The sequence below is a fragment of the Eleginops maclovinus genome, chromosome 3 (genome assembly GCF_036324505.1).
Source record: "Eleginops maclovinus isolate JMC-PN-2008 ecotype Puerto Natales chromosome 3, JC_Emac_rtc_rv5, whole genome shotgun sequence".
Taxonomy (NCBI): Eukaryota; Metazoa; Chordata; class Actinopteri; order Perciformes; family Eleginopidae; genus Eleginops; species Eleginops maclovinus.
The window spans coordinates 26423774-26545669 of record NC_086351.1 but is presented as its reverse complement, the minus strand read 5'-3'; the positions used below and the strand labels follow the sequence as shown (position 1 = coordinate 26545669).

Sequence of the window (121896 nt, the reverse complement as noted above, 5' to 3'; positions counted from 1 at the left end):
CGTGGAAGAAAACAATACCATCACAGGACCACTAGACATTAACCTGCAACTATACACTAAATCAGGAAAACAGATTCCAAATCTTCCAGAATGTTCTGTCTAAAATGAAATGATCAAAACTGGCATCAATATATACATGCAATTACAATGACAGTTACAACATTTGAAAATTAATTGGGACAATAACTGAGGAATTAAACAAAAGCATGAATTTTGAATGAGAATTTATTACAGCCAGCAGTTCACGATACAAATCATCCTTCATGATGCTCAGCTATCACCTGAACATGGCTGATATTCTGAGCACTGACACAGTAACATGACATAAAACAGAGGAATGCATTCAGAACATATAATCTCAATTTCTTTTCTATTTTGCTATTTTTTTTTCAACAAATTTTTATTTATGATCAAGGTCTAGTAGAACCATCTATAGACCTGGCAGATTAATTGTTTTCTTCTTTTTTTAAGGAAATAATTTATCATTTTGCGATGTTTTCAGAGTTTTAGGTTTTTCAATGTTTAATATTTTTTTCTCATTTTCCATCGGTGAAGCAGGTTTCAAAAGCTCAATCTGCAAGACAAAAAGATTAAAAATGTTTATGCTTATTATGTAGTTCATTTATTGTATAATTCCTTTCATCAGAGTCATCTTTTCTTTCAAATGTTACACACCTTAGACACTGGGGACACCAGCGGGGGTGGTTGACTTCTGAGCAGCCTCCTTGGCCTGGTGGGCCTGCAGCACAGCAACAGCCTCATCCACCTAAAACAACAAAGCACTCTGAACCACTGCACATCGAGCTTGACCATCACACTTAAGTTATGAAGTTATAGCACGATCAGTTCATCGACCAAGTCCTGCCTTCTGAAAATGCTACAAGCAAAAAGGCTCAGGTCAAGAGAAACAAAGCAGCACCTTTCCCACCAAACCAGTTCAAGTTCTAGATTGGTGCTCGTGCGTTTTGAGTTCGGAACTAGTTTACCAGTTGTTTTTCCCACCACCCATTTCCCAAGCCATGACATCACCATATTTTAACCTGCTGATTTTCCAAGCAGCGCCGCTCACAACAACAATGGCGGACTGCCTATCAGTGTGTTTCAGTCTGAACTGACACGGTTTGGCATCACCATGGCATTATTAAAGTTTCTTTGCTATTTTACAGGTGGTGTTAGCATAGCAACCAAAGCTTATCTGACTATCTTGACAACTTGTTGTCATAAGCTGTTTTCTACAAGCATATTTTACCGCTGTATTTTCCCTTATGATTTTACTTGTGATAGTCTGACATGGCAGCCTGTGTAGCCCATGTATTGATTCCACCTGATAGCTGCTATAATAAAAACAACTTGAAACTGGTGTGGCTGAAGCAGTGTGCGGCTCTTGAAAACAGGCAATAATAGTGAACGTGTGGTCGTTGAAAGTAAGGTAAACATAAACAATATCACATTAGTGTTGCCTGACTGAATATATATGTATAATATAGGTGTGTGATCGCGTCCTAGTCACTTTGCAATCCGAGCGCTACTGCTTGTAACAACGTTCTACTCTTCACCGTGCTCGCCATGACCTGTTATAGCAACAGGAAGAACTGGTTTGTATTGGCTCCGAACTGGCCCTGGAACCGCTTTGGTGTAAAGGGTTTAGAGTGAAAAATCATTACGACCTGTTAGCATTTTATAACTTAGTCACTATCTGACCTTTGAGCGCAGGGACTCAGGCGACTCCAGCATGTGGAGCAGTTCAGAGTTGTCGATCTCCAGCAGCATACCGGTGATCTTGCCAGCCAAACTGGGGTGCATGTTCTGAATCAGGGGGAACAGACGCTCACCTGAAAGACAACAGTCATCAACTATTTTAAAATGTTCAAACCAGCCTTAATGCATCAAATTACTTGGGAAGAATTGCCTTGTGAACAATTCTGTTCATGTAAGTTTCTTTGAGCAGATCATTTACTAACCCAGCATCTGCTTCTGTTCCTGAGGAGGGGCGGCGGCCAGCATGGAGGCTGTCAGTGGTTCCTGTCCTTGGACATGGACAGCAGGCTAAAGAAGGAAAACTAAATTAATTATTTGGTTCAGGAAAAATCCTGCTTACCGTTTGGCATAAAAAATCATTTGTCATGAAATGGTTTTTACACCATGTTCTTGTTTAAAAAAAAGTAAAATAAATGTAGTAAATAGCTAATTGTCCCAGCACTGTGAACATAAATGCAGATAGTCTTTTTTGGGGGGGTGGGTATCAGCTAGTTAAGTTATAAAGCAGCAGGGGAATGTTATATCTACCTGCTGCATGGGGACCTGTGGCTGGGAGGCCATGTGCTGCTGGGGGTTGCGCACACCAGCAGCATATTTGTACTGGGGCATGGCGCGCACTGGAGCAGCAGTGGCTGAAGATCCGGCAGGGCGTTGGCTGAGGGCCTGTGTGGCTGAGGAAAATGAAAAGGGGCCTTTATCAGCCTGCATCACGTGATTCATTTGCAAGGACAACGTCACAAGATATAGCTGTAGATCAGGGGTGTCCGAACAACAGCCCGGGGGTGAAATGCAGCACATTTTGAATCGACCCTCAGCAAATACAAAAAGTAGAATGGAATATGGCCCACAAATAAAACTTGTGCTTTTCTTATATAGCACTTCTTAAATATACATGTTCAATTATATTACACAGTAGTGTTCATGTGCTAATAAGCGCACTTATTAGTAATATAATTCAGTCAATTCATACTGAAAACATCTTCGAGGCTGTTTTTTTTCTTAAAGCCTGCATTTGATTGATTTTACTAACTTATGACTTCACTTCTGAGGCAATACACCTCACGTCTATAAGTGGCCCAGCCCTTTCTGTATGTGGGGGAAAACGTGTGGACACCCCTGCTAGATTGTGTTTTCTGAAAGATGAAATACTTACGCATACGCTGTGAGGCCATCATGCGTGGAACCTGTGTGTTGGGTGTGGTGGTGGGACGGATGGTGTTAAAGGTCTGGGGCCTGGGAGCTGAGGGCCGCATAGCATTGGGCATGTTTTGGAAGTCTGAAAGAAGAGGAAACGACATTAAAAAAGGTTCACACTGAAGGAGTGAGAATTCAGTTCTTTCAATGTGATCCACCAAACCAGTTCCGGGCTAAAGCCTGATAAAGACTGGGTTTTTCGTGTTTCCACCGCAGCCGAGCCGGCTCTAAGCACCGAAAACCGGATCTTAGCTGGCCCCACTGGGCTGCCCGGCAAGATCCAAGAACCAAATACGTCTTGATTACTTCGAGGGGGGCGAGATTAACCAGAGCAATAACAGTTCATGGAGAGTACGGCAAATAAAAGTAACAAGCAGTAGCGCTGAGCAAAGTGACTAGAACCACACACTTAAAGTCAGGCAACACTAACCAGGCTCAGTGCGACGCTGTTCATTTTACCTTACTTTAATGACCCTCCGTTCTCTGTTATTGATCACTGTGAAGAGCAGGTAGACGTTTTCCTGTTTTGTGTTATAGCAGCTATAACATGGAATCAATACATGGGCTACTCAGGTTACCATGTCCAACTATCACAAGTACAATCATAATGAAAAATATGCCGGTAAAATGTGCCTGTAGAAAACGGCTTATGCCACAATATGATAGCAAGTAGTCAAGATAGTCAGATTAGCTTCGGTTGCTATGCTAACATCACCTGTCTTATACCAGAGAAACTTTAATAACAGTGTTGTGATTAGGGCTGTAACTTTACGTTCGTGAATCGATTGGACCGACCAACACACGTTTCGAAAACGAAAAGAGGGAATCGATTTTTACCAAATAACTTGTTTTTTAATGAATAAATAAAAACATTTAATTTCATTATGATTATTATTAACATAACTCAGACAAGCAGAAAAGAAAATAATTCCGAAAGTGCAGTAGGCATTGAGAGGGCTAAAAAGTAAATTCCCACCAATTGTAAACAGCCTGATAGTGTCGATCGGCTGCCGCGGCTTAGTGTTTTGCCAAAAAATGGAGGGCAACGGCAATCAACCTGTGCGACATGAGAGACGAGTGATAACCCCTAATCACATGAGGAGTTCGAAGCACTTCGGATTTTGGGCAGAAGGCAAAACTATGGAAAGTGGTATGCAAACTGTGCGATGGGAGTTCCCATATCACAGCAGCACTACAACTATGAGGGGGCATATGCAGACTCAGTATGTTCTAGTCCACTGTCTGTTGTGGGGAATTTAGCGATCCTGCGTGTTGGCGTGAAATATTTTCAACCTATTTTTATGTTAGCTAGTCCTCAAGTGAATTTTAAGTTTTATTTTCAAACTATTTAACAATCGCCTGCTTATGCGAAATGTGTTTCATATTGATAATGGTAAACAGCCAGAAGCCTGCAGTATGTTTTTCGTCATTGATGTTGTGGCAGTCCATACTGCTTATTGTTTTTCGAGAATGCTCCTGTTTGTTATACACGAACTTCACGCAATAAATAATCAGAAATGCTGACCTGTACGTCTCTTGCGCCCTCTTTACGTTCGTCCTAATGGCAGTGTGTTGGCCTTTATTTTGAAAATTGAAACGTAGACATGGATAATCGATTTTACAATCGATTCAATGAAAATTTAAGCCTAAAAAAAACGATCGTGATTTTTTCAAAAAGTGACAGCCCTAGTTGTGATGCCAAACAGCATCAGTTCAGACTGAAACACAATCACTTATGGGGAGGGGGGGTATGCATCAGCTGCTTGTGTGACAGTCAGTGAAAACTTTCCAGCGGGCGATAAATGCCGCTGAACCACAATAAACAATAATCCAAGATTGGAAAAGAACGCCATGTGGGTGATAAGAAGGCACGTTAACGGTTACGTCATGACATAAATGATGACGCAATGACTCAGTTCCACTCGAGCTCTACTCGGGCTGTGAGCGGTGGAAACAGAAAAGTGAAAGGACGGATCTTGAACAGGAACGGTGGATATGGGGCATTAGAGAGAGAGCCAAGTAGCATTTATTAAAGCATCGTGTCACACTGCAGTAACAATGATAGTGAAATGTTTTTACTCACGTTGAGGACGCACTCCTTGAGTTGCCCAGCGGGGGCTGGGGCGGAGCTGGGCCAGCTGGTTGGCAGAGTAGTAAGCAGCACGGTTCTGAGCCTGATGGACAGAGAAACCATCATTTATCAGTTCACGGTCTCCTATAGCCAATTAATTAAAACAAATGTTTCTATCACCCATACCCTACAACCCAATGAGGTGGTTTAGACCAATGATTATAATTACAATAAAAAAACACGTCAATTTAAGTGAACATAAGCCACCTTTGATGTGAATGGTTGATCAGTGGGAGTCTGCTGACACATTGATTGAGAAAGCTGGATGCTCCTACTAAAAGATCTACAGTATCTCACAAAAGTGAGTACACCCCTCACATTTAAATATATTATATCTTTTCATGGGACAACACTGAAGATATGACACAATGGAAAGTAGTCAGTGTACAGCTTGTATAACAGTGTAAATTTGCTGTGCCCTCAAAATAACTCAACACACAGCATTATTGTCTAAACCGGTGGCAACAAAAGTGATGGCCAAATTGTGCCCAGTGTCAATATTTTGTGTGGCCACCATTATTTTCCAGAACTGCCTTAACTCTCTTGGGCATAGAGTTCACTAGAGCTTCACAGGCTGCCACTGGAATCCTCTTCCACTCCTCCATGACGACATCACGGAGGAGCTGGTGGATGTTAGAGACCTTGCGCTACTCCACCTTCAGTTTGAGGATGCCCCACAGATGTTCAATAGGGTTTAAGTCTGGAGACATGCTTGGCCAGTCCATCACCTTTACCCTCAGTCTCTTTAGTAAGGCAGTGGTCACCTTAAGGTGTGTTTGGGGTGGTTATGTTGGAATACTGCCCTGCGGCCCAGTTTCCGAAGGGAGGGGATCATGCTCTGCTTCAGTATGTCACAGTACATGTTGGCATTCATGGTTCCCTCAATGAACTGTAGCTCCCCACAGCCAGCAGCACCCATGCAGCCCCAAACCATGACACTCCCACCACCATGCTTGACTGTAGGCAAGACACACTTGTTTTCGTACTCCTCACCTGGTTGCTGCCACACACGCTTGACACCATCTGAACCAAATAAGTGTATCATGGTCTCATCAGACTACAGGACATGGTTCCAGTAATCCATGTCCTTAGTCTGCTTGTGTTCAGCAAACTGTTTGCAGGCTTTCTTGCGCATCATCTTTAGAAGAGGCTTCCTTCTGGGACGACAGCAATGCAGACCAATTTGATACAGTGTGCGGCGTATGGTCTGAGCACTGGCAGACTGATCCCCCACCCCTTTAACCTCTGCAGCAATGCTGGCAGCAGTCATACGTCTATTTTCAAGAGATAACCTCTGGATATGAGGCTGAGCACGTGCACTCATCTTCTTTGGTGGACCATGGCGAGGCCTGTTCTGAGTGGAACCTGTCCTGTTAAACCGCTGTATGGTCTTGGCCACCGTGCTGCAGCTCAGGTTCAGGGTGTTGGCAATCTTCATATAGCCTAGGCCATCTTTATGTAGAGCAACAGTTCTGTTTTTCAGATCCTCAGAGAGTTTAAATTTACACTGTTGTACAAGCTGTACACTGACTACTTTACATTGTATCAAAGTGTCATATCTTCATTGCTGTCCCATGAAAAGATATAATCAAATATTTACAGAAATGTGAGGGGTGTACTCACTTTTGTGAGATACTGTATTCACGTATCACAGCTGCATTGTAAACTATTGAAATTTCTAGTGATGACATCCCAAAATATGAGTGCTTAGGATGTTATGGACTAGATATTAGTGATCCGGTATATCGGAACCAAAATTCAGCATTTTACAGATAATCAGTTTTGTGATAGTTGGATGAAATGCAGACTGCTCTTTCCCATGCACAAATTCATATCTACAGACCTTCGCGGTACCTTTCGCTAAAATGTTTTAAAACGGAGGTACCGGGCCAACTGCTAGCAAAAAAGGAGTTTCAAATAAGAGAAAGTCACTGGAAGAGTTAAAGGAAAATTACAGGCAGAATGAGAGAGAGAGAAGGAGAATCTCTGCAGACTTCCAGGGCCAAGGCTTCGGGTTTGATAACACTCTTAAATGAGACAGGCAAGCGTTTCCTTGGGAGGCAGTTGTGCTTATTTGGGACTTTGTAAACTTTGTAAAATATTCCCGTTTACTCCCATGAACATACTACGCTCGCTCACTCTATCTCGCTCCACACATAACATGTATGTATTATCAAACCAGTCTTAGAGCCAGCTGAGAGAGGCTGTGGCTGCAGAGGGGCGCTGTCACTTATTAGACGCTTTCATCCAAATAGACTATGGAATATGCCAAAATGTTTGTCGTGTATACAAAGCAGACTCACCTGAGGTATAGCTGCCATGAAATAGCCTGAGGGTGGGGCCGGCTGATATGGGTTGAGCACTGGGTTGGGCACAGCACGGACTGTGGCCATCCTCTGCATGTACTGGTTGGTCAGGTGGGCCTGGCGCTCCTCTTTGCGCTGGGCCAGGGCCACATACAGCGGCTTTGTAGCAACAATACGCCCGTTCATCTCCGTTACAGCTTTAGTGGCCTCTTCCGGGGAAGAAAAACACACAAAGCCAAAGCCTTTGCTGCGGCCCCCCTCCATCATCACCTATGGGAGAAGACATAGATGAGCGTTTATATGTTTTGTTAATCACTATGAAATGACATACATTTCTTATTTTAGCAACTTAACTATCTATTTTCAGGCCAACAATTGCATAATTACAAATCAAGCCCCAAGTCCTTACCTTAGCACTGGTTATGGTTCCAAACGGAGTGAACTCTTTACGCAGACGCTCATCATCGAGGCCATCATCCAGGTTTTTCACATAAAGATTGACACCCTGTAACATGGGCAAAAACATTAGTAACAAACCAAAGCAACATCTCAAGAATGAGCCAAATCAACTCTGTGTGTTGTAGCGCCAGCCAGTTGTATCTGGAGACTCACTAGTTCAAAGTACATTTCACACCAATATCACTGTGGTGTGATTTACAAGGCCCAATAGGTGTTGGGAAGATAAAACAACTTAGCTCAGAGAAAGCAAGTGGAAGTGTATCAAGGCTCAGAATGCTTTCCACTTTATTTAAGAAGAGAGAGTGTTCAAGCTACAACCCAGTGACAGTAGAAAGCAACAAACCTGGTATCTTGTCATGCGATCCTGTTTCATCTGCTCAAATTTACGCTTGAGCTCATTCTGGCGTTCCCCTTTCTTCTGTGCACGGCCCACATACACTTGCCGGCCATTGTATTCTTTACCATTCATCTCGTCCACAGCCTGCAATGATACACCAATAGACTTCTTAAACAAGTGAAGGAGAAGCAGAATTACACTGACAAGTGCTGGTCATTTTTCAATAATTAGATGCATATAATGGGGCATAATAAAAAAAAAAACTGGAGCAGTACCTTCTGTGCATCTTCATGTCTCTCAAAGCTGACGAAGCCAAATCCCTTGGACTTGCCACTATCATCAGTCATAACCCGGATACTTAGTGCAGGTCCTTCAAATTATAACAATTATCAAATCATTTGACCAGCCATATCAAACTATTAACATGCATTATTGCAAACATTATGAATCTCTGAAAATGTATCATTGTCTTACCATATTGGTTAAACAACTCCCTCAGCTTCTCGTCATCCATGTCATCCCCGAAGTTCTTGATGTAAACATTGGTAAATTCTCTGGCACGGGCTCCAAGCTCAGCTTCCCTCTCTTTACGAGACTTAAAGCGTCCAACAAATCTGTTGGTAAAATAATGTGAATATTGTAACAAATAACACATACCGAGACATATACACCCCGCCACCCTCCAACAAGATGCAGTTCAATACAAACTCAGATTAGTTGTATAAAAAATTAAAATCACAGGTTGATGTGAATAACCCAAAATATGTGAGGCAAGGGTAAATTGTGGGCACACTTACACTTTTCTGTCATTGAGCAACATGCCATTCATTTTTTCAATGGCCCGCTCAGCAGCCTCGTGGGTCTCAAAGTGGACAAAACCATAACCCTTTGAGCCATTCTCATCACAAACAACCTTGGGGAGGGGAAATTAGGCATGTTAACACAATCACAACACCATGCAGTTGAAAAACCATCAGACTCACACAATCAGTACTCCATCTGGGACAATTTTTAGTCATGCAAACTAGTGGACTCTATGTAAAGCACACCATCAAAATGCATGTCGCCCCGCCTACCTTGCAAGAAAGGATGTTTCCAAATGCAGAGAAGGTGTCATAGAGGGCTTTGTTATCAATAGACTTGTCCAGGTTCTTGATGAAGATGTTGCCCACACCACTTTTTCTTAGGGAGGGATCCCGCTGAGACCACATGATGCGGAGTGGTCTGCCTTTGATCACATCAAAGTTCATTGTGTCCAGGGCTCGCTCAGCTAAAAATCAGAAACAATGATGATAAGCCTTCTGATGGCACTAGGTTTGGTTTGCATTAGAATAACTTCAACACCTCTTTAGGTATACAAAACACACATCTCTTTCAACCTCAACGTTAATGCTTAATCCCAATAGTACTACTGTAGAACTGCTGTAACATGGAATGTACAGTATGTGGTCAAAATGGAGTCAGATTGGGCCACATCTTTCTCGATAGCAGTCCCTACTGTATTATTTATTGTTAACTCACCGTCATTCGGCTGCTGGAAGTTGACATAGGCATAGCCAAGAGACCGGCGGGTGATCATGTCTCTGCACACTCTGATGGATAAGATGGGCCCAGCCGGGCTGAATTTCTCGTAGAGCATAGCCTCGGTAACGTCTGCATGCAGGTCTCCCACATAGAGGGAAGCCATCGGATAGCTGGGAGCGCTGGGATTCATGTCTAACGACGCGGGTTATCAGGCTTATATTATATTATAAATGTTATATTTGGATGACAATATTCCGATATAGAAATGTTATTGTTCTCAGTCTATTCAATAACCTATGGTAAATAAGATTGCGGAGACATATACTAGCTCTCTTTACAGTTAGCAACGTGGGCTAGTTAGCTTGATTAGCAAAATGTCCGAGCTTGGCCTAACCGCTGCGGCTCGCAGACCACACAACTGTGACTCAGTACACTGTCACAGTGACAGAGGACGTGAACTAATAGACAGTTAACGAAGCAACAGTTCTGGTTAATGATTTTCACTGGAATGACAACCCCTTTATTAAGGTCAAAATAAGTAGTTAATGTGTGTGGCTTACGTTAATCACCCACGCTTTCAACAATGACGCTAGCTGCTCGGCTCGCTAACGTGCTTCTCGTTCCGTATTTCGTTCTTTATTGAAGGCTGCGTCTTCTTTGCGTTGCTTGAGTTGACAAGTGAAATCCTGCTTCACCGATTTTTTTTTTCTTATAAAAATATGTCTGCGTGTGCTCTCTAGCTTTTGGTTTGTTTCATAATAATAAAATGTGTGCCGAGACTAGCTCTGGAGCACACCCTACGCAGACGGATTACGGGAATGAACGGAAGGTCGGTGGAGGTTGTTTCCCGATTCTGGTCGAAATCACTGCGCGTTCATCAATGTTTACGTCACACATCTCGCGGTAATTCATATTTTATTGAATGCAGAGCGTTACAATATATTTTTTAATAACCTGAAATAGTGCCCAGCTTTGTTTTCCTTATCAAATATAAGGAATGTGCCAAATGTTAGCGGCTCCAACAGCTTAAGCTTTATCCACTATATTTTTAAATCTATTATTTCGGGAAATGTGTCACAGGATACCGCTTAGATTCTAGTATTTTTAAATGTAATAATGTCACCTAACTTGAGGCTAAATAAATTTGTGGGCATGTATTTTTCCCTTGAGAATGAAAGCGAGACAGTTATTCTTTAAACACATCCTCGGCAGCTGCATCAACTCGGACAAATATCATCCACTTAGTTCAAATCAACTGATGCCTCCATAAAGTCTGGTACGTTGGACTGTATTGCCGTGTGAGAGAATGATTCATGTCACGTGACATCCTGTTTATTGACACATTATTGATAAGGGCTATAAAATAATTTGCCTGGAGAAATATTGCCATCATAGCAATCTAATCTGTAAAGTAATTTTGATTTAAAAAGATGACTGATCATAATGGTTGTAATAAAGGCCAAACCGTCTGATAAGCCAGGCGTTAATTATTACGGTGTTACACATAAGAAAAATTCACTGTAATAGCCCTTGAAATAAAGGTCCAGACAATGTAACTTGCCTGAGCCATCATCGCTCGCTCGCTCCCGCAGTTGTCACGCGCGCCTCTGAAGGTCGTCACAGCTCGGCTCACCTGCAGGGGTGCAGGGAGCGCGCGCTTCATCTACATATGGATGTTTCTTTCTATTGCTATACATTCTGGCCTTCTGTCTTTGAAGGTTTGAAGTTATTAACGAGGGCTACTCACTATGGAGTTAATTTTTCACTCTTTAAGTTCTGTTTCTTTTTGGGGTATGGAGTTAAACTTTAGATCAGCTGATGAACAGCCTGTTTGAGTCCAAAGTCAGTTTAAAAATAAATTGCCTACTCTCTATTGCTGGTAGCTTGCTCCTGTTTCTTCCTTATCCATTTTGAAGATCTACTTACGATCCACCATTGCTAAATGGGAATTTGCGTTATTTCCAATTAAAACTAATAGTTGAAAGTTTTAAATTATTTTTTTTATTCCACTTACATGAAATTACACATTTCCCCCAAAATAACAGTTATGCTTGGGTGTTCTGTATGAAAATTCCAAAGACATGAACAAAGCTAGTCTGCCCAACAACAACCATCCTTACAACTCCACAAACTATTTCTTACCAACATGCAGCTAAGGCAAGTATCGAAATGAAACCAAGAGAATGAAATCAAATAAAAATCTAAATTTGAAAAAGCAGTAACTAGATAAGGACGTTGGATTTTTTTTACTGCTGTGCTCATAAAAACATAACCAAAAACAAGTTTGTGTGCTCTTGTTTTGACATTTTTTCTATACCTCGTAATTGATACATAGAAAATACAAAAGCAGGTCACCCGAAAACAAATAAAAATAATAAAGAGTAGAGAGTCGAGAAACTGACAGTATATGGAATGTTACCTTTATGTTCCAACAAAACCTTGCCCTCTGTCTCCTTTACACCTCCACTGGTCAAAGCTGCTGTCTCCTAAGGTGTCAGGAGCTAACTCCTGATTTTGTGAAACCCCAGATGTATCATCAAAAGATGGTGTTAATCAAGAACAGGAGCATCAAAATTAATAGGATACACACAGTATAACTGTTTTCTTAAAACTCAACCTGAAGCATGTTTCATGAGTTAAGAACTTACCCTCTCACCAAGCACCTCAATAATGCAACACCCCTATTTCTCCCCCACAAAAAAAGGTAAGCCGACAAGCAACAAACCCAAAACACCCTTTATGCTTTCACATGGACCCTCACATCACGCATTTAAAACCTGCCCTCCCTCCCCATCCCCTTCCCATGCAGTTACTAAAGAAGGAATAGTAACCTGATAGGAATGAGACAAGTGTTGAGAGGACTCAATATAAAAAAGATGAAGAATTGGAAACAATGTGAATAATGTGGCCGTCTCAGTGTTGATAATCATGATGAAGATGAACCGGAATGATGGCAGGCAGACAAGGGATGAGTATGGGGGTCAGGCTCATTCTGCTGCTTCTTGTTCCTCTTCGGCCTGGTTATCAGAAGTCCATAGCTGAGAAAAGAAGGGTAAAAGTGGGAAAAGCAAAATAGGTTAAAACAAACTAACACCCCATCTTAACAGGCTTTAGATTTTCATTTCAATGGACAGTTAAAAGTATCATATTCTACTCTCCAGTGAACAGAAAAAGAAACCCCCTGTTCAGTAATAATTCTGGAGAACCAAATATTCTTTTGATATTCAATTACCTTAAATTATTCTATAATAGAATAGTGAATCTGTTGTTGTTTTGGACTTAACATTGGACTTTAGAAAACATTAAAAGTCTCCTATTATGCTATATTTGAACAATATATTGTAGGGCCATATCTATACAAAACATGTCTGAAGTGTTTTGCTCAAAATACCAAACAGATCCCCCATTGTAGCATGCCTCATCCCCCTCTACCTCAGCCCTGTTCCTGAAGTGCTGATTCTGTGACTGTAGATTTAAATGAACTAGCTGCTGCTGGCCACGCCCCTTTGGAGCTGCTGCCACGCCCTTGGGCTGCACGCCCCTTTTCTACCGGGAGATTTTATGTTCCAAACCACATCCAGCACTATCTCTGAAACACTTCTCAGAGTTTACCACTAGAACAGAGACATTATATGTATCATATAAACAACAACTCTAATCCCTCCTGCAGACACCCTGCTGAATACACACACAGCTGCAGAGGGGATTCAGCTTAGGACTGTATATGGGGGACGATAGGTTGGGATGTGGGCTGAACGTTGCCAGGGGTTCAATGTAAAGCCAGCCCATAATTTCCCTTATGATGTCATAACCAAAGCAGATCTGAATCAGCTCGTTTGTACCCCCGTTTTTAGAGATGTGGGTAAGGAGGAAAAGAGAGAGGGTTGTATTTTCTGACACTTCTCTCCTTACACACCAGGGACACATTTCTGTAGAAAACACAGCAAAAAGTGCATTTTGCATAATAGCGGACCTTTAACATTGGCTCTAGGAAGCTTTGATTTGCATTAGAAAAAACAAACAATAGAGAAATAAATCAAGACTAATCAATTAAGAACATAACAAGTTGCACTCCTTAAATCTACATATTGTGTTCAAGCAATGGAAACTTACTGTCAAGTTGTCCCTCAGTAGCTGCATGATTAGTGTACTGTCCTTGTAGGAATCTTCAGCCAGTGTATCCAGCTCTGCAATGGCCTGGTCGAAAGCCTAAGAGATCCAAAAATATTCAAAGTTTTAGACTTCTGCAAGGATGGTGGTCTTAAAGCAGCTCTTAAGTGTCAGTACAATGTGAATGTTTTAGCTTGGTTAATGAACACAGTCCACTAATGTCACTGTGTGTAATAAACATTAGTCTAAAAAGGTTAAAATTAAATCATAAGCATTACATCAAGCAGGATGCCATCTTCAGAAGTCTGAACTGTTAGTGTTATGAACGCACCTCTTTAGCCAGCTTGCAGGCTTCTTCAGGTGAGCCGAGGATCTCATAGTAGAAAACAGAGAAATTAAGAGCAAGCCCAAGACGGATTGGGTGGGTTGGGGGCATTTCAGCTTTGCTGGTGACGTAGGCGTCTTCGTAAGACGATCTTGAGTTGGCAATGATTTCATCTGACAGAGGAAAAAAGGCACATAAGAGCTGTGGCATCTTCTAACAAACAAAAGAAGGCGAAGGATCAAATGATTTTTATTTAAATGAAAAATATATATATTACGGTTGTTATACATTGTAGAACACTCTACTACACGTACGTTCATGTATTTACATACATAGACAACCCCCTAATACCCCTCATAAATCTCTCTTTCAAATGAAAAGGCACAAATAAACTGAAATAAATCTAATATATTTGCACACACTCAGGCAGTGTGGAATATATTGTCCCTACCATCATCCATTTTAGTTATGCTAAGGAGGTGGGGCGCATTTTCAGTAATCACAGTTTCCTGGTTTGTTGAAAATTGGTCTTGAGCAATGCACCCTTATTTCAACAGGAAACTGCTTCATTTAATGTTTTCACCGTTGTATTCACCGGGTCCATTTGTTTTGGAGCGAAAGAGACCTCTAGAAACAATTCAGCTCCAGGTAAAAACCACCTTTGGATCTGGTTACTTTTATTTGAAGGTTTTATAATCCATCTCTTGAAACAGCAAATCTTAAACGTATGAATAATGAAAATGATACAGATGCTTTTAGGAAGACTTCACATAGTACTTACCATGTTTGCCTTCTACTTTAGCGACCTCAGCCAAGTAGCGATAGTAATCTCCTTTCATTTTCAAATAGAATACTTTGCTATCTGCTCCAGTGGTCTTTGGAATGAGATGTTTGTCCAGGAGATCCTGTGGAAGACAAGAAACAGACATCAAAAACTGTTACAAAATAACTTTCTAGGATATTAAACCAAATCTGTCAACAATAATTGAGATAGCATGCTTCACAATTGGCACTGGCAGACTTTGTAAATCAGCAGAAACAGCATTGATTTGTTAACTTCCAAGAACTTGGTACTACAGGTTGAAATTGTGTAAACACATGAATGATCAAGGCACTTTATACACAGATTACTACTAAACTTGCTTGAATGACACCACTTAACCCACTAGATTATTGGCCGTTAGTTTCACCTTCACGACAAAATTAACATTATTGCCAACACTTCAGAAGCATAATTTCTCACAGACTACCTCTAAAAGCCTCAAGGCATGAACCTTCCCTGAGCTACCTCATAGGCGTCACAGAACATTGTAGCTGAAGGCTCTTTTTGGATGTCGAATGCATGAAGAGCATCAGGAAAGCATGTGGAAGAAGAAAGGGACAGTAGAGTGGGGGTTGAAGATGGTGGTGAGAGGAGAAGTGAGGAAGAAGCAGAGGAAGAAGAAGGTGGGTTTATATGTGAAAGACACAAGGATTGAAGAAAGACGCGAGAGCAGGGCTGCTGAACTGCTGCTGAGCTTTTACTGAGGAAGTAGGTCAATCACAGAACCCATGTTAGCTCTTTCAAGACCAGCACACCACTTAACAGTCTCTCCCTGTTGCTAAGTAGAAAGCTAGCTGGCAAGAAAGCGCTTATTGTCACAAGTGGTGATGGTAAACCTTCGGTGTACCTTGCTCAACATGGTTCACACACATGTACTGTCCACACAGACAGCTTGCTGCTGCACTGCCTTTCTGTCTGCCATTCTGTCTGATTGGAGGATGTCAATTTTGTTTTTCCTGATCAATAGACCCTTGTTAACCCATCAGTTTCCGGGATGACCAGTGCCTTAATTGAAGGGGCGGTTTTAGTGGGAAACAAGCAATTCACGTACAACCACTACAAAGGCACAAACAGCTTAATCCATTATTTACCTTCAGCTGCTGTGCACGCAAAACACAGGAAACCAAGCCTATGAGAGGCTGGGCCTTTTCTGGTATACATTTGGCCACTTTCCCAGCAAGTCTCCATGGCAGCTCCACAGTTAAGCTCCATAGTTGTCAGATGTGTGTATGCCCTGCATTAGTGTTGTCACCATACCAACATTTTCGTTTCGATACCAAGTCAAGAATTTGCGATTTCTATACTTTTTTTTTTTTTTTAAAGGGGAAACCGTCTTAATGTCATTAGTGCTTTATTTCGAACCTGGGGAAAAAAATCTGTCAAACTACCTATAATAGATGAACTACACTATTCAAAAGTTTACATTAACTTTGGATAATGACACAGGAGAAATAAATAAAGTGCTCTCTTTTCCCCTCTCCCTCTCCTGACAGCCAGTCGTATCCGTCTCATGCAGCTCAATGATCCAGTAATGAGTGACTCGACAGTGAAGAATAAACATATTCATAAATAGTTTAGCTAGTTCCAGATGTCGATAAGATAGTTAAGTGTGTTAGGTCTTTAACTTGAAGTACGTGTTTTACTCGCACCGGTCCCGTCACAACCGGCGGAGCTGCAACGGTTATCATAGAGCTGCGTGTTTTCAGTCAGCAGAGATGTAACCAAAATATTTCCAACTTTTGTTTCTTGCGTCTTTTTTGTCAACAAGCCGAGGCGCATCGGCAATAGCACTTGCAGCAATGCTCTCATTTTGTCACATGATATGACAGCTAGAGCGTGCATGAGAGAGGGGAGGCACTGCAGGAACAGCTGCAGGGAGTGGAAGCAGACACACACAGGAAATACGGCTCTTATTAAAACAATGTCATTCTTAAAGTACCGATACTAATGAAATGGGGGAATCGTTGCGTTTTTAATGGCAGGGTATCGCGATACCTTTCTAGTATCAGTGCACCGTGCAACACTACCCTGCATACCCTTACTCTGTGCACTTTCAAAAAAATGTTGACATGCCCAACGTCAACATACCATACGTGTTCAAGATCATTCAATTTCGTTGGTTCTTAGGGTGAAATACTAAATCTAATCCAACATTTATTAACCCTGCAGTTTATATAAGGCCATAGACCACTAGTGTACACCCTAATGTGAGAAATCAGCCACTTTCATGACATGCATGGTTTACGTAAAAGTTATATTGACAACTTTATTTGTCTAAACAACACAAAGCTTTAACAGAATGCTAAAGCAAACAATGTTTTTGAAGGAAATGTTTAAAAACTCACCAGCACTTCCTCGCAGATTTTATTCAGCTCTTTTTCAATCGTATCCTTGTATTCTTTGGACATCTTCTTTTTGTCGGTACCGTCGGCCTTCTGCTCAATGCTGGACACCACACGCCATGAGGAACGGCGGGCACCCACAACATTCTTGTATGCTACTGATAGCAGGTTTCGCTCCTCGTTCGAAAGTTCCTTGTCTTTCTCCGTCACAGCCTTCATCGCCTCAGCCATGTCATCATACCGCTCTGCCTGCTCAGCCAGTTTGGCCTTTTGCACAAGTTCTTCTCGGTTTGATTCTCCCATGACTGCTTACTGGAGAAAGAAAAAGCAAGAAAATTAAGAGATGATTCAACATCTAATTTACAGGGAAAAACTGATACTCTCCATGGACTTGGACTGGGAATGCATTGCAAGAGCACAGTTACTCTATGTTTGAACACAGTATAGGAGAAAAATGATCAGTTTGAAATGCGTATCTGTTAGTCTAATAACAAGGTGCAGTAAGTAGAGATGCAGCTGGATTAAAGAAAATGTACCTACAAAACACTCTGAACCTGGTCTGAACAATTTCCTTAGGAATAGGGATGGGTATCGTTATTGTAACAGTAACTACTCTAATCGATACAGTACTTCTTATCTTAATATTTCTTATTTTGAGATGTTCATACTTTAGAATTGAATTCTTTCTTATTTTTATTTTATGTTCTACTATGTGCAATGACTTTTTGCACATGACGTATTGTATTATGCTGCTGCAAGACAAACATTTCCCATTATGGGATAAATAAAGTAATTCTTACCGATACAATTAAAAATATATTTAAAAAGGGAAAGAAAAAAAAAGATATTAATTTGTTTTATTTAAATGTCAAATAAATACAATTTATTATTATTATTAATATAATATTGTGCAGTACTTAAGTTCATCTGGAGGTACTGGAGTATTTCAATTATTTGCTTCTTTGTACTTCTACCCCACTACAATTCAGAGGTAAATAGTGTACTTTAACTCCACTACGTGTATTTAATCCCTTTGGTTATTTTACAGATCTGGATTAATGATGGTAAATATAATCAACCCTTAAATCAGACTGTAGTTCACCTGGAGTAAATCCAGCAGCTACCCTGCAGTATACAAAGCCATTCAAACTAGCTGCACCTTTACCAGCTCTGAGAACACTTTAATGATCAATAATTATAAAACATATCAGAGATATTATTCTGAAATGGACCAATCAAACAATGACTACTTTTACTGTCGCTACTTTAAGTACATTTAGATGAGAGTACTTTCTACTTTCACTGGAGGAACATTTAGAATACTTTTACTGTGACAGAGTATTCCTACACTCTGGTACTTCTACTTTACTCAAGTACAAGATCTGAGTACTTCTCTCACGTCTGGGCACCTGACGTGGTATGTTATGGTAGTCGATAACAGTGCATTTCTCTGTCTGATATGATGCCTTTTGGCCAGCTGTTGGGACAGATCACTTGTTTTTCCGCGATTACCTGAGAACAATGATGGCAACTGAGCATTGTCTATACCGGGTTTTGGTAGCAATCCCTATTTAACAATGTGGAGTGCTATGAATTTGTAACAGGAAAAACATTTTCAAGTACCAGCAGATGTATTGTAAATGCAGTTTGTGTTTACTCGACACCCAGATAATTCTCATTACAAGATCTATAGCCCACATCAGTTTGACTCATCCACAATAGCCAGCGGGAGTCCAAAGAATCAATCACATGGTTTCCATTCGAGACTGCAAGTAGTGATGCATAGTAGGGCTGCACGATTATGGCCAAAATGATAATCACAATCATTTTAATCAATATTGAGATCACAATTAATTATCACGATTATTTGTTAAATTTTAACCAAACATTTTTTTATTGACACACAGGCTCATTATTACTGCTTTCACATCCAGGTGCTACATTCCTGCTAATGTACACATTTGTGCATCAAAATAAAATAGGTCTATATCTCGTCCACACTACTGCGTTTTCGTTTTAATCCGGAGTTTTAAAACGAAAACGATCTCCGTCCACACGAGCGTTTAAGCTCCGTATCAGAAGTAATCTCCATCCACATTACACACCTGAAAACGAATATCACGTGACCATTCACGTATACTAGACATGCGCGTGCCGGTTGCAGCATTATAAAATGCAGAATTTACCTGCACAACAACTGCTACCAAAGACAACACGATAAACAGCGCTTTTACTTCGTAACCATGTTTACCACTGGTAGTCAAGGCTGATCTGACCCGATACCAGCTGATTTGAATCCTTCCGGGTAAGAAAGGGTCATGTGGTAGGAGCGTGACGAATCAGAGAAGGATACTCGTGATCGATAAGACCCAATCAGAAAGCGCTCATGGGTGCCTACGTCAGCGTTTCCGCCTGTCCAGACTAATCAGCAGCCCCAGGGTTATAAAACTGAAACGGGGCCAGCAGCGTTTCCAAAAGCCTCCGTTTTAGGGGCTCAAAAACGCCAGAGTAGTGTGGACGCGAGGTGTAAACGTAGCAAAAGTTATACGTTTTAAAACGAAAATGCAGTAGTGTGGACGAGGCTTGTTTTCTCCATCACTCGCTAGAAGCGCTAGATTGGCTTTGGAAAAAAACGTTGATACTGAGCGTTCTATGAACAGAATGACTTTTAAAATATCGCTCGATCACACCATTTTAATCGTGGGAAGCCAAAATCGTGATCGTGATTAAAAATTTGATTAATTGTGCAGCCCTAATGCATAGAAAAAAAATCTATCCTGATATAACGGAGAAAATAAATTTCAAGGTGCACCCTAAATAAAGTTCAACTAAATAAACAAAGTAACAAATGACAAAAAGCATCAAATATGTATTTGTAATGTTCTTTAAGCACTTTTACAGAACACACAAAACATTTGAAATCACAAAAGAGTTTTACATTTTTAAGTTTTCCAACTACTAAACACACAATGCTATGGGGGTTTGAGCAATTGATAGAAACTGTTTCAGCAATGATCCATGGACATCATGCAACCTGACCTATCAGTAAACCAGTTTGTTTGCATTCCAACTGAAAAAGGATTATGCTGCAAAGTCATTTTGTAGCAACAGTTTAAGGCAAGTATGGCTGTGAGACACTTTTTCGCCAAAACATGCATGTAGCAGTCATTGTACATATGCCATGTCTACTATTACTATCTATTCCTAGCTAGAATCTAGGGCAGACGCCGATGAGCCCCCTCTCTCTCTGTACTGTACAGCCACACACACCCACAAGCATGCATACACACCACACCCAATCCTGTACCTGCAGCAACAAGCAAGAACACGGAAACTGAAGAGCGGGAAAAAAGCACATTACCGTGATAAATGTCACAGTTACTGGCCGAAAATGAACCAGAAGGGCTTCAATTACATGTCACACGCAACTATTTTTAAAGAAAAACAGTATCCGAAGAACGAAAAGCAATCACTACTGTGAGGCCCTTGTGACCCCTTTCCAGTATGACACCAACTAGGCTATTTCCTGAAATGTAGCCTTCCAAACAAGACCACTTGCACTAATGTGCTAGGCTTTACCCATTTTTGTAGCCGTCCTGATTACAAGTGTGTTTTACCATTTTCAAACGTTTATGTTCACACGTCAAAAACCAATTATTTGGTTGGTTTTGATGAACGACACCATCTTTATTTTACATTATAAAACAGTGTGCATCGGTTTAAAAGTGGCTTGTCTGACTATCACAGACTTCATTGCAGCAGCAATGAGTTGAACACTCAGTAAAAGAAAACTCATCTATGTTGGTTAAGCTGAAGCTATGGCGTATGGGGCAAATTATGTTTCTGAGGCTTTCTGCCTTCCAGGTGGTATTTCTACAGGTTAAAACTCATGCCTTCCAGGGGGTTTTCAAGAAAAATGTAGTATGAGGGCGCTGATCTTGTATACAAGATACTTAAATTCCCGCAAGAACATGATTCCCGTATACAAGCTGGCGCAGCGGACGTAAACAATAACGTGACGTAGGAGCTCCGTAAAAACAGAGCTGTCTATGCCATTTGACGGTCTATTTGACACAATTTTCAGATTTCTGCATTAATAATACCATTTACGAAGAACATAAATATTGTTTTCTGACACCAATTTAAGATTATATGGGGGAAATCTGCAGTTTGATATGAAGGCATACGCTGAGTGTAAGAGGGCGCAGCATCCCTGTTACCCGGTTTAGACAAAACCCTGCACTCCATGGCATTCTGAGGATATAGAAGTGATAAAAGTAATTGGACTGGGAAATAATTGCAAGAGCACGGTTACTCTATGTTTGAACTCAATAAAAGATCTGTTTGAAATGCATATTTGTTAGTCGTGAACAAGGTGCGGTAGGTAAAGATGCAGCTGGATTCAAAAATGAACCTACCAAAGGCTCTGAACCTGGTCATTTGAGAAGATTTGGAATGCTAGGAAACCATTATCCAGCCCTGTTTTAACCCTGCAAGTTACTTAGCAATGTTTTTAGTGCTATGAATTGGTAAAAGGACAAACATGTTTAACTACCAGCAGATGTATTGTAAATGCAGTTTGTGTTTACTTGACTGCCACGAAAAAATAATTGTCATTACTAGATCAATAGCCTACATCAGTTTGACTCATCCAAAACGGCCAGTGGGAGTTCAAAGAATCAATCACATGGTTTCTAGGGCTGGCCTCGACTAAAGTTAAAGTTGTCAATTCAGGCGATTAGTCGACTAATCATTACACGTATATGACATTATGATTATTATTATTCTACTTAAGTACGATTTTGAGGAACTTGCCTTTACTTGAGTGTTTCAATTGTTTGCTACTTTGTACTACTCATCTACAATTCAAAGGTAAATTGTGTACTTTTACTCAAGTTCATTTATTTAATCCCTTTGGTTACTTTACAGATTTGGATTAATGATGTGAAATATAATCAACCCTTAAATCAGACTTTAGTTCACCTGGAGTAAATTCAGAAGCTACCCTGCAGTATACAAAGCCATTCAAACTAGCTGCACCTTTACCAGCTCTGAGAACACTTTAATGATCAACAATTATAAAACATATCAGAGATATTATTCTGAAATGGGCTAATCTGAATAACTAAGTTTCCTGATGCCAGTGCCGTTTTACTTAAACTTGAGTAAGATTTGGATTGCAGGTCCATAACAGAGTATTCATACATTGGTAATTATACTTGTAAACGATCTGAGTACTTTTTTCTCCTCTGCATATACACTATCTACTATTACTACCTTTCCTCTAGGGCAGACGCAGATAACCCCCCCCCTCTCTCTATACTGTACAGACACACACACCCACAAGCACGCATACACACCACACCCAATCCTGTACCTGCAGCAACAAGCGAGAACACGGAAACTGAAGAGCGGAAAAAAGCACATTACCGTGATAAATGTCAGAGATACTGTCCGAAAATGAACCAAAGGGGCTTCAATTACATGTATGGCTAGCCACACGCAACTATTTCTAAAGAAAAACAGTATCTGACGAAGGAGAAGCACTACACTACAGAGAGGCCCTCGTGACCCGTTTCCAGTATGACACCAACTATTTCCTGAAACGTAGCCTTCCAAACAAGACCTTTTAATAATGTGCTAGGCTTTTACATTATAATAAAAAGGTGTGAATCTGGGTTTATCTGGCCGTCCTTTGAGATGTGTAGCTCAGTTCCTCACGCAATGTTAGTTTTAAGAACGTTTATTTGAACCTACTTGACACATTACGTCAGCAAAATGATATACTAATGCTACATTGCCGTGCCACGGTGCTATTGTATCGAATGTGTAGTATTGCAGACACTAAAACCATACAATTGAACTAATCATTGGAGAATAGCATACATATGCACATGCAACAGTTATGTACTATAAACAATGCATTCATATTACAGATGCCTGGTAAAACTTGACGTTATTAGTCAACAGGCGACATGCAAACGAACCCAATAAGCACAACCTGAAAAGTGATTTCAGTTAGCAGGTTTGACGTTTGTACCCCATACAACAAAATATCAGCGCTTCAACCTTCGACCCGCCTTTCACGTCTGCTCTTCCATTTTAAATCCAGCTATTAGACATATCCCAAACTGTAGCTAAGCTAGCCATTGTTCTATGGTCTGGTGATTGTCGCCGCTATATGCAGCCCCACGGGTAATCGGAGGCGATGCGTTTCTATAATTACCATATTTGACGATGCGTTATAAGACCCAGCGTTAGGTAATGCAATCCTAAAAGAGCCGTTTAAAAGGGTGAAACTAATTTCTTACCTGAGTTCTGGTAGATGGCAGTGATTTCGTCGTGCGAAGCTACAGCTGCTTCTCTCAGCCCGTCTGTCTGAATGAAATCCACGGGGTTTCCCTCCAATGAAACCAGTCCAGGGCACGGCCAGGGCGTTGGGGGGGGGGGGGGGGGGGGTGACGTCAGACGTTATCATGGCAACCTTACTCGAGCCATCTTGGGAGAATCAGAATACCTTTATTTAGCCCACAGAGGGGACATTTACAGTTGTTACAACAAAGAGCCAACGTTAGCTTGATACACCACAACATATTTAAGGGAGGGGAAGTTTATCCTCCTTTTAGCATTACTTCCCTAGCCCTCAATCATATTAGCATGTTTTTTTCCCAACTTTTATTGAACAATTTTTCAAACGCATAAAAAAATGCCCTTCAGAAATTGAGGCCATTATGAACAGAAAACAGCGGGAAAAAATTAAGAGAAACAAAAAACAATACTCAAGTGGTAAATCTGGAATCAAAGTGTGGAGAAACTGGTCAAATTGTTTGATTGTTTTTTTCATAAAGAAAGCCAATAAATCCTGGTGACATTCTGAGAAGGCAAACTGTGGATGAAATATTTTAGCTAAAATAATCAAATTACTAATTACAATTTTCAATTTAAAGGCGAAATAGTATATTATCATATGTTAAAACCAGATGTTTTGCGCATTGTAAGTTAACTAATACTAGAAATCATCCCAAAATATAAGCATGTTATCTGAGCAAGTGGAGAAACACATAATGAAAACATCATCTTGTAACAACACAGTTACTGATATCAGAAATACTTTATTCCCAATTGGGAAAACATTTTTTATGGAAGTCCACCAAGCAGATGTACTCTGTCTTACTGCAGATCCCTTTTTTTTTTTTTTTACCAGAACAGAGGCATACTGTATGGTGACTATCACTGAAAGGAATCCTAAAACCTCAAATGAATGCAGCTCATATGGGTGCTGTGATACAGATTGTGGCTCTGTGGAGCTGATGGTAATAGTGCACATTATCTACATACCACCAAGCTCCTAAACTACACCAGAGTGACATTTGTAACCACTATTTCTGCATTCTGGTAGGTTTCCTACAAAAAGTTATTTTTTGCCTTGTCACATGTTTTGCCCTATGGCCATATGTCGAGCATATAACCTATTTAAGTGCAGATCAGGTTTTGACATCTTTAGAAATATACAGTTATACTTCTCATTTGTCAAGGTGCGGTCCAGAAAGGTGTTACTAGCTAACAAGAGGGATTTCAAATAAAGGAAAAAAGCCTATCGGTTAAGTGAGAACTGCTTCTGGAGAACTTGAACACATACAGGCACCCTTCACTTCCAACATTACAGGGTTTTCCAGCAGCATTCTGAGATTCATTTGTTAAGAGAAATGGCTGAACATACTTTAATTTAGCTTTAGTTTTTTATAACAATAGCAATAAATATAACCTAAGCGCTCATACTTTCAAGTACAAAAAATATATGCATTTTAACATTTCTATAAGATAAAAACACTAGCAATGTTACATTTAAAAGGATCATCTTTATTCAAAGGTTATACATAACATGTTGGCAACAAAGAAATTAAAAATAAAAACATGGCTGATTGTCAGTCCATACTCAAACACAGTAATACCACATTATTGGTAATGATCTAAAACTCAAAATATATTGAAAATACTTTATTTGTACAAAAATAATTTCTCTCTTATAGAAGGCTAGGAAAATACAAATGATTGAAATGACATACTTAAATATAGCTGAATCAGAATGTAATGCAGCCCTTTAATGTATATAGTCTATTGAATTTGGAAGCAGATGACTTTCAATTATCTCAGTATAACAACATTGTTCAGCTGAGTCAGTGTCACTCAGACATTCTTTTCAATTCAAAGCCTGTCCTGAATCAGTGGGAGGGCCCAATGATGTAGAGCCCACAAAGGCAATGGATTGTGAGTGTAACATTTTGAAATGATACACAGAAAATATGCATGAAAACGTAATTTACAATATACATTTTAGCACAAATATGAGTGTAGCTGTCAGCAGAACTAAAATTCTCACGAGAGGATAGGTTGAAAAAACATATAATTTGGAAAAACACCATGGGACTGAAGCTTCAGGATCAACAAGGCCATATTTGACGCAAGGCCTGATGAAAGTGTAAGATAATTTGTAGGGGTAGGTGATGAGAAAAAACCCCTGAAAAACAAAGACGTTTTTAGAAGCAGATGGAAAGAAAAAATGGAATACACAGGGGCCCAGAAGAGCACAAACTGGAAACACAAAGCAGTCACACCAGTTGTAGCCTCAGATGAACATACCTTGACAATTTTAAATCTACGGACAGCATTCTTAAACTTCAAACTCTGCAATACAGTGCTGTCTGTGGAACTAGGGTAATTGCCACTCATTTGGGTCACAAGTATAAGGCCATTAACTTGGAAATTTCCCCAAAGAAAATCTGACTGCAGATATTCAAGTTTTTATAGACATAATACTGGAACTAGGTCAGTGAATGGTGGTATAAACTTTTTTCGACTGATAATGACAGTGTGATTTATTCTATCAATACAACTGAGGTCATAAATCAAAAACCTCTGTAATTGTTGTGTGTGTATGAAAGAAGTATTAGTTACTCTTTGATTGTGACTTACTGCAACATCTTCCATACAGCATGTCATCCACACATGTTCACTGTGGGCGTAATGAGGTCAGTCTCCGCCAAGCCTCCCTCTCATACTGCTACCATCCTTAACTCACGTCATGTGAACAGAGGTTAAACGAGTACTCAGTTCTTGTACTTAAGTAAAAGTATAAATACCAAAATGTAGGAATGCCAGTTACAAGTAAAACTCCAGTATTCAAAAACATTTTCAAGTTAAAGCAGAGGCATCAAAATACAGTATACTTAAAGTATCAAAAGTAAAAGTACTCATTATGCAGATTGGCCTATTTCAGAACAATATACATTATATATTTTGACTGAAATGATTGATATTTTAATGTGTTTATTAAGCTGGTAAAGGTGGAACTAACTGCATTATTTCATTTACTGCTTGGTACACATGAACCAGAAGTCAAGTAAAGTATAATATTTAATTCTGAATTGTAGAAGAAAAAAGTAGCGAACAATGTAAATACTATAAGTACATGTAGCTCAATTTTACTTAAGTACAGTACTTGAGTAAATTTAGTAACTCTAAACCACTACATGAATGCTAGTTTCATTAGCCAACTTTGGCTAGCCACCGAGCATTAAGCGGAAGACAGTCATTTCAGAATCACAGAGATTTGAAGACATTTTAAGAATAAATAGAATAGAAATGCAATGTTCTTATTGAAGGAGAGGAAACCATTCTGTTAGCTAGTTGCTATCCCTGACTCTGGGTTGAGTAGGCGGAACAAACGCTCATAGATATTATGTACATATAAGGATATTGTAAATGCATTACCAGTGATGGATAGCAACAAAGTACATTTAAATCAAGTACTGTACTTAAGTACAATGTTGAAGTACTTTTGATTGACCACTACATTTATTTGACAGTTTTTGTTGCAAGTTCATTTTGAGGTTTAGATTAGCTACAACATCTAAATCAATTATTAAATAAACGTTGACACTTATAGGTTGATACATCCAGTCGCAAGTTATTCAAATGACCTCTTCATTTACCAGTAATGATAAAAACACATGAATAATCATTAGAGTAGCCCAGTGACTATACGATTCTGTAATGGGCCATTATGCATAAGGAGTACTTTAACTTTTGGTACTTAGGTATATTTTGATGCTGTTACTTTTGTTCTTTTACCTCAGTAAGATGTTGAATGCAGGACGTTACTTGTCACAAAGTACTTTCAAGCTGTATTATTGCTACTTTTACTAAAGTAATACATCTGAGTACTTCTTCCACCACTGTGCATTACCAGTGAAAAAACATGTTACTCAATATAACAAGCATTTAAGAGATGCCATGTTACTGTGGTAAGGTTAAATTTAAATTATGATGAAGTGGGATGGAGGACCGACAACGCCACCTGGGGACTTGAACCCCAGGATATAAACATAAAAAGATTAGGACACAGGTTCAGGACTGAGGGGCAGAGACGTGTTTCAGAATACAGTAACTTTTATTAATTGTAAAATCAAAAGAAAAAGGAAACTCAGGAAAACGGTGTTGGAAGACCAAATAGTGGGTTATAAAACAACAAGAATTACTCAGTTTTAAAATGATTTTTATTATATAATGGGATTAAAATCGTATCTAAAATGTAACATTTAAAAGTCTGTATAAGAAAAGAAACTAAATCTAAAAAGGTGGGCTGAAGCTAGTTAATGGGGTGGCAGGTTACTTCTCGTGACACTAGGGTGCAACCAAATACTCACCAGGTGCAGCCACAGCAAACCACACACAGCAAACAGGTCCTCACTCGTGGTCCCCGGTGATCTTCACCACAACAAATAGTGAGGGTGACTAGCCCCCCCAATGACCGGCATTCAGCTTTACTAACGGAAAAGTAATAACTGAAAACAAGGTTAAACAAACAATGGGGAATCCCAGTTGGCTAAACAAAAACTAACTGAAACTAAACTGGACTAACCAAAAACAGTAACTGGCATACACAAAAACAGCAGCAGGTGAACCTAAAAGCAATTGCAATCTGGTTAAAAATTGACTACCATGAGGTACAAATAATTGAGGTTCTTTGCGCTACTCACCACAGGAAGAAAGAGTCACTGGACAAACTGCAAGGAAACAGCAAGTGAGCTTAACAAACACTAGAAGTAACTGAGACATATTTTGAGAGAGACAGCCTACCTGCACCACCGACCATGAAGGCAGAGCCAAAGGAAAGAACAATTGCAGCAGGTGCACTTTATACTCTGCCCTAATTAAAGGAGTGGTTGGGGGGAGGAGTGCGGCCCTGAGCTGCATTCCCAAGCACCCCACTACATTACGTTCACTGGACGCAGTGGATTCTCCTCACTGCGCTAATGCGCATGCTCACTACACTGTGCTGCCTTCACGTATGTCTGTGGTCACGACTGAAGCGCTGTTGTAGGGATTGTAACGTTACAGGGATTATGTTACATATTTTATGTATATATTTAAACATCCATGACTATTTGTGTGGGATGGAAACATTTCTGACTTCACGTTGTGGGAGCATTGATTCAAGAATGCGTAAATGTAAAATAAATAACCTCAAATACGAACGTACCAAAGATCATGTGAATTAAGCAGCCCATTACCCTTCCAAAACATACTTCTATAAAGAATATTTCCCGATAGTCAACCCTATTTCTAAGTGCCTATTCGATTGAAATGGTTTGTGTTTGCATGATGCACACTTTAACGCCCACCACAAGGTGTCACGGTTCAGACCAAAACAGTGCAACATGAAAACCGGCTGCCTATCCTTTCCTGTTACTGCATTTTAATAGTTTTACAATACAATCCTGATAAAGACAGTATGGTCAGTTGTACACAAACCCAAGCTTTTTTTAAAATACAAACCTTAAAACTAAAGGCAATCCTTTCACACTATTCACTCTGAGTCTCATCAGGAGGGGAGGGGTTTCAATCGAATCCCCTCTAAATTCATCTGCTCTAACGTAACGTCTCAGAACACAAAATGTCCTTTAAATCGTGGCCAAGCTGATGCATATTCTCAATTCAGCAATCAGCACATTAACCGGAGTGAAGCTTTGAAACAATCCTCCAGTGTTGGTAGAAACTGAATTTTAATATCATCGTGTCCACCTTTTTCTCATTTCCCGTTCCGCCCTTCCCCTCCCTGTTCACCACTGGGGATATCACTGTGCCACCTGTGGAGAGAAACATGTCTTTAATCGAAGAGGTAGCTTTCCTTTCTTTTCGCATACTGCATACTGCCTGGTGAAATCCCTCCATTCACCAGGAAAGCCTACCACTATGACAAGAGCAAGAAATGGAGCTGTATTTATATAACTTATGCTCAAATTTGAACTGCCATCATATATAGTGAAATGCCTGTAAGCACGTAGGTAACAGAGGACTTCATTGGTTGTATTGGCTGAGAGGTTAAATAGAACCAGCCTCTTACACGCCTATTTTTTTCTCAGTCTCCCACACAAACTTACCTGCACTAACTAGAAAGTCCAGTTTCTCAAGCAAGTCCTAGAGAACACCAGAGAATCCTGGAGGCAACATGGACCTGGACAGGTAGGACAAAGGCATTCACATTGCGAGAAATAACCTCTGTCAGCTTTATTGCAGCATTTGCAAATGCTAGGAATCTTTCAGAAGTATTTCTCCTCTTTTTCCTCTCATAGCCTGATATGTATTGAATAGGAAGGAGACTTATCAAGTTGTGGTAGCATACTACACACAACATGCCCTAAATTAATTAATCACCGAATTAATATAACTATAAAAGTAAAGTGTGTTTTTTAAAACCTTACTGTAATTGAAGGAGGAATAGTTAAGTGATATATTTTTAAATGTTGAATAATTAGTAGATACAGTAAATAAAGAGACCGTTGAATGTGTGCTCTTCTTGCCACCCTCCTTGAATGATTTTTCAAAAAATTAAATATTTAGAAATAACCCTCATGTCAGCCTGATGTCAACAGAACACTTTTCTGTTGTGTATTGAGTTGAGTAATATACTTAATTGAACATAACATTAACTCCACTCACATAGAGCGGACAATTGCATTGAAGTTTGGTGAGAAACAGCCTGGGGCAAACTTGGTGGCTTGGCAGACGTAGCAGCTGTTAATGACAGACTGGCTTTGCAGTGACAACATGGCTTTATGTCTCTTCCCGTTTTCCTGTGGCCCTCTCAGTAAACGACTGGTAGTGGTGGTACCAAATGAAGTGCTTGCACCGTCTCGCAGAGTGTTCAGTAGCGAGGATGAGGCGTGGAGGAGCTACCTGGAAAACCCCCTGACTGCTGCCACTAAGGCCATGATGAGCATCAATGGAGACGACGACAGTGCAGCAGCTCTGGGACTGCTGTACGACTACTACAAGGTGTGGAAAGTGTGACATCACAGCCAATTTACCAATGACATACCTGGGCTTGACCTAACACATTCCAGGTTGCCTTTGGGAAATTTTAAAATAAATTGGCAAACAATTATTGGCCTATGGTTGATATCAGTGGCAAATATGGACTTACAAATACATATATGGTGTTACAGTCCGAACTGAAACCAGAGACAATGCATGAGCATTTACTCTTCTGCAATTACTGTGCTCACTAATTGACACGTTTGATGACTATGGTATCTTAGTTATTCCAAATATAAAGTGACTAAATACATTCTGATTTGTTTTTAACACATTTTACCCTATCAGGTTCCCAGAGAGAGGAGAAGGGCCCCCAGCGGAGTTAAAACCACAGACCCCTCTTCTGATGGGCCAGATGACGGTGACAGCTTGGTGATGTTTGATCACCATCTTCAGACTCTCAGATCCATGCCTGTAAACCTCTCCCTAAACAACATCAACACTACAGAACACCAGGGCTCAAGGTTTGGAGAGATCAGAGGAGGAGATGGTAAAGCTGGAGGTGGTTCAGCTCTGGCTCTGGTCAAAACTGAGGGTCACACACCCAAGGGAGTTCCCTGCTTTGGAGGTTCCTACAGAGAAGAACCCAGAGAGCAGACAAGAATGGTTTACGAGCAGAGCCACTACTATTTGCCCCGTGCCGGGTTCTTGAAAAATGAACAGAGAGGTACTCCAGACCATATATATGAGGACGCTGTGGAAGGAGAGGTGAGACTTGTCTTACAAGGGGGTGAGGTGGAGGTGATAATGTGTCTCGCTTTGGATCCCATTTGTAGGATTGTTTTGCTTCTTCTGTGGCAGTATGCAGTATTTTTTCCTTCTAAAGCACAGTACATATTCTTCTTTAACAGATGTACAACAGAAGTCCCTCCTCAGGAGAAGAGTTCCACTACAGCCCTCCAACGTAAGTCAAAATTCACAGATACTCACAAGCGTTAAACATACAGGTTATATAAGACGTGGGACTATTTCATTTCTCCTTTTCAGAGACTTTAGCACAAAATGAACATTAACATCACAATCGAGAATATATAGAAATATAAAAATCATCATATTGCCAAGCATGCATAGATCAGTGTGTTGTTCTATTCTGGGGACTATTTGTTAGTTCTATGGCACAGAGGAATGAGATATATCAAGCTTTTAATACTCACAAAATACTTTTGCTATTTTCATGGGATTTACAGACATAAAAATAAATACCAAACTTACCAAAGCCTTATGATCCATTTAATGCTTCTTTTTTAAGATTTTATTAAATTTACCAAATGTTGTTTGCTCTTGTATCAAGAGCTGCTGTAGTTTTATGAAACATGTTCAGTGTCAGCTTCCAGTACTGTCTGGAGGCCAGCATGTCCCTGCGGCCGCGGCAGGGGGAGGGACCCATGGCTTACATGAACCGGGGCCAGTTCTACGCTTTGACACTGTCCAAGGCCGACTTTGAATCGTCAATAAGTCAGCCCAAAGGCAAAGTGCGGGTGAGTGGACGAACGCCTGATGGGGGCCCATCCAGTAATGAGCAATGCACCAGGGGAGGCTCTGAGCTGCAGCGGGACAGTATTGTTCAGGTGAGGGTGGAAGGGGGGTTCATGGTGAGGAAGCGTAGGTTTTAGTTTCATTTTGACATTTTGTTAAACTAGTTTAAATACATTTGAACTCCTTTTGAAATGTTTTTTGATGCATTATATGTTGTATTCGTGTGTTTCTACTTCAGAGTGTTATCATGGTTGTCTTTGGAGAAGACAAGTGCAGAGACGAGCAGCTGAAGAATTGGAAATACTGGCACTCCCGCCAGCACACTGCCAAACAGAGAGTCCTGGACATCGGTGAGCTCTTCCTGCTACCATCATGGCTTGATGGGGTTTTCAGTAAAACAGGAATTACTAAATTATGTAAGGAATTGAATGTCACACAGAGCTCCTCAAAACCAGGGAGTTAAAAAGAGAGTAAGCAGGTGTTTAACCTGGAGGAGCCTTCAGCAGGATCCTGTCACATATCCTGAGGGGAAACCCCGGCACAATTTGAATAACTGTCAATCCACGATTCCCACAAGAGCACTATGAATAGACAGCCAATGGGTCTGCATTTGCATAGACGTTAACAGGAGAAATAGGTGGGGGCCTGGACTCAAGCCAGAGGCAGGCCTCAACCTGTGGTTGAAACCTTGATGGTATGTGGCAGAGGTATCAGACTCTGGTGGTTTTAGCTGTTGTTCATGCCAGAATAGAATATCTTTAAAATATATTGCCTTCTTGTGTTGGTGGAGATAGGCCCATTAGATGAGGAGTTGAGTGTTTTTGGAGGTAACAATGGCCTTGTGGGAATGTTTGCTAATTTGCAACTTGACTTGAACTTACAAATGAATTTAAAAAGATCAACTGGAATTGACACCAGATTTTGTTAGTAGTTCCAGTTGGTTTATTTTCATTTAAAGAAGGGTCTCAAGATCCAAAGGGGTAAAGGTCTCCAATATCTCCAAAAAGCAAAGATTAGAGTAAAAATAAAGAAATGATTTACCAGAAGAATTTATTTTTTATAAGCACTCTTTGAGTTTTATACATTTAACACAGGACAATGCAAAACACCCCCCCAGAGACAACCAAACGGCACATCCACAACCACAATTAGACAACATTGAATAATATTAATAATAAATATCCTCATTAACATAATCACAATAATACCTATAGATAGACAAGATAGGGTAAATAAAATGTATGTAGACACATGCTGGAATATCAATCAATATGAGGAACAGTATTTCAGTCCACAATGTGTGAATTCAGGGTAACCAGTCAACAGAAGCTGAACCACAGCTGGAATCACAGTGGAAATGTCCCCCTCTTAGAATGGCACTTACAGTAACACACAAAGGGGAAATAGAACGGTCCATTTTATGTAAGGTGACAGGAGTAATATGCAGTCTATGAAGAATTTTATACTGGGTTTCCCTCAGCCTATTACATATAAACGTGGTTCGGATTAAGTTTATAGATGCCTGCCAATCATCTTCAATATATTCAGTGCCCAAATCAATCTCCCATTTACGGGAAATATTTGGCATTTCTTATGTGCCAGCAGAACCGAGGATTGAATAGAATGATGATATAAAATGCTTTCCATTTTGGTGCTCTAAGATAAACTTTTCTGCGTCATTGCCAAGGAGGTTAAGAGAAAAAGACGCAGCCAGTGAAGATACAAAATGCCTTATTTGCAAATATGGAATCGTTCTTTTTTATTCTTTCCATTCCCTCCGACTGGTTTTGTGACCTTTTAGAGAGGCAGATCTCCAGGGTAGGAACCACTTGTCTAAGCTGCCAAAAAGTATAACAAGTTCCCCCATATCAGCTACAAAAAATAAAACAATAATATAATATTTTCCCTACAGAACTGCAGGTATACCATAATATGCTTTAGCTCCATTCGGACCAAAGACTAGTGGCGTTCTGTCGTCTCGTGGTAGATTGAACCTGCGTTTGGGCCGCAGAAATCTCACTATCGATGCATCCACCTGTGGAAATCAAGAGAGCAAGAAGATGCTAAGTGTTAGCTGTTCTATAGAGCTTCACTATGGTGCCTTCAGCCTCTATTATTTTTAGATATTAAAGTTTAGATTCACAACTATTCAAAAAAAGATTGGCGAGGGAACTATGATCTTTTTAAACTCTAACTGAAACCAGTATGCAAAAGAAAAAGGAAATGTTTATGTTTGAAGTGTTTGCCGAGAGAACTGCCTGGTTTTGGTGTCGATGAGTCCAACATCACTGAAACAGTTCTCCCTGTTCTTCACTCTTCAGCTGACTACAAGGAGAGCTTCAGCACGATTGGGAACGTGGAAGAAATTGCCTACAACGCTGTCTCTTTCACATGGGATGTCAGTGAAGAAGCTAAGGTAAAAGGAACAGAAGTATAGGGTAAGGTGCAGTAAAATCAAAGCAAGAAATGATTGATCTACAAGCGACATATTTCAAATACAATTGCTTTCACTATTTATTATTTTATTTACTCTCACATGCACTAAGGCACTTGACAAGTTGGTTTTGTTCTCTGTGTGTAAGTACACACTCAGAGCCTACTGGAGATTGCTCCATGAAACTGCAGACTATCAGAGGAGCCTAATGCTGGGGGGTTTCAGAGGGAGCTTCTCTTGCTTTCTCTTGGGAAGATCAAAATCCCAGACACTGCAATAGACCCTGAAATGATCTATTTGGATTCCCCCATCATCATCATTTTAATAAAGACTGGGACAGGCTTACAACATGTAAGCACACACTCACACAGCATCCGCCCACCCTTCGGGTGTTTTGGGCTGAACTTCACAAATAGCCTTATTTACTTGTGGGTTTGTGGATACATTTTTACTGTTTGGCATAAACCCTCACTCTCATTGTTTTTAGTGTGTTTAGGCTCTGGTATGATCAAGATCCAGCATCGAGCTGTAGAAAGAACAGACTTTCTGCATTCTACACCTGACAGCAGCAAAGCTCTGTTCCTTTAAATGTATTGTAGACCTTGTGTAGATGAAAAGCAACTTCAGGCAGCAAGAGAACATTTTATGCTCAAAGTTGATGTGTTGGAAGCAGGAAAAATGGGCAAAGGTCAGGATGTGAGCGACTTTGACAAGGGCCAAATTGTGATGGCTAAACGACAGGGTCAAAGCATCTCCAAAACTGCTGCTCTTGTGGGGGGTTCCCGGTCTGCTGTGGTCAGTACCTAACAGAAGTTTTTCCAGGGAAGGAAAACCGGTGAAACAGTGACAGGGTCATTGGCGGCCAAGGCTCATTGATGCACGTAGGGAGTGAAGGCTGACCCAGCACCAAACCAGTCAGGGTGCTCATGCTAACCCCTTCATGGAGTCTGTGTTCCCTAAGGGCAGTGGCCTCTCTCAGCAGGATCATTTTCCCTGCCACACTGCAGAGATGCTTCAGGAATGGTTTGAGGAACACAGCAAGGTCTCAATCCATCGAGCATCTGTGGGATGTGCTGGATGAACGAGACGGATCCATGGAGTCCCCACCTCCCAACTAACAGGTCTTAAAGGATCTGCTGCTAAAATCTAGTCGAGTCAGAGACAACAGCACACCTTCAGAGGTCTAGTGGAGTCCAGGCCTCGACCTACACAATATTAGGCAGGGGGTCCTAATGTTGTGGTTGATCGTGTAAGTGGCTCTGTCCAAAACAAAGAGCAGGGCCTGCTTGGAACAGGAGGGTGGGAGGTTCAGAGAGTCGGTCTGTGGCTCATGTCTCTGCCACAGTTCTCTCTGAATTCGGGTTTCCTAACAGAATGATGTCTAATCAGTCTCTGATGACGAACAGAACTGGTATTTTTGTTGCAAATGATCAGTTTTGTTTTGTCATGTCTCTGCTGTTGCTGAGCAACATTCACCATCATCATTTTATTGGAGTGTGAAATGTGTTGGTAGGGGAGCAGAGCTGCTTCCTGCTGTATGAGTCTGTTTTTTGTTTTTGTTTGTTTGTGCCAGGTTGAGCGGATGGCACTGAACAGCCACTTATCAGAACCATTCTTTTTTTAGGAAGGTATTCGATAGCTCACACATGCAGTACTACAGGCCTCTCACACACACACACACACACACACACACACACACACACACACACACACACACACACACACACACACACACATACACACACATTCACATGCAGCAACACGTCCAGTCTCTCTGGAGAAACTGAGATGGATTGGGTCTGTGGAGGTGTGTGTTTGATAAGATTTGTATTCGTGGAGGTGTGTGTTTGTGGAGGTGTGTGTTTGATGAAATGTGTGTTTGTGGAGGTGTGTGGAGGCTCTTTGTGCTGCAGGCCTTCCCAGCCCTCACCTCTGCAGGTCATGGCACGATGTGGTTGATGCGCAGTGGGAAACTGCTGGTGAGCCGACATGAGGAATCTAATGTTGTTCCTGTTTGGAACTGGAAAGTCATCCGGCCTCCTCATGAATCACAGGAATCTGTTCCCTCATGTGCGATGCCATGTTTTGGCCAACAGAGGGAGCAGGGCTGGCTTTAACTGACTCGGGGTTGTTTTGAAGAAAAAGGTAGTGGATTAGTCTTTAGACTCACTGTGTTTCTGTATTATATATTTGATATATTCTCTACCTATAAGTATTATCCCTCTATTGTGTGTCCTGTAGTGTAGCTTGTATCAAGGTGTCGCTTCACTTACCATTGTTCTGTTTGCAAAGTTACTTAGCTCACTATTTGATGCCGGACTGCGTCATAGATTATGAGGTCATGTTACACAGATATTTCATAGATAATACTTAAAAGCTGCACACGACCAGCTCAGTTCAATCTGCATTACTTTCAGCAAACTATAACTGCATATTATCAGAATCAGAAATAATTTATTATCAATGTACAATTACTCTAGCTAACTAACTCAACTGCTCATCCATTATATTATACCAACAGGTTGTATCATTTAATATACAGTAGTTTTAATATTTGTGGTTTTCTATTAGATTTATTTAAAACTATGATGTATACATTCATAAATACTGTATATTGAGACTTACCTGACTTTTACTTCAACGTATTACAAACAAAGATTAATGAATGTTATTTTAATATGTTGTATCCGTAACCAATCCCAGTCTCCCTCTGTGATTGATTAAGTATTTGATTGATATTTAATCTTACATGTATGGATAGATGTTATGAATGAATAAATGAATGTGTACAATTTTATGATATGAAATTTCTCAAATATATGAAACATAATGTTATTAAGTTTGGTGTATATATACTTAAAAATAGTTGAGCTGCACGACAATCTTTTCCTCTGCAGATTGATCTGCTGGGAGGAGTCAGCGATGTCCCTCCCTATCTGTACAGATCCCTCCAGGAGCTGACCTATGTTCTGCATCTCTGCCCCCCCCCCAGGTGTTTATCTCAGTGAACTGTCTGAGCACAGACTTCTCGTCGCAGAAGGGAGTGAAGGGCATGCCTCTGATCATCCAGATGGACAGCTACAGCTACACCAGCTGCAGCAGCAGGCCAATCCACAGGGCCTTCGCTCAGATCAAGGTCTTCTGTGACAAGGTGAGCTGTGGTCCCTGTGACCCCCCCCCCCCCTCTGGACTCTGAGAGCCTCTTCTCACATTCTGTCCCTCGTGCTTTTTGCAGGGCGCTGAGAGGAAGCTTCGTGATGAAGAGAAGAAGCAGCTCAGGAAGAAGATGAAGGGTAACCACATTTGGTACTGTCATTTGAATGGTTGCCTGGCAACATATGCGAGTTCACACTCTCTCTGAATAGGGAAAAATCGCAGCTCAGGGCATACCCCCCCATTCCAGACGGCGGACAGCACCCTGTTTAAAGCCATGCTAGACCTGGACTCCCAGCCTGTGCTCTTCATTCCTGACGTGCACTTTGGAAACCTGCAGAGAGCTGGACAGGTGAGACACACACACACACACACACACACACACACACACACACACACACACACACACACACACACACACACACACACACACACACACACACACACACTATTTGAACCTGAACATCAGCAGAATATATCCTCTTTAACTCCCTGTGCAGGTGTTTGCTTTTAAAAGTGAAGAAGAGAACAGAGATGGGTGAGAATCATATCTACTGTTCTTTTCACACTTCTGGTTTGATGATCTTTGGGGTTTGCATGCAAAGACATCTTAAATAACTGTGTGTGTGTGTGTGTGTGTGTGTGTGTGTGTGTGTGTGTGTGTGTGTGTGTGTGTGTGTGTGTGTGTGTGTGTGTGTGTGTGTGTGTGTGTGTGTGTGTGTGTGTGTGTGTGTGTGTGTGTGTGTAGTACTCCCATGAAGAGGATGGCATGTGTTGCTGAGGAAGATGTCCGTGTGCCTCAGCCTAAGAAGTCCAAAGTGGATCTGGAGAGGAGAGGTGTGTAAATGTTGCCCTCCCTCCTCCTCTTTTTGTGTCTGAATGAAAAGTTATTATGCTCTGTTTATTCATGACTTTTCAGTCCTGCTGTATGTGAGGAAGGAGTGTGATGAGGTGTTTGATGCCTTGATGCTGCGCTCCCCGACCCTGAACGCCCTGACGGAGGCTGTGAGTATTAGTGAGACGATTAACTGCTGCTTTAGTCTGGATAACGGAACATAGTCTGGATAACGGAATCCATTGTGCTCCAGATCATCAATGCATTTAGATGGTGATACACAGGGAGGGCCTCATGGTGCTTTAACATTTTGTTTTTATTGTTTCTCAGATCTCTGAGAAATACGCACTACCTGTTGACAAGATGGCCAGAGTTTACCAAAAAAGCAAAAAAGGGTGAGTGAGCTAATATTAACAAGCAGTCATAATGTTGAACGTGTTCTCGATCTTAGCTTTCTTTGTTAGCTAACATTTCCTAAGTAGCACTAAATACAAAGTGAAGCTGAGGATGATGGCATGTCGTTAGTTTAGTTTATAATGCAGCTGGATATTATAATTAAAAGACAAGATAAGTAGAAGTATTACAATGCTGTAGATCAGGGGTCACATCCTCTATGGGGGTCCAAGGGTATGCCCCCCCAGGAACAAATGTTTAAACGTAAAATGCTTCAATCTGGTGCACTTTGAGCGTATAGATACTAGATCTAGGGGGTCCAATGCACCCGTGTGCAAAAGATCTGTACATTTTATTACTTAAAAAGTGATGGGAACATAACCAATAACAATAGCTGGCCCTGGTGCAAATATGCTCTGTTACAAGTAAAAGTACTGCATTAAACATTCAATTGAACTCAAATTAAAGTACAAATGTTTACCTTAAAAATATATTAAAATAAAAAACCTACTCATTATACACAATGGCCCATAAATGAGTTTCGATGCAATAATTACTTTTTGGTTTACATTTTATACTCCCTGGTAACATGTTTCATTTATAAAAGTAAAAAAAAAAATCGATTTCCTTCTGAACTGCAGAGGAGCATTGACGTAGTCCCAGGTCATGTACCTCAACCTGCATTTACGTACAGTATTTGATTGCTGTAGTGATATTTGTTCCAAACCAAAGTAGTTTTACCATGACTATTTGAATCATCCTGAGGGATGAACAAAGTTTCTGTTTTCAAGACGCTTCCTCGTGCTGTCGTTTCACATTAAACCACAACGAAGAGCTTCAGCGTGGGATCAAAGAGTTGTTGAGGAAGTTCACAAAACATCTATGAAACAGTGGCTGGGGGTCATCAGAGTTGAAAGATCCACCCCCTGGGTTCCATGATTTTGTTAGCGTATTTGAATGGCAATCCAATAAAAAATGATTGACATATTTCAAGCACCAACCTACAGACCAACATTACCATCTACAGGACCAAATGAAATAGATATGCAGATGAAGCGCTGTTCACTGCAGAGTTTGCCTCAAAGTAACGGGGCCCTCTGTGATGTGTTTCCTGTCGCTCAGGATCCTGGTGAACATGGACGACAACATGATCCAGCACTACTCCAACGAGGACACCTTCATCCTGGCTGTTGAGAGCTCTGCGGAGTCCTTACGCGTCACTCTGTCTGAAATCTGAGGGTTGTTAGCCACAGCACCAAATTCACCGTGAATGAAGGGGTAGGGGGGGTGCATTATCCATGCAAAGGGTATTGTGCTAGCAGTATTAGCTTAGCAGCAACATGTAGCTAAACTCCTCCCCTCTGCAGCAGGCGCTCATACACCACCCGCTGTACAAGGTCTTACATCAGCATCACAAACAGAAGCGACCAGGTTGAGGGAGGAAATATTTCCGATTTGTTCTCACCACTTGTTTAACTAAAATACTTATGCACAGAGACAGGAGGACCCACAGAGCAGCCCTCCGCCCTGCAGTGTTTGACACGAGGAAGACGGTCTCACAGCGATCTACAGCAGCGTCTGCTTCCTCTCCAGTCATTCTCCTCGTCACCTCTAGTGCTGAAAGCTTTTCAATGACTCGATCAGAAGTATGAAAGGCATCGTTTTCTGGAACTTAACCGTTTCAGTTAATGGCACAATGTTTTGTATGTATATTGTTTTTTAATTTTTTATTAACTATAAAGTCCTTTTGACAAGTTAAAAGTGAATTTCTCTTTTTTTCTTGGTGGTCTATTTTTTATTGATTGGTCATAACTGTTGCTCAGAAGTGCATGTGAAATCCCAGTGTTCCTAGAGAGAGGTTGTGGCGACGTTGGAACAGGACAGCGAGTCTCCAGGATGCTGTTAAACTGTTTTGCTTCCCTTGTTTATTGTTTTTCCTCCTGCCGAAGAGAGACTGTGCTCATTAGTGTTTATGACATAATCGGGGACTTAACTGCTCCCTCCATTTACACAATCTTTCTCTGAGGCCCCGGCAAATATCAGAGCCTGACACCGAGAGTTTACACCTGATTCATTGTGTCCTATTAGCATCCTTCATTTGCTTCATGCAACATAAAGTCTTTTAAACGAGTCAATAAACATTATTTTATATGCAGCCTCTTGTCCTGCTTTTTTTTTTAAATCGTTGTAAATATTTAATATGGCACACTTTATGAAAGCTGTAAATGGACATGCATTGTGACAAATTCCAGTCTCGCTTTTTTATGATTTGCATTCAACAGTGGTGTCCTCCTTGGCGGATGGTGCGATCTGACACTGACGTACCTTGACCTTGGAGTTCACCTCTAATCTCTCTGGAAATTGTTCTGGGTTTTTTGGTTACCATTCGTATTATCAGTCTCTTCAATATGTCATACATTTTCCTCTTTGCGGCCTCGTCCAGGGAGGTTGGCTACAGTCCCACGGACCTTAAACTTCTGAATAATATGTGAAACCGTAGTCACAGGAGCATCAAGCTGCTTGGAAATGGTCTTATAGCCTTTGCCTTGAACATGCTTGTCTATACTTTTCTTTCTAATATCCTGAGACAACTCTCTCCTTAGCTTTCTGTGCTCCATGTTCAGTGTGGTACACACCATGATACTAAACAGCACAGTGACTACTGTTCACCCTTTAAATAGACAGACTGACTGATTACAAGTCTGAAGACACTGTGATGAAATACAGGAAATACAGGACACACCTTAGTTTAACTTGACCCTGTGGTCATTTTTGTCTAGGCCAGTTTCAGTATTTTGTTTTTTTAAATGATTCTGTTGAACCACAATTCAAAAGCAATGTCTGATTTTCATTCGTTATTTTTCAATACATTTTTATTTATTATTACTTTTGTCAGTTTCAAGTTATTTCAGTGACCATTGTGGGTTTTTCTTTCTTTAATGGAAGGGTACCAACAATTTCGTCCAAGTCTGTATCTGCTGGTATGAATAAAGCTGCTTAGATTCAAATTTGACAGTAAACGTATTACAACACCTCTCCAATGTTTATATTACAATTCATGTCATTTGTTACATACACAACGACCTGCTGACTGCAGTGGGAATCGAACCTGTGCTCCCCTGGTACGAAGATTAGCGCACATCACTCCGTATGATGGATAGAACACAAGTAATGCAGCCCCCAGCATACTTCACTGCAGGGACAGTGTTTCTTAAGGCGTATGCAGTTGTTGGATTTGCTCCACACACAGGCTCTCCATATTCCTCTCATCGCACCACTACAAATCTTTTCCAACATCCAAGCTGGGTCGCTTTCTTACTTTGTGACAAACGGTTCTTCAGTTATGTCTTCTTTTGTCATGCACCTTCCCTGCTGTCAGCTGCTGGGCTCTGCAGCCCCTAAGTGATGGGGGCTTCCCTCAGCAGTCGGTTTGGATTCTGGGTTCAGATCAGACACAAATGGACATAACCATTTCAGCGGGAGACTATGCTCCAATTCAAACACTGAGTAAGTGCATTGAACAAGTCAATGACTGGATGAGTCAGAACTTTCTCCAATTAAACACGGCTACGGCTCATTCAGAGACACACATGGATTGATGGTTTTTAAAACTGTTTTTTTTTTACATTTAGGAGGTATACTTAAACTTAGCTGAATGTTCAACCTGGACTCCAAAATGAATATAAATTCATTTAATTAATTTTTTGTTCCAAGTGTTTGTTTTAACAGTTACCTGTATATCATTTTAATGATATGACCCTTGTGTGAATCTGTAATGTTTTACTTTCTGTTGCTGCTTAAACTCATTAATAAAGGTTCATTTTATCTATCTGTTAATGCAGATCTATAGGTCCGGCTCTATCCTAGGAAGATGTGACCACACGCACTGGCCTGGCTTGATAAAGAACTCTTAAAGACAAACAAAAAACGTTAGTTACACTTTAATACGAGGCCAAGGAGTGGTGACATTGTACTGAGTCAGAGGGTCAGGGTAAAGCTCTCAGTTTCTCTTCCAGAAGAAAGAGAGATTAACGAAACATTCAATGTCCTGCTGCAGGAGTCATCACACAGTGTTCCTCTCAGAGCAGGATCGGTGTGGCGGCTCACAGTCATCTCCCTCATTACGCTTCACTGAACACTGATGTACTGCATTACTTTAGATCACGGCCGAACTCCTGAAAAGTTCTGATACTCCGTCAGCTCAGCCGTTCTTTGGGTTTCCGTGATAATAATCCAAATAAAAAATGCAGTGACCTGGTAGCATGTTTTGGAACAACTAAAACATGAACCGTAGCAAAATATAAAAATTCTAGATGAGCTATAATACCACAGTATGTCTTCTATAGCGTGAACTATATCCATGTTGCCGCGGAAACCGCTGTATTGCAAATAAGCACACACCACATTACTGCTTGCACACAATAAAATGTAAATTTAATTCTTGCTTTTTAAAGTTGACCAAAAACAATCCTGTGTTCCAAAACTGCAGTCACTAAATACAGGATACCATACAAAACCTACAAAATGCAACAATTACAAACAATTTGTTCAACAGATAACATTTGTACAGTATAAATGTATACAATACTGTTTTGTTTTTAATTGGCACTTGACCACAAGATCCTATTTTGTTTTTACAGAAATGTTACACCCGACTTGGCTGTAAAAAACAAAAAAAACAAAAAAAAAACACATCATAAAATCATAGAAATACAATAAAAGCAACAGAGACAGTGTCATCGCAGTAGTTGTGATTTTCGGTTTGTTTGTCTACATCTTTTTTCTTCACAAAAAACCCCAGCAGTTATTAAAACATTCAAAGCTTTTCTAATTGGAAAATAATGCAATAACTGAAACGGCTTGGCTGTGTGTGTGTGTGTGTGTGGGGGGGGGTGTACATTCAGGGCAGGGTTACACTGATGCCAGTTCAACTTTCTTACAAACATCAAGGAGATTTTTTCTCTTTATTTGGAAGGCTGACTATATTATACTTATTATTCATTTTTATTTATGCTTGACCATGCGTGGTCATCTGTGTGTATGAGTGATGATTTCATTTTTGAGCTCAAATTAAAAAGAAAAAAGGCTCAGATTTCCCAGCATCCCCATCTAGCAGTGCATCTTTATGTTCCCTCCATGAAGGTATTCATGAGATCCCTGACACGTGTCAGCTGTGGCGGTCCGTATGCTGTCAATAACACTGGCTGCTGGCATCACTGTGACGATACTAACATACAGAAGCGAGCTCACAGCTGGCCCTTTAGCCACTGATATCCGTAAACATATGTCAAACACACATGCGCATAAGTCACATGCATACTTGGTGTTGGGTCTATGCATCCCTGCAGCCAACTGTTAAACATGCAGCATTAAAAACATCGAAAAGTGAACGCAAGGAAGGGGTTTCAGTTCTTCACATGTCGCAGAAAGAAAGAAACTGGTATGCATGCTCAACATCCTGCAAAGCTTCATAAAATAACCTTTTTGTATTATTTCACAACATTTCTTTCAAATGTAGGTGCACTTTAATATATCTACACTGTATCCAAATACTTTAAAAGACTAGTTTTCTTTTTTCCTTAGGCTGGAGTCAGATTCTTGCTGATATGAAAACCTGGAACAGATGTTGGATAAAGAGATGTGTTTCATCACCTCAGTGAGACTTTGCAGAATCAAACTACTGATTAGGCGCACACATGCATAGTAGTATAATATTACATGTTCATGTTAATCTGTCCCAGCGCAAAAATATCAAACAAAGTCTATCAAGTTTGCAAAATACACAAACACATGTACACATTCTCACAGTAGAAAAGAGGAAACTAAAAGCGGTACTCGTTCTGAGTGAAGGACAAACTTCACAAGTCCTCTGCAGATTCAATAATCTCACCTACAGTATGTCCTGCTGTTCAACACCGTTATATCTCTCCCTCTCTCGTCTCATGCACACACACTCTATGACACACACAGAGTGACAGAGGCTGTGTGTGGGCTTTGTGGGGCACAGAGAGTAAAGACACTGATACAGACACTCCAGTTTATACTGTATATGTACAACCTACTGTAGACCTGCTTTAAACTCGGACGCGCCTATAGAAGGACCGAGGGAACTACAATCAGTGGGGTGTGGTAACCTGATGGGGTGGAGGGGGGTCATCAGGTTTAGTCGGTGTGGGGGTCTGGAGGGTTTGGATAAACAGCTCAGGGGTCAGCTGGAGAATTGGGCTCCTGTGCCCGTCTTTGATGTCCTCAGTGCATGTTGAAGGCTTGTCTTCTTCATCGTCATCCGCTTGTCATTCTTCATCATCAGTCTGCTCCGGAGTGGAGAGTTAAGGGCATTTGGATTCACCAAAAGAAGCACTGCGGGGAGAGGGAGCTCAGTCAGACAGCCAATATCACCATGACGGTCTTTACAGTCACCAAAAGTACTACCAGAGGTGGGAAGTAACATTTACTCAAGTACTGTATACTTTAGTACAATTTTGAGGTACTTTACTTGAGTATTTCCATTTCATGTCTGTTTGTACTTGATATGAATCCTATACTTTTACTCTAATACATTTATTTAAAACCTTTAGTTACTTTGCAGATTTGGATTAAGGATGTGAAAGGTCAAAGGCTAACAGTCATCAATGATGCTCTGATGCTACAGGACACACTCTACAACTATCTTATGAACGTATCTATCCAGGAAACAAAAGGAGAGTGAACACTTTTTCCCAATGATGCTAGAACCGTGAAGGACATTTCCAATAACCTGTGTATTTACATGAAGCCGGGTTTTGCTCTCTGTATTTAGATCAGCCAGTGAGCGCAGGAACAGCTGTTCACAGAGAACACACACTGCTAACTTCTCTCCAGTTGTCTGAATCATATTTCTGTCTCAACCACTAATTCATTATGAACTATCAAACTTACCAAACTCATCAATTGCTGCTGGAACCACCATTTAAGAGTCTCTAAATGTAAGGAATGCATGTTGACAGTTAACCTCTGCAAGTGTCAGAAAGAGTTGAATCCATATCTCATATTTTCAGAGTACACGTTTTTCACAAATCCTACACACGTTGGCTTTAAAAATAAGATCTTCTTCAGGCCACCTCCAGCTCCTACAAAGTCTCTCATATCCACCCGTAGAACAGAAACAGTCACACAGCCGTGACACGAAGGATGACCCCTCCCACATCCTGCACGCTGCCTCAGAATAGCTTCCCTCCGGCGGCAGGCTCCAAGCAGGAGAAACACTACGGCCCTGAGTTGAACCTCTCCACTTCTCTCAGCCTTCCTACTGAGGCACTTTCTGAAACCGGCCTGAGCTCCAACTGGCTCCACGCTGCCTTTCATTGCCTTTACATACCCTTATGATTTTTATGTCAAATACTCAGCCCTTGTTAGCATGTATCTTTAAAGAAAACATTGCTCTTGCATGCCTTTACACTGAACAAAAAAGGAAAATAAACAATATAAAAATCTGAACTCTCAAACAGCTTTGATGCTCAAACATTGCTTATGCACAAGTGTGTAAAAAAGTATGGTTTTAAAAAAACAGAGCATATGGTTTGGATAACACAAGTTGTGTGAGAGTTGTTAACCTCAACGGCATGTGCCAAACGTCTTTAATAAGACTTCAGGGCCGAGTCATTGATAAACGGATGCGCTGCAGAGGAAGAGGGAGCCTCACAGGTCGTGTGGATGCCTCAGCGTTAAAACTGTCCGGCGCTGCTGGGGTCACACTGCAGCAGGCGCACGATGGAGGGGTCGCTCTTCGCTCCTTTGATAAACTCCTCCAGAGACAGCTTACCTGGAATACACACAAGACCAGCACTCAGTGAAGGACCTTACGTTAACACGGTAAACAAACACTACTGAGACACACACTTTGTTCGAATAGCAGCAAATGACAGAAAGTATGGCACTGACAGAATTATGGGGTGTTTTAGCTCTTCCATTCACGTGTCCCTGTTGGATCTGTCCTCTGATAAGCTGCTCTGACGCACCTTGTGTTGTCTGCTCTATAGCTACCTCCTGCTGTGAGGCCCGTCAGTGCCATCGAAGTGCTGAACCAATTAAATAAGCTCACACGTGGTCAGTCAGTCTGGAGGGAGAGTTAGGTGTAATATCATCTAAATTCAACCCAGTTCGGGGTTTGAGCGAGAAGATAACAAACCCACATTTTAAAATGAATCATTTATGATTCCTTGTGATTTTTCAGAAACACTTGAATGGGTGCATTCTAAAAATGTTATGACGTTTCCTCTACAACAGGTGGCAGTGCTGAGGTGGCTCCTCTCCACCTCTCTGTGACAGACAGACTAAGAGGTGCTCACTAGTCCTGATTCTCAGAAGAAGAAACTAAGACAGCACCCCCCCCCCCCCCACAGGTCTGTGGCATCGACTATCTGTCCGATGCATTTGCAAGCTTAAAGTCTGTCTTACTTTCTAAAACTAATCGATCAACCCACTCCGTCAGGTTATTTAAAGGATTTTTTTGCGTGTCCGATGAAATGCTAAAGGGAATTTTAAAGTCTTTGGATTTAAAGTTAAGAGGATGTTAGCCTACCATCTCTGTTGGTGTCCATCTGCCTGAAGATCTTCTCCGTCCTCTTCTCAGGTGTCGACTCGTCCTCAGGCATCTTCATCACAGAGGACACCATCTTGTAGATTGCCTACAAAGAAGCATAAAGGAGGCCATATGATTCAGCTCTTTATTTTTTGAGCTTAAGGCACTGAAGCACCATCTCCCTCCTCTGGACTGTCAGCTGACTGCAGAGGGGGGGGGCTGCTGCATGCTCGGGTGTTATTTTTGAACGATGGATATTGAATTCTTTAATGTATGGTAACGGATGACCTCACTGAGGACTGTACCCATTCATCTTTGAAGCTATTCTTTTCAAACGTTTCTTTTGCCTCTGTAAATACTTTTGCTCTTTTCAACAGTTCATTAAAACGGGACATTCTTCAAACCTTTAATCTCAATATCAATCTTATTTAGAAATGGGATTCCTAAATGAAAACTGTAGAGCACTTTGTTCGTTGCACGTTGTTGTTTCTCTGCTCTTTTGAGTTGTTAAGGTGAATAAAACGTGATGTCAGGTGTGCACCATCTCTGCTTGAACTGTGTGGATCAGGTCTGCTGCTCAGATCCACGGCACAACACGGCACGGCACGGCACGGCACGGCACGGCACGGCACGGCACGGCACGGCACGGCACGGCACGGCCCTCCTCACATGGCTTGCTCTGTTTTGGTTTTTCAGTAGCAAAAGTTGTGAATAGTACCAAGTAGGAGTTAAACACTATCAAGCACTGATGCTGGAAGAGAATATTTACTTGAGCGACGTGGAACATCCTGCATTAACCGGACATCTTTTTCTATTTTATTGAATTGTCAGCCCGGAAAACTCTGCTGTAAACTACACCGTACAATCGACAAAGTAAACAGTTTCTGTTTGGTTGCCAATAAAACGATAGGAGCTGGTAGCAAGCCAGTGAGACATATGGATACACTGATGTTTTTTATACTGGGAACGCTGGGGACCTGACCCTACCACTCTGCATTAAGATCATTTGATCACTAGAAGTGCACACTTTGAGAGAGAGTTATTTGCCCAAGAGGACATGTTCAATCTGGAGGACTGTTCTCACTTTCTGGGTGTATTTCTGGCAACCTTAAGAGTTGATGGTTAAGACTTGATGTTGGACTCGTCTGACCACATCACCTTCTCAGAAGCCTTCTCTGAATCATTCAGAGGATCACTGGCAGACTCCAGATGGCCTGTACATGTGCCTTCTTGAGCAGGGGACCTTGCGGGCGCTGCAGGATTTTAATCCATTACAGCGCAGGATGTTACCAATCGTTTTCTTGGTGACTGGGGTCCCAGCTGCCTTCAGATCATTAACAAGTCCCTCCTGTGTAGTTCTTGGCTGACCCCTCACCTTTCTCATGATCATTGATTCCCCACGAGGCCAGATCTTAGATCATGGAGCCCCAGATTGAGGGCGATTGATGGTCATTTTGTGCTTCTTCCATCTTCTAATAATCAAACCAGTTGTCTCTTTCTCACCAAGCTGCTTGCTGGTGGTCTTGTCTTCTATTCCAGTCTTGTGCAGGTCTACAATCTTGTCCCTGATGTCCTTAGACATTAGTTCCACCATGATCACAAGACCTGTCTCTGGTCTGGCCCTCGGTGGAGGGGTTGTAATCTGATTTATTGACTGTGGACAGGTGTTGACAACAGGAGTACTTTCTTAATGCGAGAGGACTTATTTAACCGCTCCGTGGGAGCCAGAATTCTTGTTGGTTGCAAGGGGATCAAATACTTATTTCCCACAATTACACGCAAATCAATCTATATCTTTTCTTTAATGTGCATTTCTGGATTTTCTTTTTACATTCTGTCTCTCACTGTTAGAATAAACGTACCATAAAAATGAAAGACCATTCATTTCTTTGTAAGTGGTTAAATTAACTAAATCGGCAGAGAATCAAATACTTTTTTCCTCAACTGTATGTATATGTATTGTTGGGGGGGGCGTTCAATGCAGTGGTGTTTTTATTGAATCAGAAAAGGAGTCTAAGAAAGAGACGGCCATGGTTCCGGTCTTTGTGTCCCTGTTCCTGACTGAAAAAACTGCTTCCCTCTTTGTTTGAGTCCACGTTCAGGTAGGGGGGGTGGAGACAAACATGGGAAAATACCCCCACCTCACAGACAATCACTGTTGTGTCTCCTCTGCTCTCTGTTGCTTTGCGGGGGGGTTGGCAGCCCACTCTGAGTCTCCAATAAGGAGGAGGATGGAGGGGAAGGGGAGCTGACGTGTGGACAGAGGGGGCTGATTGTGATTGCAGTGCAACGGGGGCTGTAAATAGGTGCTGTTTATGCACAGTGGTGGGGCGGCTCTGTTCCTGGGTCCCCGTGGAGCTGAGGAACCTCGCTTAATATCAGACATCATCTCAGTTCGGGCCAGGGTCTCTCATTAATCAACATCTTTCAAACTGCTGTGATGTTTAATACATTTAGCCACTATCACATGAGGGGTTTATCTGTTGGTCTAATCCAGGGAAACGCTGAGAAAAAGATTACATTTCTAAATCCCAAAATGAAAAGCAACTAATGAAAAGTGAAATGATCTGGAGTTCACAGCCCTTAATATCCCCACATCACACACTGCTTATCGGAGCCATGGACCTCCATTGATTAGAAATGTTCCTTAATTACCATGAACACACACACTAAATCCGACTAACACCTGAGGCTATATTCATCCTTGCTCCACAATGAAGACAAATGAACAACACTATTGGGAGAAACCAGGTGGAAGAGATCCTAAATCCAATTAAAAACCATGACAACCAAGACCGGATGATCAGAGGAGGAAAGCTTTAGGATTATATCAAGAAATTGTAGTACACAATGACATCCTCTTAACAGATAATAAAGAGCACAATTTAGAAAGGGTGTATATATGGAAATATGAATTTTTCTTGATGATTGCACTTAACTCTGTAAGGTTCATTCTGCACTAAGGATCTTTGTTCAATGAGAAAATAATCAGTATACAAACAGATAACACTGTCACTGGGAAACTAATTGTAAACAGCTTATGTGAAATTATTTATTTCTTGCCGAATGAAGAGTAAAAACAAACAGAAAAAGACCATCTTTACTAAGGAGCTCATTATTGATAAGACTGGTAATAGTCTCGAGCAAATCAATTTCTTCCTTCTTACCTTTGCCCAATTAACAACACACAAATGATACATCAGAGACTCTTTTAAAGATTTATGTCATCTAGGGACTAATTGGTTTGGATGTAAGTGCCACAGAGGTTAAAGAAGTCAGTAAGTATTGAGATAAAACCGTTAGAACATAGAATAACAGCAGCCTGATCCTCTAACAGCCTCAGTGTTTGCAGAGCTCTGCGGCGGCTCAGAAACCAGCCGTCGCTGTGAGGCCCGGACAGAGGAGCTGCTGCACTAAAGTTTGATCCTATCTTCCCCTGTATCCACAGCCTGAAGCCTTCCTCTTTATAGGTTAGATGTTTCTATCTTTTCTTTCGTCACACATGACACCCTGCCAGCTGGTGTATCCTCCCCTCTCCCCTCCTATGAGTCCTCAGCATTTCTCTCACAAATATAACAATAGATCCATTATCTGTTTTACACATACGTTGATTTTACAATTTAAAGACAGATTTAATCAAGCTTCAGGGGTCCAAGCAGCATCCTGATTACCGCAAGGAAAACAAAGATACACACTCCTTCAGCAGGGAGCTTTTAGTGTCTCTAATGCAACTGGAAATATTCTGAGCCGCATGAAAGATAGAAACAACCAGCTAGAAAGCTAGGACTGTTATGTGTGGCCATTTTTGAATGAGAGGGATAAGAAAAGCATCGTCACATGATTAAGATCTTTCCTCTACACGCCTTGGAGTTTTGATGCCCAAAATGTAAGATAGTAGGACATAAAAGAAAGAAAGTCAAGTTGTCAAAGTTGTGGACTTATTTGCTCCATGCGAGTGGTCCTGCATTCATAAGCACACACACAGAAAGAACAGTCTCTCCTCACCCTCACACAAAAGATGAATGGGTTTCCCATGGCGACTTATCTAACCTGCTATTGTGTTCAGTCTCATTAATCTATGGTATGAATGCTCTCTCCAAAGGAGACAGGGAGCTTCCCTCTGTGCCGTCTGCTCAGAGGAGAGGTAGACGGAGGTCAGCTGTTGGTGAGTGGTTGAGACGCTCTGATTTTCTCCCGGACATGAGATTTTGTCATTATTTGAAAAAGATGAGCCGTACTGGCTGCCATCCATCTCATTCAATTACTCCCACGGAAAGGCTAATTATGAGCATCGGCAGCGTTTACACACTCTGCAGGAGAGACCATTAGCTAGCAGCTCTCACTCACTACGGCAAATGGAGGTTTGTGAAAATATGGAGGTCACTGACAGGGGATTGAAAGGGTGAAGCATTTGCCAGTGCTGGTCACAATAACACTGGTGTTCCCTCCCAGGGAAAGAAGGTGTCATTTGCTGTTGCAGGCATGTTGTATCCAACATACTATCTGGGTTCTCTAAAGCTCATGCAAGGCAGCAGGAGCGCTCTTGTTTTTTGTTATTAGATATGGTGGCAAATGAAGATGCTAGATTCCTTTTTACCTGAGCATCATTAACATCTTACAGATTTACAGTCAGCAACATGGGAAAAGATGCTTTGTTATTGGATTAAGGGCAGCAAACTAATTAAGATTCCCTCTGACCGCTCTCCTTCAATCTCTGGACTGTCACCATGGACATACTGAGTGTCTGGTTGAGCATATTGTTGAATGGATTTCCATTATAATGCCGGCAATGCTTCTATGTTAACTTTTGTCTGTGAGATCTATTTATGATCACTTAACAATCACCAAAAGTCAGTATGATTCATCTGGAGACCATGAATTCTAAACCCAGTATCCGTCCCTAGAGCCACGCCTGCAGCAAAGCTCATACTGAGATAATGTTAGCATAACGCTCATCACTTTCTTATTTCCCTAAACCTAAACTGAACTAGTGCTACATCACTAACAATACTGAAGCTTGGGGAAAATATATTGCATTCATTATGTTGGTCAATTTGTTTTATTTTCCTTTTCTCACTCCCTGTGTTTGCAACAGGAAATAGAAGGATTCAGCTCTATGAGATCCACCGGCTGAAAGCAGGTACTGTCCTTACTTCCTCTACTTGGAAAGGATTCTCTTCTGATGGCCTTATATGAAGAGGGTGCTGGCTCTGAACCAGGTGAGAGAGCCAGCCGAATGAAGATGGATGGATACTGAATGTGTGTCGGTATAAATGCTCCTGAGTGGGCCCGAGGCACAGAGAGAAACTAAGTGACCCTGGATTCTAAAAGAACACCACAACAAATAAGAAGGTTGCAGCCTTATTTAATGAGTAAATCACAGAGCTCCAGTTTCCTTCATTTCAAAAGCCACCATCAAAATAGAGTTGGAAATTCTCCACTGCTTTTTGCATGCATGGTGGAAGAAAACAACATTTTGAAGCCCTTAACAAACGGCAGCTAATTTACAACAACAACACCAACAACAACAACACCACACTAACAAATATGTGAAGGATGACTTGTACACTCACAACCATTCACTAATTAAGGCAACGACCAACTTTTCCACACGCTTTCCTCTTATTCACATAAACTGATGAACCCTGCACACAGCCAGACAGCGTCTGACTCACTGCTGTCTATTCTTTCAACCCTGGGAACAGCAGCAGCCTTAATGGGAAGCTCCAGTCTGAATCACTGCTGTGGTGAGGTAGGGAGGCAGTATTGATTTTCTGGGATGGGCCGTGCCTAGCTTGAAATCAGAGTATACTTAGAGCAATTCATTTTCAAAACATTAATTAATATACAGAGCTGTGAAGGTATTAAAGGAGAGACACAAATAATATACACAGAAAAAGCTGAAAATCTGACGAGACTGGATATAATTCATCTTTTTTAGAATAACAATGGATGGTTGACTCCATGTGATGTGAATGGGGTCACTCATAGAGACTACACTCCACATCTAAAGGCTGTCAGCTCAGTGTCTTCACCCCAAGGAACCTGCTCCGAATGCTAATGTGGATCTGAATGAACAAGAAATCTTCCAAAACCCATAAAGTTAGCGACTGGCCAAACTATCATCAGACAAAATGTTGTCAGTGGTCATCTTCACTTCCTCAGAGTTGGCAGAGGCACAGACCTGAGACCCCAACACCGCCGTGTTACAGCCTGCAAAAGCCTTTGTTTGTGGTGATTATTTTGTAACGTGGGCATGCACACATTTAAAAGTGTTTTCATGAGAAGCTGCAGTGAAGGAAATGTCTCGCTTCGCCTTTTCGTTTGTTCAATTCTTTATAAAAAGGTAAGAAGTGTCCTGTTGCACCCCCCAGAAAACTTCCAGATATTTCAATCATGTTCAAATCCAAAAGTAACCTGCCTGCAATGCTTCTATGAACAGAACTCAAATGCGATAGGTTAATGCAATATTAACTTTTGTGTGTGTGATCTATTTATGATCACTTAACAATCATTAAAACAATCATATTGCTCATGTGACTTTAAAGAATCTCTGAATGCCCTGACAGCCTAAAGGGCATTTAGATCCCATGTACGTTCAATCACATAATGAATAACAGGTTAACATCCGGAGCTAACACGGTCGATGAACGTCCTTCCCTCATCTCTCCTGCAAAAGGCAGCTTTTAGCCAATATGAAAAAACAAATAGGCTTTACAAAACTTGCTAATGATTGCATTGGGAAAGTTATGCACATATTATTTTGTATCTAACTGTATCATTTAAATAGCAAGACTGGTTAGATCTGCACCTTCAGGACTATAAGATGTTTGTCCTCCTATTCTTAAAATGCCAGCCCGGTTTCTCCTACTCTCATAATGAGTTTGTTATGGTTACAGTGGCATTACCTACAATACAAATATAACAACACTGCCTCGGCTAATGTAGCAGTTGCTGTGTGTCTGTGGGTGTGAGTGTTCTGCCAACATGTGATAGAAACTGTCTTTCCGTTAACGTCATATCTGTCCTGTTTTTGTGTGTTAGACTCTGGGCTCTTTAGTTCCTAACGGAGAAACTCAGCTAAACGCTGCCGTGATTAAACCCCATATTATGTTCCAAACCACATCCAGCATTATCTCTGAAACACTTCTCAGAGTTTACCACTAGAACAGAGACATTATATGTATTATAGGGGGAGGAAAAGAGAGAGGGTTGTATTTTCTGACACTTTGTGAGTCTCCTAACACACCGGGGACACATATTTATGAATAAGAGACATCAAAAAGTGAATTTTGCAAAATAGAGGACCTTTAAATCGATGTATGGACTAGTGCAGTATTCTAAATATCCAGGGCTATCAATTGTAATCTACAGAGTTAAGAAAACACATTTCTTTGTTATCGATCTTAAAAAAAGGCAACGATCATTTAATATATTTTTGTAAAAATGATAAATTCCTGTTATAAAGTCAATAATACCACAAGTGCAACATCAGAAAAACAACTAGTTATTTTTTCCAACTCTTGCAGCCTCCATATGCACACTCACCTGAACAATCTCCAGCATCTCAGATTTGCTGATGTACCCGTTTCCGTCCAGGTCGTACATACTGAACGCCCATTTCAACTTCTGCTCCAGCTTTCCACGTGACGTCACACTCAATGCAATGATGAACTCCCGAAAGTCTATTGTCCCATCGCCATTGGCATCGAATGTGCGGAAGACATGCTCGGCGAACTTTGAAGCGTCTCCGTAGGGGAAGAAGTTACCGTAGATCTTCTTGAACTCCTCCATAGAGAGGTTGCCACTGGGGCAGTCCCTCAGGAAGCCCTTGTACCACTCCTGGATCTCATGCTCGGTGAAGTCGGTGCTCTCCAGGAGGTCCTGCATCACCTCAGGGCGGAGCTTGCTGTTCTGCTTCCCCATGTCTGTGGGTCCTGTCACTCAACCGGCTCACAGCTGGGAGAGAAGGAGATAAGAGGGATTGGTTTTAGGAGAGGATTCATGTCATCTGAGCAGATACATATATCATACGTTCTTTGACATTTCTGTTATTGCGTGATTATAACTATGGTAAATGGAAAGGTTTGTCAGGCTCCAGGGTCAATGCTCGTGAGAACAACAATAAATAAAAAATAAAAATATCTAGCGTGAAACATATCTATGTTCTACTTTGCTGTGGTAGAGGAGCTCAGTGGTTCCATTGTCAGGGGATGTTTTTGAGGCATGGAACCCTTGTAAGCATACCCAGCAGTTTAAACCAAGGACACGGGGGTCACCGAGGTATGAACCCAAAATATAAGCAACCCTTCTTTTTAGACTTTACATTTATCACATTACATTTCAAAAACCATTGGAACTTTCCATGGAAACAGCTCTGTGTACTCTGAGCACATACATGCCATATGTCCAACACAGGTTTAATGAGTCTATGAACTCTCCACACACACTCTTAACTCTCTTAATATGTAAGCCTCTTAACAAACATCATTCAGATTCATAACCTCTTGATAAAAATGACTCATCCTCTCCCTGCAGCAGTGTTTGTGGGGCAGGTCTTTATGAACAGGACAGAGCTTTATATGCAGCCCATCTCCATGTGATAAAGCACCTCAACTAACACGTTACGTTTACTGTATTTATTACAATCACTTTGATGAGACATTTTAAATTGTTTAATGATAGATCCATTGTTCTCGTTTAGCTTATGCTCATTTTTGCACAACTGTTCTTATCATCATTGAAGAAAGATTCATGAGTGATGTTTCATGATGACCTGTGACAAACAAAGATATTTAAAGTTGGGTTTAAGTTTTCAGAGTACGATCTGTAGACCTTTTCTGCACCTCCACAATCCTTCCTTCAGAAATATATTTTCTCATGTTTTACCTTTAACAAACAACAGATATTGCACCTCCTGAGATTTGAATATTGCACTAGCCCATATTTACATTTTTGCAACTGTGCTTCTTCAATTAGAATAACATAGTGTTCTTTCACAATGTTATAACTATAGTAAAAACATTTTCGGTATACACCTGCATGAATATTTATCCCATAATGTCTTTTTTATTCATTTAACATGAATCACTTGGTCTCTACAGAGATCATCTTGGAAGGGTTCTGAGTCTGTGGTCTATCTGCCCTTTGGGTGACACATACAGGAAGTGCCTGCTCTGCTCTCATTGTGCTCTCCATACAGTAACCATGCTCTTTTTGAGGATGGCAGTATAGTCATACTCCTATTTTAGCCTGTGTTACCATAACACTTTATGCAATCAAAATACAATTATAAGAACTGTTTGCAGAATGCAGTATTTCCCAAACATACTTTATCTTGTGTTTAGGTTGTATGTATTTATGTCTGGCATGTCTACATCGCAGCTTTGCTCTGTTAGTTCTGATATGGCCTTCACTCGGAAAACTCTCAGGAAATGAGTCACTTGTGTACTCAAACCACGTAGCAAAGTCCTTGAATACAACCATAGGAAATGACAACGACTGCTCAACGTTTCTTTCTCACATCCTTAAGGCGGTCACTTCAGTGTCTAGTTGACACCTATAAAGAAATCATAAAGATAAAGTTGGTAGGCTTTCAGTTTTACTGAGTAAATTCCACAGTGTGAGCAAGGATATTTGAGAAGGGATAACTTATCAGAGTGTCAAACTCTCAGAACCTGGTGGGTAAGCTTGAGTGCCCTAGAAGACTGTAAAATAATCAGCCGGCTGGTAAATGTGAAGTCTGGGTGGGACAAAGCCATAACCAAGGAGAGAGAGCACACAAGAGTAGAAGAATGATTTTTGATTAATTATATTTGACACTCTACTTTGTTGTTCTACCACAGACTATTGTTTGCACAGCCACACTGAGCTCGGCTCAAACGGTGTGAAAGGAAGATAACACTGAAGAACAAGCTGCACATATATCAATAAAAGCAAGATAACCTGGAGACTAGAATCAGAGTTACAAAAGGGAAAACTCATGTTGAAGATAACCCAGAAAATCAAACATCACATGGAAATATGCCTAAATATTTTTACTCACTAAGATTCTACAGCCATGGCTTTGGGCATACATGGACTTTACTTAACATTCCACCTGCCGTTGTTTAGCTTTGAAAAAAAAAACTAGAGTTAATCCCACTTAGTTTATTTTTGCGTTTCAGTTTCCATATTTATCAAACAAAAAACTCTTGCAAATGAAAATACTTACCATTTTACTTAGACAGACATTGGCGCTGTACAGCAGCAGCAGAGTCAGATGTCACTGGATTTATTGCCAGACAAAAAAGAAAAAGCGCCTATTTGCTCGATTGGGAAGATTGACCAAACACATCCAACGTGAACAAAGAGGGAAAGCTGTCATGGTCTCGTTTAAAATGTAATCAGTGTTTATGAACCTGTGGCAAAATGTCCTCACAGGGGCATCTACTGTCAACATGCTCCTAACAACTGGTGATGTTTTGGAGGCAAAATGTTCGCCATCTCAGTTTAGCATGTTAGCATGCTAAACACAATGTACTGATTGGATTAGGTTTGTGGGTATTTGATCTTACAAACGACTGGGTTAATCCAGAACAAGAACCGATGTGGATCACCAGAGTTAATACAACTCATACTATGAAGCACATTTGAATGGCATTCCATAGACTACTTGTTGACACTTTTCACTCATAATTGAAATGGTGGATCTAGTGGTAAAGACAAATGATCCCTAATCCAGAGGTTCTCTTCTTATGGGGGAACATGGTTGTCTGTAGAAATTTTCAAAGCAATCCATTTGGGGAGATGTTTTTAGACCTAAAAGAATGTGATGATCGACCTGCAATGTCCAGCCATAAGATCAAGCCTCTGCCGGCAATTCAGACAGAATGAATTAGTCTTGAAGTTTAGGATGCTTTGGAGTGTTTCCTGTCTCACCACTTTCCTTTTAGTATTATTTCACCAAATGCTTTTCAATTACAAGGCACAAACTCCATAAGTAGGCAAAGAAAGTAATGTAAGGCCATTACGACATTAATTCTAGATTATGACCCATATGTTCTCCCATAGCAAATCATTATGTAACTCAATGAAGTTTAAAAAAATAGACCTCACTACTTTGTGTGACTTTATGTTTATAGACTCACACCAGACTCCTTTCAAATTCCAGCTATAGTTGAAAAAAGGCATAAATAACTTGGATATGTACTGGATTGGCCGACATTTCACACAAAGTAGTTCGGAACAGGCAGAAGCCACCACTGTTTGTGTCTCATCCACTCATGTTTCCTGCCTTAAAGCCAGCTGCACAACGATTCAAATATTATTGTCATTCAAATGGAGCATGTGGACAGAAGTGGACGGTGAGGGATTTAGATTTAAATAAAGATGGGGCAGCACTGGTTCCATGGCTCAGGTTCACGGTCAGGTTATGAGAACCTTAAAACCACTAACCACTTTGCTCGCACAAGCACACGCGCGCGCACACACACGCGCGCGCACACACACGCACACTTCCTCTGTGGATAATAAACGAAGGCTCTCCACGATTAAAGGCAGTGAGGACTGTAATCAAGTGATTGCTGCATGAACTTTTGTGAGACAGCTCCAATACACTGGTATTAAAGGAGACTGAAGCAGGACACTATAAAACCTTTATCTCCATTTTAACCTTTTCAACATCCATATACTCTTTTTTAACCTGTCACACATTTCCTCTTTTTCTGTCTTCATACTCTTCATCTGACCTTCATCCCTCCCACTTACTTACTCACAAATCTTCCCGTCTCTTTACTATCAAATTCATAAAGTCCTCAACCTTGGTTGTACCTTATTTCCATAACTCTCCATCCTGTTTCATTCCATCCTCCACATGAACAATTCACTCTCGTATGAGGCATTTCAGTGCAGTTACCATAGTAACATTGGGCAAAAACCTCACAGCCATTGATGCGATTGCTGGCTGAGCAGGCTGCATACACACACTCATGGGTACACAGACTATTCACAGTCAAATACACACAGTGAAGGCTGTGGGCTGTGTGTCTCTCTGTGTGTGGGTGCAGGTGTGTGAGGTGAGTAGCAACCAGTGATCAACCATTGTATTAACTCAGTTATTGAAAAATGCTTTTCATGCAGGGTGTATATAAAATGCTCTCATTGTTTCAGCCGTCTACTCTGCATGTTTCCATCATTTCAAGCAGCTACTTCCAGCTATTCTTTTTACATCAATCAATTATAATAATCAAGCTATTAACTACAACTGACCCAGACTGAGTCAAGTGAAAGCTTTTATCCCACGCCAATAGAACAAGCATTTAAATCTGTTTCTTAAAGGAGCATAAATGTTTATGAGAGGAAAAATACTTTCTTTAACATGATATTGATAGGCTTCAACAAGATCTAACAACAGTACCTAGTTCTGGGATGTCTTAAACCGAGGTCACTATCATAATATTAACATGTCAACCCCTAACCACATTCTCTTTAACAAAAAATAGCAATAACATCACAATCCTTTCTAAAATAAAAGCACAAAAGATTACACATTCAAAAAATACCACATAAGAACACAACTAATGAGTCCTTCTAATCCTTTAGAGCCGTTTTATCTGCGGCTTTCCCGAACCTGTTCTGTTTCGGATGGTGAGAGGGGCTTATGTGCAGTTGCAGCAGACTCCTGTGGAGAAGGAGTCTATGATGGACAACACCAGTAACAGTGTGGAGTTGTTGGGGTTAAAGGGTTAACTTAAAAAAAGAGAGAAAAGCATCTCCGTACTTCAAATAAAAAAATACTGTCACCCAATTTTGTGACGGACCACATTAATAAAACAGAATGAAGGTGTTTTCAGAAAATAACTTTTTTTAAATACAGCTATCCAACAGCTCAAACAAACGGAAGTTATACGGATATAACTTCACATAATAAATATATCTTTGCTTCTATTGTGTGGAATAAATTGTAAACTTCGGGGATGAGAAACTTACACAGAGTTGACCAAAGTTATCTTTTGATAGATCATTCTTTGTATGGTAAATCATCTGTAAGATTTGGACCCTTATTGGGAGATATATGTATATAATCAGAGCCAGTTGATCAATTATTTAGGATACATAGAGCTAACAACTTAGTACTTACACTAGTAACAAATCATGAAAGATACATACAAATAATAATATTCTGAACTAGATGTAAACAAGCTCTGCCTTGTGATTTCACTTCAAACTTTGAATGGCAAACTACATTTGATTTTCTCTACCGTAACAAGGTTCTACATTGAGTTGAATTAGAATATTTTGAAAAGTTCCCTTTGACTTCCTGGAGTACCCTGCATAACAGAATGTTTTTTTTATATTTGGATGCACTTTTGTTTGCTCTATTTGTGCCTTATCATAAATGTATTAAGAGTAATTACTTGATCTCCCTATTCAATGAAAAATATTTGTGAATGGAAACCCAAATAGCAATGCTTGGTTTGCAATGGAAACACAAAGTGGTTTGGTATGAGATCCTAGAACAATATGAAAACCACACAGAGGGACTGAGAGGGGTAACTAAGAAAAAAGAAAAAAAATGGGGGAGGACAGAGAAGGAGAATGCCACATGCAGTAGAAACACTATAGAATTTAAAATAAGAAAGACAAAGCCTACATCCTACAGGACAACCCCTAAAAGATTTAAGCTAGAGCACCACAATTATGGCTGAAAACTCCATTTTGAAGGAAAAGGTATCCAGGGCTATATTTTGTATTCTACATAAATAAAAAAATCACGCATAACCATTTAAATATATACAGCTCCGGAAAAAATGAAGAGACCACTCCATAGGTTTCTTAAATCTGTATCTCTACATGTATGGCAGCCACTCCAGATTCTGTTGAATTCCAACACACAGAAATGTTGTCAGTAGTTTATAGAATACAATAAAGAAAATAATCATTTAACTCAAAGACATACCTATAACTAATAAAATAAGACAAACTGATACTGCTGAAGTGGTCTCTTCATTTTTTCCGCAGCTGTATATTTCTGATAATCTTAATAATGTGACAACAATTATTATTCCTTCTAATATTGTAAATCCAATATCAGTCAAAATAATTGCAATTGGTTATTTTGTCAAATTTTGCAGCCAAAGTTAAAATAATAATAATTAATATATTATTCATATAATGTTTGTGTACCTAGACAAATTGACCCATACCATCTTTGCTCAAACACAATAAGGAACTATATCCAAGCTAAAATCAGTCTACAATTTGTAGACACACACACACACACACACACACACACACACACACACACACACACACACACACACACACACACACACACACACACACACACACACACACACACACACACACACACACACACACTTCCTCACAATGCTCTGGCACTGGCACAAGCTGGACAGAGGCTGACCCAGAGGGGCAGATGAGTTTGTGCTACTTGGACTAAAGCCAGCAGGATCTGTCTCCTTGATTCCTCTCAGCTGACACTCAAGCTCTCCCCTTCTCTTCCTCCCAGCTGAGAGCAGACTCACAGCTTCTCATTCTCCTATTGATTGGGGTTGCAAGCTGGTGAGCTTGATGCTGCCCACGGTCGATATTTTCAGCTCTTATACTTTTAAATGGCCATCTTAGCCTTCACTACATGTAGGTTGCCATGGTAACAGACCTGATAGGAGGAGGAGGAGGCAAACACATATTGGGCCTATTGATTCCGGAGAAAAGAGTGAACCAATGAGAAGCAGAAGATGACACACTTCCACAAATCCCTTTCATAATCAACTTAAGGGTTATGTAATTTCATCTTTGCAGCCACAGTGCAGAGACCCATCGCTGTGGCTGTACAACTGTGTTATAGTCCTTGTAAGAGGTATTAAATACAGATTATATAACAATAAATAAATCATTGGTTTAATGACTTACTTACAGGTTACAACACAGGGAACCAGAACAGAGGTGTGTCCCTCCATTATGTTTTTTGCTCTGCTTTAACAGAGAATTTACCAGAGAAAATGCTTTAAGGCTGAGGACTAAGTTCTGTGTGTGGTGGAGGGAATGCTATATCATATAAAACATTTGCTGGGTATGCTAAGCTTAAAACCTCCCCAATACCAATAGATCAGGACAGATACAGTATATGTCTGCCAAGCGGCAGAACAGCCAATGCAGAAATACCTTAAACCTGCCTTCCCTTTAATGGCCAGCAGGAGGCAACTCCACAGGTTTAAAAAAGAAGTCAGATGTCCTATGGAGAAACAAACAGTTTCTACGTATAAATGGATATTGGTGTTTAGTGAAGGGGTTCAGCGGACAGTCAATTACTCTAACACGGTAACCGGTTAATATCTGCTGCTGTCTGGGTATGGAATACATCTGAAGTAAATATCAATGTCCAGGCAAAACTTTTCCATTTCTTCAAACCTTTCATACATCTACTTGCTGTTTTTGGTTATGCTTAGCCTTTGTTCAAAGTGAATTTTCCATTAAACTGATCATAAAAACAAACTGCCTCCTCTCAATCACACCTGCTGGATATCCATTCCCATCAGCATTGTGAACCATGAAGTGGGATGGCTGTAAAATTTGCCTTAGCTGAACTATTACTGATAAAACATGTTTGTTGAACAACGTTAAGAGCAGCTGGGGAATGCAAGGGTGCTTCAGAATAAAAACAAGGTCTATGATGTCCAACAGTATATGCATTATGATAGACTTTAGAAAAAGAGAAAGGGGAAAAACTCGGGCAGAGCTTGAGCATGGAGATGGTTCTGATTGAAGAATGCCCCTGGGGGTGCAACAAAGCATGCTCTGCTTCCTGTGGAAGATGAAAATATAGAAACAGGATATAACATCACGGAAAATAACAAACAGAATGGAAGTTACATCACAGTGGAGGTCAGGGGTCAGGATGAACCCAGGGAAGTGGGATGCGATGAACAGCTAAAATGTTTCGGAGAATTAAAACGAGGACATTTGGAATCGGGAGCTGAGTTATGCAACTATAATTAGTTTTAGGATTAGAATAAAATTAGTTTTGCTGCTGTAATCAAATATTAATTCCATACAAAAGTAATTGCATTTATAGCCAAGTCCTTACTGCTTGAAGTGTCTCTTGCTTTCTTGTAAATTCCTCAGCACAGTGGGGTTGCATGTGACACCAGAGGACTGTGTTTCAGAAGAAGACATTGGCAGAATGGTTTCTGAATAATGCTTGCCATATACTGAGGATTTAAGAATAGAACAGTCTAACAGGCTTGGGTCCTCATAACAAAGCAATCAGTCAAACTCTCTGCTCATAAACACAGTCAGAGTTAGAATGACTGAAGGCCTAAGAGGAAGTCTCCGCACTGTGTAGATAACTGATCACAGAGTAACAGCCTTTTTATAGACACTGAAGGATAGCATTTGTCATATGTGCAAAAGATATTCAAGCACTAGTCTGTGTGGGCTTACAATATCTCCATCTGTGTTGTGAACAGCTGCCACCACAAAATGAGTACATACAATATCCCCTCTTCATGATACAATATTCCATTCTGACAACAACAAATACACAGCTTCAAAAAGCCTTTTCCAAGGAGAAACGGCACTCAAGTGATTTTAAGTGACAGTTCAGGGACAGCACTCTTACTTACTCCTTACACACCAACCCCAGAGACTCTCCCTCCTCTTAGGGGAATAATGCACATGCTTTATCGTGAGCAATACAAGATGTTCCATGCTGGAGTTTCTTGTGAGCTCTACTTAACATAGCAGAAACACATCTAGGCCCAGTGAGTACATATGTATACTAAATGTAGCCTTAAAGAAAGTTTGTTTGACTATTGTGCTTCCTTTCAACCATGTTAGTGTTTAAGGAAAACCAAATGCACAAGATCAGTATTATTACAACTGGGATGATGACTATCTATTTAATATTAAAGGAAATTATAACATCATCATCACAACTGAGGGGACTTCAATTAGGTTTCTGTCTAATTAAGGAACATAAATTGTTAGCCTTCAGTTACCTAGTAGTTAAACTGATAATCTTGATAATCTTTTGATTCACAGACGGGGAGCCGTGACGTGTGGAGTAGTGACTCAAATCATTCTCAGTAACAGCAGCAGGGGAGCTTTGTGGCAGCGGAAAGTACCACCAACAAGTAAACGCTGAAAAGCGACAGCTCAGTGCGAAATAACTCCTTCTTTTGTCTCTTGTGTCCAGCATGACATGACAATGTGTGTGGATTCCTCTCTGTGGCTAAAAATAGAGCATCTGTTTCCCATGGATCCCCTGAACTAATGCATGGGAGAGTATAGGCCAAGGTTATCCTTTCACCGGGGGCAAACTCTCAAAGCATTCCTTCTCATCGGGGCTGGATTTCAGTTGAATGACCCATGACCCCTTTATAAAGGATACTTTTTGGAAAATGAGTTGAGCTAGAAGGACCATCTGTCCCTCGAACGCACCACTACGGGGTCTGTCTGCTATTCCTCTCAGAGATGACCGCTTTCACAAAAGACAATATCTTTGAGGGGCTACTCTGCTAATTATTCATTCTTTTCACAATTGATTGGTAATCAAATAATTTCATCTCCATCTTTATATATATATATATACAGCTGCGGAAAAGATTAAGAGACCACTTCAGCATTATCCTTTTCTCTTGTTTTATTATTTATAGGTATGTCTTTGAGTTAAATTATTATTATTTTATAGTATTCTATAAACTACTGACAATGTTTCTCTGTGTTGGAATTCAACAGACACTGGAATGGCTGCCATACATGTAGAGATACAGATTTAAGAAACATTTGGAGTGGTATTTTTTCCGCAGCTGTAAATGTAGCTCAAAATATATGGTTGTAACAAAATATCCAAATTCTAATTTCATCAACTCAAAAGTAAAAAAAATTCACATATATATATATATATATATATATATATAGTATACACATATATACACACAGATATATATGCACACATATATTTATCTATACATATATTAATATACCGCTCTGTAAAAAATGAAGAGACAAATGTTTCTTAAACCTTCATCTCTGCATGTATGGCAGCCATTCCAGTGTCTGTTGAATTCCAACACAGAGAGAAATTGTCAGTAGTTTATAGAATACAATAAAAACTAATAATAATAATTTAACTCAAAGACATACCTATAACTAATAAAACTGGGCTGTATGTATATTTATGTGCAGAACTATGCAGGAGATCTCTCGGTTCTCACCTCAGTGTGCTCAGTATGTTTTGCCCAACTATAACATCAAGTTCTCTTCAGTGAAGTTTGTGTTCCCAGTTTGAGGCCAGGGGCCATAATACTCTTTCCAAAAATGTGTGTGTGTGTGTGTGTGTGTGTGTGTGTGTGTGTGTGTGTGTGTGTGTGTGTGTATGCTTCACCCTAAACCTATTTTCACTTAAAATTCTATATGCTTCACAAAACAGGACATTTTCTTTAAGGTCTTAAGGTTTCTCTCGTTAGATCGTGATCTGCCACACACATTTCTGCTGGCTGCAGAGTGAATGGAGAACATTGAAAATGTATGTCTCTTCTCTTATCTCGGAGAATCTCTCTCACTCTTTCTCTCCACTTCTCCCTAGTTTGTGTCTCCCTCCATCATAAATCATCAGTTACATAAACTGCCTTCAAGTTAGTTTCCACCAGTGTAATATGAGTCTCTCTTAAGTACAACACAGGATGTTAGAGAACCCTGGCTCATACGCTTCTGCTAAGCTTGTGTGTATCACCATTGAACAGATACACATCTGTGGATCTGTGGCAGAATAGAACTTGGAGGGAGTCAAGTCCTCTTTTTCCATTGTGTGATTTTATTGGACTTAAAACCCATGTTACACTTGATTCCAATATTTCGCACAGAAACACACGATGCTGGACATTGAATGGCCACTGCAATCGAGTCCAGGATGCACAAAATGTTGGGCCAAATAATGATGATTATTTTCTTATTATGTGTGCTAACCCGCTGCAGCCTGGCCAACTGGCTTTTTTTTGGGTAATTGGTAGGTTGTCCGTGACAGGAATTGTTATGTTGGCTTTAAAGAAAACTGCAAATCCAAAAAGCTAACTATTACTTTTTGCAGGATGGATGAGATGAGTTTGCTGCCGTAACGTTGTTGTTTGAACTTTGATGAGCTCCTCCTTGCTGTTTGACAGTTCTTGGCCCTATGTAATGCAGATCTGTGAAATAAATATAGTTGTGCTTGAAAAATTAGATCAATATCACTAAAGTAGTTATGCCAGCTTCATAAAGAGAAACTGACCTGGAGATTAAACACCCCCAGAAACACAATCTGGAAAAAGCCCCACCTGTGTGTTATGTGTGAATTAAGCCAGTAAACAAGATAAGCACATATCATGGTAACCATATCATACCACTCAGGCATCCCATTACCTCTGTTGTAGTGTAGTGTAGTGTAGTGTGTGTGTGTGTGTGTGTGTGTGTGTGTGTGTGTGTGTGTGTGTGTGTGTGTGTGTGTGTGTGTGTGTGTGTGTGTGTGTGTGTGTGTGTGTGTGTGAGAATGTAAAAGGAAAGACTCTACAGATTGCACAATAGATCATTGCTCCGATCCAACTCTCATGTGCAGACCAGGCTAACCTTTTGACATCTCATAGGTATGACATCAAACACACAGTAATTAAACTGAAATGTACTCATAACAGACTTTAGACATTTTTGATATACAGTGAATAAAGACGCTATCATGGCAATACAACAATAAGATCACCTCTACATGTACTCTCTTTTAAGCTTAATTAAACTAATGTAGGTTAAATACTGAGCTCCAGCAGGATTATAACAATAAGTTATATGTTTAAGTTAAAATAAGTTAAAAGTTAAAATGTAACTAGAAACATTTAACTCACACATACTCACGTCAAGTGAATTATATACTGCTGCAGGATGTCAGATAAAGCTGCTAGCTGCATGCGTGCGTGTGTGTGTGTGTGTGTGTGTGTGTGTGTGTGTTTTTTCAGGGTAGATGCTGCCAACACATCTAGCTCGTAACCCACACATAACAATCACACGATCATTTGATAACAACGTGCTTGTGCACAAACACAAACGTATTATTCTGTGAGACAGACGGTTTCTGTCTCTGAACTCAAAATGGCTTCGTGTGGTATTTATGCAGCTCATTTCACAACAGGAAGACACTTCTGAATGATGAACCCTCAGGCATACACGACACATGGAACGGCTTTACACAGACTGAAAAACACTGAAGAAACCCTGAAGACTAATGCGAGTCAGAATCCATGGTACTTTTAATCTGTCTTTGATTCTCAGTAAAGAAAAGAGATCCAAATGGAACATTAAGATAGAGTCTACAAAGGAGTATTCACCATTTAGGAGATAAGTGAAGGATCATCTCTACTCTAATTACTTAAAGTCCATTATGGAACTACATTAAGCTAACCTTATGCACCGTTAAAATAAAAATAAGTCTATTCAAATACGGCATGAAAGGTATTATGTCAGGAAAACCTCTGATCCAAATAGTCAATCCATTATTAGAACAGCAACTGCAAATCTGTGTCCTCACCTAAGCATTTAAGTGAATGGAGTCAGGAGATATCCGGGACTAGGATAGTTCAGGCAGTGACAAAGACCTGTTACATGCTCTTGGCTGGTCTCCACTTCATTAAGCAGAGGAGGGAGGCACTGCTGAGGCTGGAAGGAGAGGAAGAGATAAAGTCTCAGAGAGAAGTCCTGACCACTTGTTATGCACATTTCCCTTTCTCTCCATCCAATTTAGGCTAATGTGGGCCGGCATGCCATTGTTTGAGGCACGCAGGGAGGTGTGTGTGCATGTGAGAGTGTGTGTGGGTCAATAGGGAGGGGGGGTTGTCAAGCTATTCAGAAAATTCCTTGAAAAAAATGCTCTTATCCAGGCCCATTTCTGAATATCTATAAACCATATATAAAAACCCAGATGACAGATGAGAAGTTACATTTTCTGTACATACCTCTGAGCCTTCCCATCCTCTCAAAGGGGGCTGCTCTGCCCCCCCCCCCCCCCAGCCACTGACTCTCTGGCAGACAGAGCCAGCAGCAGCCCACACTACTGCCTCTAACATTAGCAACGCTCTGAGAGGAAAAGCCATGTGGAGCTGCCCACCACTTCCAGCTACACAACTCATAACACACTCACACTGTTTCTCCATCTTTAATATCACACACACAGAAAAGCGATCGGCTGGGAAAGAAAGCAACTTATATCACAATCAGGGATCTCCCTTTGGAAGCTTAAACATTAGTTTCCTATCTTTGACTCTTATGTTTCGATAAATGATTTCAGGGGGACAGAAAGAGTTCCCAAACTGAGCTTCCCTTTCTCTCTGTCTGGGAACTGTGGCTAAAAGACAACTTCCTTTCTGCACAAGAATGTGACTCAAACTTATGAAGTGAAAAGTCCCCCCCCCCCCCCTCTGGAAGCAACCATTAGCTGCTAAAGCACACAAAACACACACAGAGAGAAAACACAGGAAGCTTACCTCACTTTACAGCAATGTACAAGCCGTTCAGCAGTCCATCACCCAGCACTTTCCCTCAAGACTGAGTTGGTGGGAGCAGCTGTAGCAGCAGAAGAAGGAGCAACAGGCACGAAGAAAGGAGATCACCACAGAGAAACAGAAGATGAGAACAAGAGCGAGAGAGAGAGAGACAGAGAGAGAAAGAGAGGGGGGGGGGGAAGAACAGCAGAGGGGGAGGAGAAGAAGGGCCGAGCGACTGAGACAGAGCTAACGGTGACTGACAGGCTAGCAGAGACTCCGAGTCTGACCAGGAGGTTTGCTGAAAGCCAACAAACTAACTCGCTCCTCTGCCTGCCTCTCCAGGTTGACGTCAGAGCGGTCACATGACCCTGCTCTGGTGCGGAGGGGGAAATGAAAGGGGAGGGGAGGCAGAGAGACAGAGAAAAAGACGGAGAAGCCTGTGTTGCCCTGGTAACAGGCACACTGCACTGCAATAATTTCAATAGGTCATCTGACACACACGTACACACACTCACACAGATGCACGCGCACAGGTTCTTACATACTGAGAAGCTGCTCAAAGACAGATGGACTTGTATAGAAAATGTGCACGAAAAGGCTTTACAGTGAGAAATCATTTCAGAACTGATCACAAGAGGATCAGATTTCCTTTTTCTACAGTCACGGAAGAAAAGGCAATTAAAGAAGGAATGTGCACCAGACAAACTACACTTTGAACTCAGAATCTGAATAAGCAATATGTTTTGTTCTTTACACGTTTGGTTTACTACAAGGTATGACCTTATTGAGGAGCACAGTGTATAAAGGGCATTTGATGGTATGTTTTGAGCCTGTCAAAGTTCCAGATTTTGTCATGATTTGGGTCCAAATATTGAAAAGTTTATGTTGTCAAAACAAGAGTCCAGTTATTAGAAATGGAGCTTCTCTTTTTGTCACTCGGAAACGCCCAAGCATGGTCAGTCCTTCATGACTGAGAAGAGAACAAGGTACAAAGAAAAATAGAGAAGAAATGAATAAGAACTAATACATTTCCTTACTTTAGGGAAGTGGGAGAGAGAATGGAGTTTCGATTGCATTTAATTTAATTTTTTGATAATACGTGAGACAAGGAAGAACACCTGAACAACAATACCAGAATTGAAGAATAACACTTTGATTAGCAGCCAATCAACTGTAAGGGTATGATCACAACTCCATGCCTCATTAGCAGAGTGGAGACTACACAGATGTGGTCTCTGTCAGAGGTAATGGTGCACAGCGGCCTGCACTCTGTCGGGTAGCAGTGTTTGTCAGTAAGATTTCAGAAACGTATATCTTTACACAACGACTAATACTCAAGTAGAGTGGAGGCTGCATAAGTGTCAGTGAATATTTCATTAAAGCAATGGTTTATACACTTATTTGATTTGTTGCTGCGTGAATGTTGATATAACTTTCATATATGAAGCTCCAACAGGCAGCTAGTTAGTTTAGCATAAATGGAAAATACCAATCAACCACATTTGCCATCAACACTGGTTGGGTTTCTGCATAAAATTTTGGCAAATCCTGCACTGGAAACAGCAGACTGAAAATGTTCGTTTGCAGAAGGATAATATATCCATAAACAAATGTACATTATTATTTAATTTAATTTATTTTTTATTATTATTATTTATTTTTTATCCATTTCCTTTATTTCTTTAAGTGTTTCATTAAGTGGAACGACTGCCCTTCTTGGTGCATGCTTTCCAACAGCAAACTCATCTGTCAAAATGTCACCAAACCTCCTCTTCCAAAAGGTGCTGTGCATTATCTGGCAGGGCTTGATTGTCAGACAAGGACTGGGGGGTGTGTGCAGTGGCCACACACAGCAGACCCTCCTCACCCATCCTCCACTGACCCAAGCTGTGAGTCTCAACAGCTTTGGGCTGGTTTCATTCATCTGAATAGCATCTGCTGGCTGCTTGAATGGAGCGCCATGGGGCCCAGATTAGGGTGGGGTAGTGTGGAGGGTGGGGTGAGTTCAGCCAAGTGAAACTGGACTGCTGGGTACTTACAGAGGGAGTGAGCATTCAGATATTTAAAGTAGTAAAACCACAGTGTTAGAATACTCTGTTTTTAAGTGAGAATGCTGCATTAAAAGTACCAAAAGTAAAAGCACTCTATTTGCTAAAAGGCACATTTCTGAATAATATGTATTATTGGATTATAATTATTGATGCATCAATGTGTTCATAAGTCTTCATAAGCACGCTGCGTAAAGCCTTGTTATCATAGTCACTTTGACATCCCTAATAGAGACACAAAAAGAAATGCCACAAAGGGCAGCGAAAATCATCACACAGCAAAGACATTTGATCAAGTCTGCAGCTTCTAGTTTAATCCTACTGTGAGACAACAGTGAAGAGAACCGCAAAGCAAGAGAGAGCAGATGATGTAAATGTCTTACCAACAGGTTGGAAACATGGTTGAGGGATGAATTATTTAGATGAAAGTGTCCTGGATTAAAGGGCTGACTGATGATGCCCTAAGGTGAATATAAGGTCTTGAAAAACTAAAACTCCACCATGTGGAAGAAGCCTGTTTTATAAGGGCTGAATTTGAAGGTGAGAGTAGATGCCAGTAATCATAAATAAGTGTTATGGGAAGTTAAAAGGAAATTATTTGTTGGTAGATGAGATGATTAGAAAAAGACAAAATGTTGCATTTTTACAGGTCAAATCATTAGTACTACAGATCACCTTATATAACCTTTTTACAGGACCTTAGCAATACTGTTAAACTCAGCACAGAACTTGTGTAAAGGCATGCAATCAGCTTCTGAGAGTGTGTTTGCGTGTGTGTTGGGATGTAGGGTGTGTAACTGGGATTAGAGGGAATTCCTTCCTCTTGAAGACTCAGGAAGCAAGAGCATGGGCGGAAGAGAAAACAATTTCTCTTTCCAATGTAAGCCCATTAGGAAATGTTTCTCTCTCCCGACAGTGTCCTGTTTTAAACTCACTTCCAAATAACTCCATAATTGTCAAGTTTCTAAAATTAGCTTTGGGAAGATTAAAGATACAAAAGTCTAAAAACACAAATACACACTCAAAACAAGCAAGACTGAGTAATGGACAAATGGTAGAAGAGTAAAAACCTTCCACTGGGCAGTGTGACCTGCTGAAGGTTGGACCTGTATCACAGTCGTCATGGGGATCTCAGCAGCTGGGCTGGCGAGTTTAGATAAGAGCAGATTATGAATTGGATAATCAGCTGTTAGGGAGGGAAGGCCCTGAACTCTTAACAAGGTTTGAGTGTCTTTGCCAACAAATGAATGGAAGCACAGAAGCACACACAGGCAAAACACTCTGAGCACTCATGATTAGAGGCTGTGAAACAATTTCTGAGATATTAAGATAGCAAACTCTCAAACCTCTGTGACATAAGCATCTCATAGACTAACTTTAAGCTGAGTTCAATTGCACTTAGAGGGTGTCCAACATATCATCCATCCTTTCTGAGGGTTGGATGCAGAGTTGAGAATCTGTTGGGGCAGAATGTCTAGTCAACAGCAGACTCTGAACAAGCGACTTCAACAGTCAAGCAGAATTCACATGACACGCAGTAAACGTTTCCATTGTGTTTCTCTGGAGGGAGCAGTGCGGCCAACCTCAACTTTGCTTACCGCTGACCTGGTGCAGCGACACAAGCTAGAAAGCAAGATAACCATAGAAACAAGACTTAACCGATGTAACCCTTCTTGAAAAATCTATCATAACCACTTTTTCTGCTGTGACAGTAACATTAACAATAGGGTAACTTGAAATTCCACGTGTTTACCATGGGTCAAGGATGACTTGGTCCTCATCTTTTTTACTTTATAATCCTCCAGGTTTACATGTTCAATGTTATGTGGACCATGATGCATGTGTCCCAATGTGTGCAGGTACATCACAAGCCTGTGTGTTAAGACACAATGGGATGCAAACGATAGAATACAACGTGCATGGAAAGAGGGGATTAGACACTCACTGGCAAATAAAAAATGTGTGTGTATCCTGGTCTAGGGCAATATGAAATTAGCTTCAAACATAGAGATAGCAGCTAGTAGCAATAGGAGAGAATATGAAGGGTAATGACAGATCAGAGCTCAGTCAGAGTCGGCACTGAACACAAACACAAACCCTTTTCATATCCTTTCAAAGTGTCCAGTGAAAGTGTGGTGTGAATTCCACTTGGTACACATGTAGGTGTCAGATGCTCTTGTGCAGAGGAGCAACCAAGCCCATTTCTATCAACAGGACAGATAGAGCATGTGGAGACAACAGAGATGTTGAAATGTGGTGTTGCGTAATTACAAGCGTCACCTTTCTATGTAACTGCAAATTACAACACATACAGGAATCAGTAGAAAACTGGCAGGCAAACAGGGACGTGAATTCATTTCTGACACACACCATATGGTTAACATAACAATGCACTGTCCTGAGGGGAGGGAGAGAGAGAGGGGAAAGGACATGCACTCCCCACCAGACAGGAAAATGGGCATCCATGCATAAATCCAAACACTGTGCGGAACCTCGTCTTAAACAGCTGCACGGTTCATAAATGTAAGCAAACATCAGGACAGTAGGTTAACTTGCAACTCGCTGAAATGAATAGACAAGATTCTTTTTGGATAAATCTGCTCCTTGTGCGTTATGTAACATGAAGTGGGTGAGCCGATGCACCTCGCTCAACAGGATAATCATACCACACTGCCTGCCAAACAAACCATGAAAGCAGCTTGTTGTTGAGTGATGAACCAGGTTAGGCTGATGCACATTTATATAAGATAAAAAAGACTGCAATAAAAAACAACAACCATCTTTCAATTAAGAAGCCAATGATTTATTATAAAAAGCTAAAACATTTATTATTTATCAAGATCATAAACTGAATGTCTGAAATAGCTGCACATTTTACACTGAAGTGATGTTAGAATAATGGGAAATGACAGCATTAAGCTCAGAAGGTGCTACTGTAGAACTTTGTGCACATTTAATTAAATTATTGTTTTAATAATGTTTTTCTAGTTTGACTTACTCTGAAAATATATATTGAAAAAGATTCTTTGATCCTAATCAAGGAAAATAATCTTTACTGTAGTTTTCACCCCAAAATAAGGTCTGCCCAGTGACCACATCCTCCTCAACTCCTATACAACCTATAACTACACACCTGAGCGAGGCAAGAGATAAAAAAAAAGGCCTACGTCTCACAAACCATATCATTCTCCATTGTTTTTTAACTTATATTGTGAGAACTTATACAACTTGTTTTTGCAATACTGACGTTTATCACAGCGGTGTGGAAAAAACAGAACATGTATCTGAATTCAGAGCGAGACATACTGTGGATACATTGCCCACTGTCCTCCTCCATATCACGCTTCATACTTGCTTTGCGACACTCATGTTTGATCTTTGGGTTAGACAACCTGTTATTGAAGGAACAGGTCCAAGTTGTCAGAGCTCTGGGCAGATGGAAGAGTTTGGTGCTGAAAATGGTGACCCAACGATTTTGATGAAGGATATTTTAGCTGAGGCGTTCTGGCAAAAGACACTGGAGTAGTTGATGCCAGTGAAAAAGGCAAAGAATATCATTTCAAAATGATTTAGGCATTAGAAAAAAAATGTCTCTAATGCAATTAATGATTCACCTCCTTTGTATAGACCAGGTACAGAAAATATATTCATTTCAAATGTATCAAAGCAACCATAACAAGTTGATGGCCTGCAATCTATCCTGTACTTTTGTATACAGTACATCAGTAAAGAGCCACTGGGACTATTAGGGATATGTGCTTAGTTAGATTGATTGATATCTGACACAGCTAATGGTGAGAGCCCTCTCTCGTTTTCTTAACACCTTTGGATAAAAGCCGAGTTTTAAATGGGCAACTGTCAATCAAATGCGGGACATTGGCAAAATGTGTGGGACAAATTATGAAAATGCTGTGCAGTCACGCACAAAGCGGGACACCTGGTCATCCTACTTGCAGACAGCCAATGAAGTCTACAGCCATGGTAGTTGCTCTGCGAGGCATAACTTAAGCACAGTGGGGATATGCCCTAAATGCAAAATCAGCCTCCTGACATGCTCCCAATGACACGCTAACATGCTGAGGCCTTCCGGTTAGCAGGTGGGAACAGCTTATCTTCTAGTATAACCCACTCTAAGAGGGCACAGCAGCACTTTTAGCTCAGATCTGATGTGAACATGCTTACAAGAACAATGCCGACATGCTGATGTTATGATGTTAAGATGGGCGGCAGTTGCTTAGTCTGGAATGGCTTGGACTTGGGTCCTAAGGGTCGCCGGTTCACGTCCCGATTGGACCAAAAAAAATGGAGCGAGCTGTTAGAAGAAGAAGAAGAAGACATACTTTTATTAATCCCTTACAGGGAAATTGCTTTCTCTACTCTGTTGTGTTGACACACATTAAACAAACAGAGGATATACATGCACAAACACAGAGGAAATACATGCACACACAACCACATGCAGAGGAGAGGTGGCAGAGCAGAGAGGCAGCCAGGTACCCGGCGCCAAGGGAGCAGATAGAGGTTAGGTGCCTTGCTCATATGGCCAGCTCTCCTCCTAAGCCACTGCCGAAGTGCCCTTGAGCAAGGCACCGAGCCCTGAATCTGCTCGCTGGCGCCGGGTACCTGGCAGCCTCCCTGCTCTGCCACCTCTCCTGCATGTGTGTGGTTGTTTGTGCATGTACTGTATATCATCGTTGCTTGTGCATGTATATCCTCCGTGTGTGTGTAATGTGTGTGTAAACTCCACAGTGGGGAAAGAAATTTCCCTCGAGGGATTAATAAAGTGTTTCTTATTCAGGTTTAATATTTACTAAGTTAGGTTATCATTTTAGTTTTTGCTTATTAGCACAAAACTGTAATATGTACTGCTGAGGCTGATGGGAGTGTGTGTTAGTGTTGGCAGATATCATTTGGTCATAAACCAACGCAACAGCCTAACGTGACATTTTGCGCTGATCATGGAGCAATATTAAAAGTCACATCCTCCATAAGGTTATTATAATCATGAATCTCCTGAAATCCTCACTTCAACCATGAAAACTCACTTAAAACCACAAACGTCAATTTAATGGTGACACTGAATAAAAAGTCAGAGGATCACTAAAGACATACATTAGGGTTCATACATAATTGTTAAAATTGTGTCTCATCTATCCAGTAAACATTGGGATATTCCCCTCTGGAACAAAGTTGGGGCCGATTCTCAAAGGTTCAAGCTGGAAAAGCAAAGGGATGAGGTAAGAATGAAGTCAACTTCAGGTGAGCTGAACACACATTCTCTAAATCCTGAGTCAGAATTGTCGCAACATGAAACAGACCATCATACAGCACTAGATGCAGGCTTATGATCCTGGATCAGAACTACAGGTGTATTACTTTTTCGGCTAGTGTTACGCCGCTATCATTTAAGTAAAACATAATACAAAATTATTGTAATAATGACTTAAACAAACAAAAAATAGTCAATATTTGATGTGTCTATATTTGTTCTAATATGAGTGGTGGGAAGAACAATCATTTACAGAAAGTAATCCCATTTATAGACGGGGAGGTGAGTTGTGAAGAAACAGGAAGTGAAAAAAGGTTTGTTATACAATCTGCAAAGTGTCTCAAGAGTTACTCAACAGCATTACAACCCGAGTCCCGCTCTGGTTCCCTGCGAACTATTACTGACACACATATGCACAGAGACCTCACACACACAATAAGACCCACACATGCATCAATAATATTCATACAGAAATAGAGTTTTGTTTCTGCATATTGATGACAGTCTGCTGGCATGGAGGGGACAGACAGAGGCAGCTCGCCTATCCAATGTCACATGCAACTTGAATCAAGGAGTAGCTCACAGCAGCAGCAATGACAGTTTGATTATTTAAGGTCGAACACTTCCTGTGAGTCCCAAAGTTTTTTTTTACATTTTGGAAAAACCTGATGAATTGTTACCTTAATTAAAATACCATACTAAGTCATATTATGTAGCTGATTGTGTTTTTGGATCAAAATCATTGGTCAATTAATCAACAAAATAAAGGGAAAAAAATAATCGTCAATCTGTTTTATTATTTTGGTTTTATGTTGCAGCAATTTAAAATAAAAAAAATCTTTGGAAAAATGTTTTTACCTCCTGGCAACTTCAATTGGAGGGCTTAAGATGCAAAGAGGGGAACACGGCTCCAGACAAGGGTATTCAGAGGTTTCTACTGCTCAATTTAATGGGTCAAGAATTTGAATCCCTTGCTCATTTTGGTACTGTTAATGCGATACGATTTCAAGGGATAGATTTTCTAATGCTGTTTTTGCCAAGAGGATGATGACAAAATGAAAATCATCAATCCGTATATCAGTATGAAAATTGACCCCAGGGTCTTTTTCTGCATGAAAACTGATCAAGTAAGCCCTCCAGAGAGTTTTTTTCGTTCATCAACCAGTATAGAGCTTGCCCGGAGCAACCGGGAGCAACACTAATAGCCCAAATGGCTTATAGTGAATTCGATCGGGGCAGTGTGCAGAACGCTTGCAAAACGGCATTTTTTAACCACTAATATTGCTCGAAATAGCACCAAACCTCTGCAGTAGCATGACTAGGGTCCCTACACATAAAACGGAGCACCAACAACGTAGTTTGCAAACCCGATGTTTATTAAAAATAACTGTTTTACAAGACTCACCAACTGCCCCCCATTCCAGCTCCTCTCATAGGAAAGTCCGCACAAGTCGATTATCGAATGCACCGGAGTTCAGTTCAAGGAGGAATTTTTTGGAATGTATAATTCCATGGAAATTCATATCTAGTGAGTGTTGACACGGAAATGACACGGATTATCGAATTGCATTGCATTCGATAATCGACTTGTGCGGACTTTCCTAGGAGAGGAGCTGGAATGGGGGGCAGTTGGGGAGTCTTGTAAAACAGTTCTTTTTTATAAACTTCGGGTTTTCAAACTACGTTGTTGGTGCTCCATTTTATGTGTAGGGACCCTAGTCATGCTACTGCAGAGGTTTGGTGCTATTTCGAGCAATGTTAGTGGTTAAAAAATGCCGTTTTGAAAGCGTTCTGCGCACTGCCCCGATCGAATGCACTGTAAGCCATTTTGGCTTCTAGCATTGCTCCCGGTTGCTCCAGGCAAGCTCTATACTGGTTGATGAACGAAAAAAAACCGTCTGGAGGGCTTACTTGATCAGTTTTCATGCAGAAAAAGACCCTGGGGTCAATTTTCGCTGGACTATCCCTTTAAAGCTAAATATAAAATAGCTTTATTTAGCATCTAGCATTAGAAGGAAATTTATCTCGTTTTAATTTTGGAAAGTATGCGCAAATCCATTGAAATGTAAATCTGAACATGAATACAACTGAAACCTGAACATTTGTTGTGCCTTGTCCAAATTATTGTAACCACCACTAATACAAACATAAGACAGTAGGCAAGTATTTAGGCTATACCCTTGTATTACCCCTTAATTATTTCAGATTAAACCAAGCGAATGCCCTATTACACAACAGCTCTGAGTAAAGTGGAGGTCATCCTAAAGAACTTCAAAAGCAAGTGAGCTGAAGTGTGAGTGTTCGATGCTGTGTTACACTCGGCCCTTGTTTCATGTAGCCAGACTCTCGACTAGACAAGCAGCAGCTGTCCCTCAGTGTGAGAGCCCGGCAGGCCTGTGTTTGTGTGTGTGTGTGTGTTTATGGTTGACAACTTAGAGGGAGCGTGTGTGTATCAAAGAGCAAAGGATGTCCATCCCATTTATCTCTTTAAATGTTAGCAACACAAACATTCGCACACACATATTTGTCCCTGATTTACGAGGGTGCGAGTGTGTATGTGTGACTGTGTGTAATGGCATGTGTTCAGGGGGATCTGGGGGCCTGGGAACTGTGTGGAAATCACATTAGGCTTCCTATGGCTCATCTAAGAGTCATGGGAAACAACAGTGAACAAAAACAACAGGGATTGTGCATGCTGCAACTAGAACGACAGCCATCATGCTGTTTGGACAGGACATTAAAAGCCAACTTCTGCTGTCAAATGCAGAGTATACTAATTATTTTGTGCTAGTAGCTGCTGAAACAGCCCCACTTGTTGGCATAATTTAAAATCATCAAGGGGGGTTTAAGTTAAAGAAATGATTGGGTATATCTCCCCTATTTCAAAGTCAGAAAAGTGTGCAGAAAGGTAATTTTTTAAAGCTTTTCTACTATTTAACTAAAATATCAAACATTATGGTACCAACATACTCATAATGACGACACTAACAAGCTCATTTGTAGCAGATATAATAGTATCCTGGTTAACCATCTTAGCATATTTGGATGATAGCATTTTCCGACTGGCATCAAATAAGCAAAAGACTAAAGCCTCAATCAGTATGTGCCCCGCATTGATTGTAAAACATCAATATACAGTATGCGGTGAGCTATATACTAATATTTTAGAAAAGATAACCTATTTAAGATGGTGATGAAGGCTGCCTTGTCTTTGGCTCCTCTCCAACTTTGCATTTTTGTGTTTGTTTACATTTCATTGTGTGCTTTTAACTTTGTCCGCAACATGAGAGCAGACCATGCCAACTCCACTATACAATATAATAGAGAGGGACTTTTAATCATCAGAAACTGTGTGGACAGCAGCCTATCACTGAGACCAGCAAACAATGGGGACTCGTCATGGCTACCTGTTGTTGTTGAACTGCAACGTTATGGTTCACGGAGAGTTGGCTTTACTCCTCTATCCCGGACTCCGCCATCATCCCCGACAGATTTTCTATTTTTTCGCTTTTATTGTGGCAGGGAATTTTAAAACTGCTAACGTGAAAAAAGTCCAGCACATCAGCTGCCCGACGCGCGTTGGAAACATACTGGAAGATGTTTATTCCCCTTTCCGACATGGATACAAAGCTCTCCCTCGCCCTCCCTTGACAAATCAGATCTAATCTCACCACTGCTGCTGCTGCTGCCTGCTTACAGGCAGCCAAACGGGACAGGAGCATACAGCGCTTGACTGAGCAGTCAGACTCAGCTCTGCAGCAGCTGCTTTGAAGGATCATAAAGACCCCCATCACCCCAGCAACAAACTGTTCTGTCTGCTGCAGACTTGCATGCGGTACCGCAGCATCAGGCCACTGTGTACATGACAATAAAGCCTTTGAATTTGAATTTCCATTACTTGCATATAATACATTTGAGTGATTGTGCAAGATGGAGCGTTTTTGAACCTTAAAGCATGGAGACATGTCCCAGTAGAGACAATGAACACTAATATAAACCTGAAAAAGGGGCAAAGATATCCTCTTTAAGTTGCAATGGGGAATAAATGGAGGCTGAAAAAATAACAATGGTTCATCTTTTTAAGAATGGACGATTTCAGTTCATTATTTTTCTGTTATTACAGAGCTGAGTCATTTCACAATTCCTGGTATTCTTTTTTAAATACCAAGCTATGCGACGTGCACTTTTAAAGAAAGCAGTGTCTTTGTAAGCAATGACAAAACCAGCCGATGCCATAAAAGCTTCTGCCTGTCGTGTGCCTTGAGAAGGGGAAATAAACGGAAGGGCACAGAAAAGCTCTTCCCCTAGCTTTCTCAAATAAAACACCTGTTCTTTCAAAACACTGCTTGAAAACGTGCAAGAGACTCTTTGTGTGTGTCTGATAAGAAAAGCTATTATACTACATTTTGCCTACATATAATAAAAGGTGGAACTTTTGTTTAGCACACACACAAATTCTAACACATACAAGCTGGCCGTTGCTTCAATTCACAGCTTGTATGGGGAAAGACATATTTTAAATGGTTATTTTCATGATTAAACATTAAGAAACCTATGAAAAGGCCTCCGTAACAGCTCCAACTATAACTCCAAACATGAGGTGTTGCTGCTTTCCTAAAATAATATTCAGTGGGAAAGTTTTAAATAGACGCACATTTAACCATCTGTATCATTACCAACACCTTTTCAATATCGGGGGCTCCTCCATAAATAGTTTACAATAACTTTGCTAATATGGGAGAAAGGGATTTTTTTGTGTGTCTTTTTACAGACAAAAAAACCCACTTAATTTGAGTTCTCTACCTTTCATCCCTAAACTAATGTGATGGAGAGAGATTGCTGCCTAAACATGCTAAGATTTGCAGCATGGATAAGGGTCAATCCATCAAAACACCTTCAAAACAATCCTCTCCATCCACTGGTGCATTCCACTCAAAGAACATTACTTCCCTCGTTATGTGAGAGCTGGTTGGCTCAGAAACTATTAAAAAGTTCCATGATTTTATTACGGGGAGGAAACAACTTGGCCCTGTCATACACCAGAGTCGCACTGCTGGCCCTCCGTGCTGCCGGGAGGCTTCTCACTACCCGACCTGCCGGAGGACATACGACCTACAGCTCTGAGGAGACATCTCCGTAGAAGGGGAAGAAGAGGAGGAGTAGCGCAGGGCCTCAGACGGAGAGTCTACAGGCCTTTACCCTCCATGATACTCTACAATGTGATGTCGCTAAGGAGGAAAATGGATGAGGTGCGGATCAACGCTACAGCCTGTATCAAGTACCCTGAGTCTTCATCGTGATATTCCCAACTCTTTTTGTGAGCTGGAGGGTTTTTCATTCATCCGCTCAGACAGAAGGGAAACATCGGGGAAGGGCAAAGGGGGGGACTTCTGTGTGTTTATCATTGAAACGTGGCGCAGACAACACACTTTGCATAAGACTATCTGCCGCCCCGATGTTGAACTTATGAGCTTGAGCCTAAGACCCGTGTACCTTTCTAGAGAGTTTGGGAATATCATTCCCTGCACTGTTTGTATTCAACCCAGCGGGAAGGCTGCAAGTGCAGCAGCTCAAATCACTGACTGTGTTCACCAGCAGCTGTTACACAATCCTGACACTCACTACTCATACTTTTTATTCACGGGGGCTTCAATCATTGCAAACTTGAACGGTCACCTACCGGTTCTCAACATTACGTTAACTGTGAGACCCGGGAAGATAAAACTCCAGACAAATGTTACGGCAATGTGAACAACGCATATGTGAGTAGAGCCAAACCCCCACTTTCCAACTCGGAACATAACACCGTTCATCTCATACCTTTTTACAGAACTGTTCTCAAACGTAGTAACGACAAACCCAGACTGTAAATGTTTGGACCAGTGACAGCATAGAATCTTTTAAAGGATGTTTTCTCTCTACTGAGTGGAGTATCTGTCATGAGATGGACATGGATACTAGAAGCTGGGAGACATAAGGAAATGATTGAACAAAACTTTTCTACAGTGAAAAATATGACTCCAGCTAAGAACAATTCTCTGTATCTCTGATGACCTGCAAAAAGCAAACAAACTGAATTACTTTTACACGAGGTATGAAACCCAGGACTTCTCCTCTGAATGTAGAGACATTTTAAAGACAATCTCTCCTCCTGACCAGGATGAAAGAGTGGTGACCTTTTAAGGTCCAATCACTTTTCAAGCACACCTGTACTAAAAAGGCCACATGACCAGATGGCATCTCTGCATTCCTCCTCCAAACAGCATGCTGTCCCATATTTCAAAGATATGTGGACCTATACACCATCCTCACCTTCTGGAAAACATCAATAATAATACCTGTCCCTAAAAAAATCTTGGAAAACCCCAAGTCTTACGCACGCCTACTGTTTGTTGATTTTAGCCCAGCTTTTAACACACTGAAGCGTCACATGTTGAGTCACTCGGCAGTTGGGGCAGTTGGGGCAGTTGGGGCGGCAGTGGCTCAGTCTGTAGGGACCGAAGGAACGCCGGTTCAGGTCCCGAGCGGAACAAAAGAATACGAAGTGTGGACTGGTACTGGAGAGGTGTTAGTTCACCTCCTGGGCCCTGCCGAGGTGCCCTTGAGCAAAGCACCGAACCCCCAACTGCTCCCTGGTGCCGGTGAGACTGGCAGCCTTCGCTCTTGCACCTCTCCATATGCATGTGCATGTGTGCAACCTACAAAAAACTGTATAGTCTGTATTCTTTCTTATTCTTTATTAGGATCCCCATTAGCACTAGCATAAGCGTTGGCTATTCTTCCTGGGATCCTCACACACACACACACACACACACACACACACACACACACACACACACACACACACACACACACACACACACACACACACACACAGAACAAACATTAAACAAAACTAAAAGCGAAATAGAACAGCTCATTTCATCATATGAACAATGGTATACGAAGTGAAACAGAAATGGTCATCACATTTTAGCCAACACAAGGCAATCACAAGGCCAAACCACAGGCACAGTTACATTTTACTCTGTAATGCTCATATAATGTTTTAGCAACCTTTTAAAATGTACTTGAGAATTTTCCTGAATTATGTGGACTGGTAACGAGTTCCAGCTGACCATGGCTCTGTACATGACTGTTTTCTGTCTGATATTTGATTTAGATGTGGGTCATACGAACCTTCTTTCTATTGCATGTCTTGTTTGATAGTTATGTTGAGTGTACTGCGATATAAACCTTTGAGATAATATATGTGGTAAGTGTGTCACTGTAATATTCCTAACAAAATTTAACAAAGTATAAGTGGACCTTTGTCTGACACTCAACCATTTAAGGGTCTCCAACATTTCAGTCACTCTGGTTCTGTAGGAGCACTGCAGTGCACATCGTGCTGCCTTATTTTGAGCTACTTGTAGTTTGTCTAGATCTTTTTCTGCAGCACTAGACCAAATAACAAAACAGTAATCAAGCTGTGACAGAACCAAAGCATCTAGAACTTGTCTACTGACATCTTTTGGCAAATATTTTACAATTCTTTTAACAAGTGACACACCCCTTCCCATTTTACATAGAACATTATCAATTTGTTTAGACCAAGATCATTTTTGATCCAGAGTTATACCTAACAATTTCGTTTCCTTGACCTGTTCAATTTCAATATGGTTTAAATGTAATAGCAATTTAGGTTCACCTTTTATCTGATGATTTGATCCTATTATTAAAGATTTAGTTTTTCCAGCATTAAGTACTAACTTATTATTTATGACCCACTCTGAGATCTGTTCTAGATCCTTGTTCATACAGTGACTCAGCTCACTTGTAGATGAAGCTGCTCCATATATTGTCGAGTCATCTGCATACATGACAATTTTGGATTCTTGTAGCACTAATGGCAGAACTAAAATCAAGTAGTACTGTACCCGCTAACTTCCTATCATCTACTTCCACCTTCCAGTCATCGGTCATTTGTGTTAAAGCAGTACATGTTGAATGGCCCGGCCGGTAAGCATGTTGGTAATCAGTGTTAAGATTGTTACCTTCAAAGTATTTTTGTATTTGGTTAAAAATTATTCTCTCCATTATCTTTCCTAATGCTGGTAACAAACATATTGGGCGGCTATTTGTACCAGAAAATGGTCCAGCTGGATTTTTTTGCAAGTGGAATAATTTTTGCTATTTTCCATGCCTGTGGGCAAATACATTTTTCAATACTCAAATTGATGATATAGCAGATAGGCTCTGCAACCAAATTAGAAACATATCTTAGAAATTTACCATCTAAATCAGGGGTCTCAAACTCAATTTACCCGGGGGCCGTTAGAGGTAGAGTCTGGGTGAGGCTGGGCCGCATCAGGTTCCCCACAACAAAAGTACTAAAAAACATTCCAATGTTATCAAATGTCTTTATTTTTATTTTTTAACACAAAATAAGATGAAAAAATAAATGAACAAATTCATAAGGAAAAAACAAATCAATCAGTAATAAATAAATGATACAGCAGATATAGAAGACTGAAGAAACCACATATAGTTGCTGACTAGAGAAATGTAATTATTATTATTCAGATTCAAATATCTGTATTAACAGTTCTTTAACGTTTAACTTTCTGAACATGAATGGAACATTGAACATAAACTGTTCTGAACATGGCTTCTTCTGCCTACTTCTTGCTGCTAGAGATCTGGCAGCGCTTCCTCTCGCATAGCCGAGCCACATTTGGCTTAAGCAGGGATGAAGCAGTTGAGACCCTCAGTAGGGCTTGAAGATGCTCATCAGTAAGTCTGGACCTGTACTTGGACTTATTGAAGTTCAACGTAGAGAACAGCTTTTCGCACAAGTATGTGCTCCCAAAAAGACACATGGTCCGCTTGAACATTCGTGAAAGCTCAGGGAAGCTGGGGGGCAATTCTCTCAAAAATTGCCCGAGCTTGTCTGCTTTTCCACTCACCTCCCTGAACTTGGCTTTGAGTTCAGAGTTGCATTTGAAGCACAGGGGGGGCATCTTGCACATCAAAGGAGAAGGGGTCCGCAAAAATTTGAAATGTGGCTCTGTGCGTCTTGAAGTCTGCAAATCTGTGATCAAATTCCTCCTGTAGCTTCAAAATGACATCCACATACTCCTCACCACTGAATGGTGTGCCTGCATCCATGAGTGCCTTGCATGCTGGAAAATGGCAAAGGTTTGTCTGAGAAAGCTGGGCTTTCCATAACATAAGTTTTGTACAGAATGCTCTCACATTGTCATAGGCAGCACTAACAAGTTGCCCCTGGCCTTGTAACTTCTTGTTCAGTACATTAAGCTCATGTGTGAGTCCATGAGCCATTTGGGATCACTTAGCACAGGAACAGCAACCCCATCTTTCTCCATGAAGGCTTTCACTTCCGCTCTCAACTCAAAAAATCTCTTCAACATGTTTCCCCTGCTGAGCCAACGTACCTCGGTGAAGTAGAGCACATCCCCATATTCTGATTCCATTTCCTCTAAAAAAGCACGGAACCTTCTGTGCTTTAAGCCCCTGGATCTGATTTGGTTGATGCATTTCACAACGAAAGACATCACATTGTCAAACTTCATGCATTTGCTGCAAAGAGCCTGCTGATGGATAATGCAGTGCAGAGCAATGGCCTCCTCCACACCTTCCTCTTCCAGTTTTTTTTTAACAAGTGCCACCAGTCCATTTTTCCTCCCTGTCATTGATGGCGCTCCATCGGTTGTTATTCCAACAAACCTCTTCCATGGCAAACCGGCATTCTCAATGGCATCACACAGCTGGTGAAATATCTCCTGAGCGGTGGTCTGACCATGCATTGGAATCACTGTGAGCAACTCCTCTATGACTTCAAAATTGTCATCAACACCACGGACATAGATTGCGAGCTGGGCAGTGTCGGTGATGTCTGTGGTCTCATCAAGAGCGACTGAGTATACACTGAAACATTTTGCTTTCTCACACAGTTGATCATAAATGTCACTTGACAGGTCAGAAATGCGCTCTGCCACGGTGTTGGCAGAAAGGCTGATGTTGCTAAACTGACCTTTATTTTCTGGACAGACAATACTTGCAGCCTGTAATATGCACTTTTTGACAAATTCACCTTCTGTGAATGGCTTTCCTGCTTTAGCAATCATCTCACTAACCACGTAGCTAGCTTCGACTGCTGCATCATTCTCTTTGGTTGCTTTCTTAAAGAAATCTTGTTGCCTCAGTAGATATGTTTTAAGATTAGCAACCCGGTTGGCTCTCTCATCTCCCTGGTATTTTGCATACTCCTCAGCATGTCTAGTTGTGTAATGACGTTTCAAATTGTATTCTTTGTGCACTGCAACTTTCTCTGTGCAAATAAGACACGTCGGGATGCCCCTGTGTTCAACGAAGAAATATTGCACTTCCCACTTTTCCTGAAATTGTCTGTGCTCATCACCAACCTTTCTCTTCACTGCAGGCTTTGAAAAAGACATGTTTGGGGCTGTGTAATATATATTTCCACTTGGTGTCACTGTCGCGTTGAAGTTTCAGTGTTTAGCTGATACGTCTTTCCCGCTTCTTTTTCTGTCCCGCTGAGCAGCAATTTCCGCGGCCGCCTCCGCTTCTGAGCCCCGCCCCCGAGAGCAATATACCCCACCGTGATTGGTAGGTTCGTTCAGCTCTGCACACAACACTGAAAAGTGCCATTCATATCAAACTCGCGGGCCGCAATAACATTAAACTTTCATATTGAGGTGGGGGCCGCAAACTATCATCTCGAGGGCCGCAGTTGGCCCGCGGGCCGCGAGCTTGAGACCCCTGATCTAAATGATCCACACCTGGCGGTTTATCATTACATTTACCTAGTAGACATTCAACATCTGCAATTGTCACTTTCTCTATTTTAAATTTACAATTCTTATTTTCCATAATTAAATCATTTATTAGAAAAGTGGAGTTCCTATTTATAGGTTGCTTCATATTTCTCCTCAAATCATTCACTTTATCAAGAAAATAATCATTCAAATAATTAGCAATTTGTACTGGTTTAGTCAAGAATTTCCCTTCCACCTCAAGATATGTTGAGGTGGATTTCGGCTTACGGCCCATCATGCCATTTACTAAACTCCACAGCTGTTTCTTATCATCCTTAATATCTTTAATTTTATTTCCGTAATACAATTGTTTTTTCTTTTTATTTAATGCTGTAACATCATTTCTTAACCTTCTATAAATTTGCCCATCTGACTCATAACTTGATGAGAAAGCTACAATTTTGGCATCATGTCTTTGTTTCATTAGATCTCTTAATTCATCATCTAACCAGGGTGCTCTAAAGTTCCTTACTGTCAGTTTTCTAAGTGGTGCATGTTTATCAATCACTTGCATGAATAACAAATTAAATACTGCAAGAGCATCCTCTGGATTTAGTTTTTCAAAAATATTTTTCCAACATATCTTTTGAACATCCTTTATAAATGACTCTTCACAAAAACATTTCATTGATCTCTTCACAATTACTTTCAGTCCTGCTTTTGGCACCTTTGTCTTTCTCACGATAATTATTAAATTATGATCAGTACACCCTACTGGAATTGATATTGCCTGTGAACATAAATGGCTTACATTTGTAAATATATGATCAATACAAGTTGCACTTGTTGCTCCACCTTTCTTTATGCATATCCTAGTAGGTTTAATCTCCATTTGTACCAAGTTACATGTATTAGCTATTGTCTGCAACTTGTTTTTTAAGGCACAGTGGGACATATTCCAGTCAATGTTTAAATCACCGATAAAATAAATCTCTCTATCAAGATCACAAACTTTATCTAACATTTGACATACTTTTTCTAAATAATTTAGGTTTGAATTAGGAGGTATGTAACAACATCCCACCAACAAAGGTTTCAAATGAGGTAAATGAATTTGCAACCAAAGTACTTCAATATCAGCAGACATCAAATCATATCTGACTTTAGCTGGTATTTCCTTTTGAATGTATACTGCCACCCCACCTCAATATGCATTCCTGTCTTTCCTAAATATACTATATCCCTGAATGTCCACTGCAGCGTCATTAAAGGTGTCATCTAAGCGAGTTTCTGATATTGCTAACAAATGAATACCACATGATAATATTTCCTCTATCTCAGACACTTTATTTCTTAGGCTACAAATATTGATATGAGCCAATTTAAACCCTTTATTTGGTAACTTATTTGACGTTAAGATGGCAATTTAAATGTTTTTTCTTTTTCACTTCTTTTCAAATTGAGAGCTGAACCAAAACATACAAGCAACACAACTTCAACCACACACACCATCACACACACAACCCCACACCTCACTGCCCATAGATTGCTATCCATGTGCATACTCACTCACCTAAACGAGCAGCACGGTAGCTCCCTAACATCTTAGATAATAACCTTTGTGTTAAATACATTCATGGTAATGTCTTGCAACGCAAGATCAAATTTATAAATCAATAAATCAAAATGACATTTTTAGGAGGAATGAACAATAGAGACCAGTTAAAATTGGCCTCTATTCAAAATCTATTAAACGTAATCTCATAGTCGCAGTTGATGAAATAAATAACTTAAAATAAGGTAGTAGATAACTCATAGGCCAGTGAATATTGGCCTACAATGAATAAATTCGCAATACACCAAAACTGCAACAATTCCCTTTGCATAATATAATTCATTTCACCTCCTAATATGCATAAACATACCATCTAATTATGTCATGTCCATCAGTCATTTCCCACCTCTATTTCAGCTTTGCGCTGAAACCGGGTTTATCACTGTTTTATAGAAATGCTCAGCTTCACTACAGTCCCGATACAGTTTTGTTTGTCCATTGAAGGTTACGATGAGTGTTGCAGGGAACAGTAGTCCATGCCTCACCTCAGCCTTACGCAGCTTCATCCTGACGTCATTGAAAAGTGCTCTCTTCCTGGCAATATCCGCAGTAATATCAGGAAATATCTTCACTCGCATGCCTCGGAAAATGATCTCTCCCTTGCTTCTTGCCAGCTTCAAGATAGCTTCCTTTGCTTGGTATCTCTGCATAGTGACAATCATAGGTCTGGGTCTCATATCAGTCCCATGCCCAATCCTGTATGCCATCTCGACTGCCGGGTCACATGAGAGCTCACTTCTGAATACCTCCTTTAAAAAGTTTGTCACAAAGGCAATGGGATTGCTCTTCTCTATATCCGTTTTCAGTCCAAACACACGTAGATTCAACTTTCTGTTTTGAATCTCCATCCTCTCAATTTTGTCTTTAAACTCTTTGTTTTCCTTCATTAGATTTCCATTTGCGGTTTCGAGTATAGCAACCCTACAATCCATATCGGTCAGTCCCTCCTCCATATCACAGAGCCTCTGACAACATGAGTCGAGTTCTCCCTTTAAAGCATCAAGCTGCGGCTGGAATCTCTCGAAAGCAGCCCCTATCTCCTCTCTTATTATTGAGCGTATTAGTGCCGACAGCTCCGAGTGGCTCACCTGCGAGGACTTGCTCTCCGTGGCGTTCTCCTCAGCTGCTCGTGTGTCATTCACTCCCGACAGGCCGCTGCTCTCGTTTAACGGCACTTTAGCCTTTTTGTGTGCTTTCTTTGATGCCATTATATTCCCCACATTATATTTCACTATGGACTTTGACTGAACAACTTGATCATCCGTTCATAACCTGATTTTTCCAAAGTTTGAAACGGGAGCTACACGCTCCTAAGTTTTACACACCACTTCCGCGCATGAGCAGTTCTGTACATTGAATTATGTATGAATTGTGTGTGTACTAAAAATGCATGTTTGCACCTACCTGTGTGGTTAATCTATGTTTAACCACACAGGTGTGTCTGTATGCATGTAAAACACAGAGTGAAAACTGAATTTACCCCAAGGGGGATTAATAAAGGTTCATCTTCATTCAGCACGTCAGGGTCAACAATGCCCTCTCAGAGCCCCGGGCAATCAGTATGGGTGCCCCTCAGGATTGTGTGAGCTCACCGGCCGTCTTCACACTGTACATAAAAGACTGCACAAGAATCCACACTGAGAACTATAATCAAATTCTTAGATGGTACAGCCATCTTTGGCTGAATGCACAAAGGCCGCAGTTCATCGGCTTACCACTGTAAAAAAGAGAAATTTGTGCAAGGGTGTTTTAACCACCTTGTGCTAAATGTGAAGAAGACTGAGGAGATGGTGTGGGACCCAAAGGCAGTCGGTGACCTTAGACTAGTGGTTATCCACAATGAACCCATAACTCAGATCAGCTCCTATAAGTACCTTCAGCTGGAGGGTCCATGTTGAAGGTCTGTGCTTTAGACTTCAACAGCAGATCTATTTTTTCAGTCAGTGCCTACTATTTAGCGGGTGTACAGGAGTGTATGTATGTATATACAGCTCCAGAAAAAATTAAGAGACCACTTCAGCATTATAGTTTCTCTGGTTTTATTATTTATAGGCATTTTTTTGAGTTGAATGATTTTTTTCATTTAATTATATAAACTACTGACAATATTTATCTGTGTTGGAATTCAACAGACACTGGAATGGCTGCCATACATGTAGATTTTGTATATATATATATATATATATATATATATATATATATATATACACACAGTGTGTATATCTTTTATGTATATATATATATTTGTATTTTTTAATCCTCTGGGTTGTGGGAAACAGTATTTCGATCTCTCTGTCTGTACCAGAGATGGAAATTAACTTTTTTGCCCACCGGCCACTCCGGCTGGTGGATTCTAAAATGTACCAGCCACTTTTTATATGTAATATATATATGCGTTAATGTTTACAATATAATAGGGTACATTATTTTTTTCTAATCAGTAGGCATACCAACTAGGTTTCCATCAGAATTGATTATACAATAAGTAGGTGCTAGCAAGGAACTGAGTTGCAAATGTTACACTCTTACTGCATATGATATGATAAACAATACACAAGTATCTGCCATGTTAAGTAATGTTTATTCTGGGAAACATTGTGCCATTAAACTTCATAAATGTACCTACAGTGGGGCAAAAAAGTATTTAGTCAGCCACCAATTGTGCAAGTTCTCCCATTTAAAAAGATGAGAGAGGCCTGTCATTTTTATCATAGGTATACTTGAACTATGAGAGACAGAATGGGGGAAACAATCCAGGAATCACACTGTAGGATTTTTAATAAATTAATTGATAAATTCCTCGGTAAAATAAGTATTTGGTCACCTACAAACAAGCAAGATTTCTGGCTCTCACAGACCTGTAACTTCTTCTTTAAGAGGCTCCTCTGTCCTCCACTCGTTACCTGTATTAATGGCACCTTTTTGAACTCGTTATCAGTATAAAAGACACCTGTCCACAACCTCAAACAGTCATACTCCAAACTCCACTATGGCCAAGACCAAAGAGCTGTCAAAGGAGACCAGAGACAAAATTGTAGACCTGCACCAGGCTGGGAAAACTGAATCTGTAATAGGTAAGCAGCTTGGTGTGAAGAAATCAACTGTGGGAGCAATTATTAGAAAATGGAAGACATACAAGACCACTGCTAATCTCCCTCGATCTGGGGCTCCACGCAAGATCTCACCCCGTGGGGTCAAAATGATCACAAGAACGGTGAGCAAAAATCCCAGAACCACACGGGGGGACCTAGTGAATGACCTGCAGAGAGCTGGGACCAAAGTAACAGAGGCTACCATCAGTAACACATTACGCCGCCAGGGACTTAAATCCTGCAGTTCCAGACGTGTCCCCCTGCTTAAGCCAGTACATGTCCAGGCCCGTCTGAAGTTTGCTAGAGGGCATTTGGATGATCCAGAAGAGGATTGGGAGAATGTCATATGGTCAGATGAAACCAAAATAGAACTTTTTGGTAAAAACTCAACTCGTCGTGTTTGGAGGAGAAAGAATGCAGAGTTGCATCCAAAGAACACCATACCTACTGTGAAGCATGGGGGTGGAAACATCATGCTTTTGGGCTGTTTTTCTGCAAAGGGACCAGGATGACTGATCCGTGTAAAGGAAAGAATGAATGGGGCCATGTATCGTGAGATTTTGAGTGAAAACCTCCTTCCATCAGCAAGGGCACTGAAGATGAAGCGTGGCTGGGTCTTTCAGCATGACAATGATCCCAAACACACCGCCAGGGCAACGAAGGAGTGGCTTCGTAAGAAGCATTTCAAGGTCCTGGAGTGGCCTAGCCAGTCTCCAGATCTCAACCCCATAGAAAATCTTTGGAGGGAGTTGAAAGTCCGTGTTGCCCAGCGACAGCCCCAAAACATCAGTGCTTTAGAGGAGATCTGCATGGAGGAATGGGCCAAAATACCAGCAACAGTGTGTGAAAACCTTATGAAGACTTACAGAAAACGTTTGACCTCTGTCATTGCCAACAAAGGGTATATAACAAAGTATTGAGATGAACTTTTGTTATTGACCAAATACTTATTTTCCACAATCATTTGAAAATAAATTCATTAAAAATCCTACAATGTGATTTTCTGGATTTTTTTCCTCATTTTGTCTCTCATAGTTGAGGTATACCTATGATACAAATTACAGGCCTCTCTCATCTTTTTAAATGGGAGAACTTGCACAATTGGTGGCTGACTAAATACTTTTTTGCCCCACTGTATTTCCTCAGGAAATGGTTAACACTTTCAGTCACAGACAACACAAGCACAAGCCACTTGCAACCATTACAAATACAAACCATAGGCATAGACAGTGCATCAAACTATCCAAGATCCAAGATGCTTCATAGAAAAGGATGATCTCCAAAACATCAGCGAGAAAACTTTTAGAGAAGTCACCACAGATCAGCATGTTGAACCCTGTTTAACCCCTGTTGAACACAACAGTACAGAACAATTGTCAACCTCAATGTCCCAGTTCCAAATGTTACATAACTAGCTATTTTCAGGACGTGAATATGACATTTAGATGACTCGTGGTCTTTCACGGCTTCCAATTTCTGTTTTTTTGTCCCCTAGATGAAGTTGTTTGACCTGTGAGCGTCCGATGCGTACTGACGACAGGCTGAGCAGTACATGGTCTGGCTCGTTTCCTCGTACACCAGCCTGTCGTGATCTGTTGTTCGCCATCTCTCATTAAAAAAGCGCTTAGCCTTTTTTTCGGTGGTAGGTCTACTATCCCCCCCTCCTGTACACTCTACTCAGCGGGTCTTTTCACCCCGGTGATGTAACGTCACATTTTTGGTTTAAACTAGCAGCTGTGATGGCCGCAGGTTTAGGTAACCTCCTGGAACATTCTTTATCTCTCCGCAACAAATAGTTCCACTTTGATTAGCCTACTTTGATTCGGAGTCTCATTCTCACGCTGCTTCGGCCCAATCAGAAACACATAATTTGACCGGATCTGAATGGTTGTGGAAAGCGCAACTGTCATGCGTATGACCCATGTATGATAGGCGAATTCCATCGGATATGACTGAAAAGTATTACCCGCCACAGTGGCTGGTAAAGTGACACAATACACCTGCCAGCATACAATTCCACCCGCATATGGCGTGTGGCGGGTTCTAATTTCTATCCCTGGTCTGTACACACAAACTGAAAGATGACAATAAAGTTGACTTTGACTATGGAGTTGAGCAGAAGTTCATGCTATTGTTTTACCATGCAGTGTTGGAGAGCATCATAAGATATGGTATCACCGCCTGGTATGGCGGTTATGGTAGTTGAAGTCGTTGATCACTCGCCTGGTACAGACTGCTATAAAAATTATGGAGATTAAAAATCATCCATCTCCACAAAACATGTCACAAGAAATCTTGTCTGATCCCACCCACATTCAGGGTTCCCAAGAGCAGGCGGAACCCGCTATAGGCAGTCATTCCGGCCTTTGTCCATTACGCTTCTCAACACTCGCATATAATTTAATATAAATTTAAATGTTGGCCATGAGGGTTGTGCAGTAAGTTGCCGTTGTCAGTAGGTGGGTTTGTGTATTGTGTACAGAGGTGGGAAGTAGTGGAGTACAAATACTTTGTTACTGTACTTAAGTACATTTTTCTGGTATCAGTACTTTACTCCACTACCTATTTTTCTGAAGACTTTTTACTTTTATTTCTTACATTTTCAAAACAGGCTCAGAACTTTAGCTTAATCTGCGTTTGGTGGCGTGATCATTATTATTTCATCATTCAGTCATTGTATGCCTATTGATTTTAACACGCTCCGTGTATCCGTAATTTCCTGGTCTTCTCTAAAGAAGAGGGACCAATGAGAATTCAGTTATAAACGGTGGTTGTTCACTGTTGAAACGTTCATTAGCTAAGCTCTTTGCTGTTCTATTAATATAAAGTGAGGTCCATTTACCAGTTACTCTATAAAACAGCTGGTAGTTATCGGTACTTTTCAAAGCCATTGTTTTTGTATCTTGGGTGTGATATTATTAAGCTGTCTTTGGCTCTTTCTGCTGTAAAATGAAAATCTCCCTTCTGTGGGACGATTAAAGGTATTCTGATTCTGATTCCTTCTTTACTTTTAATTGAGTAAAGCATTTTGTCAGAACTTCTACTTTTACCAGATTATTTTTAAACATGAGTATCTGTACTTGTACTTGAGTAAAGGATGTTTGTGTTCTCTGATTGTGTATGTGTAAACGGTGTATGAGTGATAATATGTTAATGTGTTTTGATGTTAGCTATGTTTGTATATGTATATATGTGGAACTGCAAGACGGAGTCCAGAATAAATGTCCTTACGGGGACAATAAAGTATATGGTATCGTATGAGTGAAAGCAGAACCGCATCTCTTTATGTGCGTTCATGCCCTAACTCTCACTTAGATACCACAGCGTGTCCTGTGCTCCAGCATATTTCACACAGCATTGGTGAAACTACACAAATACCACTGACCTTAGAGATGGCCTGTTTGACAACCATATATGGAATGCAACTTCTGGCTTAATAACAACATCATCCAATAATTTTGATGTTACAGTACAGGAAAAAAAGACGACATAGCCAAAACTGAAAATAGAATGTGTCTAAAAATCTTTTGTCCATATTTAATGTAACTACATCACCTTAGAGCCATTTAAGCAGGCCAATAATGAGCAAATATAAAAAATAAAAAGGTTATTATTGTAATCAGACAAGAGCGATAAAAGTTATGACAAAGACCATAATGGCAAGGAAGAACCAAAATATAACTAATACAAAGTAGCACATTCATCATTATTCTAAAACCAGCATCACCGTGTAACGGAGGTATTTAGGATCCAATTGCAGCACGCTGGAACAGAGTATTAGTTTGTAATGACTTTAATTCAACTATATGGAGGTATATGTATAATAATTAGTTTGCAACACATAAGCCTCCACAGAAACTCTCAGGAAAACTGATGTTGCCTCACAGTTCAGGGCAGGATAAATCCACAGCAGGAAGTAGAGAAAACTCACACTGGAACATGAACCGGAGAAACACCTAGCAGCCACCAGAACAGGCAAACAGGAACAGGAAACACAGGGGCTTGGATCAAGAAAGGACAGAAGGCTGAGGCGTTCAATGGGGAATCTAAATGTAGGTCCAAAATAGGTCTGCAACGAGAAATCGGTCCGGAACAGAGTGCAGGAGGGTCTTGCATTTAGAGAGCAAAGAAGTGTAGTGAGGCAGGAGCTTAAAGACCAACCTAAATGGATATGAAGCAGATGAGTGAGCAGGTGAACAGAGTCAGGCCAGGAGCTGAGGCCAGGTGAGGGGCTGCGAGACTGCAGACTTTTACACACTGTGCAGCTTTTTTGTTTTGTGTATTTTGTGAAGATGATGTCATTTGGTCAGCTCCCGAGGAGACATTTATATTTATAGGCTATGGTGTAGACACATGGTTTTGATAGGGTAGAGGAGAAGGAGAAACAAAATCCGCAGAACTGTACTGAGAGAAGCAGAGTGTTTGGAGAGCTCAGGTTGTCTCTGAACAAAATGTGCCAACAGAGAGACCTCAGCCTTTTCACTGATGCCATGGCAACGTTTTTCCTGCTTGTGGTGGGTAAGAAAAACTAGCTACAATCAGGTTTAAAAACTAAAACAATATTCAATGTTTATGTGTGTGTGTGTGTGTGTGTGTGTGTGTGTGTGTGTGTGTGTGTGTGTGTGTGTGTGTGTGTGTATTCATGCAAAACATCAAACACCAGCCACAGTGTCAAATGAGCAGGAGGACTGTGTAATTTGGGATTAACAATTCATCTGCTCCTGGGCTCCTTTCCTGTTATATTCATGAGTATAAAACATCCTTATATATGAACAAATACCATTGATACAAAGATCTGAAAAAGGAAACTTCCACGTTTAATGTCAGTGTTTTAAAGTTCCCTTTCCGGTGTCATCTCATCATTCAGCATTGTTAGAGACAATTTAATCTTCAAACATGTTCACTGTTCCCATCTGGGAGCACCTTCTGCCATGCCATGATCACAGACTCTGATCACATTGTGCTGCTGCACAGAGATCCAGCCGTATGCAAATGAGGCATGGAGTGGTGTACTTTATGAAAATTCATTTAGAAAATGTCCCCACAAATCAAATAACCTAGTCCCACTCCTGAAGCTACCAGAAGCTCAGCATTCACATGAAGGTCGCTATTTTGGAAAGATATTTCCAGTCTGTAAAAATGATCCTAATTTTGAGCAGTAACCACCCACTCGGGATTGGGCAATTTAGTTAGTTTAACCAATTACATACAAAGAAATGAACAGTCTGTAATTGTTATGGTAGGTTTATTTTCACAGTGAGAGACAGAATATCAAAAAAGAATCCAGAAATGTACATTAAAAGAAAGATATAAATTGATTTGGGTTTAATTGTGGTAAATAAGTATTTGATCCCATTGCAACCTACAAAAATTCTGGCTCCCACCGACCAGTTAACTAAGTCTTCTTGCTTTAAGAAAGTACTCTGAATATCAACTCTTTACCTGGATAAAAGACACCGTCCACAGTCAATAAATCAGATTACAACCTCTTCACAATGGGAAGACCAAAGACATCTTGTGATCATTATGGAACTAATGTCTAAGGACATCAGGGACAAGATTGTAGACCTGCACAAGGCTGGAATAGAAGACAAGACCACCAGCAAGCAGCTTGGTGAGAAAGAGACCACTGGTTTGATTATTAGAAGATGGAAAAGCACAAAATGACCATCAATCGGCCTCAATCTGGGGCTCCACGACCTAAGATCTGGCCTCTTGGGGAATCAATGATCATGAGAAAGGTGAGGGGTCAGTGAAATTGGTCCTCTGCATTTAACCCATCCTAGTACTAGGAGCAGTAGGCAGCTATTGTGCAGCGCCCAGGGAGCAATGGGGAGGGGGGATTGGAGGTGTCCGGTGCCTTGCTCAAGGGCACCACAGCAGGGCCTAGGAGGTGAACTGGGACCTCTCCAAGTAGCAGTCCACTTTCCATATTTCAAGTCTGTTCGGGGACTTGAACCGGCAACCTTACGATTCCCAGTCTAAGCCCCTACTGACTGAGCCACTGCTGGAAGCAGCCGATCCAACAGGTGCCCCACAGACCTACATCCCAAGTAGTGCAGAGGAAATAGATTCAAATGGACTGGAAAAAGATGTCAGCACACCAATGTATTATCTCAGGAATGGGCATATACTGTAATGGTAGAAGATATTAAAATAAGCCTAAAGCATAGAAGACAAACAGAAAGACGTGACAATGTGCTGCTAATCTCTTCGGACGTCAGCCCAGGCAGAGTGGGTGTCTGGACGAGATGCGCTCGCTTGCTCATTCGCTCATCTGCTCAAAGAAACTGTGCTGTTGCTGTGTTGTCTTCCTGCCATACTTGCTATTGTATACTCCCACATGTAACTCCCTCCTTTAATTCACTCATCCTCATGCACTCCCCTTTTTGCAGCAGTCCGGCTGTCACGTTTCCAGCCCACTCATGACCGTTCCTCATGTAGCTGTCGCTCTCCTCCACTGCACACTTGGGGGCAAACATTACATGAAGACAACTCATAGGTGTGTGTGTGAGTGTGTATGCATTTTCTTAAAGTATATAGTTTAACATTTTTATGAAAAAACGTCAACTATAGCAATAAATGTGACTAAAATAAAACAAAAGGGTATAATCAAGACAGACAAACCAAAATGTGAAGGATCCAGTCCCCCATATTTTGTCTTCTGGCAGAATGTCTTTAGTTCTGTGGTCTTACAGCTCCTGAAAAGGCCCCCACCCCCCCACATCTCCCTAGGGAGGCGCCCAGGTGGCATCCTCACTAGGTGCCCGAACCACCTCAACTGGCTCCTTTCAACGCGAAGGAGCAGCGGTTCTACTCCGTCTCCCTCCCAGATGACTGAACTTCTCACCTTATCCCTAAGGGAGATGCCAGCCACCCTGCGGAGAAATCCCATTTCGGCCGCTTGTATCCGCGATCTCGTTCTTTCGGTCATGACCCATCCTTCATGACCATAGGTGAGGGTAGGAAGGAAAATGGCCCGGTAGACAGAGAGCTTTGCCTTCTGGCTCAGCTCTCTTTTCGTCAAAACGGTGCGGTAAAGCGACTGCAGTACCGCTCCCGCTGCTCCGATTCTCCGGCCCATCTCACGCTCCATTGTTCCCTCACTCGAGAACAAGACCCCGAGATACTTGAACTCCTTCACTTGGGGTAAGGCTTCATTCCCTACCTGGAGTGGACAGTCCATCGGTTTCCTGCTGAGAACCATGGCCTCAGATTTGGAGGTGCTGATCCTCATCCCAGCCGCTTCACACTCGGCCGCAAACCAATCCAGTGAGTGCTGAAGGTCACAGACTGATGAAGCCATTAGGACCACATCGTCTGCAAAAAGCAGTGGTGCAATCCTTAGCCCCCGAACTGCAGACCCCCTCCCCCACGACTACGCCTCGAAATCCTGTCCATGAATATCACAAACAGGATTGGTGACAAAGCGCAGCCCTGGCGGAGGCCAACCCTCACCGGCAATCGGTCCGACGTGCTACCGATGACCCGGACACAGCTCTCGCTTTGGGAGTACAGAGATTGGATGGCCCTGAGTAGAGACCCCCTCACCCCATACTCCCGCAGGACCTTCCACAGTATCTCCCTGGGAACCCGGTCATACGCCTTCTCCAAATCCACAAAGCACATGTAGACCGGATGAGCGTACTCCCAGGCCCCCTCCAGGATCCTTGCGAGAGTGAAAAGCTGGTCCGGCCTTCCACGACCAGGACGAAAACCGCATTGTTCCTCTTCAATCTGAGGTTTACCAATTATTGTTCAATTATTATTATTCGACTTATTGTTGTCATAGTCTTTAATGATATATAATAATATGCATATTAGTGAAGGAAGAAGAAAAAGAAAACTTGCAGGAATAAATCAAAGATCGTCTCATTAGGAATGACAAATGCTTATGATTCAGAGATTATTACCTTCCGTTTATCTGACAAAGATTTCTGATGATTTGATAATAAAAAACAAAGGTTACGACACATTTTGCTGCTCATAATGTGGCAGTGGGGTGTCAATGTGGAACTGTAGAGTCTGCTTTGAGCTCTTAGTGCCTCCAAGTTGTAGCATGTCAGACTGAAGGAAAAGTAGTGGGTAACTTTTGGACTTCATTTGTATGTTTGTTATCACTCATGCATATAATGTGTCTTTCTCATTCATACTCACTGTCTATTGGTCGATCTCAGTCTATGTACGGCATACTATGCCTCAGAGGGGAATTTTGCAGCTGTTGTAGAACATTACATACACATCTATATTTAAAAACAGCAACAAGTGAAAACAACTGCTGTTGCTGTTTTCTTTTTTCTGCCAATGATAATTTATTACGGAGAAAGAAAAATATAAAAGTGAATATTACGAAGCAGATGGACGTGGAGCTAGGACTGGTATGGAACAACAGTAAACACTCATATTGAAAGGCAAAGTCATCAACGGCTAAATATTAATGTTTCATTGTGAAACGTACACTGACATGATGTATATATGCTTCATAAAGCTGGAAGAATGAGATCACTGTTAAATTGCACAGCTGCTGCTGCAACCCAGGAATGGATGCATCATACCATGTTGCCACCTGGGAACATATTCCACATGACTTTGAGACCCTGAGTGATGTTGACAGAGGTACTCAAATAGGTTCTTTGCTTTTCAGAACAGATTCAAACACTTTTCCTCTGACAAAGACTGCTTCTACAAAAATCACAAATTATGGTAGCAACCTATTTCACAAAAGTGATTGTTGCAGATGCATTTTAAGTCCTACACTAGTCTCACATGCTTATGCATTGGTTGCAAGTATATTGTGAACATAATTAACACAAATCAGTTTGTGTGTGAGTTCAAAGGTACAGACATTTTCTGAAAAAATTGCCATAGAAAGAACATCTCAAATCTCTGTTACAACCTAATTGTTGGCAAATAGAATTGGCTTCCAACACATTCTGAGACACAAATCTGACTCCATTTATGGACACTATGGTTGGAATTTTTTCATACATATACTGATTATGACCATAGAATATAGCAACAATAAGGAAATGTGAGAAATTCAACTGAGAATTCCCCTCAGGTTTTTTTTTCTTCCTCACAGTCTTTATCAGTAAATGGAGCTTGTGCTTTTTCTGATGAAGGCTGTGAAACATGGTTGAAACCATTGAATCTGACATATTTAAGACGTCCATGCTCAATCTGCATGCCTATATTAGATGAAAAATGTACTGAAATAGAATTTAAAATACATTACAGTGGGTCTGCTCAATGCCTGACAGTGTGTTTGTATTTTTGAGAGCTGCTGCTCGTTGAATTCAAACATTGACTGATTCAAACTCTGTGGCTATAAACAGCAAATGCATTAGAGACTCCACTGAAATCCAGAATGTGTATGAGTGATCAAGAATGTGGCTCTATTTAGCCCCTAAGCCCATCACCAGATTGTTATACACAGGCAGTTGGTCTCTGTCTTTCCTTCTGACCTTCATTCAGGGAAATAATGCCAGACGGACAGACAGATAAACTCACAGGGTTGAATTATAACGACCAGCTGGTGTGCATAGCTCACATTAGAATGAGAGGTTGCACAGGGAAGTGGTTTACTCGGCAGGAAAACAAGAAGGATGCTGCATTGATGAAGAGCAAATCCTCAAAATAAATAGGATCAAATGTAAGAGGAAGCTATTGTAAAACTGAAATATCAATAAATGCAATGTGGATATTAACAACTATAATTGTGCAGTCCACATAGCATATATCTATTACATGCTTAACATCACAGTGCACACCTTTTGTGACTGTTAGTCACTCAGTGATTGATTTATCCCTGAAGAAGTTTACTTGAAAAGGGATATTTATTCAAATACATCTGTGTAGAAGCAAGTATGTTTTATTTAGAAACTTTACAATGGACAGAATGGGATAAAGCCTGATATGACCAAGACTGTGTAATGGATTCAGATTCTGATGTCATCACATTTAAAGCTGGCCAGTGTTTTGGTCTAACACATCAGGCTCAGGGTGAATAGCTGACATGAGTCACAGGTCAGAGAACAGCATCTGACCTGTCGCAGATGTCATCAGTCAGTCATCTAGGAACTGTAGGCTCACTCCCACATGAGACATGAATGCAATGAGAGTTCTCTCATCCAAAGGTCTCTCAAAGAACATCTTGAGGGCACAAAAACACTCGGTAGAATACATTCTACAACACTTAGCTTACTGTAGCAAAGCTCATGTGCATCTTGTGGAATTCAACTCAGTTGAACTTTATTCTTCATATATCTGGACTCATTATACCGTTTTTGACCAACAGAAATATTGTTTTCTGGCATCACTTTAACATTTTACGGGAAAAATCTGCATTTTGGTTTGAGGGCGCATGCAGAAGAAGGGTGAAGATAAAAAATATGGAATAAAATATTGGCAGCAATTCCATGGTTAGCCACACAACAACTCAAACAGTACAATCACAAATGATCTGCACTGTAAAAACTGTGACTGGGGTAAATTAATATTAAATAAATAACTTTACATAATAAAAGTGCATTTAAAAATCACATGGAGCTGAATTCAACACATTTAAATTATTTATAAATTGCCTTTTTAAATATAAAATCAGTTGTAAAAATGTTTTGAATTTTCTAAAAATGCAGATCATTTATCGATTTTACTCATTGAGAGCTCCTTAGTTCCAATCTCTTCATACGTCCGCCCATTTTGCGCCACATTGACATTGTTCTTCATCTGCTGCCGCTTCAGTTTGATGCTTGGTCAAAAGTAAGAACTGTTTAAAAGTGAATAGACATTTTTTCACCAAGTTTCTGTAGCAGGTTAACTTTGTTTTTGCGCTACAGCTAACCAAACCAACTGTATGCATTGTAGGCTAAACCTAAATCAACATTAAGCTAATGAGATGAACATCCGTCCGTCCAGTAAAACCATTGCAAGGACTGTAAAAAGCTCGATACAATGCTACATTTGTTTTTGATTCCTTCATTTTTAACCGTAACATTAGGACTTTTAAGATAGAAATTCTTGTTTTTCGACCAGATTATCCACCCAAGCACCAATGTAACAAGATAGCTAGCATGCTACGTTAGCCGACCTAAGCTAGTACAGTCAGACCTAAGCTAGAACAGTCTAAAGCACTTCTGCCTTATATGTTATCCTATTGGTTTGATTGGTTAAGAGAACGAGATGTTTGTGGCCGGACATCAGACACATGGATGTGTAAGAATCTATATTTACCCCAGCCAGCTAAGTTGATTGTTCCTTGCATATCAATTCACAACGATTAAGGTGAAATAAACACTTTATCTCTATTATAATTTGATTATAAGATGCTGAAACGTATAAATAAAACTCTGCATTTACCTGCTTGACATAATACTTAGGTGGTCCTTGCACAGGTTTGTGGTCATTTATGTAGTATGGAAGCTTTCTGATAATAATTAAGAGAAAAGAAATAGGACTATCATCCTGGCAGCCCAAATATTAAACAAATGAATCATTTTATAACCGTGATGGACCTGAACATATTTACTGGTTTATCTTATAACTGAGAAAGATCACATGGGGTTGAAACAGATGTTGCATGATAGATAAGAGTTATATATACAGTAACATGTTCTACTCCTGAAGGATAATGTGTGTGAATCATACAACTTTAGGTTTTCATTATATGTGAACAATTTTAAGATAAGTAGACACATGTACAGTTTGTTTGCCAATACAAAATTAGATCCTTACAATTTTCCCCCCAGTTAAAATTCACATTTGCTACAGCTTTGGTGAATAATCATTGTCCTCCATAAGTGTGTAAAGCTCTTGTCTTGTATATTCGTATTGATTTTTAGAGACTGATAACTTGGTCCTAGAGGTTCCTTGCTCAGGGCTTTTCACAAAGCAGCTGAAAGAAAATTAAAAACAAGTGAATGATCCAGACGATCATTGATCCAGTTGCTGTAGATGACTTGATGCTTCTTTATGATCTCAGTGCCTTGGTTGAAGATTGTTTAAATGGTGCCAAGCGTGTTTTAGAAAATGTATATATAGATATTGATCAATATTGTAAATACATAATACTTTTGCCATTTCAGGATCCTGATGTAGACGGCATATCACAGGACCTTTGTGTAGCAAGGATGGAAATCTACAAAACAAAGACTCATGCAACCGATCACATCAGTATTGTGGTGGAGGGTCCTGACTGCTGTGGGGAGTTTTCCAAGGGCTTGTTCCACGGTGATGGGGTTGGCATACTGAATTTCGATTATCCCAACAAGGTACACTGTATGTATTCCAGAAACTCTTCCTTGAGCTGGATTGCTCAAAACGCTCCAAAGGTGAACAGCCTCGAGAACAAGCTCCCTAAGGCTTAAGGGAAAGGGAATTGTTTGGTCTATGTTCAAACCGTCACATGCTGCCTTTAATGCTTTGTTAGAAGCTTGCATTGTTTGTTAGTTGTTAAAGGGTCTCTCTGTGTTCCTCTAGTCTTGCTCATGTCTTAGAAAAGTGCATTTCTGCTTAGTGTGCCTTCTAGTTTCACTGATGCATCCCGACTGTATATATTCATGTTTTTTAATTTTACCAAGCCATTATAATATTTTCTTTCATGACATTTTGTAACATTTGTTAGATGCTGCACAAATAAATATAGACATGCAGTAAGTTATATGCATGCTGAATGTATGTAAACTGTGGTACTACACATATTGAGTAGATAATACACACAAAAATGATGGCAAGAAAGTGACATCTCATTTCAAGTCCTGTGATACCAATCATCACTTGTGTTTAAACAATACATTTAGATACATACACATAAGAATAGCAGTGTCAATGTGTTGAATTAAGAGAAGAATATTGTTATTATTTATTTTATTTAGTGAAGCCAAATAATTTCCCCCAAGATATTCAGTAAATATAAATTAATTCCACACAGATATACAGTAAATAATTATTTCCCAGATTGATAATAAATTAAAATCAATTTCTCCTTGATAATTAATAAATACAAATACAATTCCACCAGATATTTAGTAAATCTAACTTGTGCTTGTTCAAATATTTAGTTTTAAAACCCATTTTATTCAGTATTTTTTGATCAAATTCTTGTAATTAAAATCTTTTCAATTATATCAGTGGCAGGGGTGGGTGGGTTGTTTTGACATTTGTCCATGTTCTAGTGTTCAAGGATATTTCATGTGGGACATACCTTACAGTCGGTTGATTTAACTGACCCTAACCCTAACCCATTCACTGTCATGATCCTGGTTTCGTGTCTGTCATGTCTTTGTGTTGTGTTTTATTTTGAAATGTTTTCCCTTCTTGTGTCAGGTTAAGTTTCACTCCCTGTCTTTAGTTTCCCTCCTTTCCCTGATTGTGTCATTGTGTTCACCTGTTGCCCCTGTGTTTCTCCTCCCCTCTCCAGCTGTGTGTTGTTTGGTGATAAGCCTTGTGTATTTAGTCTTGGTTCCCCTTTTGTCTCTTGGTCGGTCGTCGTCGTTTCCTACCTGATCCTGTACATGTTACCTGCCTGTTCCTGCCCGTCCGTCTGTCTGCTCTTGTCCCCAGTGTCCCTGTATCCCCTGGTTAGTGTTGGTGTGGTTATTTTTTCTTTGAAAGTACAGCTTTAATTTAAATAAAGCTCACCGTTTGTTTGGACCCATACCTGCCTCCCGTTCATTTTACTGCACTTGGGTCCTGTTTCCCCAAACCCTGACATTCACAGGACATAAGTGAGTTTAAGCATTGGATTTTAAGTTTGCCTAATATGGAGCACCCAAAGTTCTTTTAACATCTCAGGTCTCCATATACAGTATATTTAAAAACAAAACATGGCAATACACAGACATGCAACGTGAAAAACAAAAGGCAAAACCTGCCCGTGTCTGCTTCATGCAACATTCTCATTATTAGCGGCGGTCTCAGATTGTTGGGGTAGCTCTGTTCGTAGTTTCAATGAGGAATGCCAAAAATTCTAACTAGCCATCCTGGGAAAACTGAATGTCCATGTTTTATAAGGAAAAAGTAAACCAAAGAGACAAACAAAAGTGATGCTATGATGAAATTCTTGGCTGAATTCCTTCATGATGAGGTTTTTTCATACAACAGTTATTCCAAAGATAAGAATAATCTTGATCCCAGCACAATGAAAATGCATCACACCCTCCAGTTATACGTAAAACTAATTTATGTTTACAGCCTGTACCAAAACCTGATGGACTGAGGAATGAGATGAGCAGCATTGTATACAAAATGTTTAATTAAATCAGCCAAGCATACTGTAGCTCACAAGCTACATACTTTAAATACTGAAGGTCCTGATTCAGATTGATAAAGTTTCAGTTTTTGATCCGGTATGAATAACAGTTGAGCAGAGAGATCCTTAAATTGATGTGAGGTGATCAGCTGATCATTCCTCTAAAGAAAAGTGCTGTAGTTCACTCTTGAATACAGCCACCAGCCACAGAGGGCACATTAAGCAGACAATAGACAAACTTCAATTTTAGTCATTACCAAGATATGCCCACTGGTGATGTTTCTGATTTAACCAGCACTGCCTGGCAACAGTGCGCTGAAAATGATAAGCCTGTCATTTATACACTGTCCATTGCTCTAATGTAATACATAAAAAAGAATGAGGCGGGACAAAAGGTTTAAGAGATTCAAATCAGGATATTTTGCATCCAAAATTAATCAGAAACTGCCTCACGTGTGCAGTTAAAACAAACAAACAAACCAACAATTCCAATAGCAGAGCCACCATCTGAAAGCATAAAGCACAAATCATCCAATCCTGGAGCGTACCGGGAGATCTAGTGGAGCCGGTCCTGAAGCAAACCAGATTTAAACTTATAAACGGAAAAAAGCAAACAAAAACCAACAGATATGTAAGTGTTACACAGCAGTGAGAAAAAAGGTCTCTGCCATATTTAACAAGCGGTGAATAAAAATGTTTTATACCTTATCCTGCTGGGGTTTCAGGGAGCAGGAACCTATCACAACATACATTTGGTAGGAGGCCAGCCTATGCAGTGTATCATGTGAAGTGTTTGCTGACAGCAGCCAGCGTTTTATAGACACACTGTACAGTAGTAGGTGATGACTCACTGCTGCCCTTATGAAGATACATTCAGGGTAATAAAATCTGTATTTTTAAAGACTGCCCCGGGATGTCCTACTGAGGTTTGCAGCTGATTTGTAATACCAATGTTGATGTCTTGACACTGATGTCATTGGCCTACACTTATTTACGATATCTCACAACTACAGAAAAGCTTTAAAACTCACCAGGTGAAGAAGGTGTGGACGCCTGCAGCCCGGGGGGGAGGGGGGGGGGGGTTTCGGGGGTGGTGTCAGACTGCTGGCTCGCTCTGTCCAGTCTCTGGGTCTGATGTGTCCCTCTCTATACAACAACGACCCGAGAGTGAACAGCACCTGAGGAAAGATGAGAGGAGACCCATATTTAGTATTCAGTTTTACGGCTAGACTTGAGGTCTCCTCGGTTGCTATGATACGAGTCAATAGACTGACTTACTTCACCATCAGCAGCCACACCCCCATAAGCTGTGCAATTCAGCAAAACAAGTACTAACACTAACACACTACTCTCTGTATTGTGATAAACATGTTGTTGTGGTATTGTGGTGAAATGTGCAACATTTTTACTTTGGTTTTCTAATGTTTTTATAACTATTTGTATTCTATTGTTTCTTTTATTGGACAATTTAGGTAACCTTGTTATGTTTAAATACATAGTTTGTTATCGTATCCTGAGCAACCGTCACAAAACCTGTGTGTCGTGTGTTGACAGATGTTAGTGACCGTGTCAGCAAACGGTTGGGCATCACTGATTCAGGGTCAGACATGGGGTCTGCATGGTTCAGGGTCACGACCTGCAGACCCAACAGAAGCTCTCATTGACATCAGAGTGAACACACGGGGTGAGAGGAAACACTGACTGAAAGCTTTGATTATGTCACTGTACAGACGGCTCTTATCCCAGCATTACTGTCAATTAAAGCGGCTCAGACCCTCACTGACTACTCTCCGTTTTGATATTAACAGGAAAGGAAACCCGAGCACAAGACATCTTTAATAAGGGATCATATAAAGGTTGGTATGTGGATCCCACACTGGATCTGTTATAGAAGTACCTTCACCCTAAAGTGGGGGGGACAGCATAACCCATATGTAATAGGATTTGAAAATGGTCAACCAAATAAAAAATAGGGGTATTTGATATATTAAGTCAATGTGTTCTGACCAGAAGCCAGTTCCACTGTTTTAATTAAAATATTTTGTGAAGATCAGCAGATCGTTGTTTTATTGACTTAACATCTGCCGTTTCCATTTTCAAATTCTTCTTTAAAAGGTTAGGCCGTATTCATCAACCCTGATTATAAACACCATATTTGCATTGAATTCAGTTCTGAGTGCCACAGTACACTGCGCGCTGTTAACATAAGTGGGGGGGGGTTTGCTATTGTCGCAGACCCTGCTTTTGATTTCAATGACAGAAATGGAAAGGTTTAAATCACTTATTTTTATTTAGAATCAGAATCTTGACACCCATAGAAAACATACTGTAATTGAGGCTCAGTTTGACAACGAGACAAAGAAATAACCTTTATTTCTCCATCATAATCCCCTCGGTAGATTGTGACTATTAAGCCCTACATCAAGTGCTGATGACAGCTGTCGTGTTTACCAAAGTGGCAGATGATGTGCGACCTGTCCCAGATGTTGCCTCCCAGCTCATGTAATAAAACAGAAGAGATAAAGTGAGAAATCTATTTTGAATATCCATCAAGGGGGTGCTACCACTGCTCTCTGGTTATTGATCTTCACCAGATGTTTTGCACTAATCAACATATAAAGCATGCAATCATGCTGATGGAGGATTTAGGAGAGGCCCTGACTAACTGTTTCTGACTGCTGGAGGAAAGCAGAGTATAACTTCCAAAGGTTTAACCACGCTACCAATCTCCCATTGTGAATAACCATGTAGGATGTGTCTAAGGATAGAGTCTCGTAATTATAAAAGCATAGAGGAGAGAGTCGCTGTTAATTGATGATATGAGATAATTATAGAAAATGAATCCGTCCCACCTCTTTTTAAAGTGTTTGTCAACTAAAAGGCAAATATTTTCTTGTTAGAGACTGTATGATGTGGTGTATGCTGCTTATCCTCATATCTTTGTAAACTTAACATTTCGGAGAAGTTGTCATGGGCATTGTTTTATCTATTTTGGATGTCTTATCTGACAAATGATTTTGAGAACTAATTCAGTAGATTAATGTTGATAAAAATGAAAAATGAAATTATAAAAAATGTATGTAAAAGAGTGATGTCCTCAACATAACAGTGGAGCACTTTTATTTTTTCAAAACATTAATAACATTTTAAAGAATGGTGACCAAGATCCATAATAAGTGGGTCAGTTTACAGTTGCTCTTTGGTGGACAAACAATGTAATGATGGAACTGTTTCTAATTGAATTCAAAGCTGTTGTGGCATTTCTTTTTAACAGACATACAGTATGCATATACAGCGGCTTTCAAAAGTATTCACCCCCTTGGCTTTTTATCTATTTTGTTACATTACAACCTGTAATTGAAATGTTTTTCAATCTGAATTTTATGTGATGGATCTGCACAAAATATTCTAAGTTGATGAAGAGAAATGAGAAAAATATGTGCATATGTATTCACCCCCTTTGCTATGAAGCCCCTAAAAAGTTCTGGTGCCATCAATTACCTTCAGAAGTCACATAATTAGTGAAATGAAGTCCACCTGTTTGCAATCTAAGTGTCACATGATCTGTCAGTATAAACACACCTTTTCTGAAAGGCCCTACAGGCTGCAACACCACTAAGCAAGAGGCATCACACCATGAAGACCAAGGACCTCCAAACAAGTCAGGGATAAAGTTATTGAGGAATACCAGTCAGGGCTGGGTTTAAAAAAAATATCCACATCTTTGATGATCCCCCGGAGTACCATCAAATCCATAATCTTCAACTGGAAAGAAAATGGGACCACAACAAACCTGCCAAGACAGGGCCGCCCACCAAAACTCACAGAACAGGCAAGGAGGGCATTAATCAGAGAGGCAACAGAGAGACCAAAGGTAACCCTGAAGGAGCTACAGAGCTCATCAGCAGAGACTGGAGTGTGCATAGGACCACAATAAGCCGTACACTCCGTAGAGCTGGGCTTTATGGAAGAGTGGCCAGAAAACCATTACGTAGTGTTAAAAATAGGAAGGCACGTTTTGAGTTTGCCAAAAGGCATGAGGCCGACTCCCTAAATGTATGGCAGAAGGTGCTCTGGTCAGATGAGACTAAAATTGAGCATCGGCCACTAAGGGAAACGCTATGTATGGTTGAAACCCAACACATCCCATCACCCCAAGAACACCATCCCCACAGTGAAACATGGTGGTTTTTCAGCAGCAGGGACTGGGTAACTGGTCCGAGTCGAGGGAAAGATGGATGGTGCTAAATACAGGGATATTCTAGAGCAAAACCTGTTTCAGTCTGCCTGTGATTTGAGACTGGGACGGAGATTCAACTTCCAGCGGGACAATGACCCGAGGCATGCTGCTAAAGCAACACTCGAATGGTTTCACCGGAAGAATTGAAATGTGTTGGAATGGCCTAGTCAAAGCCCAGACCTCAATCCAATTGAGAATCTCTGGTTTGACTTGAAGACCATTCTGGACAATGATTGTCTTCCACTGCACAGCACTTTCACAAAGCAGAGGAGCATGATCAGCTCAAGACTAAGGGCACTGTCATGCTCAACGGACAGGCTGGGGAAGTCATTTGCACCCAGGGCTATACATCTCTATAATGCGTCACTAAGGGGTAGAGGAGAGATTGACTTTTCTGCATAAGTCTGTCTCCCTCTCCACCACTTCCATTTTCCCTGCCACTTATAACAATGTTTGTTGTCTGACTGTCTACTGGCTATATAAGCCCATATTCACACACCCCTCCCTCCTTCCCCCAACCTGGACTGTGTCCTAACTTTAAATTTGTTTGTTTGTTTTACTTTTAACTTATTAAATGGTCTACTTCACCATGGCACACATTCTCCTTGAGCACCTTACAATGCACACTGAATCACAGGGTCAGGCCCTGCCACTGCAAGCGTCCTCTGCCTATACTTTTTCTATTTACATTCATGTGGATTTCTATATCATCCTTTTTTAATGGTTGTCGGGGGTCTGAAAAGCTTTTGCTTAGAATAAACTTCTGTTTTATGAGATTAAAAATAAACTATATAATAAAAATTACTCCAGGGAAATCATGTGACATGAGGAGTCAACATGAGACAAGGATGACTGACATCGTTTCAGTATACAACACTACACTATATTAAACGTTCCTGCATTGCAAGGTTCATCTTATTTTCACTAATGCTCTGTGTAGTCATCCCGAGAAACAGCTTTTTAAATTCCTCCTGGTCATATGTTTAAAATACAAACAACCAAACAGCTCAAATTCAGAGTAGATAGCTCTACAAGTGCTGCTTAATGCTCAGGAAACAGCTGTGTGCGTAAGAGGTCTGCTGTTTCAGTTTGTATCCGCCCCAAGCACAGCCTGCGGAAACCTCCGAGCACCGGTAAATACCGTAAATACCCAACAATGAGAGCATAGCACATGTTGATGAAAGTGGCAGCCGTTATAACAATGTAACAACAGAAACCTGCGGCATCACGGCGGCCAGAGAACAAGTGGCTTTCTACTCTACAAAACTCAACTAGCATAGCAAGCTAACATGCTAAGTTTGTGGATACCAAAACAAAGCCACAAACGTGACTGTATGGTGACCGAATATGCTACACAAAAACTAAGAAAACTGCTTTAGTTAACGCATCATTTTTATGAGAAGTAAAGAAGATAACGTTTTCCAGAGTTTACGATAACATAACCGCAACACAGCGAACGTTTATATTCGGTTTAATAAGAGTAGGTAAGAGAAAACCAGCCAATAAGATCTGTAAATAGCTAACCTTAATCAGGAGACGCAACGCTTAGGTTAGCAATGTCTCCAAAGGGAACTTCTTCATCAACCGGTAACTCGGGTAACTACAGAACCAGGCTCAGGAACACATGTACCCCCAACAAGTGTCAAGAGTGTAGAGCTAAATCAAAGATATCATATAAGAAAGTGTGCTGCGTCAGAGGAAAGGTGGGTTATCTTCCGGTCTTCAAATTTATATCAGATATGAGCCATGCACCGTCGGTAAAGGCCAAAAGTTTATTATTAGTCATTTAATAAACCATTCCACGAATGGCAGTAAGACACATCGACATTTGAAATATTCACTCTGGCTGTAAGCAATCTTTGGAATCCGCATCTGCGTATATGTGTTGTATTAAAAAAAGCAGAGTGAGAACTCTGTCTTAATCCTCTTCTGTAGCCACTTCGAGCTGAATGTGTGGTATTTTCTATATAATACTCTAGCGCCATCTAGCGGACACAAGGGGGAGGCAGGCCCATTTCTTCATTGTGATTTAATCTGACGAAACTAACACATTCCTGGGGATATTTTAACCAATTGAACATTTGATGATTTAATTTTGGGTGAATGTGGTAGGCCTTACCACATTCATATTTATAAATGAAGTAGTGCCTTAAAAAAAATATACCAACATAGGAAACTGAATATTCTGTGTCATTTTGCACTTTTTTTTTTTTAGTTTAATTTTCTTATTGTGTCTTATATATATTATGTTGCATTGTTGGAGGAGCTCTAGACCTAAGATATTGTCTAATACAGGACTTTGGTACAGTTTCGTCGTTGTTTCTGTTATGTAGCATTGAACAGGCCCAGGTTTAGAGGACCAATTGGTCACAGGGTTTCTTTGCCAAAACTTATGTTAACATTTATTTTAAAACCAACAGAGCTCAGTTAACCAGGGCTTTTTCCTTCTCATCATTTTGCTCCTGATTCTTTTGAGAGACAAATATTGTGTCCCAACCAAATTTCACCCAATGTTTTTTGTCTTTTACTTCACTTTCAGGATTTTTTGTTTAAAATTAGTAGAACAATCACTTAAGGAAATTCTACCTTAGGAAAAATGGCATAACTTCATGGTTCCGTTTAATATTTCTGTGTGCTGCAACATGATACCTGCGCAACTTGGTACATTAAAGCTGCGAAGATGTGTTGACCTATCGATTAGTCAATGGAATTAAAAAATAACAAAAATATTATAGTAATCAATTCATCACTATAGTATTTTTTAATACCAATATAGCAGAAGTCAGTTGTCAGCCTCTCAAACATGGAGATTGTTTATTTTTTAACAATATTTCCAGAAGCACTGCATCCTTTAAGGTTCAATTTCTTCAAATGTATACTCTAATTGAATATATTTCTGACATTTGGCATAACTGCTGTCAGAAGTTGTATAATAAAACTAAAATATGAGATTTAAAAAAAACATACCAACCAGATAAAATGATAATTTTGCACTAGTCTATATAATATACAGTAAATATAAAATGCAGGGCCTGGCTCATATATCACCAGCAGGTGGCGACCAAGTGCTGCGCTCCATTTTCCCATTTTTTGTGTCTGCATCTTGAGTTGCTCCGTCAGAATAAGACAAATAATTAAAAAATGAGTTCATTTTATTGTATTGTATCCACCCTGTTCTGCAGATATTTGCTTATAGTCAGTATAAGTACTGTAACTGTTGCAAAACATATTTTGGTAAAGCGAGTTACCCACAACCCGTTCCTCTGTTTGGATCAAATGATAATGCTTATTAATCTGCAGCCCTTTTTTTTGCAACAACACTGCAGTGGATCACATATACATTTGTCAACATTTTGATATGTGGAATTTCCCTCCCTCGCCCATGCATCAGTCAGATCTGTCGATAAATCTGCTCTCCATTTAATGAGTAGAGAGGTATCAACAAGAAGTGATGCCAGGCCTAGTAATAATTCTGCAGGAATACTAATGAGAGAGTGAAGGGTCAGAGGACTGTGTCTGTCACATAAAGCACTCTGTCACGTGCCCCTCACATTGTGCTTTACTTCTCAGGCACCAGTGTTCGCAATGAATGAATAAAACATACATTTTTTGATAAATAAAAAAGTATTTGTTAAAGGGTACAGGGATGAATGCCAGTGTCATATGAGCTGATCTTATCCTTCATGTAGCAACTTGTTATCATGGAACATATCTATGCTGCATAATTGAAACATTGTCTTTAGAGAAAATCTCTGTAAGATGGTAGAATAAATATAAAGATGTCATCATCTACTTTGCAGAGCCATAACAAATCCCCTTTATGTTCAGCTGAATATCAGCTGCTAATCACAATTAACTAGCCGTTCAAAAATGATTTTGAAGATGGAATTAATGGACAATTGTGGTCAAAATGACCATTCTTTATCTCAACAAAACCCACAGAATGAAGGCAGAGATTTCTATAATAAGTCCAGCTGATCAGAGGAGTGTCTGGAAACAGCCCAACAACAAAAGAATGTGTCCAGTGGGGGGGGGGGGGGGGGGGGGATTACATTTATCAGGCTGCAGAGCTGCATAACTCACAGAAAACAGGCTTAGCGGAAAGGGAAGGAGAAGCCGAGGCAATCTGAATAATAAAAGAGTAAATGTATAAAATAGGACAAAAAAGTTTTTAATTATTTCTGTTGTATTTTGGAACATGAAATTGCTAATTATGTCAACAATGATTCCGTAAAATCGTTATCTCCAGAAAATATTTGCTCATGCCTTTAACGCCGTGCAGCATTTTTAAATGAATTAATTAGGCGATCACAGTAATTACTGTTTATATTGTTGTTAATGAGCCCAAAGGCAAGCGAGCTGCACTCATCCAAATTACACTCATGAGGCACGGAGCCAAGAAAAGGTCCAAACCAGAGAGCGGCGTGTTAAACATTCCCTGAGTCTGTCTGGTTAGGAGGGAACCAACAGCTCACTGAATCACACTGAAACATTTAATTTCCTGTCACCTACACATCTTTCCCATTCATTTGTGTCATTGTTTTAAAATCTTATCAAAAATAACGCTTATAAACTCTCAAATGTTGAGAGCCCACACTGATCAGTTTAATATGCTTGAAAACAGAAACCTCTGATCACAATGGTTGTTTTATTTTGCAAATTTTTCCATTTCGAGTCTCATTTTGTCAGGCATCTATTCCCCCCGCCTGTCAGATTGTTCTGGCATTTACTGTCTGCACCTGAAGCACAATAGCGGAGCGTTAGAATGGAAAGGTCTTATTGTAAATATGATAATTCCATCATCTGCTGTAATCAGGTTTCTGGGTGAGTGACACACACAGATCCCGGCCTCAGAAACGTTTGTCCTTTGGTTTTTTTTTATTAGTGAAATGTCAAAGCAGTGAAATAAACCGTACACTGGTGTCACACTGTTTAGTTTGCAATGAGGTCAAAGCTCTTTTGCCCTGCAGCCACACACATTCCACAGTGTGATGATAAACGGATAACACTACTTCCTTCTTTCTTTCTTTCTTTCTTTCTTTCTATCTTTAATCTTGAATAACAAATGCAAAGATGCAACACGTATGGTATAAAAATGATGTTATCTTGCATCTCTTTTTAAAAAACTAATTAAAATAGAGTATTTTTTGTCGGAGTTCCTCTTTAAATATTAAAGCCATGTAGCGACACCCAGTAAGACTCACTTCACCATTAATCTCTCTAAGTTTATATCATTTTCCCAAATCCAAAACATTAACTGAATTTGCACAAATACTAATAATCCAGAGTAGATGAAGTCTTCCTGCTGCAAAACAAATCTGGGAAAAGATTTTCTGTTGCCTTAGTAACCATGATGTTACCCTCTGCTCAGATACACACACAACCCCACAACTTGTCTGTAGACCCTGACTCCTGCTGGAAAGCTGACTGAGGGGTCGTCATGAGAACCATAACAACAGCTGGAATCTTGCAGGAAAACATCCAGTATGAAAATAATACACTTGTGCCCAGCTCATTGAGAGACACAGAACAGATCCAAGCTGTGTAGCAAAGTTAGTTTGTGCTCCTGTGTGTGCATTATATGTTGTACACATACACATTCAAAATGCACAGTCTTTTATCTGTCATATCTCCAATGCTAAAACAAGAAAAACTGAAAATCACAGACATGACGTCATACCTGCCAATTTAATCGTGTGCTCAGGTCATGATTGATACATTATTCCCACAACACCTGAAGGCAGCAAAGTATTAACCAAGAACCAGGCGGGGGCGGCTCAGGGGGGAAATGGACATCTACCAAATGGAGGGTCAGTGGTTCAATCCCCAGACTGCTCCAGTAGGACCATAGTATTGAAGTTACATACAGTAAGTCGCTTTGGCTAAAAGTCAGCTAAATGATGCTAACGTGATGAACGTGGAAGCGCCCTATTGTGAATTCTGTCTGATATCCAGCAGGGGGACTCCAGTGGCTGGATAAAGAAAGGTTGTGTGGAAATCTATGAGAATATTGTAAACATTGTAATCATTAGTTTCTGGATGATTTTATAGATGAAGGTTCCATTGATAGTAAAATAGAAGATGAATCAGCGCAAGCTTTAGGGTGGGATACATTGTGAATGACAGGTTACAGCTACCGTGTTCCCCGGTTTGGGTGTTGTAACTGTTTTTGTATTTCAACATGAACCCTTTCACGGTATACTCCCAGGTCATGGAGGTTTTTTGTAACCCATTATTGTCACCTTAACATGCCTTGTACAGCGCTTGGTTGCTACTCGTGTCCTTTCTGGTTGCAAAAAAACTACTTTGGCTTAAAAACGGTACTTCACACACCAATGGGTGACGTCACGGTGACCAAATCCACCTGTACAATCTATGACAAGACCAGGGGAAACACACATCTACTGAGCAGGGACTTCAATTGTCAGGACAGGCAAAGGTGAAAGCCACAGAGCGCTGTTTTGTGACAGAGCTGATGCAGCCTGTGTTGGGCTGAGGCCGGCAGCTGCAGCAGCGACATGAGAACAACACCAATCAGCAGCTCTGATTGAGACGCTGCCTCAAACTGTTCTGACTGGGACCAGATGGAGTACAGAATTTATTTACAGAGGCTCACACACACATACATGCAAGTATTGGCACAGGAAACACACCTTGAAGCATGAAGGCTGCTTATATGTGATTACATGCATACACAGACATGAATGCATGTTCACTTATGCACCTGAGACATAAATAAAAAAAATGATGTGTGTTTTGTGAGTTCATCTCCCGATCTGTCACTCTCTTCATTTATTTCCCCTCCAGCTGTGTGTGCAGTGCAGAAGACACACACTCCGACAACGAGCAAGAACAATTAGAACGTGTTGCTCTCCTAGGTAGAATAGGGTAGCTTACTGCAGAGTCTTCCTGGAAAGCACAGTAATGAGCTTATTTGAGTGGTATATGAAATTAATAGTTTGAGTGTGAATCTTAGCAGATAAAATAACAGATCAGTCAGCATCTGCTGTGTGGGAAGAATAGCTAACAATCACACAGGCATTTTGTTTCCAGTTTAAAATATCAGTATTGACTAAATATTAACCTTTAGATTTAGAGTTCAAATGTTATTTTTTAACCTCTGCTTCTACTTGTTAGCTAGCTTTGAAATCTGACAGAGCCAGACCCAGAAAGAAACGAGGATCATGGCAATGACAATAACCCTTTTTCTTCTCAGAGTCGTTTTCAATAAAATGTAATGTGAAGTGCATATTTCTGTATGGTACATTCTTCTCTTGTATGCTTTCATTGGATAATAATAACACACTTCTCCTTCATGGCCACATCTATGCTCAAAGATGGTTTAATAGCTCTTAATTAGCTTAAATGTAACGTTTTAGAGACAAAGAGATGTTACCCACATACATTTTGCAAACATATAAATACATTTAAATACAAATGGGCAAATGCTCTGTACTCAGACACCATTCACCATCACAGAACTATGTTTTTATGTTCAACATTAAGATGTGTCAGAACATACAAACAGGGTTGAGCCCAAAAAAGATGAATAACAAAACTAATTTGTCCTGGTTGTGCATGTGTGTGATTTTTGGGCCTATGTATGTAATTGTATATACCTACACTATAGTACAAAGCTGAATTTCTGAATTAATAAAGGTCATTATTAATCTTAATACCTTTATGAATAGTTATAGAAAAGTAAGTCTGAATAATTAGTTGTTCCACTTTACATGGCTTGACTATGTTCAATACCACGTTAATTTTTTTTAATCGTCTGACATGGTTGAGTGTTAAAAATACAAAATGTTCCTTAAAGATTTGAAACCCATAGTATCTGAAAGGGTGCTGTTGTTAATCTGACCTGACCTCTGACCACCCGCTGAGGTAGAGCTTCAGTGAACTTACACATGAGGTTGAATAAAACACCTCATTATCATGATCAGGGTCAGCTATAGCCCACTGATCCTCATTCATGCTCTCTATGTAGTGCAGTTACTGCTCCCTGTTAACCTCTGCCCTCAGCTGCAGTGATAGTGAGTGGCTGAAACCTGCAATAATGAGAGCTGCAATTAACATCGGCCAATCAATGGGCTAATTGCAGAGCAGGACTGATGGACTGATGAAGGAGGGGTTTGCTGTAGGAACCTTATTGATTTCCCTTAAACCAATTAGTTGGTTTTCACCACTTTGGAGTGGTCGCCAGCCATCTGCTTCTGTAAGGAGGAAACAAAATGTTGTACGCTGCGCAGAAAGACTATCTGTGTTTTCTGCTACACATTATAAACTAGGATTATGTCGACAAAAAACTTTTCATATATTTTGTGAAAAGCACTTACTCATACACCATGTTATGGATCACATTGCTTCTTAATATACTAGGTCATGCTTAAACAGAGCTATTCTCACCAGTTGTACAATGCAAATGGTCACAATGAGGGGACTGGTTCAAGAACCTTTCGCTATCATCTGTAGCTAACTAGCTAATACCACTTTAACATAAAGGGCTAAACTAGGCATGTGCCTGTGGTGATTTTGTGTTTGTAAGGATGAATCTACGTTGATTGACTCTTCTTGGTAACCCAGTTTGAGAAGTGGACCAGGACAAAGGCTGATTTCAACATTAGTGGTTATCTTATCAGGACAAATGATGTCATTGGTTGCAATGGGGCAGCACAGCTGTCACACAATTGTCATATTGCATATAGCTTCATTGGAGGTAATGCGTAGCAAGACTTTGAGCTGTTGGAACCCCTGGCCTGTAGATAACAAGGCTGCCAAATGAGAGAGCTAACATTAGCTTCATGAGCTGGTTAAAAACACAGACTTTTTAATCTTTCCAGCTTACCCAAGATCCCATGAGAAGACTTGGAATTATTGTTAGTATATAGATTACATAGAACAGAATTTCCCCCCAGGGATCAATAAAAGTATGTCTTCTTCTTCTTCTAGTAATAAAAGGTTAATGGATCAGAGACTGTTGTTTCATTTTAACAGAAACCTATTTATGCAGATGTATTTTTAAACAGTATATTTTTACGTACACTCATGTGTTCAGCGTTAACAGGTTCTAGCCCGAGAGTGAACTTCTCCGAATCCAATAAAGTGCAGGACAGAGCTGCTAACGTTAGCCTTAACGGCTAGCAGCCAGGACTGGCTTCCACACAGGGAAGAAATTCGTCGTGATAGGCTAGTTAGATATCCACTCAAAACATATTTGGCTGTTATATTTAAGATTTGGTTAAGCCTAAATAAAAAGACAACCCCAATTTTTTCATCTGGAGAAGGCCTGTCCAACCTATGCTAACCTATCTATGGTTAGACCAATGCTCTTAGGGGTAGGGAGTTCAGCAAACAGTCAATTAAAGATAAACTTAAATATTAAGTACAATTGGCGTTTAACCACAGGATCAGGTTTTAACTATCTCAGTATAAAGGCAATCTTAGCAGGACTTGTTCAACAGCTTTATAATAATTTCCTCTCAGATTACATACAGTATGAAGACTCTGGGTAATAGTCCACAGCATCTTCCACTCCCGGAGAAGTCCTCCACTGCTCATTACTCTCTGTTTGCGAGGAGAACACAGACACATACAGGCTGCATGGTATTGATTTGGAGAGCTATTTCCAAGATGTCTTTCCCATTCATACTAGTAATGTGCGAAAAGCCAGTCTCTCCCCCAAGTGAAGCCATTAATGCATGCAACCTGTCCACCCAACCATCATAATAGAGCCACTTGAGATCAGTACTACAGCCTTTTTCCAGGGACCACAATCACAAAAAAATATTTTGTGCTTTTCACATAAAAGCTAAATGGATCTCTAATTATAATGACCTTCTGTGAAAAGGTTGGATGTAATTGGAAAACAGCCCTAGAGTACAGGCCATCTTCTGCAGAAGTGCCTGAGATGGAAGAGAGAGGGAGAGAGAGGGGGGGGGGGAAGATTTCTGGCTTCAAAATGGCAGAATAATAACAATAATATAAAGTATAGGAACACCAGTCCCTTGTTAAAGATGAAAACACACTTTTTATTAAAATGCTCAGACATTAACGGCACATACAGGTAACGATTGATTCAACAATAAATATTTCACCCAGACTCAGCTTGTGTGCTGCAATACCTGTCTTTCAAAAATGCAAACGCCTATAATACATTAAGGCACTATATATATATATATATATATATATATATATATATGTATATACAGGTGTATATACAGGTGCATCTCAATAAATTAGAATATCATGGAAAAGTTCATTTATTTTATTAAGTCAATTAAAAAAATCAAACTCATATAATATATGGATTCATTACACACAAAGTGAAATATTTCAAGCCTTTATTTGTCTTAATCTTGATGACTACGGCTTACAGCTAATGAAAACCCCAAAATCAGTATCTCAGAAAATGAGAATATTACATAAGACCAATAAAAAAAACAAAAACGATTTTAATACAAAAATGTCAGCCTTCTGAAAACGATGTTCATATGTATGCACTCAGTACTTGGTTGGGCCTCCTTTTGCATGAATCACTGCATCAATGCGACGTGGCATAGAAGCCCAGGTTGCAAGTGAGAAAACTAGAATGATCTCTAAGGGAGGATATGGGAAAGAAGGAAAAGATGGTAATGGAGAAAATGTAAAAGTCATGAGTTTGCTAGCATTTTTTTAAAGCTTGCTTTCCCTCTCATATTTACATATTTTATTTCTGCTGCCAAATTAACATAGGGTGACAGTTTTTCATTACAAAATTAATAGATTTTAATCTATTGTTCTTTGCATTTTCCTCTGACTAATCACACACACACACACACACACACACACACACACACACACACACACACACACACACACACACACACACACACACACACACACACACACACACACACACACACACACACACACACACAATTTTGTATGTCTGCAGCGTGTGCTAACAATCCTTCTCTCTTTTCTGCCTCTTTCAGAAACCATCACAATGGAGCTGCTAGCAAGAAGAGAAAACTGCTTTCTCAAGCACACTCTCTACTTTCCTTTATTGTCTTCAACAAAGCCACTTTATTAATCCAAAGGGGAAAGAGAGAAGAGAACTAAAAAAGGGGAGAAAAGAAGGCAGAAAGGGAGTGCAGTGAACAGAAAGGCAAGTCAAAGCAGTTTTGAGTTTCATCTCATTTTTCTTTGAAAACTGAGGGGTGAAAAAAAAAAATCAATTATGGAGCACACCTGAATATTATTTCGAGCACCCAGCCACCCACTCGCTGCCCGTCCCCTAGAAAACCAAATTACTCAGCAAACTTATCGCTTGCTGTAGCAGGTCTGGTATTAAAGAAAACAATCAAGCAGGCCTGGATTAATCTCTGACAGGCGCCTTATCTTTAACTTGCACCTTTGTTATTTTCTGATGAGCTGCTCTTTTTTTCCTGCCACATTGTACCATACCTCACTGCCCCCTTTCATTTTCTCTATGGGCCACGGCAGTGGACCTTTCAGTTTATTAAAAAACCCTTTATTTGTGAAGAACAAAGAGGAGACGAAGGCAAACAATAAG

At 40.5% G+C, this 121896-nt stretch overlaps 4 protein-coding genes and 1 long non-coding RNA gene across 14 annotated transcripts; 1 reads left to right on the top strand and 4 right to left on the bottom strand.

Moving 5' to 3' along the window:
* Positions 1-207: 207 nt before the first annotated feature.
* Positions 208-10556, bottom strand: LOC134862070 (polyadenylate-binding protein 1A). 3 transcript variants are annotated; one of them, XM_063879754.1, is made up of 16 exons: positions 10270-10555; positions 9707-9901; positions 9262-9455; positions 8983-9098; positions 8660-8799; positions 8461-8555; positions 8192-8329; positions 7799-7894; positions 7387-7659; positions 5036-5126; positions 2912-3034; positions 2287-2429; positions 1962-2046; positions 1702-1832; positions 676-766; positions 208-574 (listed from the first exon to the last, which is right to left on the bottom strand). In XM_063879754.1, the coding sequence occupies exons 2-15, from the start codon at positions 9897-9899 to the stop codon at positions 677-679; spliced, it is 1908 nt and encodes a 635-aa protein (XP_063735824.1). In that variant the 5' UTR covers positions 9900-9901; positions 10270-10555; the 3' UTR covers positions 208-574; position 676. The 3 variants fall into 3 exon arrangements, 2 of the variants coding, with proteins under 2 accessions (XP_063735824.1, XP_063735822.1); XM_063879752.1 differs by having other exon boundaries at positions 9707-10555; XR_010165461.1 differs by lacking the exon at positions 2287-2429 and having other exon boundaries at positions 9707-10556.
* A 1131-nt stretch (positions 10557-11687) lies between these two features.
* Positions 11688-23744, bottom strand: LOC134862071 (14-3-3 protein zeta-like). Its single transcript, XM_063879755.1, has 6 exons — positions 23621-23744; positions 17313-17621; positions 14926-15049; positions 14151-14317; positions 13823-13918; positions 11688-12747 (listed from the first exon to the last, which is right to left on the bottom strand). The coding sequence occupies exons 2-6, from the start codon at positions 17610-17612 to the stop codon at positions 12697-12699; spliced, it is 738 nt and encodes a 245-aa protein (XP_063735825.1). The 5' UTR covers positions 17613-17621; positions 23621-23744; the 3' UTR covers positions 11688-12696.
* Positions 23745-25199: 1455 nt separating this feature from the next.
* On the bottom strand, positions 25200-28610 carry LOC134862052 (uncharacterized). Its single transcript, XR_010165459.1, has 5 exons — positions 28449-28610; positions 28349-28375; positions 28016-28153; positions 26283-26378; positions 25200-25827 (listed from the first exon to the last, which is right to left on the bottom strand). It is a non-coding gene; the product is annotated as an uncharacterized LOC134862052 (long non-coding RNA).
* An 840-nt stretch (positions 28611-29450) lies between these two features.
* Positions 29451-41132, top strand: LOC134862119 (grainyhead-like protein 2 homolog). 5 transcript variants are annotated; one of them, XM_063879842.1, is made up of 15 exons: positions 29451-29834; positions 30461-30647; positions 30975-31394; positions 31538-31590; positions 32014-32254; positions 32401-32512; positions 34484-34578; positions 37589-37747; positions 37832-37889; positions 37962-38101; positions 38250-38287; positions 38498-38586; positions 38669-38754; positions 38915-38979; positions 40473-41132. In XM_063879842.1, exons 1-15 carry the CDS (start codon positions 29821-29823, stop codon positions 40627-40629), a joined length of 1914 nt encoding a protein of 637 aa, XP_063735912.1. In that variant the 5' UTR covers positions 29451-29820; the 3' UTR covers positions 40630-41132. The 5 variants fall into 5 exon arrangements, with proteins under 5 accessions (XP_063735912.1, XP_063735914.1, XP_063735911.1 ...); XM_063879844.1 differs by having other exon boundaries at positions 29452-29834; positions 32008-32164; XM_063879841.1 differs by having other exon boundaries at positions 29453-29834; positions 32008-32254.
* Positions 41133-42902: 1770 nt separating this feature from the next.
* LOC134861809 (neurocalcin-delta A) lies at positions 42903-112075 on the bottom strand. 4 transcript variants are annotated; one of them, XM_063879294.1, is made up of 6 exons: positions 111864-112075; positions 107131-107277; positions 55086-55496; positions 47538-47643; positions 46659-46778; positions 42903-45337 (listed from the first exon to the last, which is right to left on the bottom strand). In XM_063879294.1, the coding sequence occupies exons 3-5, from the start codon at positions 55461-55463 to the stop codon at positions 46681-46683; spliced, it is 582 nt and encodes a 193-aa protein (XP_063735364.1). In that variant the 5' UTR covers positions 55464-55496; positions 107131-107277; positions 111864-112075; the 3' UTR covers positions 42903-45337; positions 46659-46680. The 4 variants fall into 4 exon arrangements, 3 of the variants coding, with proteins under 3 accessions (XP_063735364.1, XP_063735365.1, XP_063735363.1); XM_063879295.1 differs by lacking the exons at positions 107131-107277; positions 111864-112075 and adding exons at positions 68095-68222; positions 69047-69352; XR_010165441.1 differs by lacking the exons at positions 107131-107277; positions 111864-112075 and adding an exon at positions 69047-69351 and having other exon boundaries at positions 46570-46778.
* Positions 112076-121896: the final 9821 nt, after the last annotated feature.

Bases quoted from the DNA above. Each gene is read 5' to 3' on its own strand.
- LOC134862070 (XM_063879752.1), bottom strand. From the start codon at position 9,899: ATGAATCCCAGCGCTCCCAGCTATCCGATGGCTTCCCTCTATGTGGGA. The intron at 8,800-8,982 runs GTAAGTGTGCCC...TTTTACCAACAG, and splicing joins TTGCTCAATGACAGAAAAGT to ATTTGTTGGACGCTTTAAGT. The intron at 1,833-1,961 runs GTTAGTAAATGA...GTTGTCTTTCAG, and splicing joins GGAACAGAAGCAGATGCTGG to GTGAGCGTCTGTTCCCCCTG.
- LOC134862071 (XM_063879755.1), bottom strand. From the start codon at position 17,612: ATGGGAGAATCAAACCGAGAAGAACTTGTGCAAAAGGCCAAACTGGCT. The intron at 15,050-17,312 runs GTGAGTTTTTAA...TGTCTTCCACAG, and splicing joins AAATCTGCGAGGAAGTGCTG to GATCTCCTGGACAAACATCT. The intron at 14,318-14,925 runs GTAAGTACTATG...TTCCTCTGTCAG, and splicing joins TAAAGTAGAAGGCAAACATG to ATGAAATCATTGCCAACTCA.
- LOC134862119 (XM_063879841.1), top strand. The intron at 31,395-31,537 runs GTGAGACTTGTC...CTTCTTTAACAG, and splicing joins AGGACGCTGTGGAAGGAGAG to ATGTACAACAGAAGTCCCTC. The intron at 37,890-37,961 runs GTAACCACATTT...CTCTCTGAATAG, and splicing joins GCTCAGGAAGAAGATGAAGG to GGAAAAATCGCAGCTCAGGG.
- LOC134861809 (XM_063879294.1), bottom strand. From the start codon at position 55,463: ATGGGGAAGCAGAACAGCAAGCTCCGCCCTGAGGTGATGCAGGACCTC. The intron at 47,644-55,085 runs GTGAGTGTGCAT...GCTTCTTTGTAG, and splicing joins AGATGCTGGAGATTGTTCAG to GCAATCTACAAGATGGTGTC. The intron at 46,779-47,537 runs GTAGGCTAACAT...TGTGTATTCCAG, and splicing joins GATGGACACCAACAGAGATG to GTAAGCTGTCTCTGGAGGAG.